Source organism: Ovis canadensis, chromosome 3 (assembly GCF_042477335.2).
Source record: "Ovis canadensis isolate MfBH-ARS-UI-01 breed Bighorn chromosome 3, ARS-UI_OviCan_v2, whole genome shotgun sequence".
Taxonomy (NCBI): domain Eukaryota; kingdom Metazoa; phylum Chordata; class Mammalia; order Artiodactyla; family Bovidae; genus Ovis; species Ovis canadensis.
In genome coordinates this window covers 227,094,448-227,235,329 of record NC_091247.1, presented here as the reverse complement: position 1 = coordinate 227,235,329, position 140,882 = coordinate 227,094,448, and the positions used below count along the sequence as shown (strand labels likewise).

General features: G+C 54.7%; 1 protein-coding gene and 1 pseudogene across 2 annotated transcripts; one reads left to right on the top strand and one right to left on the bottom strand.

The window, feature by feature from the left end:
• Window positions 1-26,864: 26,864 nt before the first annotated feature.
• On the bottom strand, window positions 26,865-26,976 carry LOC138438505 (small nucleolar RNA SNORA11; annotated as a pseudogene).
• A 19,180-nt stretch (window positions 26,977-46,156) lies between these two features.
• On the top strand, window positions 46,157-130,956 carry PHF21B (PHD finger protein 21B). 2 transcript variants are annotated; one of them, XM_069581758.1, is made up of 13 exons: window positions 46,157-46,648; window positions 47,541-47,606; window positions 111,006-111,098; window positions 112,222-112,572; window positions 113,824-113,964; window positions 118,419-118,470; window positions 120,645-120,721; window positions 122,997-123,051; window positions 124,466-124,488; window positions 125,496-125,654; window positions 127,124-127,199; window positions 127,556-127,659; window positions 128,902-130,956. In XM_069581758.1, the coding sequence occupies exons 1-13, from the start codon at window positions 46,595-46,597 to the stop codon at window positions 129,118-129,120; spliced, it is 1,470 nt and encodes a 489-aa protein (XP_069437859.1). In that variant the 5' UTR covers window positions 46,157-46,594; the 3' UTR covers window positions 129,121-130,956. The 2 variants fall into 2 exon arrangements, with proteins under 2 accessions (XP_069437859.1, XP_069437860.1); XM_069581759.1 differs by lacking the exon at window positions 46,157-46,648 and adding an exon at window positions 47,358-47,375.
• Window positions 130,957-140,882: the final 9,926 nt, after the last annotated feature.

Genomic DNA, 140,882 nt, shown 5'->3' with positions numbered 1-140,882 from the left:
AATTAAAAGACGCTTACTCCTTGGAAGAAAAGTTATGACCAACCTAGATAGTATATTCAAAAGCAGAGACATAACTTTGCAGACTAAGGTCCTTCTAGTCAAGGCTATGGTTTTTCCTGTGGTCATGTATGGATGTGAGAGTTGGACTCTGAAGAAGGCTGAGCGCCGAAGAATTGATGCTTTAAACTGTGGTGTTGGAGAAGACTCATGAGAGTCCCTTGGACTGCAAGGAGATCCAACCAGTCCATTCTGAAGGAGATCAACCCTGGGATTTCTTTGGAAGGAATGATGCTGAAGCTGAAGCTTCAGTACTTTGGCCACCTCATGTGAAGAGTTGACTCATTGGAAAAGACTCTGATGCTGGGAGGGATTGTGGGCAGGAGGAGAAGGGGACGACAGAGGATGAGATGGCTGGATGGCATCACGGACTCGACGGATGTGAGTCTGAGTGAACTCTGGGAGATGGTGATGGACAGGGAGGCCTGGGGTGCTGCGATTCATGTGGTCACAAAGAGTCGGACACGACTGAGCGACTGAACTGAACTGAACTATGTGCCAGGCAGGGCTGGGTTTTTTAGAAGCATGACTTTATTTACTTTTACACAGCCTTGTGAGACGGACATGACTAATCACTCTGGTGCTCAGAGAGGTCACGTGATTTGCCTAAAATCACACAGTTAGAATGAGTTAAGCCCAGATGGGAGCTCACGCCCAACTCCAAAGCCAGGTCCTTTGACCTCCATATGATTCCGTAACTGAATGCACTTTGTCTCCCTCCTGGAGCTGGGAAGAATCCGTCTATTTTCTGAGAATAGAGCATGTCAGTGAGTTCGTTCACAGGACTGGGTGCCCGCCATGGGAACTGTCCGGCTTTAGGCACTGGAGAGAAGGCTCTCAGGACAGGCCATGCCCTCCAGAAGCCGATGTTCAGTTCAGTTCAGTTCAGTCGCTCAGTCGTGTCCGACTCTTTGTGATCACATGAATTGCAGCACCCCAGGCCTCCCTGTCCATCACCATCTCCCGGAGTTCACTCAGACTCACATCCATCGAGTCAGTGATGCCATCCAGCCATCTCATCCACTGTCGTCTCCTTCTCCTCCTGCCCGCAATCCTTCCCAGCATCAGAGTCTTTTCCAATGAGTCAACTCTTCACATGAGGTGGCCAAAGTACTGAAGCTTCAGCTTCAGCATCATTCCTTCCAAAGAAATCCCAGGGTTGATCTCCTTCAGAATGGACTGGTTGGATCTCCTTGCAGTCCAAGGGACTCTCATGAGTCTTCTCCAACACCACAGTTTAAAGCATCAATTCTTCGGCGCTCAGCCTTCTTCAGAGTCCAACTCTCACATCCATACATGACCACAGGAAAAACCATAGCCTTGACTAGAAGGACCTTAGTCTGCAAAGTTATGTCTCTGCTTTTGAATATACTATCTAGGTTGGTCATAACTTTTCTTCCAAGGAGTAAGCGTCTTTTAATTTCATGGCTGCAGTCACCATCTGCAGTGATTTTGGAGCCCCCCAAAATAAAGTCTGACACTGTTTCCACTGTTTCCCCATCTATTTCCCATGAAGTGATGGGACCAGATGCCATGATCTTTGTTTTCTGAATGTTGAGCTTTAAGTCAACTCTTTTGCTCTCCTCTTTCACTTTCATCACAAGGCTTTTTAGTTCCTCTTCACTTTCTGCCATAAGGGTGGTGTCATCTGCATATCTGAGGTTATTGATATTTCTCCCGGCAATCTTGATTCCAGCTTGTATTTCTTCCGGTCCAGTGTTTCTCATGATGTACTCTGCATAGAAGTTAAATAAGCAGGGTGACAATATACAGCCTTGACGTATTCCTTTTCCTATTTGGAACCAATCTGTTGTTCCATGTCCAGTTCTAACTGTTGCTTCCTGACCTGCATACAGATTTCTCAAGAGGCAGGTTAGGTGGTCTGGTATTCCCATCTCTTTCAGAATTTTCCACAGTTTATTGTGATCCACACAGTCAAAGGCTTTGGCATAGTCAACAAAGCAGAAATAGATGTTTTTCTGGAACTCTCTTGCTTTTTCCATGACCCAGCAGATGTTGGAAGCCGATGTTAGACTCAGGGAAAGGAGATACATACTTGGACAAAGAAGATACGTGCAGATGCTGCTCTGTGCCTAAAGAAAAATGAAGTGAGTCTTGGCACAGAGCGTTCCTGGGTGGGTCAGCGGCCTGGGGAGGCCTCTGAAGGATGGATGTGTGAGCGGGGGGGTCTGAGTAACGACCTGGAGGCAGCCAGAGGGCAGTGTTGCCCGCAGGAGAAAATGTGCAAAGCAGCCCCTCCCTGTCCCTTCCCCTCCCTGCTGTTCCTCTCCATCCTGTTTGCCCCTTCCTCTGGCCCAGGCCTGCCCTGTCCCTGCGCGTCCCATCATTGCACATACACCATCGCCCATCCTGAAGCCCAAACCAGTGGACCCTCCTGGATTCCTTGCCCCTCATCCCTGGAACAGAATCCACTGTGTCCTGTGGGTTCTGGCTCTGCCTGATTCCTGACTCCCCGCGTCCTTTCCTCCCCATCTCCCTGCCAGTATCTTTGTCCGAACCATCGCCATCTCGTGCCTGGGCCTGCCAGCCTGGGTCCTGGGCTCGGGTTGTGCCCTCCCAAGTTCCTCTTTGAAGTGTAAACGTGGTCCTGTCACCCCTGCTGGACACCCTCCCGTTCTTTCCTCTAACCTAGGAGAAGGTCCGAGTCCTGCCCGTGCCCGCGAAGCCTCACCCCTGCTCCCGGCTGCCTCGGCACACTCACCCCATGCCACCGCTCACCACTGTGCTTTCACGGCTCTACGGTCTGACGGGGCCTCGAACAGGCCCCGCTGCCCCTCCCTCGGGCCCTGGAGCCGGCTGAGCCCCCTCCCCACCCGCGTGCCCTCCCTCCAGGCCTTCCCTCTGGTCCTCAGCTTTTGTCTTGAAAGCTGCTCCCCAGGAGGCTTCCTTGCTCCCAAGCTACTCTCTACCCACAATGCAAGCGCTCTTGCTCTTTCTCTCTCCTGATGTTGGTTGGTTTGTTATCAGGACCACCAGCTCCCCGTTAAACCTTGACTCTTTGTGACCCCTTAACTGGAGCCCGCCAGGTTCCTCTGTCCATGGGATTCTCCAGGCAAAAACGGAAGTGGGTTGCCACTTCCTCCTCCAGGGGATCTTCCTGACCCGGGAATGAACCCATGTCTCTTATCTCTCCTGCACTGGTAGGTGGGTTCTTTACCACTAGCACCACCTGGGAAGCCCTCGTGTATGTATATCACTCAACCACAAAAAAAGGATGAAATCTTGTCATTTGTGACAACATGGGTGGACCCAGAGGCTGTTATGGTAAGTGGAATAAGACAAAGAAAGAGAAGTACTGTATTTTTTCCTTTATATGTGGAATCTAATAACAAAACAAATCAACAAATATTATAAAACAGAAACAGACTCATGGATGGAGAGAAAAAAACAAGTGGTTGCCAGAGGGAAGGACAGAAGAGGGTATGAAAAGTTTGCAGAAAGAGTAACCACGTGAGGTAATGAATGCTAAGCAGCTGATCCCTCTGCTCATGTCGCAATGTCTGTTTATATGAAGCCACCAGGGTATACACCTTAACTATATAAGCTGCTGCTGCTAAGCCGCTTCAGTCATGTCTGACTCTGTGCGACCCCATAGACGGCAGCCCATCAGGCTCCCCCGTCCCTGAGATTCTAGTGTTTGCAATTAAAGCTCAATAAAGCTGAAAAAAGATTCTGAGCCCGCGAGTCACACAGACCTGGCTGACTCTTGGCTTCCGCCCTCACCAGAGGTGTGACCTTGGGCCAGCCACCATCGCAAGACTCAGTTTCCTCGGCTGAAAAGCAGGGACAACAGTCACCACCTTACGGGGTTGTTACAGGGGTTGCACGTGCAACTGTGTGCTTTGCACAGCCCTTAACACACAGTAAGCTCTTCCATAGGATGGCTGATGTCTTTCATTACTCTTTCTACGACGAGGAGGAGGACCATCAGCGTCTGGAAATACTTGGTTCGTATTTGTAATGCCCGCCCACCATGTGTTTCGTATCTCATTCTCTTTCTCACTTTCTCACCTACCCTGATGTTTGTCTCCATCCACCCATGAATACATCTCATCTGGCTTCTTTCCAGATGCCCAGTCATCCCCAGGGTGTGCGTCCGCAGTGCCCTCTCCCAGCCTTGGGTGGCCTTGACCCTGTGAGAATTCCGAAGACACGTGTCCTCTGAGGGGACTTGCTGCATCTCAGGCTAATACTTCTTTAACAGGGACTCGGAGCTGGGAACTTTCCTCGGGGGCGGGCGGTGCAGCCCACCTCCCCCAGCGCCGCATGACACCTTCTGTGCTCATTCCATCCAGCCCATGGCATTTTCCAGTCTCTGCCAGTGTGAAGGTGTGAAGCGAACTACTGTTATTGTAGCCTTTTTGACTCCCACGGCTCTGAGCGTCTTTTCCTCTCCCTGTTGGCGCCTTGGGCTCCTCTTCTGGAAATCCGCGCTGTTTTCTGCAGGCTGCTTGTCTTGCTGAGCTCTACCTCTTTCTCAATGGACTAAATTATTCTTTTGATTTTGTCCTTTTCTTTCTTATGTTTTGGCATCTGGATATTGTCTTCAGTCTCAAAAACATTCTACCGGCCATGAAAGCTCACAGGCCTTTTGGAACAGTGCTGATACCGCAGCTAGGATACACTCAGTAGGCAACATTGACTGAGCACTCACTAGGTGTTCTGCGTGCTTGTATCATTCAGCCCCCAAGGCTCTATGATGAGGTAGGTGCTCTTACTATCACTGCTTACAATTGTTATCACTCCTCCTGCTCCACTTCCCAGATGTGGCACGAGGCACCGAGTGGCCCATTCCTCACCGAGGCCACCACGGTGAGCAGAGCGATGCCCCCGCCCGAGGATGCCCACACCTTAACCCCTAGACTTGTGCATACGCTGCTTTCCATGGCAAAAGGGACTTTGCAGGCGTGATTAAGTTAAGTATCTGGTGATGGAGAGATGATCCTGAATTATCCAGGTGGATCCAGGGGAGGAGGAAAGCAGGAGGGTCAGAGCCAGAGAAGAAGGGGCGCTGAGAGAGAAGAGCCTGTGATTCTGGCTTTAAGAACAGCAAGAGGGGACTTCCCTGGTGGTCCAATTGCTAAGACTCTGTGCTCCCAATTCTGGGGGCCTGGGTTTGATCCCTGGTCAGGGAACTAGATCCCACATGCTGCAACTAAATAGCCTCCATGCTGTAACCAAGACCCAGCACAATCAAATATATAAATAAATACAGACAGAAAAGAATGCCTGCAATGCTGGTGACCCGGGTTCGATCCCTGGGTCAGGAAGATCCTCTGGAGAAGTGAATGGCTACTCACTCCAGTATTCTTGCCTGGAAAATTCCATGGAGAGAGGAACCTGGCAGGCTATAGTACATGGGGTTACAGAGAGTCAGACATCACTAACTAACACTTTCACTTTTTTCATAGTAAAAAGAACAGGAAGGGGCCATAAAGCAAGGAGTGCACATGGCTTCTTCCAGATGCTGGGGGAAGGAAGGGGAAAGATTCTCCTGGAGACCTTCTGAAGGAGTACAGGCCAGCTCACACCTTGGTTTGGGGACTTGCAACCTGGCTGGGCCTGTGACTCTGAGAAGGTGCCTCAGGTGTGACTCAGGGCTCTGGGCAAAGGGCACAGTGGTTGAGAGCCACTCCCTAGGGACATCCCACTGATTCAAGATCTTCAAAAGTTGTTATCATCGAGGCCACAGCCACAACTGGCTCAGTGGAAAAATAGGGTATATTTTTACCAAAAACAGTTTTGAAACAACCCATTATTGAAATGCATCTACAATAAGTCCCCTACTTACAAAAATGTGTTTGTAATCCAAGCCTATGCCCCAACCAGTAACGCTGAAGAAGCTGAATGGTTCTATGAAGACCTACAAGACCTTTTAGAACTAACACCCAAAAAAGATGCCCTTTTCGTTATAGGGGACTGGAATGCAAAAGTAGGAAGTCAAGAAACACCTGGAGTAACAGGCAAATTTGGCCTTTGAGTACGGAATGAAGCAGGGCAAAGGCTAATAGAGTTTTGCCAAGAAAACGCACTGGTCATAGCAAACACCCTCTCCCAACAACACAAGAGAAGACTCTACACATGGACATCACCAGATGATCAACACCGAAATCAGATTGATTATATTCTTTGCAGCCAAAGATAAAGAAGCTCTATACAGTCAGCAAAAACAAGGCCAGGAGCTGACTGTGGCTCAGATCATGAACTCCTTATTGCCAAATTCAGACTTAAAATGAAGAAAGTAGGGAAAACCACTAGACCATTCAGGTACGACCTAAATCAAATCCCTAATGATTATCCAGTGGAAGTGAGCAATAGATTTAAGGGACTAGATCTGAGAGACAGAGTGCCTGATGAACTATGGACGGAGGTTTGTGACACTGTAGAGGAGACAGGGATCAAGACCATCCCCAAGAAAAAAGAAATGCAAAAAGGCAAAATGGCTGTCTGAGGAGGGCTTAGAAATAGCTGTGAAAAGAAGAGAAGTGAAAAGCAAAGGAGAAAAGGAAAGATATAAGCATCTGAATGCCGAGTTTCAAAGAATAGCAAGAAGAGATAAGAAAGCCTTCCTCAGCGATCAGTGCAAAGAAATAGAGGCAAACAACAGAATGGGAAAGACTAGAGATCTCTTCAAGAAAATTAGAAATACCAAGGGAACATTTCATGCAAAGATGGGCTCGACGAAGGACAGAAATGGTATGGACCTAACAGAAGCAGAAGATATTAAGAAGAGGTGGCAAGAATACATGGAAGAACTGTACCAAAAAGAGCTTCGTGACCCAGATAATCACGATGGTGTGATCACTCACCTAGAGCCAGTCGTCCTGGAATGTGAAGTCAAGTGGGCCTTAGGAAGCATCACTACAAACAAAGCTAGTGGAGGTGATGGAATTCCAGTGGAGCTCTTTCAAACCCTGAAAGATGATGCTGTGAAAGTGCTGCACTCAATATGCCAGCAAATTTGGACAACTCAGCAGTGGCCACAGGACTGGAAAAGGTCAGTTTTCATTCCAATCCCAAAGAAAGGCAATGCCAAAGAATGCTCAAACTACCACACAATTACACTCATCTCACACGCTAGTAAAGTAATGCTCAAAATTCTCCAAGCCAGGCTTCAGCAGTATGTGAACCATGAACTTCCTGATATTCAAGCTGGTTTTAGAAAAGGCAGAGGAACCAGAGATCAAATTGCCAACATCCGCTGGATCATTAGAAAAAGCAAGAAAGTTCCAGAAAAACATCGATTTCTGCTTTATTGACTATGCCAAAGCCTTTGACTGTGTGGATCACAAGAAACTGTGGAAAATTCTGAAAGAGATGGGAATACCAGACCACCTGACCTGCCTCTTGAGAAACCTATATGCAGGTCAGGAAGCAACAGTTAGAACTGGACATGGAACAACAGACTGGTTCTAAATAGGAAAAGGAGTACATCAAGGCTGTATATTGTCACCCTGCTTATTTAACTTGTATGCAGAGTACATCATGAGAAACGCTGGGCTGGAGGAAGCACAAGCTGGAATCAAGATTGCCGGGAGAAATATCAATAACCTCAGATATGCAGATGACACCACCCTTATGGCAGAAAGTGAAGAGGAGCTAAAAAGCCTCTTGACGAAAGTGAAAGAGGAGACTGAAAAGTTGGCTTAAAGCTCAACATTCAGAAAACAAAGATCATGGCATCCGGTCCCATCACTTCATGGGAAATAGATGGGGAAACAGTGGAAACAGTGGCAGACTTTATTTTGGGGGTTCCAAAATCACTGCAGATGGTGACTGCAGCCATGATATTAAAAGATGCTTACTCCTTGGAAGGAACGTTATGACCAACCTAGATAGCATATTAAAAAGCAGAGACATTACTTTGCCAACAAAGGTCCATCTAGTCAAGGCTATGGTTTTTCCAGTGGTCATGGATGGATGTGAGAGTTGGACTGTGAAGAAGGCTAAGCACCAAAGAATTGATGCTTTCAAACTGTGGTGTTGGAGAAGCCTCTTGAGAGTCCCTTGGACTACAAGGAGGTCCAACCAGTCCATCCTAAAGGAGATCAGTCCTGGGTGTTCTTTGGAAGGACTGATGCTAAAGCTGAAACTCCAACACTTTGGCCACCTGATGTGAAGAGTTGATTCATTGGAAAAAACCCTGATGCTGGGAGGGATTGGGGGCAGGAGGAGAAGGGGATGACAGAGGATGAGATGGCTGGATGGCATCACTGACTCGATGGACATGAGTTTGAGTACACTCCAGAAGTTGGTGATGGACAGGAAGGCCTGGCGTTCTGCGATTCATGTGGTCGCAAAGAGTTGGACACAACTGAGTGACTGAACTGATCTGAAGTCCAGTTTATTTGTAAGTGAAGCAAAGTTAGGTACGCAACTAATGCAATCAGCTATATAGTACTGTGCTGTAATAGGTTTATAATACTTTTCACACAAATAATAATACCTTAAAAACAAACACAAAAGATAAAGCATTTTGAATCTTATAGTCCAGTATCTTGAAAAGTACAGTAATCCAGTACAACAGCTGGCATACAGGGGCAGGCATCAAGTGAACAGGCAAGGGGAGTTACTGACGGGAGGAGGGAGAAGAGGTGGGAGATGGTGGAGCTGAAGGATTGTCAGCAACAGAGACGGAGGGCAAGCTGCTGTTTCCCTCATGCCTGACCTTGATGCCCAGGTTCTGGTTCCTGGCTGGAACCCAGAAGCATGTTCATCATTCGTATCTTTGAAAATTCACAACTGGAAGGTTTGTATGTAGGGGACTTGCTGTATTTCACACATTGGGGTTTTACACGCACGGGGACATCAAGGGTGTGCTCATTCATTCACTCACTCATTCTGTGCCTACTGTGTATGCGGCATCCGGACATCTGGCCGAGGCTGGCCGGGAAACTCTGCCCTCCCCGAGCATTCAGTCCAGAAAGGAGACAGACAGTCACACACACCAACGCGGATTACAACCTGACAAGCGGGCGGAGAAAGCACCAGAGTTATAGACGAGAGTCTGCCGCTGAGCCTGGATATTCAAGTAGCCCACTGCCCGAGACGGTGCCAGGCACACAGTAGGGCCTCAAGGACCACTTGCAACAAGGCTGGCAGTGGGCTGACAGCAGGGATGAGCCCCATAGGCTAGACCCTGCGGCCCTAAGCTGGGGGGACCGGGGCATCAGTGTTTTGATGCTCATCTCCACCACTCGCCGCCTTGTGTGTCTTTACCTCTCCGCCTCAGTCTCTCCATCCACAAAACGGGGACGATCGCAGAGCCCAGCCCGCCCCTCCTCCGCAGGATTGCTGCAAGGATTCGTTGGGAAAAAACAACTCACCATAGAAAGCCGTGTGCAGCACTTGCAAGCGGAGGGAGAGACGAGGCCTGAGCGAAGCTGGGCAGAAGGCCGGAGGTTTGCAGAGGCCTGAGCTGGGGATGGGGCAGCCTGGGGTGCATGCGGGGCATCCTCGGTGTTCGGGGAAGGTCCTCTGGAGTGTGAAGTCAGCGGCAGCGGCCTCTTCCGAGGCCCTCCTGGGCCTTCAACAAGATCCTCTGGCCGCAGTGGAGGGGACCAGATTGGACAAAGGGAAGGGCAGAAGGGAGGGGGGCGTGTGCTGGGGGAGGGGCAGCCATGGAGGTGGGGAGCAGGCGGATCCCAGGGTCATTTAGGGCCATGCAGCAGACGGGAGGGGGTTCTTCAGGATGACTCTGGCGTGAGTAACCGAGTGGGTGGCACTCCATTTAACCGAGGTGGGAAGAGTAGGGGAGGAGGGAGCAGAAGTGATGGGCGGAAAGCACCGAGCTTGGTTTCGGGCAGTCTTGGAGACAATCCACAAAGACCAGAAAGAAGAGACAGTGGAGGGGAAGCTGTGGAGCTTCCGGGGTTCCTGACTCAGGGGGTGTCTCCTCAACCCCCACAAATGTGAGGGGCAGAGTGGGAAGGGGGAGGGGTCCCAGCCCTTATTCCATAAGGACTGTGATAGCATCAAGGACTAGTGAAGCTGCTCAGTCGTGTCCAACTCTGCAACCCCGTGGACTGTAGCCTACCAGGCTCCTCCATCCACAGAATTTTCCAGGCAAGAGTACTGGAGTGGGTTGCCATCTCCTTCTCCAGGAAGGTCTTTCCGACCGAGGGATCGAACCCAGGTCTCCTGCATTGCAGGCAAACACTTTACCGTCTGAGCCACCTGGGAATCATCAAAGAGAGGAACACCTAATTGAGACTCTGTCCTGAGGCCACTGGAAGAAAGAGCAGGGTTGCTGGTCACAGAGAAGAGCTGGGAGGGAGGCAGGGACAGCTATGTGTTTCGGATGGCCTCGTGCTTTGCTAAGGAACCACCTCAACTCTGCGGAAGGTTCTAGAACTGTCCTGGTTCTAGAAACTGGACCAAACTCCCGCCTAGAGGCTCCCTTCCCCGAGCACTGCAGAGGTCCTCCTGGAAACCTGGGCAGCCCGCATGGCTTCACCCCTCGTCCCCATGGAACCGCATAACTCCTGCCCAGAGCAGATTTCTCCTCTCTGGCTCCCCTTCTGCCACTTCAAGGACACTGGCCAGACATACACCCCCTACGCCCCCTGACACCGGGAGGTGCTGCCAAGAAGAACATTTTACAGCTGCCACTGCCACCTGTCCCTGCAAAACCCGCCAAAGGGCGCCTTCCCCAGGGGGCGGGTGGGAGTGGCCACCATCTCAGAGGCTGGACACTGAGGTCCACCCTGCCCCCACCAGCTGGACGGGGTGGGGCTTCTGGGCCAGTGTCTTCAGGAGGCTGTGTGCTCCTTCCTCTTCCCCTCCTTCCTCCTCCCCTCCCCTCCTCCCCCTTCCTCCAGCTCACTCCTCCTTGCACACCCCACACTCACTTTCACCCTGCTGACCATCTGCCTGGAGGACAGGCCCCCAGCTCTCCTTCTGACCATTGTGACCGCAGCTCAGCCCCGCCTCCCTGACCCTCTCCCTCCCCACCGACCTGCCTTCTTCCCTGAAATCCTGTTGCCCCGCTGCCCCCATGGATGCTGCCCCATGTTCTCCAGGCTATGATCAGGCAGAGACCACACCCTCGGGGACTGGAAGGGCTCCTGGCACAGAGTGCTTGCTCAGTCAGTGCTGGTGGCTGCACGAATCTCTACAAACAGCCGACAAACCTGGAGCGATTAGATGATGAATGCAAAGCCACGTGGTTTATATTAGACGTGGTGGAACAAAACTATCTCTCTAGACAGACAAAAAAAAATTAAGCAGGGAGAGAGAAGACAGGGAGTGTATAAGCCCCTGAAATCAAAGCTGTATTTGTGGAAACATTTGGTTCGCTGGAGGGTGAGAAATGAGTTACAAAACTCTGTGCGTTGTGTCAACCTCTTCCTTTGTGACGTCTGCCGAGGATCCTGGGCACGTGGAGTGAGGAACCCAGGAAGCGCCTACTACAGTCGCTCACTCGGAGATTGCGTCTCTTCCTCAGCGGGCGTGCAGGACCATCGCATTAAGATCTGTTGCCTGGGAAAACTGCTGTCCTCGAAAAGATCGGAGCTGTTAAATTACACCCAAAATAAAAATAAATGCTTAGAGTAGGAGCCAACGGAGGGGGGGAGCCCTCTTGTGAGTTACGTGTGCGAGTCTTGGAGTTTGGGGGTGGGCACCTGTTTGGATGTTTAGGAACCTGTCTTTGCTATTTCTGGTTCTAGAGGATGTTCCAGATAGTGAGGGAGCCCGTGGCGGGTCTCCCGAGGCCAGGGGTCCCTAGGGGTTGGCCTGGCCTTGAGCCTGCGCTGGGGGCCTGGCTCTGGCCCCTGTCCTCACAGGCCCCTAGAGGAGGAACTCGTGCCTGTCTTCAGCTGGCAGTGGCGCCAGCCCCGGGGAGTTGGGAGTAACCAGCCGCAGGCCGTGGGATGGCTTTCTGCTGGCTTCTGAGCTGCCCACAGTGACTAAGAATGACGCTTGAAAATAGCAGCTGAAAATGTCACCACCCACCTCCCAACTTTCCAAGAAAAAAAAAAAAAAAAAGGAATGTTGGCCCGGGAACAGCCGTTTGCGAGCAAAACGGAGAAGCAACAGTTTATTTGTGGTCAGAGAGAAGGCTCTCCTGGAATGAGCAATCTCAGGCCTGTCTTTGCTCATTACCCATAGGCCCTCGGGTCCCGTGATGGGCGTCTGTGGCCGGAGCCCGGTCCATTCCTCGTGGTAAGGCCCGTTCCTCCCACTTGAGGGCGGCGTGAGTTTGTGGTGACGTGGCACGTCGACTGTGCAATGTAGGACATGCCACGTACAGTCCAGCAGCCTCCAGTCTGGCCCCAGGCTGCCTTCCAGGGTGGATGTGTTTTGTGAAGGAGGAATAATGTGCTATCAGCCCTCACCTGTAAACCTCTTTATCACGACTATCCTGTCCTTGACTGTGGACCTATCTGATGGGTGGGAAGTGGGGGCCGCCATGTCACCCAAGAAGTAGTCTTTTGCCCACGTTCCCCACCCCCGCCCCGACGGGAACCTCCTGGTGCTCCCTGACCTGAGGACAGCATCGTGTCCTCTCCTCATGGAGATGGAAAGAGTTCCTGCCAACCTCGGTCCTCCCCATGGGGCAGGACACGTGGGAATACACAGCACCCTGGCCAGCACAGACCTTCCTCATAAAGGGCCGAATAAAGTACTGAACCATGAAGGAAGCTGAGTGCCAAAGAACTGATGCTTTCAAATTGTGGGGCTGGGAGAAGACTCTTGAGAGTCCCTTGGACTGCAAGGAGATCCAACCAGTCCATCCTAAAGGAAATCGGTCCTGAATATTCACTGGAAGGACTGATGCGGAAGCTGAAGCTCCAATACTTTGGCCCCCTGTGAAGAGCTGACTCATTAGAAAAGACCCTGACGCTGGGAAAGATTGAGGGCAGGAGGAGAAGGGGACGACAGAGGATGAGATGTTTGGATGGCATCACCGACTCAATGGACATGAGTTTGGGCAAACTCTAGGAGACAGTGAAGGACAGAGAAGCCTGGTGTGCTGCCGTCCATGGGGTCACAAGGAGTCGGATACGACTTAGAGACTGAACAACGGCCACGGAAGTGCTGAAAAGTGTAACTAAGTGGCTCTGAGGACCCGGTGATCTCAGAGTCTCTGTGGGGCGGGATTATTCATGGATGCAGAGGTGTGGCTCTGAGCCCCGCCAGGTTCCCTGATGCTACGACCCACACCCTGGCCTCCTTCCTGGAGAAAGTCTGGAAGATTCGGGTTGTAAGATCTCCTTTTTCACCTTTAGTAAACACGGCCATTTTAAGGTTTTGATCGTTAGTAACAAAACCAGTCAGACTATTAACTAGAACAAAGCTGCAGGGGGCAGATAGAGCAGCAGGATGGGGAGAAGACTGTGTGAAGCAGAGGGAGCGAAAGGGAGAGGGGGAGCAGGGGAGGTGGCGGAAGCAGACAGGCGCAGAGCTCGGGGAGTAATCGGAACGCTGTCTCCAGGCACCATGGCGACTTTACCACTGGTGGCTGCTAATCTTTATTCAGCTAGTACTGTGTGCCTGGCAGGGTCTAGAGCTTTCCTGGGTTCATAAACTCAATCTGGCTAAAGACCACCCTGTGACCTCCACTACTTAGGCCACCTGATGCGAAGAGCTGACTCATCTGAAAAGACCCTCATGCTGGGAAAGATTGAAGGCGGGAGGAGAAGGGGATGACAGAGGACGAGATGGTTGGATGGCATCACCGACTCGATGGACATGAGTTTGGGCAAGCTCCTGGAGATGGTGACGGACAGAGAAGCCTGGCGTGCTGAAGTCCATGGGGTCGCAAAGAGTTGGACACAACTGAGCGACTGAACTGAACTGACTGTGACCTCCGCATCCACTGTGACCGCCATCAGGCTGATGAGGAAACTGACGCTCAAGAGACATGAAATGAATTGTCCAGCATCATTCTGTTGGTTAGTGGCTGAGTGTTAGATCCTGTGTGTGTGTGTGAGAATGTGCGTGAGACGGAGAAAAGGAGGTAGCCTAAATCATTATTTCTTGGTTTCCAGAAACTTCTCTAAAATTTCAGTCTCCACAATGTAGTTGATAAGATACAACTTTCTTTCTTTTATAAAAAAAAAATATATATTTCTTTATTTGTCTGTGCCTGATCTTCGCTGTGGCACTCGGGATCTTTAGTTGCATGTGGGATCTATCTAGTCCCCGGATCTGGGACAGAGCCTGGGCCCCCTGCTCTGGGAGCGCAGAGACTTGGCCACTGGACTGCCAGGGAAGTCCTGAGTGTCTTTCTTGTGGGTTTATTTATTTGATTAATAATAGACTCAGGATTTTCTTAGTCTGCTTTAACTATTGTATTGAGAGGGTAACAGGCAGGAAGGCCAGGGGTCTCCAAATGGAGGAAATAGGCTGCAAGAGTCAGACATTTTTATCTCTCCCTTAAGCGGCAGGAAAAAAGAAACTACGAGTGTCCGATGTTTTTCCTTCTCCATACAAAATTAAAAGGAGCTTTCTCTGCGGAAATGTTTTTCTTAAGCTATGTTAATGAAACTGTATTTGTTGGCATCTGCCTTTCTTTGAAATGGTTCCACCTAAAGACTAACTTTTTTTCTTTTCTCAAACCTTGGGCTAATAATAGCTCAACAAACCAGTATTCCTATCAATTGCTTTATGGCTGGGGGATGACATACCTCCTGTCATCCTTGTCTTAAAAATGCCTATTGTGGGAGAGGGGCCTGGTGAAACTCCATCAGCCTTGAGGTGTCTCCCTTATCTGATTAACAGCTTTCGGACAGACATAAAGCAGCTTGCTGAAACTAGCAGGGGGGCACTCTCCATCCCCCTTCTGATGTCTATGTCTGAAGCTTTCTGCGTCCTTTGTTAACTTTAATAAAACTCCGTTTTACAAAAGCTCTTGAGTGATCAAGCCTGGTCCCTGGTCCTGAAGTTAAATCTCCTCCTTCCGAGAGCACGAATCCGACACTGTTCGCCATAAGCTATCAATGTTGCTGCACGTTGCTTCAGAGTCATTGTTGTGGTTTAGTTGCTCAGTCGTGTCATGTCTGACCCTTCGTGACCCCATGAACTGCAGCATGCCAGGCTTCCCTGTCTTTTTCTGTCTTCTGGAGTTTCCTCAAACTCATGTCCAGTGAGTCGGTGATGCCATCTAACCATCTCGTCCTCTGTCTTCCCCTTCTTCTCCTGCCTTTAATCTTTCCTAGCATCAGGGTCTTTTCCAGTAAGTCAGCTCTTCACATTAGGTGGCCAGAGTATTGGAGTTTCAGCTTCAGCATCAGTCCTTTCAATGAATATTCAGGTTGATTTCCTTTATGATTGACTGGTCTCATAGTCATTGGATTCGGTTCAAAAACAAAAACACAGCTCTAAAGATTCAGAGGCAGCACACAGAGCAGGGGACCAGGCTCGACAGTGCTTTAGGAGAGCGTCTTGCCTGCGCCCCTGTTATTTGGAAGCTGGGGACACTGGGGAGGCCAGGCAGAAGGATGTGAAGGGACGAGGGCCTGAGGCTGAGCCAGAGTGGATCTGAAGCTGGTCCCTGGCCCCTCCTCTGGCCACGGTAGCCCCTTATTTCTGCCTCTGTCCTGAGTCCCAGCTGGGGTTTGTTTCTTTCTAGGACTGTGCCCGGTACCTGCAAACGCCGAGCAAACTTTTGTTCCTTGAACGGACACGTGGACAAGAAGGGTCTGTGTCTCCTGATGCCGTGTGAAAGCCCTTCCACACCACGTCATCATGTTCTCGGTCGAGGTCATGGGGGAAAACGTGATGTTCCCATTGTACAGGGGCCGGGGTAATTGGGTCCGCCACACCCGGGAGCCACGCGTGTGCCTTTCTGGTCCCTCTCTGGCTGATGGTTGGACTAGAAACACCCCTGCTTGGTCCTTGGTGGGGAGTGGACACCCTGATTCAGAGGCTACTATTGCTCACAGCCACGGAGGAGGCTGGACTCAGGGCGCTGGCCGTGGAGTGGCGTGGGCTTGGATCTGGGCCCTGGTGTGGGCGCTCTTGCGTATGCGGCGCCTCCTGCACGCGTGTCCAGCTAAGAAGACCACGGCTTGGGGGGCAGCACCATTCCTGGACACAGGAAATTTTGGTGAGAGATACGTCCAGTCTGGACACATAGATTTTGAAGGTCTTGTACATACTCGATGGAGGAGGAAATGGCAACCCACCCAGTATCTTTGCCTGGAAAAATCCCATTTCCCTGGTGGGCTACAGTCCATGGGGTCACAAAGAGTTGGACACGACTGAGCGACTGAGCGTGTCACCCTCTGGTGTGAGATTTTCTGTTGACAGTTGGTAGAGCATTAACGTGCTTTCAAATCTTAGAGTCAAAGAAGTCTGTTCACATTAGACTCTGAGAACCATGAGATAACAGAACTTTATGCTCAATAGATCATAACATTGTAACATACTCAAGAAAAGATCTAAATATCTTCATGGATGAGATATTCATGGAGAACATGGATGAATCTCCAAGAAATTATGTCAAATGAAAGAAACGAGACACAGAAGGGTGTGCACTCTTGTATTCATTGATGTGAGTTTCCCAGAACAGGCAAGACTGAACCATGGGCACAGAAATCAGAACAGTGATTGCCCCTTCGGGGGAGGGGGCCGGCATCGAGAAACACAAGGAAACTCTCTGTGATGACAGGAATGTTGCAGGTCGTTACTGAGCTGTGGATTCCATGAGCGTGTTCAGTTCAGTTCAGTCGCTCAGTCGTGTCCGACTCTTTGCGACCCCATGAATCGCAGCATGCCAGGCCTCCCTGTCCATCACCAACTCCCGGAGTTCACTCAGACTCACGTCCATCGAGTCAGTGATGCCATCCAGCCATCTCATCCTCAGTCATCCCCTTCTCCTCCTGCCCCGAGTCCCTCCCAGCATCAGGGTCTTTCCAATGAGTCAACTCTTCTCATGAGGTGGCCCAAGCTCACAGTACCATTCCCTTAAGATCTGTGCGTTTCCCTGTGTGTTGATGCCTGTGCACTGAGTTGTTTCAGTCGTGTCTGACTCTCTGTGACCCTGTGGACTACAGCCCGCCAGGCTCCTCTGTCTGTGGGATTCTCCAGGGAAGGATACTGGAGTGGGCTGCTGTGCCCTCCTCCCGGGGGCCTTCCCGGGAAATTGAGCTCTACATCTTGTTTATCTCCTGCATTGGCAGGTGGGTTCTTTACCACTGGCACCACCTGGGAAGCTCTGTGTGTTGATACTTGTATTTAAAAGATAAAGAAGAAAACCTCTGGGGGTCCCCTCCGCTCTATGTAAATGTGTCCCCTTTGGGGAACCCGGTGCGTGCTTCACCACCTGGTAACAGCAGGGACCCATCTGACATGGCCCCAGGGGTCCTGCCCGGCTCCCCCTTTGCAGCCAGCGCCCATCCGGCTGCCACGCAGGCCCTTCAGGGGCAGGAGAGCCAGGGCCGCCAGGGGCCCGAGGGACCAGCGTTACGGGTTCGGGGTGCAGGGGTGCCGTCCCTGTAGCGCTTCTGCTGTCAGCGCCTCGCACTGTTTATAGGACGCGGTGTCTTCTGTGCCGTGATTCCCCCTTTCTCTGAAGTATACCAGCTCCCTTGGAACACAGCGCATGGCATTAAAATGAGCTCTGCACATGCGAAGGGAAGGTGTTTACACTCCAGACCAGAAGCTGGCAACTCGGAGTCCTGGAATTTCCAAGTTGGAAGTTTGGGGGCCACTGAGATCCATTCCCCCCCCAAACACACACAGCTGCCTGCACACACACCAGCCTCTGCTCCTGCTCAGGGGGCCGTACAGAGCCTGCATCATATTCAGCTGGTCTGCTCACGGTCAGGTCTTCCTTGGCGGGTAGGTGCGACATGGGGGAATAAATAATGTGGATAATGTAATGGGATGATGCAGGTGGGAAAGAAACTCAAGGTGTACAACTCTACACACATGACCGAGGAGGGACCCTCTCTCCCGAGGGGACCCTAGTGGGATCGCCCAGTGGGATCCCCTCTCCTTGGGTGTAGCTGTGCCCTAGGCTTCTCCCCAGAATATGGCAAAGGAGCCCGTGTCCCTGCTGTGTTAAGACAGCCACTTGTCAAGGTGCTGGGATGGCCCTGGGTTGCACCCCCTTGCCTGAGACCCCCTCAGGCAGAGGCAGTGGGAGACCCTCCCACACTGGCCTTGGGGAAATGGGTTGCCGAGCTGAGAGGGTCTTCAGGGGGATGTGTGGTAAGAGGGGCAGGGGCCTCTGGGAGCCGAGAGCAACCCCTGCTGACACCCAACAAGAAGACAGGACTCTAGTCCCACAGCCGCAGAGCCCTGAACGGGCCTGGAGGAGGACCCTGGCCTGATGGGCAGCTGGGTAGCACCGGTGAGACCCAACTACAGCGCCCACACCACCACAGAGCCGGCTTCTCCTGCATAGAAGCTGTGAGATGATCAGCGCAAGCATCTCTGCCAAGTTTGTGGGATTCATCACAGAGGACTAGAAAGCGAAGACCAGCACTTCCTCCACAAGGGGCGTGGGTGTCCGTATTTGCCTCTATATAAATCCTGGGAGGTCAGAGGGGGAGCTGGTTACCAAATGCGTGTGTGGTGGGGAGGCGACGGGGTGGTGGCTGGGAATCTCTGCTCTGCACCTCTGTTTACTTGACTGACTTCGCAAAAACAGTGAGCATCGAAGCCTTCAGGAAGAAAGCGGACACGTTGACACTGACTGTGGCAGCCGAGAGTGAAGGAGGCCCGGTCTGATGCTCCATGTGTGAGATCACTCGCTTAACCTTTCACTCTCCTGTGAGCCTGGAGGCTGCTACCAGCTGCACTGCACAGACGCGGACACTGAGGCCCGAACCTCGGGCTGAGAGAACCCCAGGCTCTCCGGGGCTGGGATCTGGGTCAGCTCGCTGGGCTCCAGGCCTGTGTCCTGCTCTGCTTGGCCCCTGGCTTTTGTCCAGGTCTCCCACACAGGGGAGGTTGGTGGAGGCCCCCTGCTAGGCTTGGGGCCGGGGTGACACTATCAGAGCTTTGTGAACCCCACACGTTATAGCCTGTGGCTAACTTCCAACAATCAGACCGGAAGGACACACCTTTGCGTTCTGGATATTTCCATGCCGTGACCTTGGTAATTCACACTGTCCCCTTCACTTGTTCCTGAGTCTCCTTTGGTAAAAATTCCAGTCAAAAAATTTCCTTTGATTAAAAAAAAAAAAAATTGTTCTTTGAAAGGACTGTATATTTCTAACCTCGTTGTTTTACATGTATGAGTTAGATTTCGTCAGCAGATTCTTGGAGTTTGTGTATTTCACTATACTATTTTTGGAAATCCATATGCAAGCATTGTTTCATAAGTACCATTTCTGATCTCAGTGTGTTTTCCTTTGCTTAATAAAAGCCACAGTTTGTAAATCAGGCATAAAAGATGATAATTCCCTCAGCTCCCAGGATGGTGCCATGGTGAAAATCCTGCAGCTTATGTCTTCCTTGACTTCTTTTCGTTTATTTCTTTGAATTTCCCTCAGGGAAAGCCCTCTAAATAGCTTCTTTAGGCGATAAGGAGGCCTATGTTTCTGGGCTTCCCTGATAGCTCAGCTGGTAAAGAATCTGCCTGCAATGCAGGAGAGCCTGGTTTGATTCCTGGGTTGGGAAGATCCCCTGGAGAAGGGATAGGCTACCCACTCCAGTATTCTTGGGCTTTCCTGGTGGCTCAGTGGGTAAAGAATCTGCCTGCAATGTGGGAAGCCTAGGTTCAATCCCTGGGTTGGGAAGATCCCCTGGAAGATGGCCCCACTCTAGCACCCCTGGCCTCGAGAATCCCATGGACAGAGGAGCCTGGCAGGCTGCAGTCCATGGGGGCACCAAGAGTTGGACACAGCTGAGCAGCTTTTACTTACTGCGAGTTTTATTTTCACGCCCAGAAATTCTTTCACCTGCAGAATCTCTCCACTGGGTCTCCCAGCTGCGAAGCAGCATTCTTACATAGCCACGCCGCCCCCATCCCGAGGGGTTTTCACTGTACTCCTCTTCTCCCTCCCTTCCCCTCCCTCCCAGTGGAGCATCTTGATAGAAAGGGCAGCAGAGCAGAGGGGTGGAGAGGTAAAGACACTGAACTTCCACTCCTGGGCTTGCACTGTCTTCTTCATATTGTGTCCTTGGGTAATCACTAAACCTCTCTGGCCCTTGGGTTCCTACCGTCGGTGGGGTCATCTCTGCATCTGTACAGTGTTGCTGGGACAGAGGACCTCTTTTCATTTCATTTTTGGTTGCGCTGAGTCTTCATTGCTGCGCAAGGGCTTCCTCTGTTTGCAGAGAGCAGGGCTGCTCTTTGTTGGGCACACAGGCTTCTCACTGCGGAGGTTCCTCTCCTGCTGAGCACGGGCTCTAGGGCACACAGGCTCCATATTTGTGACACACGGGCTTAGCTGCCCTTCGGCATATGGGCTCTTCCCAGATTAGGGATCAAACCTCTGTCCCCTACAGTGGTAGGCGGCTTCTCAAACGCTGGACCACCAGGGAAGTCCACAGAGGGCCTCTTTACAAGCGATGGCTGTTGTCAAGATTGTTGTGAATCCTCAATCAGCGCTTGGCGCACAGAGGCCAGCTGTCAGGCAAGCCTCCTGCCGTGGATCAATTGCCAGGGTGCTCAAAGGCTCATCGTGAGACAGTCTACACCACAGTGAACAGGTGGTCACGGCCAGGCCCACACCAGTCCGCTAGGTTGCCTCCTAGTGGACTCGGGCAGCTTGGAGTCCTTCTTTGTTTGATATGATATCTTTGTGCTTCTGCCAATGGCTAGAATCTGCTGCAGAAAAACCCAGGTGTTCAGATTGTTACAAGCTTCAGGAGACTGCCAAGTGTAGGTCCAAGGGGTTGCAAAGAAAACACTGTTGGTCCTTACACGTCTCGGTTATGTATTTACAATGCAGTGGAAATTTCAGGACTAGAGGAAGATACGTTCCCTGTCTGGTGTCCAAGCGCACATGCAATACTGCCACGTGTGTCTTTGTGAAAGTTTCCAGGAGCAGGTCAATCAATGACCGGTCCAGACTCACGGCTAGTGGTGGCTCCGTCCATTGGAACATTAGCAGGTTGAATGGTCCACTGCTTCACTGGGGTTCCCTTCTGGCAATAAGCCTGACACACTAGGCTGTCCCCTGGGCCCTGGGAGTGTGTCCTGTGACCTGCCTGCCTGGGCACCACAGACGGGTCCACGCAGTGACGTTTCACCCCAGTTATCTCCTTTCCCTCTGCGTCTACGAGGATTAGCAGTGTGCAGGGACTGGTCACCCTGGCCCTTTGCTCCGCAGTCCTGCAGGGAGCCTGCAGCCGAGCAAGTGATGTGCGTGCTGGGCCCTAGAGGACAAAAGGAGGCCAAAGGAAGAAAAGTGAACATCCCAGGATGCTGGGGAGGGCGGGGTAGGGGGGTGCATGTGTGCAGAGAGGCAGGGCCCTGCACAGTGGGCTCAGTGCAGGGCAGGGTCTGACCTCCCCACAAGGCTGGCAGCACCCCAGGCAGCGGCAGCCCCAGGCCCTTGGCAGCCTGATCACCTGAGCAGCTCCTGCGGGTCACGTGTGTGCCCAGTTGCTCAGTCTTGTCTGACTCTTTGCCACCCTCTGGACTGTGGGCCTGCCAGGTTCCTGTCTGTGGGATTTTTCAGGCAAGACCCCGTTTCCTCCGCCGGGGATCTTCCTGACCCAGGGATCGAACCAGCGTCTCCAGCATTGGCAGGTGGATTCTTTACCACTGCCAATTACCACTGCACAAAGATATTATGTCATATTATATCACTACCTTTACCGCCACTGAGCCACCTGGGAAGTTCCCCTGTGGGTCACGGGAAGGTGTGAATCCCAGAGCCCCGCACACCCAGCTGCTACTTGCTCAGCGCAGCAGGGCTGGAGTCAGCGTGCTGTCTTGTCGCAACTAACGCTGAGCAAGCATTAGCTCTCCCTTAGCTCCCCCCCAGCCTCCACCCCCACCTTGGGGAGCTGGCGAAGCACAGCCCCCTCGGGTGTTTTTATTCCCCTGGAAGCCAAGAGAACTAATGTGTGCTGTAGTGTGTGATCTTCATAAAACCCCTAACAGTGTTATTTGAAAACCAATTTCATTTCCTTTTAAATATGGCAAAGTCAGTGGTCTTAACTCAAGGACTCCAGCGTCTGAGGTTTGACCTGGCGGGCGAGTCACGGGGAGAGACAGGAGAGATAAAAACTCCATGTGGATGTACTGAGATGCCCCAGGGCACACCAGCGGGGAGAGGCGCTGGGGAATCTGAGGTTTTGTTTCAGGTGAAGGATGTGTTTCTAACGTTACCCTTTGAGCAAAGGCCCTGCTGGACTGGAGCCTCGGATGGTCCTGGTCCACAGACTCCTCTGGGATTTTCTGAAGCCCCCAGCACTCTCAACCCAGTATATCCTCCCAGGGGGGCTCTCCTCATAGACAAGAGGGTCCCCAGGATGGAGTCTGTGTTACAGCTGAGCGTGTAAATGGATCTGAACTTGTCAAATCTTAGACTGAGGAGACAGGGAGGGTCCTGATGGAAAACTGGCCCCACAGCAGGGCCTCTTACACCTGGAGGTCCTGGAGCCACATTCCCCACCACCCCCCGCACCCCCACCCCCCACCCCTGCTGGCCCCTGATCCTCCCAGTGCCCCTCTTTCTGAACAGACCGAGCCTCTGTCCCCTACAGGGTCTGTCCACGGCCTTAGGACGAGGGTCCAGGCTCTCCTTTCTCCCAGCTCCACCCTTACCCTCACCACCCATAGTGTTTTCCCCTGATAAACCCTCATTCTCAATTTCACTTCAGAATTTCATTTTTATGTTCTTTTTTTTTTTTTTAGTTCCCCAACCAGCGATGGCATCCATGCCCCCTGCATTGGGAGCTCAAAGTCTTAACCCCTGGACCCCCAAGGAAGTCCTCCTTTTCTGTTCTTTTGCTCAGAACTTCTCTCCCAGACTTCTCATACTTCAAATCTCAGTTTCCATGCCACTCCCCTGGGAAAACCCTCTCTGACCGTTGGGAACGGTCGAGGCCCTGGACCAGGGGCTGCAGACACAGTGCTCCACGGGTCCACAGCCTGGCGTGGCCGACGGCGCTGCAGTGGGGTAACGACAGGACAGCGGGAGAGAGCCCCCCCACAGGGAGGCACAGCTGAGCCCTGAGAAGGGGCTTGTCCCTTTCCTGGGAGGCCGTGAAGGCGGGTGAAGGTGGATGAGGGAGGTGCTGAGGAATGGCCCTGAAAGCGGAGGAGCCAGATGTCAGGGAAAGAGACAGAGCCTGCCCTATCCACACGCTTCCGCCAGCTCCTGCTCCGAGCTGCCTGACCGCGGGGCCAGCAGCTTACTTTGCAGCCCAGGCTCTGGGTGCCTGTCACCTCGGCGGCCAGTCGGCAGTCAACAAGGGGCTTGCAAACTATGCATGTCACAGAGCCTGGTCCTGAGTCTGAAACGCAGTGATGTCCAAAACAGAGGTGACTCTGACCACAGGTGACTCAGGAAGACGACGCTGGCCTGGCTGGAGCGCCCACCCCTGGAGGAGGTCAGTGTTTCCTCCTGACGCTTCTCCACTGACCGTCTCCCCTTCTCCGTAATCTGCAGAAATCCTCTAAGCTGTCGCCCTCTCAAAATCCATCTCACCCCTGCAAACCCAGGCGTTAGTTCTTTCTAGGTGAACAGAGGAAAATGACACCTAATTAAGAGTAGACGTGCTGATGGGGTTCTTTGAAACTTATTTCCTTCTGCAAGCCAGTAATCTCTATCGATCACCCCTTTCAGGGCAAATAATTCACCCTGGGAGACAGTGGCAGTGTGCATTGTACCTGATTCATCTTAAATGGCTTTGAACTTTTAAAATGTCCCCCTTTCACTGTGGAGTTGAAGTAGCTCAGAATTCTTATAATGATTGTAATTATAGCTGCTGTTTAGTTAGTACCAGTAATATCCTAGACTCTTCACAGCCGTTCTCTCTGCTTCCCAGAACTCCTCTGCCAGCCAGGGATTATTATTCCTGGAGTAGGGGGAGATTGAGAGAGACTGGGGATGGACATCTCAGAGAGGTTAAATAATTTACTTAAGGTCACACAGCTGAATGGATCTGAACTAAACCTGCCAGCCTATACCTCCTCCATGCCCTAGTGAGGCTCTGATTCAAGGATCTCAGAGCTGGGAAGGACCTTAATCACATCCTTGCTTTTTTTTTTTTTTTTAACTTTTAATTTTATATTGGAATATAGGAGGTCGAACCAGTCAATCCTTAAAGAAAATCAATCTTGAATATTCACTGGAAGGACTGATGCCAAAGCTGAAACTCCAGTGCTTTGGCCACCTGATGTGAAGAACTGACTCATTGGAAAAGACCCTGATGCTGGGAAAGATTGAGGGCAGGAGGAGAAGGGGACGACAGAGGATGAGATGGTTGGATGGCATCACCGACTCGATGGACTTGAGTTTGAGCAAATTCCGGGAGTTAGTGATGGACAGGGAGGCCTGGCACGCTGTAGTCTTTTCTGACTCTTTGCGCAACTGAGCAACCGAACTGAACTGAAGAGCCAGTTAACAATCCCGTAGTTTCAGGTGAACAGCGAAGAGACTCAGTCATACATATTCACATATCCGTTCTCCTTCAAACTGCCCTCCCATCCAGGCTGCCACATAACACTGAGCAGAGTTCCTTATGCTTTGCAGTAGGTCCGTGTTGGTGATCCCATTTTAAATATAGCTGTCCCATGCTGTTGGGTTACCCAGACCTCTCTGCTCTGCCACAAAACCACCCCTTTAGCCGGAGATCAAAAAATAGAAGCGGCCAGGCAGGCAGGAGGCGGGGGAGGGAGAGAGGCAGTGCAAAGGCCCGGGGGTGAGCACGGGTGAGCTTGGGGACTGTGAGGGACTGCTGGTGGTCCACGTGGCGGGAGTGACTGGAGGCCGGGAGGGAGGGCACCAGCTCTCAGGAGCTCTCCATCCAGGGGCCGACGACTTTGAGCCGGGAGGGACAAGTGCCTTGTTTGATGAATGAGCTGAAAGGAGGCAGGGCTGGGGCAGCAGGGCCATGGGAGACCTCCAGGGGAGAGAAGTGCCCAGGTAGTGGTGGATGCACAGAGAGCCACCTCGTGGTGGGGCCGGGGGACCGACTGTCTGTGGGGGTGAGCGCAGCATTGGGGGGGCCATTCACCCAGGCCCCCTGACGCAAGGGGAGGAGAGGGCGTGGGGCTGGGGTTCTGTTCTGTTCACTTCTCCTGGTGGACGACCCCGCAGAGTGGTACCTGGACAGTGCGGCTGAGGGAGGCCACCTGAACAGAGAGAGATTTGGCAGCAAACGGTCATTTGGCAAACCTGGGACAGAAGAGTCGCTTCGGCGTCCAAAGGCAGAGACTGGCGATCGAGAAGGGAGAAGCTGCTGAGTGACCCTGAAATCAAGATGGGCCCTCTCAGCCGGCGTCCAGTCCTGGCCCCAGCTCTGTATTCCTCCCCTGCGGCTATTGCACTTTGGCCAGCTGATGTGAAGAGCTGACTGTTTGGAAAAGACTCTGACGCTGGGAAGGATTTCGGGCAGGAGGAGAAGGGGCGACAGAGGATGAGACGGTTGGATGGCATCACCGACTCAATGGATGTGAGTTTGAGCAAGCTCCGGGAGATGGTGAAGGACAGGGAAGCCTGGCGTTCAACGGTCCACGGGGTCGCAGAGAGTCAGACACGACTGAGCGACTGAACAACAACATGGTTGCTGTAAGACATTATCCAAAATAGTGGCTTAAAATAACACGAATATATTCTCTTACAGGTCTGAAGGTCACAAGTCAAGTCAGTTTCACTGGGTAGAGGCAAGGCTTTGGCAAGGCTGTCCGCTCAGACCCCTCTCTCATCTCAAGGCACGTGACATTCACCATCATCACAATCTAGGGTTGAGAGCCTCAGAAGGGTGCCTACAGCAGCTTCCCAGCCATGGCAGGACTCCCCTCTTGGGGCCCTGGAAGAAATCTCTTCCTGGGGCTTTCTAGTGGTCCAGTCTAATGCACAGGGTCAGGTTCAACCCCTGGGTGGGGAGCTGAGATCCTACATACCTTGTGGCCAAAAAATCAAAACATTAAAAAAAAACACACACACAGAAACAATATTTTAACAAATTCAATAAAGACTTAAAAAAAAAATTCTCTTCCTTTCTTGGTCAACGGCCTGCCTCTTGGGTACATGCCCTGGACAGCGGCATGGGCTTTGGTGCTCAGAAGGAGTCCACCCTGGATTGAACTCTCTGCTCTCACTGTCTTGAAATTCTTTATCAGTTTTTTTCATCTTAGGGTTCACTTTAATGAAGATGGTAATGTTGCACATTCTTATCAGTTTGGACAAAAGTATAATGACACATATTTATTATAATGTCATTCGAAGTATTTTCATTGCTCATAAAACCTTCTGTGCTCTGTGTATTATCTCCCTGCAAACTTCTGGCAACCACTGGTCTTTTTATTGCCTCCATAGTCTTGCCTTTTCCAGAATGGAATATAGTCAGAACCTATTTTTTTCTTCTTCTTTGCTAAGTGAAAGTCTCTCAGTCATGTCTGACTCTTTGCGACCCCATGGACTATACAGCCCATGGAATTCTCTAGACTAGAATACTGGAGTGGGTAGCCTTTCCCTTCTCCAGGGGATCTTCCCAACCCAAGGATCGAACCCAGGTCTCCCACATTTCAGGCGGATTCTTACCCAGCTGAGCCACAAGGGAACAAATCCTTTACAAGACCACTCCTGGTCCCCCCATGCCGCCAGACAGGCTCTAAGTGGCAAATCCCCCCCTTAACACTCCCAATACCGAGCCCTGTCCCGCTGGCCCCGCCTAGCAGCCACATGGAGGGGCAGAGGGACACGTGTTGGATATTTGTTCGTAGGAAGCCCACAAATTTTGTGCCCCTTCTTACAATGAACCCAGATTCCTGTTGAGTGTTTTGTAAATCTTTATCATTTTGAAAAGCAGCTTGCATTTTCTTTTTGTCCCAAGCTCTAAATTATGTAGCTGGTTCTGACTCAGCCCTAACCTCTCACCTCCAGCAAAGACACCTAGAAATGGACTTCATAGTTTTTTTGGACACTTGGCATAATTTTAGCTAATATCCCAGTGTATTTTTCTGGCCTAACCATTCATAGGCATTATTACTGCCCTGGGAATAAAGTTTCTGGCAACAAAGAATGTCCTTGTAAGATGTTCTTTTTATTAAAAGAGGCAATATTGTCGATGAAGATTCAAACACAGGCATTGTTTGAATTAGGGAATGATTATTCCCATTAAGAAGAGGTTCTTGTTTTCAGAAGAGCATTCCGTATGGAATTCCTTAAATAGCCAGCTTTCCTAATGCATTTTTAATGTGTTTCAACTTATTAAAAATTACTTACACGCAGGCTTCTCAGGTCTGTGCACGGAACCAGTGCACCCTGAGCCCCTGCTCTGGTCCGGCCCCGCAGGGTTCAGGAGGTTCTGTGGCAGGGTGGGGGAAGGCAGTCCCTCTTGGAGGAGCTCTGCCTGCTGGGGGGTCACCCAAAGCAGTGAAGATGCAGACAGATGAGATTCAGTAGGATGCCCTGGAGCAGCAGCAGGAATGGGAATTCCAGAGACAGGAAGATCCTTGATGGGGCTGATGTTTGCAGGTGGGCAGGTGGGCGGGGACTCTGGGAAGGCCCCGGGCATTGCGTCTGGGGGAGGGTCCCCAGAGGAGAGGACTGGTTGGCAGCACAACAAGGGCCCTCCTGCTGGTCTGAGAAGCCAGGCCTAGGGAAGAGAAGAGAGAGGCGCGCCAGCCCCGGAGCCACGAGGTGGGGAGATCACTGCCCACAGGAAGGCAGGTCAGAGCTCAGGATCCCGGAGCTGCGGGCAGCAGAGTGGCCCTCTAACAGCCGTCAGACAGCAGAGCAGTGGACCTGGGCAGGCAGAGGCCCTGGGAGGGGGCACAGGATCCACAAAGGGCACCAAAGCTGGAACGCGGGGAGGCTCGGGGGCGGGAGGTGCCCTGAGAAAGGTTCCCCGTGTGTAACGTGGCCATGCCCTACTCTTGTGACTCCATGGACTGTAGCCCACCAGGCTCCTCTGTCCACAAGCTTTCCCAGGCAAGGAGACTGGAGTGGATCCTACCATTTCCTACTCCAAATCAAAGCTGGAGGGAAGGTCTGTGGCTGAATGTGCAGGCAAGTCACTTGGACCAGGTGCAGACACAAGGATCCAGGAGAGAGACCCGGCCAGTCCCAGTAGGCTTCTGAGAGCGGATGCTGCTGGAAGCTTCCAGCGTGGGGGCAGGAGACACTACTCGGGAGGAAGGCCAGGAGAGAAAAGTTAAATGTGAAACTGGATGAGCCTGGCGGCAGGAGGGACAGGCTGAGGCAAAGGGCTGGCCGGGGGGATGGACCCTGCAGGCCAGGAGCACAGCCCTGGAGGGAGCGAGGTTTGTGGCTACTGATGCACTGCGGGAAGATGGGAAGTGAGGCTGGGGAGGGACGGAGGTTGGAGCACAGTCCACGGTCAAGGTCAGGAACAAGCCCATGGCGGTGACAGTAAAGAGACCAGCCTGGGTGCTCCCCAGTGGCCAGTGGTTAGGACTCCTCGCTTCCTCCACGGCCTGAGTTCAATCCCTGATTGGGGAACTGAGATTCTGAAAGCCTTGTGATGCGGCCAAAAAAAAAAAAAATTAAAAATAAAAGTTAAAAAAAAGAGGAAGAGACCAGTTTAAAAGCCAAGGCTCTCACGCAGCAGGGCTGCTCCGTGCCCTCTTGGCAGGTGCCCGTTGGGACTGCTGTGTGCAGGCTGCCACCCGTGTCGTCTCTGCATCCAGGCTAGCTCCTGGGGCCATGCCCCCATTGGCCAGGCCAGACCGCTGTTCAGTAGAAGGCCCAGCCGCAGGAACTTCTCTCTGCCCTGCTGACACGCCCCCACTGAGGCCCATCATGCCCTGGGTGAGCTGGCATCAGCATCTTCGGGTAAAGGGCCAGGAGGCTGAGTCACTCGTCTGTAGTCTCGTGGGGTAAGTGGGACTGCGTGCTGAGCCTGTCCAATTCAGGACCAGCCAGGATCCTTTCCAGCACTGGGCACTTCTGCCAGCACCAGTGGACCACTGTCCCCAGGTAACACTGTCACCCACCCCAGTAGATCACTGACACCCACCCATGGACTGGTACCATCCATGGATGAAACATCACTTGCCAATGGAATCCGGGCACAATAGAATAGGCACAAAGGGAAAAGAGGTTCTTTAGGATGGGTTGGCCTTGAAACTCGTGTAGGACATCCAGACAGAGATGGTTAGCAGCAGGCTCTCTGGGGATTGGAGGGATGTTGGCATGTGGCTGACCACTGAAGCCTCGGCTTCACAGAGGATCCCCGGGAAGACTGTATGCGGGGGACCCTCAGACGCCAGGGGACAAGGAGGGCCATCTCTTCACCTGGGTGGGCAGGGCCCCACCTGGCCACAGCCCATCCATCATCAGAGACGCTGGTGGGTAGGAGCAGCGCTGTCCTCCTTGGCCATGGGAGACAGGCTGGTGGGTGGTGTCTCTTCCCTTTCCTTTTTCATTCAAAAGTAGCTGCTAGACTTCCCTGACGGTCCAGCGGTTGAGAGTCCACCTGCCAATGCAGGGGGCACCAGTTCGATCCCTGGCCCAGGAGGACTCCACGTGCCGCAGGGTGGCGAGGCCTGAGGATCACATCGACTGAGACGGCATGCCCTAGAGGCCACGCTCTGCGAGAAGAGCAGCTACTGCTGTGGGAAGTCCCCGCTCGCAACTAGAGGAAGCCCCACGCACCGGCGAAGACCCAGCGCAGCCCCAAATAACTAACTACTTAAAAAAAACTCAGGGCGGCCAGAATTTGATATAAGAAATCAGTGAACAACTATTGCATATTAACGCATATATATGGAATCTAGAAAAATGGTACTGACGAACCTATGTTCAAGGGCAGGAATAGGGATGCAGACGCAGAGAACACACTCGTGGACACGGTGGGGGAAGGAGAGGGTGGGCCGCATAGAGAGAGTGGCATGGGAACGTGCACGTTACCATGTGCAAAACCGAGGCCAGTGGGAGTTTGCTCATTACCATATGCAAAACAGAGGGCCAGTGGGAGTTTGCTCAAACAGGCGCTTTGTGAAAGCCTAGAGGCAGGGGATGGGGTGGGAGGTGGGAAGGAGGTTCAAGAGGGAGGGGACGCATGTTTACCTAGGGTTGGTTCGTGCTGCTGTGTGGCAGAAACCAGCAAAATATTGTAAAGCAATTATCCTCCAATTAAAAATAAGCACATTAAAAAAAAGAAATCAATGATTTCTGTAAAAATGAAATTTAATAATGCATTTTTAGTAAGTAGCTATTGTGGGTCCCACTGGGCCAGCACAGGGTGCCCCTTGGCAGTTCCTGAGCTCAGTTTCCCCGTCGTTAGCCAGGCAGTGAGAGAAATAAAGGGCTGGCCTGCAGGGCTGGGGAGCGGGCAGCCAGTGATTTTCAGAGTGCAGGTGCGTTTGGGGGGCAGGTTGGTCTGGGAAAATAAGGCGGGATGGCTGCAGACAAGGGGAGGCTGGTGGCTGAGATCCCTTCCCCTTCATTTTACAGATGGGAGCCTGGCTTGGGGAGGAGAACAGAGCAAGGAGGGTACAGGGACCCGAGGGGCACTCGAGCCCAGGGTGAGCCCCCTCCGTCCTCAGCCGTGTCCTGCAGTGGGAGGTACGGTGGCCTTGAGCTGGCAAAAGCTGGACATGGCTCCACCCGACACCTCTTATGGGCAGGGACCTTGGCAGACGCTTTCACCTCTTGAACCTCGGTGCTCTCACCTGGGCAGAGAGGCTCAGAGGCCCCTCTGGCTCTGCTGCCCTCACAGGGTCATGCGGGGATCAGACCAGGTGAGGCGCCTCTTCCAGATCAAACCCATCCAGTCCTCCGCTCAGGGGCTGGCTTCCGGCTCACTCAGCTGGGACTAGGGGACTGGCCGTGTCCTCCATTAGAAGCAATCGAACAAGAGAGAATGCAAACATTTGTTCCCGAGGGAGATGGGTGTCCCTGGCAAACCAGAGCATTTTCTTCTTGCAAACCACAGGTCAAGGAGACCCAGGATGAGCCGCCCCGCAAGTTGCAGGCATGACGCGCATTCTGTGGCCGCCAAGGAAAACGGCCTGGACACATGGCCCAGATCAAGGTCATTCTCCAGAGGGCCTGGAACGGGGGTCGGTGTGCATCTGCTGAGGAGTGTTCTTGGCACTGGGACTGGAGACGGACGGGGAGTGGGGCCAGCGATCCGGCTTCCTTGGAGAAAGTTTGCAGAATGTGGACAGAGCTGAATTTCCTTCTGTGTGCTGAGCAGAAAGAGCTCTTGACAAGGAGGCTCCTGGTGAAGAGGCTCCTGTTCCAGTTCCTGCAGCGTCCTGGGCAGCTGGGAGCCCCGGCCCCCAGGTGAGACCCCACCATGGCTGGGTGAGAGAAGTGCCTACAGATGCCATGAGCACGGGTGCCCAAGATGGCCTGGCTCAGCTTCCAGTCCTTCTTCCCCCCCTTACTGGGCATCAGGATGTGAATTCAGCGTCTGCTCCACATCTTTGAGCCCCATGGGGTTCAGCACCCCTCCCTCCCCCAAAGGGAGGTGAAGCTAACATTTTGATGAGACCCTCTTATGCAACAGGCTCCCTGCCCACTGACTTCATTTTGCAGGAGTGGACACTACGGCTGGAAGTTTAGGAAACTCACCCAGGCTCTGGGAAGGCTGATGTTTGTGGGGGGAGTGGTCCAAGGGGAGGACAGGGGTATGGGGTCAGGGGAGGCCAGATCAGGGCCCAACTCCACCATCCACTCACTTAGAGGAGGTGTCAAACTCCCAGGATCTCAGTGCCCTTGGATGAGGGGGGAGGGTAGAAGGAAAGAATTCCTGACGCCTTACCTCACAGAATGTTGAGAGCCTCAAGCTTCCCAGGTGGCTCAGTGGTAAAGAATCCATCTGCCAACTCAGGAGACGCCAGAGATGCAGGTTTGATCTGGATGCAGGTTGGGAAGATCCCCTGGAGTAGGAAATGGCAACCTGCTCCAGTATTCTTTTTTTTTTTTTAATTTGATTAATTAATGTATTTAATTTTTGGCTGTGTTGGGTCTTCATTGCTGCGTGCGCTTTTTCTGTAGTTGCAGAGGGTGGGGGCTGCTCTCTGGCTGCAGTGCGTGGCTGCTCCTCACGCTGACTTCTCTGGTTTTGGAGCATGCACTGTAGGTGCATGGGCTTTGGGAGCTGTGGCTCCCGGGCTCTAGAGCACAGACTCAGTATTGGGGCGCACGGGCTTCGTTGCCTCGTGGTGTGTGGGATCTTCCCGGGCCAGGGCCCGAACCCGTGTCTCCTGGTTGGGCAGCTGGATCCTTCACCACTGAGCCACTAGGGAAGCCCTGTTCTGCGTTTTTAGGAGATGGGATACATCAGCAGCTGTCTAGCCCTGGGTCAACAGCTGTGTTGAAATTCTTCTCTCCGCTATCAGGCAAATCTTCAGAACTTTCAAATTCACATTTTTCTTGCATCCTTACCTTTCTCATTCCTCCCTGATTTACAAACCTTGAACCATCTCCTAATTCCCCAATAAATGAGTCATTATTGCCGTTAACACTGGTTCTTGGCCTCTCTCATTGCAATAGTAATGATCCTCATTTCATCATTGGAAGTGTTATTAATAACGCATAATTCCTTAAGTCCTATGTCGCCAGTGACAGCCACACGACAGCTGAAATATTTTTCACCTGTGTCCTCCGCAAAGGGTGACAAAGCTGGGCCTGGAAGCCTGGACCCCTGCCTCCCAGCCAACAGTTTTCCACTGGCCACAGCGGTCAGCCTCCCGGCCAGTATTTGTCGGGCGTCTTCTATGGGGAAAGCATCTCTTCATTTTTTTATTAATTTTTATTGGAGTCTAGTTGGCTTGCAATGTTGTGTTAGTTTCAGGCGTACAGCAAAGTGTATCAGTTATACGTATACATATATCTGCTCTTTTTTAGATTCTTTTCCCATAGAGGTCATTACTGGGCATCTTTTGTGAGCTCAGCAGAGCTGTGATGTGGGCGGTTGGACACCAAGCTTGGACCTGGTCTAGTTTCGGTTAGAAACCATTACGTGTCAGCTGTACCTCCTTAGCTAAATTGTTAGATGAGTTGGCCTCAGTTTCCTCATCCATATAATGGGGTTGAAGGGTGAAGGATTAAAATGAAACAGCACAGAAAGCCCTTATCTTGATGTCTGCCGTTTAATACGCACTTGCTCAACAAGCCCCTCGTTATTATAACTTGAAATGCCTGTCGGGTACCGGCGTGTGCAGGGGGCTGACAAGGACTCTCTGATTTGGACTCTATAGGTTCAGATAAGATGCGGGGAGGCAGGGTGGGTGCAGGGTAGGAAGCGAGGCACTCTGCTGATGCTCTGGCATTCAGCTAACTGAATGGGTGGAGAATAAAAGAGGTTTGTTTTGCAAGTCCTTGAAAGTTTTCAATGAACTGTGGAAAAAAATCTGTGCTGAACACGCAAATGAATAATTGAGTTCACTTTCTATGCCTGCAGACACCAGCCACTGAAGGCTGAGTAGTTGAATTTGAGGACAATGGAGCACCAAGGTTGAAGAGGTTTTTCCCCCATCACGACCTGAGGCAGAATGTGAAACTCAACTCCCTGGGGAATAAGAGAAGCACCATCTGATAAAGCCAGGCTGCGTGTGTGTCAGTTGCTCAGTCGTGTCCAACTCTTTGCGACCCCATGAACTGCAGCTCGCCAGGCTCCTCTGTCCATGAGATTTTCCAGGCAAGAATACTGGAGTGGGTTGCCACTCCCTTCCCCAGGGCATCTTCCCGACCCAGGGATCAGACCCAGGTCTTTTTCATTACAGGCAGATTCTTTACCATCTGAGCCACCAGGGAAGATGGAGTCAGGCTGGGGTGCTACTAATTAGGAGAGTTAGGTCCAGCTTCAACCCTCCAATTGAGGAGATTTAGGACTTCATTCGGGGTGGTCCCGAGAAAGAGGTGGGATTCACAATAGGATGAGGCCTGACTGAAAAAGGAAAGATGGGGAGCACATTGGTGTCCTGGGGTGGCCGTAACAGAGTCCCAGGTTGGGCAGCTTTAAATAGCAGAAATGTGTCCTCTCAAGGTTCTGGGAGCCAGACATTCAAGATTAAGGCACTGGCAGGGCCGTGCTCCCTCTGAAGGCTCCAGGCAGGAATCTGCCCCACACCTCCCCCTTGGCTTCCGTGTGGCCAGCAGTCCTAGGCTCACGGCCACGTGAGGCTGTCCTGCGCGCCCTCCTCTCTCTCACTCTCTATGTGTGTGTCCGTGTCTCTCCCACTCTCCTTAGGACACCAGTCTCTTTGGACGAAGGGCCCACCCTACCCTGGGATGACATCATCTTGACTCAGTGAGATGGGCAATGACCCTATTTCCAAATAAGGTCACCTTCTGAGGTTCTGGGGAGGTTGTGAATTTTTCGAGGATGTATCCAGCCCCATATAGGAAGGAAAGTGAAGGGAAATAGATTGAGAGGGGCTGACCACAAGCCTCTCTCCCCATGCCTGCCCCTGTACTGGACCTGGCCATTTAGGGTTCACAAAGTGTCCCCAGAAGCTTGGGGGAAGGTGGGGCCTTGACCCCGCCGACCTTGTCATGTCCCCAGCCTCCCCTCTCCGGCTCACCCTACTCGACCCCGGTACCCAGTGCCCCAGGCTGGAAACCCGAGGCTGTCCTGGACGCCCTCCTCTTTCTCACCCGCTCCTTCCCCTGTCCACGTGCATTATGCTCACCTTTCCCACCCTGAAGGCACCACTGCTTGGCTCCACCGAGTCACCATCCTAGCCTCCAGGGTCGGAGGCTGAGACCCCTGTGCCCAGTGGTGGCTGAGTGACCACTGATGACCGGCTGCTCCTCACCCCAAACCTTCAAGGCCCCTCCTCTTGGCGCCTGATGCCAGGACCTCTTCCAGGTGGCTGCTTTGCCATGGTGTCCTGTGGGTGTTGGGGACCCAGCTGAACCCAGCATTGGCAGTTTGAGGGGACCAGGTTCTGTCTTCCCCTATGACACCCTGGGCACTTGTCGGTCCAAGCACCTGCCACATGGCTCACTTGTGTTGCCAATAGGGAGGAAGTTCACTCACTTAATACTTCAGCTGGCATGTAGCACTCTGGAACTGTCTATGGGTGGATGAGCCCCGTTTTATATGGAGGGGGAGACCCAGAGCAACAGCTTGCACTACGCCATGCAGCCAGTGGGTGACAACCAAGCCCCAAACCCCTAACCTCAGGGGACTCCAGTGGTTAAAACTTCGCCTTTCAATGCAGGGGGTGCAGGTTCGATTTCTGGTTGGGGAGTTAAGATCCCACATACTTTGAGGCCATAAGACCAAAATATAAAGCAGAAGCAATATTATCACAAATTCAGTAAAGACTTTAAAAATGGTCCACATCAAAAAAAAATTCTTCTTAAAAAAAAAACATGAAAAAAACAAAAAACCAACCTCAGCCAGCTGCCCTTCCTGCTCAGGAAAGACAGGCAAGGGACCCCAGAGGGTCATCGTGGGGCCCCATCATCAGCCTCCAAGAGCCAGTGTCCAGGCAGACTTGGGGCAGCACTTCAGGGGCCATGGAGATGCATTGAGCTCCTCTCCACGTGTTCAGACCTGCAGCTGCTGCTCCAGGTCCCCCCCGGTTGCCCCCTTGACTGCAGTCCCTCCCAGACCTGCCCCTCGGCCCATCAGCCTGGTTTGTCTCATGGTCGCTGTTCGCCTAGGCTCACAGGCTGGACGCGCAAGAGTCTTGGGGAACCCTTTCTGTCCTAGCAGTCCGGCCTGGTGGCCTCCGCCCTACCCCCCACCCCATCCTCAGCCCACCTGCCGCCCCCCTCGGGCAGGGCCGGGACCGGCCCGTCCTCCTGGGGCAGCATCCTTGCCAGGGGCCCTGGCTCGCCTCTCCCCACATCTGGAGTCTGCAGACACCGACGACGTCACCGCATGCGTGTCCACGGCTCCCCGTCGCTTGCCGGCCGTCCCAGCTGCTTGGGAAGCGCTTGGACTTTGCCTCCGCTCCTTGTGCATCTCTGATCCTCTCTGGATGGAGATGCCGCCCTGCTCTGTCCCTCCAGTGCACCCGGGGCTTCTGTGACTGCCTGGGAGGCCCCTGTCTCTGGACCTGTGGGCTCGCCATGCTCTCTCACCATTGGGAGCCCCGTGGCCCTTCACGGTAACCTGCTCCTTAAGTCACCTTGTTTGAGATTCCTTCTCACGCCCCACAGGCACTTCCGGGGATCATCCCCAGGGGATCACCCCCAAGGGATCACTTCCCGGCTCAACTCCTTCCTGGGAATCCTAGTTCAGGGTCAGCTTCTGGGTCAAACCCAAGCTAAGCTACCGCCTCTCCCCCTGCTGGCGCGCCCGTGTCCACACCTACCTGTGCACTCCTGCCTCCACTCCAGGGCTCACTGGGGACCTTGCCCTGCGAGGCCCTGTCCCCAGAGTTACAACTGGAAAGCAGCAGAGCTCAGACTCAAGGATCTCAATCCTCATTGACATCTACCAACTAGGTGACTTGTAAGTGATCCAGCTGCTTTGAACCTCAGCTTTCCCACCATGTATTCCCCATGCTTTTGAGCTGTGGTGCTGGAGAAGACTCCTGAGAGTCCCTTGGACTGCAAGGAGATCCAACCAGTCCATCCTAAAGGAGATCAGTCCTGAATATTCATTGGAAGGACTGATGCTGCAGCTGGAAACTCCAATACTTTGGCCACCTCAGGCAAAGAACTGACTCATTGGAAAAGACCCTGATGCTAGGAAAGATTGAAGGCGGGAGAAGAAGGGGACGACAGAGGATGAGATGGTTGGATGGCATCATTGACTTGATGCACATGAGTTTGGGTAAACTCCGGGAGTTGGTGATGGACAGGGAGGCCTGGCGTGCTGCAGTCCATGGGGTAGCAAGAGTCAGACACGACTGAGGGACTGAACTGAACTGAACTTCACTGCACTTCCCCATGTATAGTGGAGGTGATAGCAATCTCCCCACCCCCACCCCAGGGTCTTGTGGGGGCCAATGAGATGACAGAGTGTGAAGCCAGCAGTGGGGAGGGGGGCTCCCTCCTCAGCGCTCCCACCCTGCTTATGCCTCTTCCAGCGTCTCTTCCGGAACCTCCTGTGGGGTGGCGGGCTGGCGGTGTCATTCCTCCCGCGCGACCTCCGTCACGTGGAGCAGGGCCCAGCCCTTTCTCACTCTGTTCCCCAGTAATCACCCCTCACTCCCCTGGGTGCACTTCGGCTTGTGCACAGAAAGAGCAACCAGACTCGGGGTCAGACAAGTGAAGAATAACTTCCACTCTTGCTCTGCAGAAAGGTTCCAGGCTCAGAATCACTGGTGGCTTGGAAGTCTGGAAGTAAACCATCACCAGGGACTTCCCCGGTGGTCCAGTGGTTCAGAATCCACCTGCCAGTCAGGGCACATGGGGCAACTAAGCCACAAGTACTGAACCCCCGCTCTAGAGCCTGGGCTCTGCAACAAGAGAAGGTGCTGCGATAGAAACGCTTGCATTGCAGCTAGAGAGTGTGCCCTGCTCTTTGCAACTGGAGAAAGACTGCACGCAACAGTTAACAAATAACTTTCAAAAGCTGTCACCAAATGAGAGAGGAAACCAGAGAACAAATTCCACTCTTGGGTTTGTTGGGTCTCCCGGGTGCAAAGGTGAGAGAGACCAGGGGCTTGCCCCCTTCCTGCCCACCCCCCACACTGTGTGTTCCCTTCCTCCTTATAAACGGCATCCTTCATGCACGAGCAGTCTCCAACAGGAACCACACAGCTAACTTAGAGCCTCTGAAGATGTGGGTGGCAAAGCACTAATTAGGATGGACGCCAATGATAGAGGCTCTGGGACAGAAGCACTCTCAGCTGGGGCTGAGACTCGACTCCCGCTGAGAGTGGAATTTGCCATCGGGGCACCCACAGTGAGGCTTGGGCCATCGGGGACACACCCTGGGGGTGGGGGACTCTGTCCTTCCCCGGCCACTTTCTCATTTGATGCCACCTCAACCATTTTTACCAAGTAAAGTGTGATGTGAAAGTCATTCAGTCGTGTTCGACTTTGCGACCCCATGGACTGTAGCTCACCAGGCTCCTCTGTCCATGGGATTCTCCAGGCAAGAGTACTGGAGTGGGTTGCCACTTCTTCCGCCAGGGGATCTTCCCAACCCAGAGATCAAACTCAGATCTCCTGCATTGCAGGCAGATTCTTTACCATCTGAGCCAACAGAGAAGCCCCCCAAACTCCCAGAGGTGAAACCAGGAGCCTGTGGGCACCTGTCAGGCCTTGAAACTGGTTTCTTAGACGGCCAGTTATCACCTCTCCACTCTATCCTTCCCAGAGAACTTCATGCTGGGAGGTGGTGCAGAGATGCTCCACTGGGGACATGGAGACCAGGGCCACACCTCCCAGACTACCACAGGCTTGCAGGTTCCCACTGCTCAGCGCCCTCTCCTCCCGTTGGGAGTCCTAAAGGTCTTCCTTCAGGGCTTCCTTGTCTTGAATTACTGAGAACTGGCATCTTGGGATCCAGCAGGCCGGATTCAAATACAGGGCTCCCAACACACAAGAGAGGTAACTGGGTGACTTCACATCATTGCACCTCAGTTTTCCCATCTGTAAATGGGGCATCATGTCCCGATTTCCCTGTGAAAAGACAATCAAATAATGCAGCTAACACACCAAGTCAGGGCAGGCACTTGAAAGCCCTCTGCAAGCACTAATTCTAGTCTCCTCTGCCACCCAGCCACCACCTTCCTGGTTCCAATACTCTACCGCAGCCCACTGGACATTCCTTTGAGTGAAACAGAGGTATTCGCTGGGGCTGAGACAGAGGAACCAACGTGAGCTCTGTGGCGGAACCTAGGACCTGTAGTCAGCAATGCTGCTTTGAAAACAAAGTTCTGCCAGCAGGGTAGATCTTGTGTCACGTGTCCTCACCATAAAAGCAAAAAATAAATGAAAATACGCTTTTAATAAGGAGACAGGCGAGGGACTTCCCTGGTGGTCCAGTGGCTAAGACTCCATGCTCCCAGTGTTTGATCCCTGATCAGGGGCTTCCCTTGTGGGGAAGCTCAGCTGGTAAAGAATCTGGCTGCAATGCAGGAGACCTGGTTCGATCCCTGGGTTGGGAAGATCCCCTGGAGAAGGGAAAGGCTACCCACTCCAGTATTCTGGCCTGGAGAATTCCATGGAATGTATAGTCCATGGGGTCACAAAGAGTCAGACACGACTGAGCGACTTTCACTTTTCACTTTCAGGAAACTAGATCCCGCATGCTGGAACCAAGACTCATCGTAGCCAAATAAATGAAAGTGAAAGTAAAATTCAATCAGTCGTGTCTGACTCTTTGCGACCCCATGGGCTGTAGCCCACCAGGCTCCTCTGTCTGTGGGATTTCCCAGGCAAGAGTACTGGAGCGGGTTGCCATTTCCTCCTCCAGGGGATCTTCCCAACACAGGGATGGAACCTGGGTCTCCTGCATTGCGGGTGGATTCTTTACCGTTTGAACCACCAGGGAAGCCCATCCTTCCTCTTCAGCCAACTTATCAATAAGTGTGTAGTTTAGAAATGCGATGTGGGTCAGCAAAAGCTTCTGCAGGCAAAAGCTTTGAGACTTCTTAGAATAACCATATTTGAAACAAAAATGTCAAACTGCAGTCAATCAATGTCTGGCTGATATCTGAGAGGGGAACTCAGGAGGACAGAGCTCTGGGCTAGCTCCCCTGACCTTGAGCGAGGGTTTCCTTTGAGAGCTGGTGCAGGAAGGACCCTTACAGGTCAGAGGATAATCACTCAAGGATCCCTAGAGACTTTGTGCAAGTCAGAGCCTTCAAGGTATCATCCTGGCCTCAGTGCCTAGGGGTCTCTGATGAGTATCTTCAGTCAGTTCAGTTGCTTGGTCGTGTCTGACTTTTTGCAACCCCATGGACTGCAGCACACCAGGCCCCCCGTCCATCATCAACTCCTGGAGCTTGCCAAACTCATGTCCATCGAGTTGGTTATGCCATCCAGCCATCTCATCCTCTGTCGTCCTCTTCTCCTCCTGCCTTCAGTCTTTCCCAGCATCAGAGTCTTTTCCAATGAGTCAGTTGTTTGCATCAGCTGGCCAAAGTATTGGAGCTTCAGTTTCAGCATCAGTCCTTCCAGTGAATATTCAGGACTGATTTCCTTTAGGACTGACTGGTTTGATGTCCTTCCAGTCCAATCTAGATTGTCATTGGATTGATGCCTACCTTCACAAAATCAAAGCAGCACTATGTGGGAAAGTTTGAAACAGGATTTGAGAATAGTATGGGGATTCAAATAGTTCTTCACTTTTTGAAAAATCTGATGCCAAGCAATAAGACTTTTCAAGTCTGAGTTGAAAATTTACAAGTACTGCCTTTCTGAGGTATTGAAAGAGATTAGAGAAAAAGATTTCTCTTTGATATAATTTTTCTCATTTTCACTGTGTGGAAAAAAAAAAGAATGTATTTCCCATAAATAGGAACTCTGCCCAGTGTCTCAAGAAACGTGTATTCCGGTGACAACTGTGAGGCCCTTTTGGAGATAAAGTCTAAAATTTACTCATACTTTTAGATTATACAACAAATAAAAGCTACCTTACTTTAATTACCATTTTCTACACATGATAATATGGACATGTTTAGGAAGCCTTTTTTTAATAAGCCTATGGTGTTGTCTTGATTTCTGCAAAGCGTGATTGCCTTTTCTGTTCTCCTGTGTTCAGTGTATGACTTCTATTTTCCTTACCATGGGTTGCATTTTTCATTTTCCAGATTGGATCTTTTCCCGGAAATGTTTTCATGTTTTAACAAATTGTTTCAAACTGAAAAAAAAAAAAAAAAGCCAGAAGAGGTGGGAGCTGCAGGGTCACCTGGGGTCCCCAGAGTTGGACCACATGGTGATGGAGACACTGCAGCTTGTCCTGTGGTCAGCATGGGATAGAGGAGGCTGTGCTGAAGGCCACCCCTCACTTTATTTTATTTTTTTGTTTTTTTAAAATTTATTTGTTTTAGTTGGAGGCTAATTACTTTACAATATTGTAGCGGTTTTTGCCATATACTGATATGAATCAGCCACGGGTGTACATGTCTCCCCCATACTGGACCCCCCTCCCACCTCCCTCCCATCACATCCCTCTGGGTCATCCCAGTGCACCAGCCCTGAGCACCCTGTCTCATGCATCGAACCTGGACTGGCGATCTGTTTCGTATATGATAATATACATGTTTCGATGCTATTCTCTCAGATCTTCCCACCCTCCCCTTCTCCCACAGAGTCCAAAAGTCTGTTCTATACATCCGTGTCTCTTTTGCTGTCTCACATATAGGGTTATCGTTACCATCTTTCTAAATTCCATATATATGCATTAGTATACTGTATTGGTGTTTTTCTTTCTGGTTTACTTCAGTCTGTATAATCGGCTCCAGTTTCATCCATCTCATCAGAACTGATTCAAATGTATTCTTTTTAATGGCTGAGTAATATTCCATTGTGTATATGTACCACAGCTTTCTTCTCCATTCGTCTGCTGATGGACATCTAAGTTGTTTCCATGTCCTGGCTATTATAAACAGTGCTGCGATGAACATTGGGGTACACGTGTCTCTTTCATTTCTGGTTTCCTAGGTGTATATGCCCAACAGTGGGATTGCTGGGTCATATGGCAGTTCTATTTCCAGTTTTTTAAGGAATCTCAACACTGTTCTTCATAGTGGCTATACTAGTTTGCATTCCCACCAACAGTGTAAGAGGGTTCCCTTTTCTCCACACCCTCTCCAGCATTTATTGTTTGTAGATTTTTGTATAGTAGCCATTCTGACTGGCATGAGATGGTACCTCATTGTGGTTTTGATTTGCATTTCTCTGATAATGAGTGATGTTGAGCATCTTTTCATGTGTTTGTTAGCTATCTGTATGTCTTCTTTGGACAAATGTCTGTTTAGTTCTTTGGCCCATTTTTTGGTTGGGTCATTTATTTTCTGGAATTGAGCTGCAGGAGTTGCTTGTATATTTTTGAGATTAATTATTTGGCAGTTGCCTCATTTGCTATTCTTTTCTCCCATTCTGAAGGCTGTCTTTTCACCTTGCTTATAGTTTCCTTCGTTGCGCAAAAGCTTTTAAGTTTAATTAGGTCCCATTTGTTTATTTTTGCTTTTATTTCCGTTACTCTGGGAGGTGGGTCATAGAGGATCCTGCTGTGATTTATGTCGGAGAGTGTTTTGCCTATGCTTTCGTCTAGGAGTTTTATAGTTTCTGGTCTTACATTTAGACCTTTAATCCATTTTGAGTCTATTTTTGTGTGTGGTGTTAGGAAGTGTTCTAGTTTCATTCTTTTACAAGTAGTTGACCAGTTTTCCCAGCACCATTTGTTAAAGAGATTGTCTTTTCTCCACTGTATATTCTTGCCTTCTTTGTCAAAGAGAAGGTGTCCATAGGTGTGTGGATTTATCTCTGGGCTTTCTATTTTGTTCCATTGATCTATATTTCTGTCTTTGTGCCAGTACCATACTATCTTGATGACTGTAGCTTTGTAGTAGAGCCTGAAGTCAGGCAGGTTGATTCCTTCAGGTCCATTTTTCTTTCTCAAGATTGCTTTGGCTATTCGAGGTTTCTTGTATTTCCATACAAATTGTGAAATTACTTGTTCTAGCTCTGCTTGATAGGGATTGCATTGAGTCTATAGATTGCTTTGGGTAGTATACTCATTTTCTCTATATTGATTCTTCCAGTCCATGAACATGGTATATTTCTCCATCTATTAGTGTCCTCTTTGATTTCTTTCATCAGTGTTTTCTAGTTTTCTATATATAGGTCTTTTTTTTTCTTTCAGTAGATATAGTCCTAAGTATTTTATTCTTTTTGTTGCAATGGTGAATGGAATTGTTGCCTTAATTTCTGTTTTCTCACTTTAAGACCAGTTAAGGGGTGGGGGCTGTGATTGGGGCTCTCCAGTGAGCAAGCAGCCAACATCCAGGGCCAGGAGAAACTGAGTGGGTCTGGGGGTAAGCTGTGGTTACGAAGGCTAGGAGATGTTGAGAAACTTGTGCAAGATTGGAGCCTCTTAAGGAGTAGACCCAAGGCTCAAACCCAGATATCCAAGCTCCTGTTCAGGTGCCCAGTACACTTGACCACAGTGTAAGTGAAGAGACATCTGGATGCCATGTTGAACTGCAAACACTGCTCACATCTTTGGTCATGGTTAATAGCCCACCTTTCCAAAAATGAAATGTATCTCCCTTTTGGAGAGGGAAATGGCAACCCACTCCAGTATTCTTGCCTGGAGAATCCCATGGACAGAGGAGCCTGGAAGGCTATAGTCCATGGGGTTGCAACAGTCAGACATGACTGAGCAACTAAGCACATCTCCCTTTTAGCATTCATTCATTCACTCATCCCCCCCACTCACTTATTCATCAGGGAAGCATCTACTTGGCTCTAGCCCCTACTTTCTGTTCCTCTCTTCAATATCCATATATAGTCAGTCCCTTACACATAAATGAGTTATGTTCCAAGAGCATGTCTGTAAGTTCAATTTGTTAGTAAGTTGAGCAAAGTTAGCCTAGGTACCCAACTAACACAATCGGCTACATAGTACTGTACTGTAATAGGTTGATAATACTTATCAAATAAATAATACATTTAAAAAAAACAGTAAAAATAAAGACAGCATTTTTAATCTTTCAGTACAGTACCTTGAAAAGTACAGTGGTACAGTACAACAGCTGGCACACAGGAGCTGGCATCGAACAGTCAAGAAGAGTAAGATGGTGGAGCTGAACAATTTTCAGTAATAGGAGACAGAGGCTTGTGTGCCTTCTCAGTTGTGTCCAAGTCTTAGAGAGCCCATGGACTGTTGCCCGCCAGGCTCTTCTGTCCATGGGATTTCCCAGGCAAGAACACTGGAATGGGTTGCCATTTCCTCCTCCAGGGAATCTTCCCGACCCAGGGATCGAACCCAAGTCTCTTGTGTCTCACATTAGCAGGTGGATTCTTTACCACTGAGCCACCTGGGAAAGGAGACAGAGGGCAAGCTGCAAATTTGCTCATTCTGATGTTGATGGAACGCATGTTCACCTCTTTGAAAGTTCACACCATGAAGGTTCTTAAGTAGGGGCTTATTGTACTGTGTTCTGCCCACACTCCAGGCTCAGGTTCAGCTCAGGCCACAGGAGGGAAGCCATGACCTCGGTTATGGGGCAGAAGTCCCCCTTGTACATAAGTTCTTCATGGTGAGAGGGAGGAGTAAAGAACTGATGTGTAGAAGTTAGAAGTTCCCAGAAAAGGCAGCATTTGAAGTCGATCTTGGAGAACCAAGAGGACTTTAAAAGGCGGGTTCTGAGAGAAAGGGCATTCTGATGGGGCGTGTAACATGGGCCTAGGGAGGATAGGCTCATGTGCTAGTCACATTCAGGATAAAGTGCGTATGCAGCAGCGGCCAAGGATTCTTGCTAAGTTTTTCTCCCTCCACGTAACCAATTCCCTTTCTCTCAGAGAGCACCCAGCCCCTGGCATTTGTTGCTGGCTCAGGACCTGGGTAACTCTGAAAACAACAGAGGCGCATGTACAGGATCATCACGGCAACTTGGATTAAATAATGTACACTTGTAAACAGGACCAGCATCTCCCAGAGTCTGTGCAGGTTATGGACAACTTGAACGTCCTTTCTGTTGATTCAATTACATACATGCCCAACGAACTTATTATGAAATTTTACTAAAATCCAGTGACATTTACAGATTATAGTAGGAATCCTGTCACTCTGGCTCTTGGAACACAGGTGCCTGGGCAGTCCACTTTACCTGGCTGCCCAGGTAAAGCGCCAGGTAGAGGGGACCCCATCCAAGCTGGGCTGAACCTGGAATGGAAGGAGCCAGAGCCAGCCTTTTTGGATTGCATTTGGTGAGCCCTGCTCGACCAAACCCATGGTCATATGGTACTTAGGCCATAGTTTTGTGAGTCTTCAGCAAAGCTCACAAAGTAATCACAGCGATTCCTCACTTAAGGGCCTCCTAAAGGCTAGTACTGGCTAGTACTGGGGTCGGGGAGAAGAAGCCCCCACACTTTCAAGGCCCAACAAACACAGAAGTCACCGCCAAATGCCCTGAATAGGAGGCCAGAAGGACCTTAGGGTCCTGACTTGAAAAAAAATTCCAACAACTTCTGCTGACAATAGAAGCAAGGGAGCGGCATGTTGACATACACTAAAAGGGCCATTTGTTGCCTGCGTTCGCTGGGGTATTTTGTGTGCTGCAGAGGAATGTGAACCTACAGTAATTTATCAGTGTAAACGTTTAACAGTTTAGTTTGAGTAATATGGTTGCACCATTTCTCCCCAGCTTCTCTCAAACATAGTAGGATGCTACCAACACGGCACAAAGCTTTCCAACGTTAATTGATGAAGATGGTAACTCCACGATGCTATGTCCACTCATAGACGTCAACCTCCTGGCTGCGGGGCTGGGAGTTCTAAAATGGGATCTCCGCAGCTGTGGTTATAATTGTTTCATGTCACATTGACCGGGCACGTCTACGATTTTTAACACCAGTCTTAAAAAATTCCAATGACATCTGTTGAGAGTTTAATTGTGAGTGTAAAAAAAAAAATCATTAAAGGTACAGTCAAGAGATCAATTTTCAGACTGTTTAAACAACACGGTGGCCATCAGGCGGTGGAGGAATCTGGAGACATGACTAAGTTAATCTCCTGAGTGGCCGCGCTTAGTGTACCGGGGGCAGGAGTGGATGGAAGACAACTTAAATGAAGTACGAGAAGACGGGCAAAGAGGGATGAGGCGAGAGCCAGAGGAGACCAGGAATGGGAAAGTGGGCCATCTCCCGTCCCACTGGAAAGTGTCCCTAACCTCGGGCTGGCGTGGTCCCGTTTCCCGCGGGTTTGGCTGGAGGTGGGGGCGGAGAAGAAGAGCGGCCGGGAGCGCCGCCAGGAGCCACTTTTGTTCGGCGATCCCGGCGCCGGGTCGCGGCGGGGCGGCAGTGCGCAAGCGCGGGCGGGGAGGGGTAGGGGCGGCTGGGGGCGGGGCGAGGCCAGGGGGCGGGGCCGAGCAGGGGCGGGCTCGCGGTCGGGCCCCGCCCCCCGCCGCCCCGGCCCGCTGCATCCGGGCACTGCCCGAATTAGCATCGTGCCGAGGCACAACTTTGCCGAGGCCCCAGCGAGATCCAGGCGCGCGCCGGAGGAAATATAGTCCCTGCCGCCCCGCAGCTCGCGCAGGGGCTGCGCGGGGGCTCCCGGCGCCGGGGCCGGGAGTCGGGGGCGCCATGCGCCTGGCCGCGCCCGCAGCCCCGGAACTCGGCGCAACTTGCCGGGCTGCCTAAGGAGTTGAGGGGGCGCGCGGCCGCCTTTCTCTCCCCCCATCCGCTCTCCAGACCCCCCTCCCTCCCTTTTCGGCCCTGGGGGAGGGGGCTCGTGTCCACCCCCCGCCCCCCCCCCCACCATCCAGGGAGACCCGATCTGCCCGCGTCCGTCCCGATCCCCGCGGAGCCACGCAACTCCCCGGGAGCCGGGGCCAAAGTGAGCGCAAAGTGCTGCCCAAGTTGCCGAGATGGAGCTGCAGAGCCGGCCCGAGGCGCTCGCCGTGGAACTCGCGCGCCACCAGGTAGGCGGTCGGGGGCTGCCGGCCTCGGGGGCCGGGGGTCCGGGGTCCGGGGTCCGGAGCCCGGCGTCCTTTTCGTCGCAGGGCGCGCAGAGCTGGAGAAGCCCCCTCCTTTAAGCCTGCTGCTCCAGGGATGGGGGGAGTGTGTACATGAACGGACTCCCTTTTGGGCTTCCTCTCTGCGCCGCCCCCCCTCCGTTTCGTGCAATCCTGCACAGTTTGAGGGATCGGGAGCACGTGGGACCCGAACCCAGTGTCTTCTCTTTCTCGGGCAGGATCTGCAGGACGAGGGTCCCAGGAGAGGGCCCCCTGCGTGCGCTTGCCCGGTATGTGTGTGTGTGAGTGTGAGTGGGTACGCCCACCCCCCCCCGCCCCCACCCCCCCGGTGCAATCCTGCACAGTTTGCAAAAGTAGTTTTGGCGATTGTTGTTTGGGCGAGCAGCGGCTCGGCGGCCGGAGCCCGGGCGGTGTTGCGGCGTGCGCGCGCGCGCGCGTGTGTGTGTATGTGTTGGGGAGATCAGGACGCGACTTGAATATTTATGAGCTTTGCTCGACACGGACTCGCCGTGTTTACTTGGCTCTTTGTTCCTCCCCCCTACCCCCGGCACACACTCACACTCCCTCGCACACGCACCCCGGCCTGCAAACTTGCACGGCTCGGGGCGCGCCGCCGGGTGGCCGCGGCCCCCGCCCCGCCCCGCGAGCTGCCCCGATGAGGCGGCAGCCACAGGTAAGCGGCCCCGCGCGGCACTGCCCGGCCACCTCGCGTGCGGGACGCGGCCGGGAGAACTCGGGCGGGGTGGGGGCGGCGGCCCCGCGGGGCCCCGGGCGCACTGGACCCCCCACCCCCACCCCGGGGCGGCCGGCCTGAGCCCGCGCCTCCGTGTTTCCGCAGAACGGCGACCTCAAGAAACAGCTGCACGAGCGGCAGCCGCGGATCGCCGCGCTCAGCGACAAACAAGTAAGCGAGCCAGAGCCTGTCCCCCGTCCAGGGTGGCGGGGTGGGGGGACTAGGAGGGGGTCACCGGGCACTTGGGTAGCACCCTAAAAAGTGCTGGCCTCGGCGCCGCGCGCTCAGACTCCCAAAGGAGTCTCTGCGGTCTTCAAAGTTACCCGCCCATCCCCTGCTTCTGGGAAGAAGGGGCCAGGGTCTTGGAGGCCGAGGCGAGGGGCAGCGCGGCTCCTGCCGTGGCCGAAGGAGAGAAGCTGCCCTTAAAAGGCGGCGAGCAGCCCGGCGTCCATTTTGAGTTGGTGGACATGTTTTTGGAATGTGGACATTTCTCCCGCTCGGTGCCCCCCGCCCAACCGCCCCCGTCCCCGGCCTCCCCCGGGCGTCAGGGGGCGGAGAGAGGGGGCGGTCATTCGGGCCTGGACACCAAACTCCTTGGAAGTGGATTTGGGGGGGGTGGTTTACGGCGCAAATCTTAAAGAAATCGTTCTTCCTCCGGGCTCCCCCCTCCCCTCCCACTTCTCCGGCATCACTTTTATTCTCGGAACCTGACGCCAGCCAGCTCCCGGGGAACAAAAGAAAGGCGCCCCCGGGACCCCTCGGTTCTGCCCAACTTTGGGTCTTCGGGCATCGGGTGTCCACTGGGGCCCGCGAGGAGCTGCTCGCCGTAGGGGTGGGGGGGCGGGGGGCCCGGCCACTGACCCCTCCCGGCCCCCTCGGTGAGGAAAAGTTGTCCATTGTGACTTAGTTGCGCGGAGCTCAGCGCTAGAGGGGTTTCAGCACCGCGAACAGAGGCCGCCGCCGCCGGAGCGCGGCCAGCCGCGCGCCCCGCCCCCTCTCCCTCCCCGCCCCCGCCCCTCCCCCGCCCCTCCCCCTCGGCGCCCCTCCCCCCACGCCCCCTCCCCACACTGGCACCCCCGCCCCTTTCCCAAGCCGAGAACTTTGAGCGGCGCAGCCAATGGCGCTCTCGGGGCTCCGAGGCTGGCGGGGGCGGGGGCGCCGGCTCCGTCCCCGCGGCCCCCTCCTCCCCTCCCTCCGCCCGCCCCGCCGGCCCGCTCCCCCCGCCCCGCCACGCCTCGCCGAGCCCCCCCTCCTGCCCCCCGGGCCTTCGATCGCGCTTCCTTCGGAATGCCGGTCGCCGGCGTCAGCTTCAAACTTGGACCGCCCCCGCCCCCGCCCCCCGATCTGGTCCCCTTCTCGCTCCCTCAACTCCGGGTCGGGGGCGGGCTAGATCCGAAGTACCCCCGGCTCCCCGGAGGGATGGTCGGTGTAGGGGCGAGACGTGGACGTGGCTGGCGGGGGTTGGCGGCGACCCCGGCGAGGGAGAACTCGGAGGCCGGGTGTGCGTTTCGAATCTTTTTAAAGTTGCAAAGTGGTGGAAGGGGGGCGTGCAGAAGAGGAGGAGGGGGCCGGGGGCTGCGGAAAGAAAGACGGCTGCTGCCGCGGGTCGGCTCCTGGTCGGGGGCGTCGGGCTGGACGCGCCGGTGGGGACGAACGCGTTAACCCCTTTCCCGCGGTGCCGCGGTCCCCCTCCCCGGCCGCGCGCCCCCGCCCGGGAGTGGAAGCTTCCATTCCCGTCGGAGAAGGGGGGGCGCCCGGCGCGCGGCTCCGGCGAAGTCGGGGAGTTCGCGGGGGGGGGGGGCGGGGGAGGGGACCCAGGCCCGGCATTACCATTTTGATTGCTTTGATGCCATTTTTGGAGGGGGAGGGGTTGGGAGACCCTTCTGCGCTTAGCACAAAGATGTTTAATCACTGTGTGAAATCAAATCACATACTTAAAAAATCCATCACCAAATCTGGTAGCTTGTGGTAGATGAGGGTTCCTAAGCTCCTTTTTTTTTTTTTTCGCCCACTGGGTAAAACGGCAAGTTGTTGACTCTTCTGCTCCGAGTAGAAGGTTTAAAAGAGAAAATTCCACTAAGCCGGCAGCTCTCCTCGCAACAATGTCTCTTTATGTGTGCTTCTGCAATACGTGGCAATAGTTTCACTATTTGGAGTGGCTTTTCGGAGCTTAGGTTTGCTCCTTTCTGTATTGTAGCAACTATTTCCAGGCTGTTTAAATTTTTATGATGATAGTAAATGAGTAGCTATTTATTATCTGTCATGCCTGAATTTAGATGAGGCCGGGGAGAGAAACATTTGAAAATCGTGTTTGAAGGTTGCGGGTGCTGCTGGTGGGGGCGGGGGGTGCGGGGAGGAGCCGTCCTACTCCGGTCTGCCTTTGCCTTTAAATCTGAACTCGGAGAAGGATGCTGCTGAACGGAATGTACCTCCATCTTTTTTGTGTGTGTGAGTGTGTGTTTAAAAAAAGGAAGAAAGAGAACAAGGAAAACTTTTGTTCCCTGACCTTTTAAAAATATTTCTGTCTGAGATGACTAAAAATAACGTCTGGGAAGCGGCCAGCGTTTGTCCTGGCCATAGGAACTTGTGTTTGTCACTGTGAGCGGGTTGTTTTTCCTTTTTCCTTTGTGGCATTTTATATAGCAGGGGCTCATAAAAGAGGGAGGGAGGGAGCTGGGGCCGTGGTGTAGCATGCTAATAAAGCTGCCTCGGCTCTCCCGAGCTCCGCGGTGGAATCTTTCAGAGGTCACCTATGAAATGAGTTAGTAGACTTAACATTTACTCACCTCTGTCTCCTTGGGAGAGTTTGGTAGAGGTTGGCAGCTTGGCTGGGGAAAGGGTCGGAGGAATGAGCCCTTGGAGGTGATTAAGTGTTGCACCAGGGGTCTCTCGAAGAGGGGTGATGGGCTCTGCTTGGTTATCCCAGCACCTGCCCAAGGAGCTGGAATGGACGATCAGAGCTGAAAAAGCCAGTAGTGTTTCAGAGTTTGCTTTCAACTCAACAGAAAAGTAAGGGTAGTGTTGCTTGAGAGGTTTGCTTGGGGGAAAAACTCACACCATCTTCCCCTCCGGAGATGTGTTTCTGTCCTGCTGCCGCTTGGACGATGGCATATAAAGGTTAGGTTTCAATTAAAAGTGCACCCGTGAAAGTGATGAACTGGATAGTAAAATGGACGGATGGCCTCATTATCCACATTTGTTAGAAATACAATAGCATCGAGTAATATCTTTTGGTGCCTAGCCATCAATTTCCCATTTGTGCCCTTGGCACTGGAATTTTTTTCAGTTACTTCTGGAAGCACGGCCGAAGGCTTGGAGATGTTTTTCCAGGACTTCCTAGGAGCAGATAGGTTGTTCCTTGGTCAGAAGTAGAGAGATGCAAATTGTGTGTGAGTGTCCGGCGTTTCTTCCACCATTGCTGGACTAGGGGATAAATGGGAAACCAGCATCTGTAGGACCTTGCTGTTTGAAAACAGAGTTCACTTTTTTTTTTTTTTTTAAAAAAGAGGAAGCTGTAGGAGTTGGTCAGTAGCCCTTGGTGGCCAGGCTAATTGAAAACAGAGTTCATGTTTTTTTCTTTTTTTTTAAAAAAAGCGGGAGCTGTGGGTAGTTGGTCAGCAGCCCTCGGTGGCCAGGCTGCGTTCTGGGGGTGGCCCCCGCACCACTGGGCTGTGACCCCCATGGAGGAAGGACCTCTTGTCTTTAACAAGATATGATGTGTGAAGACTCCATTAGTTGCTCCAGTGGTTTTACGCCATGAATTTGCAGCGCATGCAGAGAAGCAGTAACATTTTTATCTAAATTGTCAAGCAACAAGCACTTCCGCGTAAATAACAGGCCCATCATAAATACCGCAGGGTTTTTTTTTTTTTTTCTTCTTTGGAGTTCTCAGCACAACACAAACGCCATGTGAAGCAGGCATCTTCACCCAAGTTCAGCTTCAGCTTGGAGTGAGAGGATCTCGGGTATGAACTGCAGGGCATGCTGGTCAGGCAGAGATCTTACTCCCCCCGCTTCCCCGCCCACCCCCCCCCCACTGCACTGCCCAGTGAACTTGGGGCCTTGCATGCCGCCCGATGCATCGATTTGATGAACTCTGGATTCCGAGGGGCTGTCCTCAAGTGCAGCAATAAAAATATGTCTTCTTGAAAGGTATTATGTATGTGGCATTCGCTCAGGCGCTGAATCACGTCTTCACCGTGATTCACTAGCTCTGGTGGACACCCGAGGGGTCCCACGGTGGAAGCGTTCACCGAACAGAACTGCAGGGTGGGTCTATTCTGAAGGCTTCCCAGTTGCTTTCAACCCTTCCATTAAAGGATGTTCATTCTCCAGGCTCTGACCCCGAGTCTGTGCTAATCTAGGAGGCTAAATGTCAGTCTTCCTCACCTAGAGTTCAAGATGTCATTCTTCAAACAGCACCTTTACATGGGAAGAAGAAAACATCTTCTCTCCATCTTTTACAGTCTGGAAACGAGCACAGGGTTGGGACAGAAGGGGCTCAGTCCTGGCTTTCCCCAAGTGCCCCCTACTTGACCGTGACCCCTTACTCCCCCCCAACCCCTGCCACAGCCAAGGGGACCCACACTTCTCTAGGACCCACACTTTTATCCAAGCCGCGTTTTCCCGGAGTCTCTCTTCCCCTCCATCTGTCCACCCCTCTGGTCCCTCCCCCATTATCTCTTAGCTGGAAGATTGCGGTAGCCTTCTCACTGCAACCACTTAAAAAACATTATTGAAATAGAATTCAGATATTGCGTACTTCACCCATTTAAAGTGTACAGTCAAGTATTTTTTATACCTTCACAGATACTTGCAGCTGATCACCACCATCAGTTTTAGAATATTTTCAGGATATTGTTGTTCAGTCTCTCAGTTATGTTAGATTCTTTTCGACCACATGGACTGCAGCACACCAGGCTCCTCTGTCCTCGACTATCTCCCAGAGTTTGCTCAAATTCATGTCCATTGAGTTGGTGTTGCTATCTAACCATCTCATCCTCTGCCTCCCCCTTCTCCTTTTGCCTTCTGTCTTACCCAGCATCAGGGTCTTTTCCAGTGAGCCAGCTCTTCGTATCAGGTGGCCAGAGTATTACTTCAGAGTATTACCCAGCCGTTGTTGTTCGGTTGCCAAGTCGTGTCTGATTCTCTGCGACCCCACGGACCGCAGCATACCAGGCTCCCCTGTCCATCCCTATCACCTGGAGCTTGCTCAAACTCATGTCCATTGAGTCAGTGGTACCATCCAACCATTTCATCCTCTGTTGCTACTTTCTCCTCCTGCCCTCAGTCTTTCGCAGCATCATGGTCTTTTCCAGTGAATTTGCCCTTTGCATCAGGTGGCCAAAGTATTGGAGCTTTAGCCTCAGCATCAATCCTTCCAGTGAATTTTCAGGGTTGATTTCCTTTAGGTTTGACTGGTTTGATCTCTTTGCTGTCCAAGGGACTCTCACGAGTCTTTTCCAGCACCGCGGTTCAAAAGCAGTGATTGTTTGGCACTCAGCCTTCTTCATAGTCCAACTCTCACATCCATACATGACTAGCTTTGACTAGACGGACCTTTGTTGGTAAAGTGATGTCTCCAAGAGCAAAATAATGCCTCTTGCGGCAACGCAGATGGACCTAGAGATCGTCATAGTGAAAAACCAGTAGAAAGACAAACGTGATATTGCTTATATGTGGAATCTAAAAAAATGATGCAAATGAACTTCTTTACAGAACAGAAATAGAGTCTCAGATGTAGAAAACAAACTTATGGTTACTAGAGAGGGAAGTGTATGTATGAAATGGATAGCTAATCAGGCCTGCTGTATAGCGCAGGGAACGCTGCTCAGTGCTCTGTAGTGACCTGTGTGGGGAAAGAATCTAAAAAAAAGTGGATATATATATATATATATATAAAACTGATTCCCAGGTGGCTCAGTTGGTAAAGAATCTGCCTGCCAGTGCAGGAGATGCGAGCTCCATCCCTGTGTTGGGAAGATCCCCTGGAGAAGGAAATGGCAGCTCACTCCAGTATTCTAGCCTGGGAAATCCCATGGACAGAGGAGCCTGGCGGGCTGCAGTCCACGGGTCACAAGAGCTGGAGATGGCTTAGCGACGGCTAAACCACAAAAGCAGCATAACTGATTCACTTCACTGTACAGCAGAGGCTGGCAGAACATTGTAGATCGACCAACAAAAATCAAGAAAAAACGTTTAGAAGATTTTCATCCTCTCAGTGAGAAAGCCTTCGGGTCTCGCCCCTTGCATCCCTGCGCCAGGCCGCAGGCGTCCACTCGTTCGCTTCCTGTCTGCAGGCCTGCTTTCTGTCGCTGCAGAGTTGCCTGTTCTGCACCCACGCACGAGTGGAGTCATACCGTGTGGTTTTGTCTGCTGGGCTGCTTTCACCGAGCAGAATGTTTCAAGGTCCACCCAAGTTGTAGCATGTCGGACTTGGTTCCTTCTTAAGTCTGAATGACCTTCCATCGTATGGGAGATCTCGTCCTGTGCCCGTTCACCAGCTGATGGGCACTTGGGTGGTTTCCACCCCCAGGCTCTTGGAAACAGTGTACGACGTTTCCTCGTGCCTCCCTGGTTCATCTTCAGTTAGCGTGAGCATCTTGGAACCGGATCGAGATCACAGTGCTCCTTGAGGAACCCCTTCTGGTGGTTTCCCGCTGCTCTGTGGGGGGCTGGCCCTGTGCCCCTGCTCGACCTCTGCACTGGGACCCTCACCTGCCCCTCACCCCCCCACAGTGCTGCTCCTGGGCTGCTCCACAGCAGGGGCCTTGGGTACCATGAGCATCTTCCGCTCTGGAGACCACTGGCCATTACCATCTTCATCTCTTCATGGAAGTCCACTGTCCCTGCTAGACCGGAAGCTCCCTGAGGGGCGGGGGCTGCGCTCTCCACCCTCTTCGCCAGGTTCCAAGAGCAGTGCCTTGGTGCTGGATGTGTGTTGGTGGAACAGGCAGATGACTAAGAAGATGGGTGTGTGGGTTGGCGGGGACCAGCAACCAGCCCCAGAGGAGTCCCAGGAGTTGTCCTCTGTAGGCGTACAGGAAACAGGTTTTTAAAATCCTGCATTTGGAATGAGCAGCATAGAGGTGAGACCAGCAGCTCCTCTGGTCTCGGAAACCTCACAAGAGAGTGAGGTATAGATGACCATGTGTCAAGGGAATTCCAGAAAATCCTGTGAAAACCATGCTGTGCAGGCCCCTGGAGATGAGAGACAGTTTCCTGGGGGAGAAGGAGCTTCCAGAAAGCCTGGGGTCATGTTCGGGAGGAGCTGGTGTCCCAGCTAAGAGCTAATGGCCCAAGGAGACCTGCAGGTGTGGGCGAGTTTCCAGCAGTTGAAGCATGGAAGAGAGAGAGAGACAGGCAGACAGCAGAGAGGGCAAGGCTGGGGCTGGAGCCAGGAAGACGCTGAATGCCGAGCAAAGGGCCTGGGTTGTGTGCCTGGTCTGGGAGACGACCTGGGGCTTTAGGGCAGCTTAAGAGGAGGGGGAGCGAGAAGGTGTTAGTCGCTGGGTTGTGTCTGACTCCTTGCGACCCTATGGACTATAGCCCGCTGGGCTCCTTGGTCCATGGGATTCTTCAGGCAAGAATACTGGAGTGTGTTGCCGATCACTTCTCCAGGGGATCTTCCTGATCGAACACAGATCTCCTGCATTGTGGGCAGATACTTTTAACTTATATGCAGAGTACATCATGAGAAACGCTGGACTGGAAGAAATACAAGCTGGAATCAAGATTGCCGGGAGAAATATCAATAACCTCAGATATGCAGATGACACCACCCTTATGGCAGAAAGTGAAGAGGAACTCAAAAGCCTCTTGATGAAAGAGGAGAGTGAAAAGTTGGCTTAAAGCTCAACATTCAGAAAACGAAGATCGTGGCATCTGGTCCCATCACTTCATGGGAAATAGATGGGGAAACAGTGGAAATAGTGGCAGACTTTATATTTTTGGGCTCCAGAATCACTGCAGATGGTGACTGCAGCCATGAAATTAAAAGACGCTTACTCCTTGGAAGAAAAGTTATGACCAACCTAGATAGCATATTCGAAAGCAGAGACATTACTTTACCGACTAAGGTCCATCTAGTCAAGGCTATGGTTTTTCCAGTGGTCATGTATGGATGTGAGAGTTGGACTGTGAAGAAGGCTGAGCGCTGAAGAATTGATGCTTTTGAACTGTGGTGTTGGAGAAGACTCTTGAGAGTTCCTTGGACTGCAAGGAGATCCAACCAGTCCATTCTGAAGGAGATCAACCCTGGGATTTCTTTGGAAGGAATGATGCTAAAGCTGAAACTCCAGTACTTTGGCCATCTCATGCGAAGAGTTGACTCGTTGGAAAAGACTGATGCTGGGAGGGATTGGGGGCAGGAGGAGAAGGGGACGACAGAGGATGAGATGGCTGGATGGCATCACTGAGTCGATGGACGTGAGTCTGAGTGAACTCTGGGAGTTGGTGATGGACAGGGAGGCCTGGCGTGCTGCGACTCATGGGGGTCGCAAAGAGTCGGACACGACTGAGCGACTGAACTGAACTGAACTTTACCGTCTGGGCCATGAGGGAAGTCGGGAGGAGGGTGAAGGAGGGCTAAGTTCACTCCCTGTGTGGCCCGGCTGGCCGAACGCGCAACCTAGTGTCTGTCACCTGTGTGGGAGGTTCTTGCGGGGACAGTGACACCCATGTGTGATGTGGGGAGGAGGCTGACAGGCTTTGAGGGCAGGGGGCAGTGTGCGGACCCTTCTCCTCCTGCCTTCCATAGAGCTCCTTACAGCTGAGAAATGAGTGGGGGATGTTTCTAGAAGGTGACTTGGGGCAACTCTGCTCAGTTGGTTTAAGGAAGAAAAGTGCCTATGTGTGTACGTAACACATGGTTGCACTTTTATTACTGATCTTATTTAGACTATTTATAAATTGTATAATAAGGAATAGTATAGTTGACCCTTGAACAAGGGGGGTCAGCATATAGTCGTCCTCCATATAAGATAGGGACTCAGTATCCTCGGGTTCAACCAGCCATCCATGTAGGACTGCAGTATTTACTACTGAAAAGGATATGTGTGCAAGTGGACCCAAGCCGTTCAAACCCACATTGTTCAGGGGCCATATTGATCTGCGCCAGTAAATATGCACGCTGTCTATGCAGTCTGTATAAAGTCAGTTGATCATTTGTCCAGGATTATATTACGAACATGAAAGGAGGGATTTGTGAAGAAAAATAATCTACCTTTCTCCCGCTACAGTAGACTCTTACTGAGGAAGGCAGCAGTTAACATCCTTCCTATCATCTCTGTAACATTAGGAGCTCAGGGAGAATTCTGTTTTTCACAGAGTTTTTAGTGTAAAAGCAACACCTGCTTGTTGGGGGGAAACTTCACAGCGCGGGTGTGAGGCTCGTAGACCGTGACCCCTCTTCTGCCCGCTCTGGGTATATGGGCCAGAGCAGCACTGGCTCCGGGGTGTTCGTAGGCTGTGGTCTGTGCACACGCAGCCTTTGTAACACGGAGAAACATGCTTCGTGGGCACGCTCCTGAGCATACTACCACTACGCTTGCTTGTTACCCTTGACATCGTGTGCTGGGCACCTCTTGGAAACAGCTCGGTTTAATTCCACAAGCATTTCACGAGCCCCTGCGTGGTGAGGGTGCGGGGGTGATGTTGTTAGTAACAGCGACATCTCATGGTATGAGGCTTCACCCTTCCAAAGTGGTTTCCCTGGGTCTCTGCTCACACCAAGTCTCACAGGTAGTTGGGAGACAGGTGTAACCCCCCGTGAACTGTCCCGGGAGCTCTCTGCACTGGAGCGGCTTCACAGCAGGCTCAGCCGGTGGCGATGTGCTGTGATGAGGTGCCCAGGGTCGCCCTGAGAAAGTGACATCCGCGTCTGCGAGAAGCAAGAGTCTGATCGCACACCCAGCACCCGGCTGTGTCCAGCACCCGTGTTCTCCAGCGAGCCTTTCCGATACCTCTTTGATACACACGTTGTGATTTGTCGGGGTCATCTCGTGACTTGGCTCAGGCTGGGTGAGTGGGTCTTCCCTGTGGCGCATGTCAGAGAAGGGCAGCTCCCCAGGGTCAGATGGCTCGGGGCCCCGAGAGGGTGCCCTCTGTTTCAGCCCCTGCCCCGCCTCTAGTTGGCCCCCTGCCTCTGGAGTAGAGCATGGCGTGGCCGGGAGAGCAGAGGGCTGGAGGTGACACCAGGGTTCCTCTCCCAGCCCCCTGCCTCTGGTGGAGTAGCTTCCAGCAAGTCCTTGTGTGTCCTCCATAAAGCGGGTGTAGTGGTTAAAACTGCCTCGCCGGGTTGTTGAAATGAATCCGGATCATAGATGAGCAAGTGGATGTAAACGAACAAGCAGAGCGAAGGAGTTGATTGGAAGAAAATTGTGTTGGCTGCGGTGACGCTAGTGGTAAAGAACCCACCTGCTGATGCAGGGAGGCGTGAGAGACGTGGGTGCCATCTCTGGGTCTGGAAGATCCCCTGGAGAAGGAAATGACAACCCGCTCCAATATTCTTGCCAGGAGACCTGGGTTTGATCTCCGGGTCGGGAAGATCCCCTGGAGAAGGGCATGGCAACCCACTCCAGTAGTCTTTCGTGGAGAATCACACGGACAGAGGAGCCTGTGGGGCTACAGTCCAAGGGGTCGCAGAGAGTCGGACACGACTGAAATGACTTAGGATGCGTTGGCGGCCTTGGTGCCCCCAGGACACGCCTGCCACACCCTACCCTGTGTCTGTGGGGCTGGAACCTTCGCTCAGTTGCTGGTCGCCCTTTGGAGCCTTGCTGCTTGTCACTCCTGGTAGAGGTGGACGATGGCGGTGCCATCTCTCCCAGTCCAAGGAGCCGACTTTGTTTCGTGAGCCTCTTAAAACACCTGCTGTCGGAACGGTACCATTGATTTCAATTAACTTGGAATTTTTTTCACTGTGATGACTCTGATAATAACTTTGGTAATCCCACGATGCCTCATTAGAGCTGCTGGCTACGATGAGCAGCTCTGTGGTTTAGCAAGTTTTTTTCTCCAGCGCCTTTGTCTTTCCAGGACCGAATCGCGGGCTCATTGCAGGTTTTCACCCCATTCGTGTGAGTGATACTGAATGTGGCCGCCACCTGGTCTGCCCATTGAAACCCATCACAGGGCCGTGCTCGTGGTGGGGGCCCTTCCGCGGGGGCAGCGTCTCAGGTCACACACGAGGAGTTTGAGGGTTGTGTGTTGACTTGCGCTCTGAGACCCTTGCCCCAGACACAGAAGGACTTTGGGGAAACAGCTTTCTGGGGAGGGGGGGCAGCTACTGTTCACCTCCCCCACCCTGTTTGGAATTTATAGCTTTGAAGGAAATAGGACCCTGGATTTGGTTTTCCTTGCAGTCTCTGAGTTTCTTTAGATCTTAGTTCTCTAACCAGGGATTGAACCTGTGCCCCCTGCAGTGGAAGCGCAGGGTCTTAAGCACTGGACTGCCAGGGAAGTCCTCACAAGGCTTTCAGCTTTTGTCTCCAAGAGGCGTGTAAGAAACAGGTTGAGCGCAGGCTCTACAATGGGGTGGGCTGGAGTTGTAAACCCAACTCCATGCTTCGAGGGCTGTAAAATGAAATAACCAACAGCACAGTGTGGGAGGCAGCCATGTGCTGGTGTGTGGGGAGCGCTCCGGAAACCGGGACGCGGCACCCGCCAGGATTAAATGAGACGAGACGTGAAGCTCTGGCCACGGCGAGTCTTCAACAACTGGGACCTGGGTATCACAGGCCGCAGCTTTCCCATCCAATGCTGACCCTGGGCAGGACCCTGCCCGTGGTCTCCATGGACCAACTGGGTCCCTATTCGCCCCGCCCTTTGGAGGGGGCCTGCCTTTTTGTTTGGGAGCTGGCGGAAGCCCAGAGAGGTTGAGTGGCCTGTCGAGGTCACACAGCTGGCAAGTGGAGGAGCCGCGGGCCAGCTCGGGGTCACTGTGGCCTCTCAGTCTTAGCCCCTATGCTGGACAGCCCTTCTGGCTCTGCATACGAAGAGTTCGAAGTCATGCCATGCCTGGGCGCAGGTCCCGGTAAAAGAAAACGGAGTTAGGACGTCAGAGGGAACCGCCCGCGAGTTCTCAGCCGTTGGTGATGATGAGTGGGAGCTTCACACTGCGGTGGAAAGTCATGGAACATTGGAGGGGCTGGGCATCTGGGTGGGGAGCCTGGGGCAGGCTGGCTGCAGAGAGGGGTCTCCGCAGTGGAGAAGCTGAGTCCACGGTGGGAGGTTTGGACTTGACCCCTAGCGAGTGCACCTGCAGCCTCGCCCTCTTATCCTGCTGTGGCCTGAGCCCCTCCCTGCTTGGCCGCTTCAGTTTTTCTTCTTAATATTATTGCTGTTGTTTTGTAAGGGGGAGGCATCTTCTCGTTTTGAAATGGCCTCTGTTCTCAAAGGGAATGAACATGTTTCCTTGAGTTAGGTTCCCCGGCCCCCTCTGCCCCCGCCTCTTTGGGTTCATTACTTATTGTTTCCCGAGTGTTGCAGTTTCCTGAGTGTGGTGAGAAATTGCTGATACAGCTTCCTTCCCGTGATGACCTCTGAGTGCCACCAGCGGGCGTCCCTGAAGTCTCAGATGGGCTGCGTTTTGCTTTTAGTTTTTTTTTTTGCTTGGCACCTGTGTTGGTCTTGTTAAAGCGCAGCATAAAGAAGTACGTCCATGGGGGATATTTTTCTTTTTTTTGTTCAGGGTTGAGTGGTCGTCAGCCCCCAGTAGCCTAGGAGGAGCCGGTTGTCTGGGTCCTTGGTTTAAAATGGGGGCGATGCTGCTTCCCGGGCAAGGCTGTCCTGAGGGTCTTGAGGGCACGTGTCTTGGGTGCTGGGTGCGATTCCCGCCTTTAGTGGGACAGCTGTTAGAGGGAGATGTTATCAACAGGATATTAACAGTCATATGAGAAGCAGGAATCTGGTGGTGTCCCCGAGACGCTACTGCCTGGGTAAGCAGCCGGGCACCTGTGGCTTTTTGTTGGCACAGAAGCCCTGAGTTGCGCTTTGTCTCCGTGGACAAAGCTGGGATTTGTGTGTGTCCGCAGCTGGGACTGGGACCGAAACTTGAGATTCGGCAGAGACTGAGGGCATAAGTCCCCCAGACGTGGTCTGACGGCATAAAGCGTAGGGTAGGCGAGACCAGGAGGACTTAGCAGAGTGCCTCCCCAAGCCCCCTTCTCCCAGCTGAAACTTTGGCCCCGAGTCAGGGGGGTGATGGCACTCAGGCACCCCCCATCATCCTGACTGCAGCGCAGCCCCATGGGAAGTCCACTGTTTTTGTTTAAGCCTTGAATTCTGTTTGCTGCTGTTTCAGAGGCGGCTTGCCCACACGGGCGGCTGCTGGGTGAGACGTTCTGGGGTCCCACACATGATGTCCTTGTGCCAACAGCTGGGCTGAGGGGAGCTCGACGCAGTGGTTTTCAGGCGGTGGTGTTCAAAAGGTGATCAGACCTCCAGAGCAGTTGCTCCGCAGGACATGGTGCATTCTGGAACTGTTTGTTTTATGGGACGTAGTCTATCAGGTTGACCTTTGATCTGTAGGTGGAGGTAAATTGCAGAAAGGTCCATGCCTGCACATGACTCCGCTCTTGGAAGTAAAGAAGCATTCTCAGACAGGAAAGCGTCTGTCAGGGTTTGCCAAGTCACCCTCCAACATAGAAAAGGCGATAAAAGACAGTAATTCGGAGAGGGGGGACGTGTAGCTCAGTCTTCAGGGGAAATGATGGCTGCCTTTCGAGCTCTTGGGTGGAGGCCTCAGAAAGTTTCTTGAGATGGCAGATGTGGGGTGTCTCTTGGGGCCTCCCTGGGGACTACATACCTGCAGGCTGTCTGTGGGGGATGCCATCATCAACTTTGGAGGAAGCTTTTTGCTCCAGGAAAGAAAACAAGGCGGGGGTTGGGGGGTGGGGGGTCGGGGGGCTGGGGAGAGGAAGGGAGGGCGCTGCATTTCCCTTTGATGTCACTCAGGCGGAAAGCCAATCTGTACATGTAAATGAACTTGAAAATGCAATTAAAAATATATACATATTAGAGACTGTGATCCAGAATTTAATGTGAGATGCAGGTTACCCAGTGACAAGCCGCCTTCCCTGCAATCAGTGGTACCAACTCTCCTCTGTGATGAATGCGTCTCGGAGTGATAAATGCACCCAGATGAACGCAGGATTATTTCTTAAGCTAGTTTGACAGCCCTCACCGAGCCTTATCTGCTTATATCACCCAACCTCCTTCTCCCAGCTGTCGCTGTGAAGGGGACATGGACTCAGGAAGGTCCTTCCCTGGGCTTGTCCTGGATGGACAAGAGATCAGGCAGAACAGTCGCCCATGTTGCTGTGGACAGAGGTCAGGGGGGCCCTGGACATTGTTACAGCCGCAGGTACTGGGCGGTGGACACGTTGCAGGGAGCCTGTGCCTGGGGCTGAGAGTAGGAGCTGGACCTGGGGGTCAGGCAGGTGTGTCGTCTGGGGCTGGAAGGAAACAGGGAGGCAGAGCCCTGTGTCTTGGGCTCTTGGGTGTTTGCTCCCAGGGCGTGCCCACTGGCATGTGCAGAAGAGAACGCTCAGATGGTAAGGGCGGCAGCCTCCACTGAGGGCTGAATGGTGACAGTTTGGCACATGCCACGGGGCACCCACTCAGTGCTGGGCGCTGGGGACACGGCGGTGGAGAGAGGCGTACTCACAGTCCTAGAAGGGAGACAGATAACAGGCAGGAAGCGTCACAGATGAGTCCCAGGGTTGGGGGGGAAGGTGATGGGTGCTCCGGCAGAGGGGGCGGGGGGAGGGAGGGGGGTCGAGAGGGCCCTCAGGCGTGGCTCAAGGCCTACAGAAGAAGCTGGAGGATGGACCCTCATGATTCTCTGCAGGAAGAGTGTCCCGGGCAGAGGGAACAGCCTCTGCAAAGGTCTTGAGACGGGTTGTGCCGGGCGTTTCTAGTCAAGGCCAGTGTGGCCAGGCGAATCAGTGACAGCTAAGCAAGGAGGTCCCAGAGTAGATGGAACAGGGCGGGGACCGACCTCTCCAGACAGCTTGCCCCTGCCTTTAAACCACCAACTGGTTGCCATGAAGAACAAAAAATGGTTCTTTCTTTCTTTTTTAAAATATTTGTTTGTTTGGTTGCCCCAGGTCTTAGTTGCAACCTGTGGAATCTAGTTCCCTGACTAGGAATTGAACCTATGCTCCTTGTACTGGGATCGTGGAGTCTTAGCCACTGGACCACCGTAGAAGTCCCAAAGCTGCCCTTTCAAGGGGCAGAATGTAGAGTAGAACCTGGAAGGTACGTTTAGAAGGCGGATTTCAGCTCCCAGGCTGGAGAATCCTCTTCCTGAGGGCTCTGCCTGGGGATTGTTTGTTCTGAGACCTTCGACCACCCGTCCGGCACCTCACAGTGAAGTGAGGGGCAGGCACCAGCAGCGGCTGGATGGGAGGCCGGGCTGGTGCTGAGGTTCTGTGTTTCAGAGATGCCCAGGCTCATCTGGAGTCTGGTCCTGGCCCAATTACCGCCTGAGATGCCCTGACTCTTGCGGGAGCAAAGACCCTGACCCTGCCAGGCGGGCTGGTGAGCGCCCTGGGCCCAGGGACAGCCAGGCCTGGCAGCACCCGTGTCGTGGGGCATGGGCCCCAGGCAGCCTGCTTTTTAAATCTTTTTTTTTTTTCAAGAGAGGCAGCTGCTGCTGCTAAGTTGCTTCAGTCATGTGCCACTCTGTGCGATCCTATGGACAGCAGCCCCCCAGGCTTCCCTTTCCACGGGATTCTCCAGGCAAGAATACTGAAGTGGGTTGCCATTTCCTTCTCCCCAAGAGAGGCAGAAACCCATGCTAAGAAGAAATCTGCAGTTTGGATGTGGGCGGAACATTCAGGCTTTTTCTAAATGGGCTGGCCCGAAGGACACTCCCACAGGCTGGACCACCTCTTCTGATTGCCCTTCTGCGGCCCCTCCCCAGGCCCTGGACACCTGGCTCCTCCCTCATTGTCCAGGCCCAGCCGAAGCAGGCACTTGTCCTGACCTCCCAACGGGATCTGGTGTCCATCCACCAGCTCCATCAGGCTGGGGCATGACCTAGTCATTTCCTGTGTGATGCTGACGTTCAGCGCTCCAGGGAGAATCGGAGTCCTATGGTGAGTCCTGAGGTCCAGCGAGCCCGCCACCCTGGAGCCCCCCCACCCTGAGCCGCCTGCTCCCCCTGACACCCCCACCATGGAACCCCCAGCGCTGTTAGAACAAAACAGTTGATAGTGGGGCTGGAGGGCCGTTGAGGTTCCTTAAGAGCCTTCATTTCTCATTTAGATAAAAAGGGGCCCTCAGATCTATTTCTGTAAATAAAAACAGTCCCACCCCCCTGCCCCTGCCCCCTCTCCCTGGCTTCCCAAGCCCTGGCCGAAGCCGGTGGCTTGTTGAAGTTAGTTTATTAATGAGTCTGCTGAGTGGGCCTGAATGGAGGCCGCGCTCTCATATTGCGGATCTAATTATAAACACGAGGGACGGTACCAAATAAGCAGCATTTAAAGGGAGAAGAGTCTGGCAGCTCGGTTTAAAGTGTCCTTTAATGAACTTCTTTGGCACTTGTATCTTAGCAACACATTTTATTACATCCTGGTGCAGCTGGACTCGGGCACAGTAATTTATCCACCCCCAGCTCTCCCCCACCCCCCACTCTGACTTTCTTTGGCGACTGGAGGGAGGAATGTGCTGACCCGATTTTCCAAGGCTGTATTCGCATCTCTTCTGCTTTGTTTAGTTGATGGAAAAGGCAAACGGGGTGCCCGGTGCGCACACACGATGCTGGCCGGCAGGAGGGGGACGGTAGCTCCGGCCTGGAAGGTGGGCAGCTGCCCAGCTTGACTGGGTGCTACAGGCTGCCCTGGGGATGGGTTGAAGGTCTCCCTGGTGCTCCCTGGGTTTGGGTATTTTTATCTGGACTTCTTTCCTGTAATGATACTAATTTGGCTACCGCGGAACTGGGGACATTTACAGATCTTTCCTTGTAATCAGCAGGCCTGTGAGTGGAGATGGGAGGTGTTCTAGACGCGTGTGGCAGGGGCCGGCAAGGAGCAGAAGCAGGGCCAGGGTAGGGACCTTCCAGCCTGGCTGCTCCTGAGCCCGGGGACCTTGGCTGGCTACTTCCCTTCTCGAGTCTTAACTCTAGTGTCTGCTGGGTGAGGCTCCTGCAGCTGCTGTAACAGAGCGCCCTATGGCAGGCGGGTCAAATGCACTCCCTCACGATGTGGAGGCCAGAAGTCTGAAATCAAGGCACCAGCACGGCTGTGCTCTCTCCAGAGTCCAGGGGAGGGTCCTTCCTGCCCCTCTTGGCTCCTAGGGGCTCCAGGGGCTCCTGGGCTTGCGACGGCATCCTCTGGTCTCTGCCTCTGTCTCCACATGGCCGAGCTCTCTTTGAGTCTGTGTCCTCCCTTCTTACAAGGGGGCTTCCCTGGTGGCTCAGCTGGTAAAGAATCCGCCTGCAATGTGGGAGACCTGGGTTCGATCCCTGGGTTGAGAAGATCCCCTGGAGAAGGGAAAGGCTACCCACTCTAGTATTCTGGCCCGGAGAATTCCATGGACTGTATAGTCCATGGGGTCTCAAAGAGTCGGACACGACTGAGCGACTCACTTTCTTGCAAGGACCCCACTCATTACATTTTGGGTCCCTCCATCCAGTATGACCTCAACTAATTATATGTGCAAAGACCTGATTCCCAAAGGTCACACTCTGAGGTTCTGGATGGATACTAACCCACTGTGTCTGCCAGTGGGAGCTAGTCACGCCTTCCTCAGATTACGGGCGGGGGTCCCACTGCCCATTTCCCTCCCCTCCCGCTGCCCCCCTCCCACCAGCTCGCAGAGTCTGGTTCAGGCCCTGGCTCGCTAGCATCGCTCTGCACCATCACCACCATCCTCCTGAGCCTCTGCTCTGACTCGGCAGGCAGGGCAGCACTGTCCTGACCTGTCACGCTAGGTGGCTCTGTCCAAACTCTTGCAGAATCCTCCCCTGGAGTGGGTGCTTCCTTCCTAAGACCGCAGAGAGCGTGGGGCTGGAGGGAGTTACATGAAGCTGAATTTTGGCTTAACCTCTAAGTAAAGTCACTCAGTCGTGTCTGACTCTTTGTGACCCCGTGGACTGCAGCCCACCAGGCTCCTCAGTCCATGGGATTCTCCAGGCAAGAATACTGGAGTGGGTTGCCATTTCCTTCTCCAGGGGATCTTCCTGACCCAGGGATCGAACCCGGGTCTCCCGCATTGGAGGCAGACGCTTTAACCTCTGAGCCACCAGGGAAGCGCACTTCCTAAGGATCAGGAGAGAGTGTGTGGAGAGAGCCCACTGCCCCAGGAGGTGACAAGCTCCCGTTGGGAGTGAGGGATGCTGGGGTGTTTGCATGTGGGGGGTTTCACCAGGCCAAGTGAGGTCCCCTCTGCCCAGGAGTCAGCCTCTCTGACTCGGCCCAGCAGTCTGTCCTATGACCCGACCACGGCTCCCTCTTTTAGGTTGCTCACTGACACGTTTATGAAGGGCATTTTGGAAGGCAGGCCCCAAACGAGGTGAAGCTCAGGGTTCTGGCAGCCCCTTCCCACCCACCCCCTGGCCAGCTCAGAAAAACCCGTGGGGCTGCCGTCCCATGTCCCCAGATGAGTCCTCCTGTGGTGGGCAAGCGCAGAGGCCAGCAGAGCCAAGAGGCAGGCTGCAAGTCCTCTTGGAGGCAGGAGGGACCTGCAGCCTGCAGTCCATGGGGCCCAGCTGAGATGGGGGGAGGTGATGGAGGTGGAGGAGGTCAGGGAGGTCGTGGAGGTGGGGGACATGGGGGAGTCGATAGAGGTGATGGAGGTGGGAGAAGTCACGGTGGAGGGGAGGTGGAGAAGGTGATGGAGGTGGAGGAGGTCAGGGAGGCTGTGGAGGTCGTGGAGGTGGGGGAGGTGATGAGCGGCACACGGAGCTGCCAGCCGGAACACGGCCCCTGGATGGCTCTCTCCTTCTCTGGGGAAGTTCATTCATTTTCACTTGACCTCCGCGTTGCACAGAGGGGAAAAGCACCAGCATTCCCGACTGAATCGTGCCCCGGCTGCGGTGAAGCCCGGCTGCCTTGCTCTGGACAGTGGCCGAGGCCCCCTGTGACGGCCTGGCCTGGACGTAGGCGGGGAGCCTCTGTTGGCTTCACCATTGACTGCTGGAGCTTCCATTCGGGGGCACACAGAGCTCATCTTAGATGAACAGTTAGAGGACTTTTGCTTGTTCTGTTCTTAACAGCATAGGTTTGTTAAGCAACACTGAATTTTCTATTGTGGTAAAGTATGTGTTACATAAAATTTACCATCTCAGTCATTTTTAAGTGGGCGAGTCAGTAGTGTTCAGTACGTTCCCCATGCTGTACAGCCATCACCTCTTCTCCTCCAGAACTGAAACTCTGTCCCTACTAAACAGACACTAACTCCTAGTTTCCCTCCCCCAGCCCCTGCCGACCACCACTCTGCTTTCTGTCTCTGAAACTGATGGCCCTCGGCCCCTCATCTGAGTGGGGTCACCCAGTGCTTGTCCTCTTGTACCTGACTCCCCGCACTGAGCAGTGTCCTTGCGGCTCGTCCGTGTGGCAGCCTGTGCTGGGCTCCATTCCTTTCCGTGGCTGAATAACATTCCGACCTGTGAATACGCCGCCTCTTGCTTATCCATTCACCCTCTGATCAGCAGTGCAGTCGTTTCCACTCATATGACTAAAGCTGCTGTGAACGTGGGGTGACAGCTGTCTGTTCGGGTCTTTGTTCTCACTTATTTTGAACACACATCCAGAAGTAGGATTGCTGGGTTGCACGTTTGTTTTACACCCTAGACAGGCCTGTGGCAGAGAGAAGCCTGTGGGGTTTCCCAGGTCGTCCCCGAGTGGAGACAGTCTAGGGTTAGCCCCCTCCATCAGACTGACATCCCGTGACCCTGGGATCCCCAATTTTGACACCATCACCTTCCAGGGAACTTGCGTCCCTGCTGGCTTCCCGGCTCCTGCCGGATCCCTGCCCTGTGGGCGTGGGCGTGAGTGACGTGGGTGTGGGTCACGTACGTGCAGCAGAAGCCGCCACCAAGCCTGTTGCTGCTTCACACACAGCTTGACAAAGGGGCGGGCGCAGCTGCAAGCGCTCCCGTAGAGTTCTGTGTTGACATGAAAAACACGGACACTAGCAGTGTAACCTGCTCGTGGTAGTTTGTCCAGACCTTGTAGTGTCATAGTGTGTGATTTATTTTCCGTTTTGTCTCTTATGGTGGTCAGTCAGTGCAGGTGTGGCACCGATTTCCCGGAGCCCTTTCACTCATTAACAGCTCACGTTACATAGCGGCGTGCTTGCATATCTGGTATTGCCACATACGTGAACCCGCTGGAAGGTCACGTTTCATGGGTGAAAAAGCCGTGTCCATGGGTCTCACGGATGAGAACCCAGAGACAGGAGGTCCTGTGGGCTTGGGAGGCCGCTTCTTGGAGCCACTGTCACCCACCGCCCCCCACCACGTCCGAGTCTTCCTCATCCCCTGACCCGAAGGGTTCAAGGATGTCTGTTGAGAGGCTCCCCCGGTCTGCCGATCGAGCAGCTCTGTGAGTAGCCGCCGTTCTTTGCTGGTCTGGGTTGGCGCTGGGCTGGATCAACCCAGGCTCCTCCCGAGGTGCAAGGAAGAGTAGTGATCCGCGGACTCTTCTCGGCGAGACTTCTTCTTCTGGCATTGGATTAATATTTCTTAAACTTTTGTTGTTTGGGCTCTCACAGAGGACAAAATGACATAAAGAGTAGTGGACAAAAATGTGCAGCTGGCTGTGACTATTTTGAAGATTTCGGAGGACGTCTGCCAGTGTTCCGTTTGTGTGTGTGTGTGTGTGTGTGTGTGTGTGTGTGTGTGTGTGTGTGTGTGTGAAGATGACTGCAGTTCTGTTTTCTACAGTAACTCTGACCCTGAAAATTTCTTTGTGGTTTCAGCTCTCAGATCCCTTCTCTGACTCTTGGTCATCCTATGATCTTGAGCAAGTTACTGACGATCCTTCAGCTTCCTTTTTACTCACCTGAGAAGTGGAGGTGATCCCAACACTTGCTTGTAGAATTTCAAGGATGAGGCAGAGTGAAGGGTGGCAGGTGCTGAGCACAGAGCTTGGTGCATGGTGGGGGCTCCCGAGAGGCGAGTTCTCCCCCTGTGTCTTGAGGCCAGACCATTATCCTCCACTGTGAAGCTTCCAAGACACCCATCTCTGTGGGTGCCCCTGGCCTCAGCTCTCGTCCCCACCCCCAGCTCCCTACCATCATCTCACCCGTTTCACCTACTACATACTGCCCTCACTTTCCTCCACCTCTGCGCCTCTGGTCCACTTGTCAGCAGCCTCCTAACTGCCGCTAGGGTCTGCCTTCCATACTATCACTAAGATTGTCTTTTTAAAGCAGAGCCCTTACATGACGTTTCTGTGCTTAAAAACCATCTCCCGGTCCCCACCGCCCACAGCAAGAGCTTCACGTCTGCCTTAGCCTCTTGCCCCAGTGAGCTGAGTCAGAGGAGCCGCTGTGCAGAAGCTGGGGCCGGGCCTGGAGCCCTACCCTACAGCTGCCCTCTGGCCTCAACTCCAGGACCACTGGCAGGTGGGAGACACCCTGGGCACCAGGGAACACGGTCTGTAAGTCAGTGCCTTAAGGAAGAAGATTCAGAAACTCTTTGTAGTCAGTAGACTGGACCTTTCATGTTCTGGGTTCAGATCGCTTCTTCAGCCTCATCTCGTCACACAAGGCTGTTGACTATTTCCCAGACATACTGAATGCCTGTGCGTCGCTGGTCTTAGCCTAGGGCGTTGCTCCTGCCTGGACTAACCCTTTTCTTTTGAACAAGACACTGCTCATCCCCCAAAGCCCAGGTCAGATCCTTACCCTCTGGAAAGACACCTCTGGCTTCATTTAGGTTGGAGGTAATGATGGTCACAGTGGTGGTGGCGGCGGCGATGATGATGGTGGGGAAAAGGGGTGACAAGTATAGAGATGGTGGCGAGGATGGAGCTGAAGGTGATGGTGGTGAAGGTGATGGTGATGAAGGTGATGGTGATGAAGGAGATGGTGGTGAAGGTGATGGTGATGAGGACGGAGATGAAGGTGATGGTGGCGAGGATGGAGCTGAAGGTGATGGTGATGAAGGAGATGGTGGCGAGGATGGAGCTGAAGGTGATGGTGGCGAGGATGGTGATGAAGGTGATGGTGATGAAGGAGATGGTGATGAGGACGGAGATGAAGGTGATGGTGGTGAAGGAGATGGTGATGAAGGTGATGGTGGCGAGGACAGAGCTGAAGGTAATGGTGATGAGGATGGAGATGAAGGTGATGGTGATGAGGATCGAGATGAAGGTGATGGTGGCGAGGATGGTGATGAAGGTGATGGTGATGAAGGTGATGGTGGTGAAGGAGATGGTGGTGAAGGTGATGGTGGTGAAGGTGATGGTGGCGAGGATGGAGCTGAAGGTGATGGTGATGAAGGTGATGGTGGCGAGGATGGAGCTGAAGGTGATGGTGGTGAAGGTGATGGTGGCGAGGATAGAGCTGAAGGTGATGGTGATGAAGGTGATGGTGGCGAGGACGGTGATGAAGGTGATGGTGGTGAAGGTGATGGTGGCGAGGATGGAGCTGAAGGTGATGGTGGTGAAGGTGATGGTGATGAAGGTGATGGTGATGAAGGAGATGGTGGTGAAGGTGATGGTGATGAGGACGGAGATGAAGGAGATGGTGGCGAGGATGGAGCTGAAGGTGATGGTGATGAAGGTGATGGTGGCGAGGATGGAGCTGAAGGTGATGGTGGTGAAGGTGATGGTGATGAAGGTGATGGTGATGAAGGAGATGGTGGTGAAGGTGATGGTGATGAGGACGGAGATGAAGGAGATGGTGGCGAGGATGGAGCTGAAGGTGATGGTGATGAAGGTGATGGTGGCGAGGATGGAGCTGAAGGTGATGGTGGTGAAGGTGATGGTGGCGAGGATGGAGCTGAAGGTGATGGTGATGAAGGTGATGGTGGCGAGGACGGTGATGAAGGTGATGGTGACGAGGACGGTGATGAAGGTGATGGTGATGAGGACCGAGATGAAGGTGATGGTGATGAGGATGGAGATGAAGGTGAGGATGGTGGTGGAAGTGAGGATCGTGATGAAGGTGATGTCAAGATGGTGATGGTGTGAGGATGGTGATGCTGATGGTGATAAAGTGGTGGTGAGGATGCTGACGTAATGATGCTAGTGATGGTAAAGGTTGTGGTGGTAATAGTGGTTACAATGATGACATCAGTGATGATCATGGTTTTCACCGTCGGCCGCTTCCTGTGGCAGGTCTGATGTTTCTAGTGTCACTTGCCATCACAGCGCGTCTCTGTGAGGACGCGCCATGCCCACTACACCCTGGAGGAGCAGAGACGTGGCCCAGCGGCCGGTGCCGCTCGGTCGAGTCTGTGTCTCCACACAGGCTCATGGCAGTGACGTTCGAATTGCTAGATAGCGGGTGTGCCTTAGAAACTGTGAATGGGATGGACGTGCTCTTGGTGCTATTCCCTGAAGACAAGAAGACGAGATGCTTGTGTAAAGAAGCAAAAAGCTTTCAAAGTCGTGAAGTTCCTGAAGTTGGTACCCAAAGAGCAGAGCGCCTTGTGTCCCAGCTGGGAACCCATCCAGAGTTGATAACAAGATGGCACAAAATGCTGTTGACACTACTTTTAAAAGCTGTGGGGCTTAGACACCACATGTCAGTACAAGTATGTCTTTCCAGGCAGTGATTTTTGTGACATCTGATGTCACTCCGTAGGTCTAAGCATCCTGGGTCAGCTCTTGGAAGCTGTCTGCTCCTCTTACGTTCTGTCGGCCTCCAGCAGGTACCACTGATGTTCGGGAAGGAAATCACAGGTGCCGGAAATGGTACATGATTTTCTTTAAATTTAAAACTTCAAATGAAAAACGACAAGATTAAGTAATCCTGCCACCTTAAAAACGTACGTGATAAACTGGAGTTTTAATACAGATAAGTGTGAAGTGCTCCCACGGGTGTAATGGCCACGTAACATACATTTTTTTTAAACCCTCGGGTGGCCCTTTCCCCTCCACTAGTAATTTCAGACTTTGCGAAGACTCGGGCCCCGCTTCCACCTTCAGTCAGGGTCCTCAGAGGCTGCCCCTTGACCGTCTGTATCTGCATCTCCCAGGAGCTCGTCTGCCAGCAGAAACCTGGCGTCACCCCGACTTGTGGAACCAGGGCCCAGGGCACACTCCCCGCGAGATTCTGGGGCCCCTGGAGTTCGAGGACCAGGGCTCTGGGTGAGGGTCACCCTTTCCCTGGCCACCTGTCCGAGCGGAAAGGTATGGACGGCATGCTTCTTCAGCCTTATTGAGTCTTTTCTTCTTTGTGGTGGTGGTGATGCTGGTGATGATGGTGGTGGTGATGCTGGTGATGATGGTGGTGGAGATGCTGGTGATGATGGTGGTGGAGATGCTGGTGATGATGGTGGTGGAGATGCTGGTGATGATGGTGGTGGAGATGCTGGTGATGATGGTGGTGGAGATGCTGGTGATGATGGTGGTGGAGATGCTGGTGATGATGGTGGTGGAGATGCTGGTGATGATGGTGGTGGAGATGCTGGTGATGATGGTGGTGGAGATGCTGGTGATGATGGTGGTGGAGATGCTGGTGATGATGGTGGTGGAGATGCTGGTGATGATGGTGGTGGAGATGCTGGTGATGATGGTGGTGGAGATGCTGGTGATGATGGTGGTGGAGATGCTGGTGATGATGGTGGTGGAGATGCTGGTGATGATGGTGGTGGTGATGCTGGTGATGATGGTGGTGGAGATGCTGGTGATGATGGTGGTGGAGATGCTGGTGATGGTGGTGGAGATGCTGGTGATGATGGTGGTGGAGATGCTGGTGATGGTGGTGGAGATGCTGGTGATGATGGTGGTGGAGATGCTGGTGATGATGGTGGTGGAGATGCTGGTGATGATGGTGGTGGAGATGCTGGTGATGATGGTGGTGGAGATGCTGGTGATGATGGTGGTGGTGGTGATGGTGACGACTGATTTTGTGATGCTGGAGGTGATGGTTGTCAGCCCTTGCCAACCTCAGGGAAAGATTAAGAATATTGGAGCCTGGAGGGAGAGACCCGGCCCCAATTACTCATCTCACACGCTTGGATAAGACACGGAAACTTCCTGAACCTCATTTTCCTTGCCTGCAAAGTGGAAGCAGCAAACACCTTTACTAGCTGTAAGGCCTCTGCAAATATCAGTGGTTTTATTATTTAAACTCAGAAGACAACACTGGATTCTCGTCTTGTGACTTCTCTATGTCCAGGTGGCAGGAGGGCTAACGGTGAATAGTCTGGTCTCAGGCTGTTTTCACCTATTTTTGATGTAGTTAGACATTTCTGTTCATCTGCATTGATCCTTTCAGGATGAATTTTAACGCATATTTCTTTTAAAACTAAAAAAAACATATATATCCCAGAAAGGGCAGAAGATAATCTCAGAGTCCTCATCACCGGCCCTGTGGCTGGGTCCCTGGTCCCCAGTCCTGGCTCTTCCAGGCTTGCCGCTGGCGTCCAGGGTTGCTGAGCTCCCCGGGCTGAGTGGCCCGGATGGCTGCACCTGCCCGAGAATCACCAGCCGAGGCCACGGAGTAGAAGGAGCCTGGTTCTCTTTTCCCGTTAATGGGTTTCCTCCCACTTGGCCCCATCCGAATCGGGTTCTGTTTTGTCCCCCAGAACCTCATCTCCTGCTTCCCCTGGCTTTGATCTTGTCGTTGCCGTTGTGATGTCTTCCGTTGGCGGCTCCTCCTTCACCCCAGGTGCCTCCCTCCTGCCACAGAGCCTGCTGCTCCTGTAGTACATACTCACCCCTAATGAGCTACTTAAAAAAATCAGCATTGATTTCTAGATAAAAATCACAATTAATTTTAAATGCCCTCTGTAAACCTTGTTACAAATAATTGCCAGAAACACACAAAGTCTGAAATTAATTAAAATCGACAGCCTCATTGGATGCAGGATGTGCTTCTCATGTTTTCAGTTATGTGTCTGAGCCCGTGTGTGGATATTGCTCGGGCCGAAGCTGTGGCTCGGAGATTCCAGGTGGGAAGAGGAAGGGGGTTGCTGGAGGACGCTGTGCAGGAGCGGGGAGAACGTGGGTTGGAGCTGCCCTGACCTGCCTGGCAGCCCTGCCTCTGCTTTCGGTTGTTGGATGACCTTCTGAGCCTTGGGCCCCTCATGTGTGAAATGGGTTTAGTAACAGTGTGCCTCAGTAACCTCAGATATGCAGATGACACCACCCTGATGGCAGAAAGCAAAGAGGAACTAAAGAACCTCTTGATGAAAGCGAAAGAGGAGAGTGAAAAAACTGGCTTAAAACTCAACATTCAGAAAACTGGGATCACGGCATCTAGTCCCGTCACTTCATGGCAAATAGATGGGGAAACAGTGGAAACAGTGACAGACTTTATTTGGGGGGGGCTCTAAAATTACTGTAGATGGTGACTGCAGCCATGAAATTAAAAGACGCTTGCTCTTTGGAAGAAAAGTTATGACCAACCTAGACAGCATATTAAAAAGCAGAGACATTACTTTGCCAACAAAGGTCCATGTAGTCAAGGCTATGGTTTTTCCAGTAGTCATGTATGGATGTGAGAGTTGGACTGTAAAGAAAGCTGAGCACCGAAGAATTGATGCTTTTGAACTGTGGTGCTGGAGAAGACTCTTGAGAGTCCCTTGGACTGCAAGGAGATCCAACCAGTCCATCCTAAAGGAGATCAGTCCTGAATATTCATTGGAAGGACTGATGCTGCAGTTGAAACGCCAATACTTTGGCCACCTGATGTGAAGAGCTGACTCCTTGGAAAAAACCCTGATGCTGGGAAAGATTGAGGGCAGGAGGAGAAGGGGACAACAGAGGATGAGATGGCTGGATGGCATCACCGACTCAATAGACATAAGTTTGAGTAAACTCCGGGAGTTGGTGATGGACAGGGAGGCCTGGCGTGCTGCGGTTCATGGGGTCACAGAGAGTTGAACACGACTGAGCGACTGGACTGAACTGAACTGAACAGTGTGCATCTGTGTGCACTCGGTCAGATCTGACTCTTTGTGACCCTATGGACTGTAGCCCACCAGGCTCCCCTGTCCATGGAGTTTTCCAGGCAAAAATACTGGAGTGGTTGCCCTTTCCTTCTTCAGGGGATCTTCCTGACCCAGGGATCGAACCCACCTCTTTTGTGTCTCCTTCATTAGCAGGTGGGTTCTCTACCGGCAGAGCCACCGGGAAAGCCTTTTGTTAACAACAGCCACCTCCCAGAATCGCTGGTCGTGATGGTGCGGATATGCTGGCTTGGAGTCGGCACTCAGGGTTTGTTACTCCCTCCGTCTTCCCCCTCGCTCTCCCTTCTGCAAACCGACCTTGCCAGAGTTGCTTCATTCATTCCCTGCCTCCCTCGCTGCTGCCACCAGACAAACAGAAGCAGACCGGAAGCAGAGAGGGCAGGGACACCAGGCAGTTGCTGTCATCTGGGCAAAAGCGCTGGCCTGGGGGTGGGGAGGTGTCTTGGTCCAGGCCTGCAGACCTGGATGAGGGTCTCCTCCACCTCCCCGCTCCCCCGCCCCTGTGTGTGAGGCCGGCAGGGCAATCAGGGTCAGTGTTTGCTGAGGTGAAGGGGGCTGGCAGAGCTTGCGATCGCCTGCCCTCCTGGAGCAAGCCCCTCTCTGAGCACTGGGGCAGTGTGAAGGGCGAGGAAATTCTTCTGCACGATTGCTATAGTAACGACGCATTTATAAGTTGCATTCACGGTCAACTTTTTGTCAGTTTCCATTCCAGAATTCTCAGACTGAGTCCGGCGTGGCCTTGAGTGGAGCACTCTGTGGCCTTCACATTTCCTCGTGGCTGCCCGTGTGGCTCTTGTTTAGGCTCCTCCCCGGCCCGCTTGCTGGAGGAGCACAGGCCCAGGACTGACTCTTAGGTCGTGTTTTTCACTGGCCACAGGTGGCTCGGCTGGTGCTTAGCATCTGAGCCTCAGTTGCCTCGAGGAGAGTGGCACCTGTCTCCTCATGAGGCCGTGTGTTGGGTGCTTGGGAGTGTTTCCTGAGATGTGAGACGCTGGGGAAGCATCCCCGCAGCACAGAGCCCCTGCCCCTGACAAACTCGCGGGCGGGCCTGGTGGCAGGTCAGAGCACCCCAACTTGGTGAGTGGAAGTAGGGGGGCTTAGCCATCTGAGGGGGTCTTGCGAAGGGGCCAGCAGTCCAGCCAGGGATGGCAGAAGACTGCACCCCTGCGAGGGAGGAGGTGAATGGGAACAGATCTTGCCGCTCCAGCGTGACAGTTTCTCTCCTCCCCCTCTCCCCGTCTACTTCCCGCTTTCTCTTCCAAGTCCCCAGGCATGCCTTCCCCTGTCTCCCTCTCTCTTTGGAAGCTCTGGACAGTAAAGACTGGCTCCACTTCCGATTCCTTCTGTGCCTTTGGTCCCAGAGATAAATAAATGACCCCCTCCACCCGCCATGTCTCTGCAGAGAGTGGCGACAGAGAGGAGAGAACAAAGCTTGGGAGTTATTTATTTCTTGCTTTGCAGAAATGTTTATTGGCAAGCAGCGCGGCAAGGTGGAATGGTTTGATTTGATTAGCAAGTCTAAATGTATTAGCAGCGAGACAGAAACGATATTACAATTAGTGGTAATTAGCTGTGCTGATGACTCTGGGTGGCAGTGTCGGGTGGCAGATGTTGCTTCCTGGTCCCAGGTTAGACGGAGAGGGCACTTTTACCCTTGTGAAGAGACTCAGCTCCAGGGCGAAGGTGGGGCGGGGGCGAGTGGTGCCTGAGACCTCAGCTCTATTGTCAGCAAGTCTTGAGTAATAGCTGATTAATTGGATCACAGAGATTGTGGGTCCTCCTGGTACTGTGTAAAGTGACTTTGTGATGTTGGGGGACAGTGGGCTTGACTTGCGGGGAGCCCGAGCCCCTCCCAGCCTGCCCTGAGTCGGCACCTGCATCTCTCTACAGGTCCTTGGTTTAGCACAGCCCCTCCCAGTCCTGTTCACTGAGGTTTTCTTGTGGCCTCGCTCCCCACGCCCAGCGCCCAGCCAGGGCTGCAGCAAGGACCCCGGGGGTACTTTGCTAATGAGTGGTGCACGCTGATAGTGCCTTACGGTGTTGGCATAGACTCAGGAGACACTCGGAACTCTGTGACCATGCGTTTGCAAGTTAGTTGACTTGAGCGTATGTTGTCAGTGACTTTGAACAAGGTTGGAGGATGGAATGGAAACGACTGACACTCTCCGTCCTCCAGGAATTTCCAGACTTCAGTGGGGACGCCAGACAAGCATCCATCCTGCAGATGTAGCCGAGGGCGCTGTGGTGAACGATGAGAATGTTTCAGAACTGGAGGGAGGTGGTGGCTGCCCAGCTCTGTGAATGGACTAAATGCCCCTGAACTGTTCACTTTAAAATGGTTATTTTTATGTCCTATCAATTTCACCTCAATTTTTTTAAAAAAAGCGAAGTGCTAAGAAAGAGTTTGGAAACCCAGACACTGTAAACTGGGTACATCTCAGAGAATTCAGTGGAATAAGTTTATCTGTAGTGAGACGAAAGTTTCTGAAAACTCAGAGCTGGTAAATGGAGACGATCCTGGATGCTGAGTCTGCCTCTGAGGCTGGAAAGAGCCAGAAGGGTGAGGAGGGGAGAGGCGTGTCTGTGATGCCTGGGGTGAGGTGAAGACCCAGGCTCGGGTGCAGCCCTTGGGGGACTGTGAAGAGAGGTGAGACCACACTTCCTGTCTGCCTCTGGCTGCTCTCCAGGGACTGCAGGGCAGGGCAGTGTGTGCCATCTGTATGTCCAGGGGAAGGCTGCCCTGATGCCCCCAGGCTACCCAGGCATGATGGAGACCGCGGCAGCCTCTTGAGTGGGGCCCCCTCTCCCTTGCATCACAGGTGGACTTGGCCTCAGCAGCAGCACCCCCCCAGAGAGGCAGCCCCCAGTCCGCAGCTCCTCCCTGTCCCCCGTGGCTCGCAGGCCGTCAGTGATAACAGTGAACTAAGGGATGCGCGTGCTCAGTTGTGTCAGACTCTTTGCAACCCCATGGACTGTAGCGGGCTCCGCCAGGCTCCTGTCCATGGGATTCTCCAGGCAAGAATACATTCGTACTTGAGGTCGCATTTGTACTTGAGTCCAGAAAGGAAGTTGCAGAAAAATGCTTTGGTGTGAGTCCATTTATAGAAAGTTCAAAACGTCCAAAACAATATATGTATGTTTAAATAAATGTATTTGTTCAACTCTAAAGAAAAGTCAGGGAAGGATAAATATGGAAGTTACGCAGATGTGAGAGGAAGTAGGGAAGGCAGGCAGGAGTATTTCAAAACCGGTGTTCCTTTTCTTAAGCTGGGATGTTGTACACAGATGATACTGTTATTCTTTAAATGCCGCACATTTTATTATTTCTAATATCTCTTCAGTGCTTAATAAAAACACACATGTGTTCTAAACGTGTACTGCCGTATGGGGCTTCCTACCTCAAACCCACTGTGAGATTTTGAACTTATGCAAACAGGGGTCAGGGCTGTCCTTGGCCATAAAACCTTGGGGAACAGGGCAGCTCCTGGTTACTAGAGGAAAAACATTGTGTAACTTTGGAGATAAGACAGAATGGTCAAAAGTGTACGAAGTCAGCTGTGGGGCACTTGCCCTGTGGTGGTACATAAGTCATCAATTTGCTTTTTTTCCTAAAGTAGCATGAAGTCCACAATTTAGACGTTTAACCAACAGGAATTCTGGAAATGAAGCAGAACTGATTAGCGCCCCCTCCTGGGCAAGGTGAGAAGGAACCTTTGCAAGCCCGGTAGGAGGGCGGCCGTGACTGCGCTGGTTCAGCACCGCGGACAGCGCTCGCGCAGCCGCTTTGGGTGGGGCCCCTTTGCCGGAGGAGGACGGCTAGAGTCCGGGGTTGGAATCCTGCCTCTTGGAATTCTTAGCTGTGTGGGCTCGGGCATATTCTCAGGGCCCTGGAGCCTCAGTTCCCTCCTGCCTTCCTGGTAGGGGGCTGTGAGCAGGGAGGCTACTGCCGTGGTCCCCAGCATGTGCTCTGGGGGTGGGCAAGGGGGCTGGGGTGGGCAGGTCAGAGTGGGAGAGGCCAGATTCGTCCTGCTTGTGGGTTTCATGTCACATGGGGGAGCGGGTGCCATGAGTGGTGACTGGTGTCGTCAAGCCTGTCACAGACTTCCTAGGTTGCTGGCACAGCGGGCTGGGCAAACAGGAACCCCACTGTGGCCCATCCATCACCTGCACTTCCTGCTCAGGACCAGCTTCAGGGTGGCCAGAGGGGGGCAAAGCCAAGCAGGTGGCAGCATCACCTCAGGTTTGTCCCAGGTGTGGGGTAGGTACGGGGAGCAGAGGTGTCTCCGCCAGGAGCTCAGACCCTTGACCCTCAGACTCTGGAGAGGGTGGCTTGATGCGTGTGACGATGGTGGCAGCGGCTTCTGAAAAGCTCTATTTTTCCTTAGTGACGCGAGGAAGCAAGCTCTCTGTCCCCTGCATGGCTGGGAGGAGGCCTGAGGAAGAGGTGGTGTGGGGAGCCGTCCGTGCAGGAGAGGATTCTCTCCTTTTAAATTCTGGGGCGTTCGGGACTTCCCTGGCAGTCCAGCGGTTAAAACACTGCGGTTCCACTTGCAGGGGGTGCGGGTTCAATCCCTGGTCGGGGGGTCCTGCATGCTGTGTGGTGTGGTCAGAAAGTTAAAATAAATTCTGGGGCACTTGCTTCTCGTCCCAGGCACACCCGTTTGTTGACATGTTTCTTTTCTATTTGTTTAGCGGTTGGGTACTGGGAGTGTTATGTGATCTAAACTCTCGATAACAAGGAGCACATACCATTAATTGAAACAAGATGGGTTGGCAGCTACATCTCCATATCCACCCTGGCCTTATTAAGTCTCAGTCACATTCACACTGGGCAGCTCTGTTTCGCACTGTGAGCCCAGTGTGGGTGGAAGGATTCCCGCTGTTTGAAGAACTAGCTTTCTTTCTCCTTGATTTCTAGCCTGACATAACATACACTGGAGTCAGAGCTGGGGAGGTGGTGACAAGGGCTGGAAGCAACCAGTTCTGGGGTCAGTGCATTTGTTTGGCGACAAAACTCAACCTGAGTCCAGGGCTGTGGGGGCCCGTCCTGCATGGCACCAGCGCATCTGGGTGTGCAGGTTGTGTCTGTGAGAGTGTAAGCGTGGGTCACATCAGGGCCTGTTCATGAGACCCCGTGTCCTTACACACATCCGTGTTTACACCATTATACACCACCACTATGGGGCCAAGGATGGAGCTGATGTTTCATGCCTGTCTGTTCTCACACCTGCTGTGACCCCAGCTTATGGTGCTTCTGGGCAAGAAGGGGTCAACTTAGGCCAGGGCTCCAGGAACGCAACTCTTCCTGCCAAGCCATAGCCTTGGACGGTTCATCAGTATCCAAAACATACGCACCTGGTCTTGTTTCTGCTCATTCTGCCTGTGTGGTCCTTTCCTTTCTCCTCCAACATTCCTGCTAACCCTTTAAAAGCTGGCTTTGGCACCTCCTCCGAGAAGGCTTCCCTGACTTCACCATGCTGGCCTCGGTCTTCCCCAGCTGCTTGCCCGGCTCTGGGAGCAGGGCCACACCCTCCTCCCATGACACTCCGTCCCTCTCAAGATGCCTTGCCAAAGCTGGGAACGCAGTAGGTGCTCTACATATGTCGTGTCTCAGGATAGTTACTTCTTCCCTCCCCTCACCAGGCGTGAGAGGATTTTTCTTCAGGTTTGCTGTGAGAACCTGATGGGATTCCTGGAGGTAGAATCCCCAAATATGGGGCCTCCCTTTTTAGACTGGCCCCTAGGAGTTTTTCACTCTGAAGTTCTTCTCCGCTGAGACTCTAGCAATTTGTTGAAGTTACCATTTGAGCGTTCCTGCCAGTGACCAATTGCCCAGCTTCTGCTCCTGGTAAGCCATGATTCTCTGGAGCTACCTATATGTCTGTCCAGGCAGCCTCCTGCCTCCATCCCTTGCCCCCCATCCTTTGACTTGTCAGGGCCCAGCCTCCCCTGGGGCCCCAGTTGTCTGGCAGCAAAGACATCATCACTGCTGAGTAAGGAGCTTCCTGTCTGTCGGAGCAGACAAACACCCACACAACTCTGCTGTGCACTGATGGAGAGGGAAAGGGCTGGGATCATGTTAGTCCCAGGGGGTCAGCTCCACCAGGGCCAGGCACCAAGGAAGTGCTCCTTCAGTGTTTGTTGAGTGACTGACTGAAGGCTTGCACAGGCCAGCTCCGTACTGACTCGCTTGAGCAGTCCTGAGCTGAGCCATGTGGAGGGCCTTAAACCAGGTGGGCCTAGGAGCCCCCACCCGTTTCCTGCCTCCACTCGGAAAGTCAGCTCAGCCAGGGCTAGGGTCTGGGCTTCTTTGGCTTTTCAAGTTTCCCCCCAGCCCCCTGCCCTTAGCAAAATGATGAAATGCAGAATAGACCAAAATATGCCCGCATCCAGAACTCGTTATACGTTTCCCCAACGTCTAAAAAAAAAAGAGAGGGGAAAAAAAGAGTTCTCCTTAATCACCTTTTCATATTTTCATTAACAGCATCAAAGCGATTAGGTCTGGAAAAAGCAATCTGAATCATAGTCATCTTGGAAGAAGTTGATGAAGAATGCCGAGGCATTTGAATTTCAAAGCCCAGCCTTTCTCTCTCATTAATGTTTTCTGCTCTGAGAGCTCCCCTAAGACCCCACTGCCTGCCCCAGTCCTTCAGGGAGTTGGAGAACGTGAACAACATGGCATCGGGCTCCCAAGCGGTCCCTGCGGGCTCACTGGACCCTCCCCCTCACCCCCCACCCCACCCTCACCTGGCAATGGCTTAGCATCGCAGATTCTGTGTGTCAGCAGCTGTGGGGCACCTGTTCAGGGCCCAGGTGGGGCGCAAGGCATGTAAGATGGAGCACCTGTTAGGGTGCCCTCGGTCCAGCCAGGGAGACAGACCCAGCCCCTGTGTGGCAAGGGTCAGCACAGACACAAGGGACAGTGCCCCAGGGAACAGACTGTCTACTGGGCGTATGGTGGCAGAGGGACGGGTTTCTTGAGACAGAGACCCAGGCGGGCCTGTGTTCTCCAGCAGGGGGGGGGCAGACTCCCCAAAGACACTGAGCATCCTGGAGGTGATCAGGGCTGTATTGGGTGCTAGAGGCCCCCAGGGGTTCCGGGGGGCAGTGGTGGACACACAGTGGACACGCCGCTCAGGGTGGTTCACCCCTTCTTTCCATCCTCCTGACTCCGGAGGGTCTGCCTTGGGCGTAGGGTGCCTCAGGCACACTGCCTCCAGCGCCGCCCCCAGGCTGGCCAGCCCTCACTGGCCCCTGCAAGAGGCTGAAATCCTGAAACCAGCCTCAGTGTGGGGAGGGGGGCCATTTCCCAGGGACTTGAGAGGCACCCACAGTGAATGGGCCTTGGGGCACGGAGTGGGGCTGCTAAATGAGGGAACACAGTGAATGAAGGTCTCCCAGGGTGTGTTAGGAGTCCCTTCCATCCTGACTCGCCCCTGGGGCAAGGCGGGGAACTCTTGAGGCAGAGGCAGAGCGCAGAGGTCGGCGCCGTCCCCAGAGCTGCTCTGAGAGTGGGTGTATCAGAGTGTCCGGAGGAGCCTTGACCACACAGGTACCCAGCCCACTTCTACCTGTTGAGTCCACAGCTGCAGGTCAGGCAGCTGAGTCCGGCGGGGCAATTGCTGCTGTTGAGCGTGGCAGCGGTGCAGAGGTCGCTTGTCTGTGCAGTGAGAGGTGGCCTGCAGGTGCCATGCTGAGTTGACCCGAGGGGCCAGCGTTGGTGGGTCATTGGGTCATTGGTGGTTCTGCCCCAGGCGGCGGGGCGGCGGGTGGGGGGGGGGGGCTTCCCTGCACACCTGGCCCTGCCCAGCCCCACCCTCACCTGTCTCAGATGCTGACTCTGGAGTTGTACCAGCATCTTCCCAGTAGCCTTGCAAAGTGGACTGGGGACTGCTGGAGTCCATTCTGAGAAAACAGAGTGCAGGAAAGGAGTCCGGGGGCTCGAACATGGGGTGGGTCAGGATTTGCCAATCTTTTTGCCATTGAGTGAAGTTGCTCTTTGTGACCCCATGGACTGTGTGCCTACCGGGCTTCTCCGTCCATGGGATTCTTCAGGCAAGAATACTGGAGTGGGTTGCCATTTCCTTCTCCAGGGGATCTTCCCAACCCAGGGATTGAACCCGGCTCTCCCACACTGGAGGCAGACGCTTTAACCTCTGAGCCACCAGGGAAGCCCCTTTTTGCCATTCAGTTCAGTTCAGTTCAGTCGCTCAGTCGTGTCTGACTCTTTGTGACCCCATGAATCACATCACGCCAGGCCTCCCTGTCCATCACCAACTCCCGGAGTTCACTCAGACTCACGTCGAGTCAGTGATGCCATCCAGCCATCTCATCCTCTGTCATCCTCTTCTCCTCCTGCCCCCAATCCCTCCCAGCATCAGAGTCTTTTCCAGTGAGTCATCTCTTCACATGAGGTGGCCAAAGTACTGGAGTTTCAGCTTTAGCATCATTCCTTCCAAAGAACACCCAGGGCTGATCTCTTTAGAATGGACTGGTTGGATCTCCTTGCAGTCCAAAGGGCTCTCAAGAGTCTTCTCCAACACCACAGTTCAAAAGCATCAATTCTTTGGTGCTCAGCTTTCTTCACAGTCCAACTCTCACATCCATACATGACCACAGGAAAAACCATAGCCTTGACTAGATGGACCTTTGTTGGCAAAGTAATGTCTCTGCTTTTGAATATGCTATCTAGGTTGGTCATAACTTTCCTTCCAAGGAGTAAGCGTCTTTTAATTTCATGGCTGCAATCACCATCTGCAGTGATTTTGGAGCCCCCAAAAATAAAGTCTGACACTGTTTCCACTGTTTCCCCATCTATTTCCCATGAAATGATGGTACCAGATTGCCATTAGGACCCTTTTAATCTTCCCTCTTAGAGGTGAGCGTGCTGAGTGGTGAGGCAGGCGTGCCCTCCTAGCTTTCTGCTGTGCTGGCTGGGTGCCCTCAGGCTGGCCGCAGTGTCTCTGGGATCCTGAGTATCAGACAGTGGTCTCTGGGCCTCTGCTCACTTCCTGCGATTCCTTGAGATGCTTGTGCTGCCAGGGTATGTGAGGGCCACAGAGTCGTGACCCCAGTGGTTTCCAGAGCTCACGGAGACACGAGGCAGGGTTCAGGTCTCAGCTCTGCCGCTGAGCAGCGGGATGTCCTTGGGCCAACTGGTCAGCCTCTCTGTGCCCCTCCCTGGTCTGTGACTCGGCCTCTGCAGTGCTGGTCCGCAGCCGTTTTGGCCCCAGGGGCTGGTTTCGTGGAAGACAGTTTTCCCACAGACCGGGTATGGGGGAGCGTTGATGTGGGGGTGATTCAAGTGCATTACACTTATTGTGCACTTTATTTCCATTATTATTATAGCAGCTCTGCCTCAGATCATCAGATATTAGACCCCAGATGTCGGGGACCCCTGCTCTGTGGGACTGTGGCAAGGAACAAAGGAGGCGGTGGAGATTTAGCCCATACAGGTGCACAAGGCAAGCAAACACTAGAGTTGATTATCGTCAAGCTCCTCCTGGCTTCCCGGCCACCACACGCTGACCTCTTGTCAGCCTCAAGCAGCTCCGTTTGCTGGTGGTGAGCAGAGGTCCGGAGGTTGAAGCCTGGACCCTCTGACTCCATGGCTCATGTGCCGTGTCTGGCCTGTGACGGAGCAGGCACTGTGGGCAGTGGGGGATCCGAGGGGGCACGAACCCCTCAGTCGTTAGTTGGTGCCACTGCCTGCAGGGGGTCCTTGGTGCTGGAGACACCCGGTGTCTAGAGGTCTCCTGCTACCTGACGGGAGCCGGGCCAGAGCACACAACCATTGCGTGGAGCCCGTGGAGCTCGGACCCTTGTCCGTCGCCTCCACGAAGCCGGGGGTGACTGGGACCACAGCAAGTTTCCTCGACCTTCAGAACACCCAGCGATGGGTACCTGGCAGCTGAGCATCGTGCAGTCCCAGAAACAGTGTCATGATGGGGGTGTGTCCAGGGGATGCAGGAGCCGGTTCAGAGCATCCCGGGGCTACTGCTGGGGCTGTTTGAGTAACAAAATACAGTTTTGGGATCATAAACCTCAGTGTGAAATAAATGTCAGTCCGTGCTAATGTTAATAAGTGACTAAATAAGGGAATGAAGGAGAGGGGCTTGCCTGGTGCTCCAGTGGTTAAGAATCCCCCTGCCAATGCAGGGGACGCAGGTTTGATCCCCATCTGGGAAGATCCCATGTGGCGTGGGGCAACTAAGCCCGTGAGCCACAGCTTCTGGGCCCATTCTCTAGAGCCTGTGCCCACCCCGAAGACCCAATGCAGCCAAATAAAGAAAGATCAAAACAGTGAGCGAGAAAAGACAACTCTGCCCCAGGCAGAGGAACGCCAAGTAAATTACATCAATACTCTGCCCTGGAGGAGGTGGGCCCCCCCACCCCTTAACAGTGCGAGCTCTGGGTGTCGTGACCCTTCCTGATTCTGCGGCGCCGGACGCCAGACAGTCACGCCTCAGCCAGGTAGGTGAGTGAGGCCAGCATCACAGAGCTGGGTCAGGTTGACGGCACGTGCCTGATGGGAGGGGATGCGAAGGGCACCTCATCTCTGTTCATCCCCCAAATACGTGGGACCCCAATCTAAAGAGGTGAGAGAGAGCAGACAAACCCCAAACAAAGAGCCTCCTACGAAACACCTGCCCGGTTGTCCTCAAAGGCCGTGTGAAGTTATTTCTGGAATCGCCCAGCCCGGCCCCGTGCGGCTTGGCTCCATTGAAGACGGCGCTGCCTTCCTGATGGACAGGTGAACGGGCCTGTTTAAGCGAGGCCCTTGGAAATTAGATTTCCAGCTGGGGCTCCCGCTCCTGTGGGAGGAAGTGGTGTGTGCGGGGTGGGGGGCAGTTGGGGGTGGGGTGGGGGTGCATCCTTTCCCAGTCACTTTATCTCCAGCACACGGATAGGAAACAGATCAGAGAGCTGAAGGCGCTTGTCCAGGCTCACACAGCAGAAGGCAGTGAGTGCAGATGACAAGCTGTGCTGTGAGAACCATCCAGAGAGGCGGCTGCAAGCTCAGCGATCAGTGCGGGTCCAAAAGGCCCAGCAGGGGGTCTCTCCCTGGGGGCCGCAGGTAACTCAGGCCCAAACCCGGAGATGCTGGCGGCTTTTATCCCCCCTTACTACTGCTAAGTCGCTTCTGTCCTGTCCGACCCTGTGCACCCCCATAGACGGCAGCCGACCAGGCTCCCCCGTCCCTGGGATTCTCTAGGCAAGAACGCTGGAGTGGGTTGCCATTTCCTTCTCCAGTGCATGAAAGTGAAAAGTCAAAGTGAAGTACCTCAGTCGTATCTGACTCTCAGCGACCCCATGGACTGCAGCCCACCCCCTCCGTCCATGGGATTTTCCAGGCAAGAGTACTGGAGTGGGGCGCCTTTGCCTTCTCCGTTATCCCCCCCCCCAACTCCCACACAAATGAATAAATCAAGAAGACACATTTCTTATCTAAAGCCACATTAGAACTTTGCCTGCAGGCAAGAATTGTCCCCCAAAGATCTCACCCTGGGAGGTATCTCCCTTTAAAATGTAGTTATTAATCATCAAGGCTGACATTAGCATAAAGGGTTCATTTAAATGTGGGCACAGGGAACGGGGCTCTTCTGTGGAGTGGGGCAGGGGTCGTTGTCTTCTTGCTGGAGAAGCGAGTATGGGAGGGACGCCCAGGGGTCAGGCCTGAGCCCCGGTGAGAAGGGCCAGGGTAGTGGGGAGGGTGGGCAGTTCATGGGGCCTGCAGGCGGGCCACACAGGGTCCTCGCCTTCTCTCGGGGAGGGAGCATTCTGTTAGAAGCGGGGCTTGACTGTGGAGCGTGTCTCAGGGGGCGGGTGGGGGAGTGGTCTATGTTTTAAGGAAAATAACGGTAAACACCATGTAGGGAGGACAAGGGGCCGGGACCTCCGTCAGGAATCATAGAATACGGCCGCAGTCTGGCCAGATGTCTCCTCATTGACTTCCTGGTGCTGAGGAGAAGCCGGGGCCTCCGGGTTCTGACACACAGCTGGACACGGCGGGGCTCGAGGAGCCAGTGCCCTTTCAGGGAAGAACTGTGGTGCCCTCAGTCTGCCAGGCCTTTCTCCATCACCAGGGATCCAGAGAGTTGAGGTGAGGGCAGGTCACCCTTACGATCACAGAGTTAATCTCTAAAAATGCCTTGTGGGGCTGGTCCTCTGTCTCCTACTCCACGTGGAGAGAGAAGCCCCGAGCGGAGGGCTTGGGGGGCCCTCTTTGACCTTTGGGGGTGTTTACCCCGTACATGTTTCTGGGGCCTGGGCCTGGAGGGACATCAGTCAGAAACCCCCCTCTGTGCCTGCCCCCCACCCTGCCCCCTGTGATGGTCCTGATGTCAGGGAAAGGCCTTGGGCACTGAAATTAAAGTGAAGTCTGTGCTTCACGAGCAGGTGGCGACTGAACTCTGCCTGGCTGCTTAGGAAGCACCTTGGTGTCACTCTTTCCTTGAGCTGCCCTTTTGACCTGGGAGGACGGCGGCCGTGGTGGTGATGACTATGATTGCCGGGAAAGGCTTAGAGAAACCCCCATCAAGCCACCTCAGGGCCACCAGACCAGCTCTCTGCAGGCACTTTCGTACCAGTTACTTTCCTGCTGGATGCAGACAAATCCGTCGGTGCTGGAACAGCGAGTTGCTGTATCCAGAGCGCCGTGTGTGGCCGTGTTCCCTTGTGACCTCCACCGTCTGCTCATCAGCAGCTGCCTCACTCCGTGGGCCACGTCCCGGCTGACATGACCCTTCCCTTCTCATCCTCAGATGAAGCAGGGGCTGGCAGAGGGTCCCCGAGGAGGGGGCGCTTGGCTTCGAGCAAAACCTCGATTCTGTGATGAGGTGAGGCCTGGAGTGAGCAACTTGCAACTAGAGAACTCAGTTTCCTCATCTTCAGGACATCTAAGTGCAGGAGAGGGGGGCCTCGTAACCTTGGGAGAAAGAAGCCCATTTTGGTTGGAGCAGGAGATGGAAGCTTCCAGAAGGAAAAACAAAAGGAACTGGCACCTGGTTGTACAGAGAAGGGTTTTCGAATTCGGTCAGGGAATTTAGGAAAAGGTAGCAAGAGGATCATAGAAAACCAAGGCAGTGAAAACGCAAGGCAGGAAAAAAGCAGTTGTGAGAGGGAGCGTTGACTTGATCATCAGTTCAGTTCAGTTCAGTCGCTCAGTCGTGTCCGACTCTTTGCGACCCCATGAATCGCAGCACGCCAGGCCTCCCTGTCCATCACCAACTCCCGGAGTTCACTCAGACTCACGTCCATCGATGCCATCCAGCCATCTCATCCTCTGTCGTCCCCTTCTCCTTCTGCCCCTAATCCCTCCCAGCATCAGAGTCTTTTCCAGTGAGTCAGCTCTTCGCATGAGGTGGCCAAAGTACTGGAGTTGCAGCTTCAGCTTTAGCATCATTTCCTCCAAAGAAATCCCAGGGCTGATCTCCTTCAGATGGACTGGTTGGATCTCCTTGCAGTCCAAGGGACTCTCAGGGGACACGCGCTATTTAAATGCAAATACAGCCTTATTTGGGGGACTTCCCAGGCGGCTCAGTGATAGAGAATCCTCTTGCCAACGCAGGAGATGAGAAGGAAAAATGGCAACCCACTCCAGTACTCTTGTCTGGAAAATCCCATGGACAGAGGAGCTTGACAGGCCACAGCCGATGGGGTGGCAAAGAGTCGGACATCACTTAGTGACCAGACCACAACAGAAGTTTATTTAGACACCCCTGGAAGCGGCGTGGAGGGGCAGGAGCAAAGCGCCTGGGGCCTTGCACACCAGCCCGTCCCCAGACTCCCACCACTCCCTGCGTGAACCTGCTTTTGGTTCATAAGGTTTTTTTGTGCAAGTAATCAAGGGAAAGGCTTCCCAGGTGGCTCAGTGGTAAAGAATCCACCTGCCCGTGCAGAAGCCACAGGGGACTCGGGTTTGATCGCTGGGTCGGGAAGATCCTCTGGGGGAGGAAATGACAACCCACTCCAGTACTCTTGGCAGGATAATCCCATGGACAGAAGAGCCTGGTGGGCTACAGTCCGTGGGGTCACACGAGAGGTCAGACACGACTGAAGCGACTGAGCATGCACGCGCACAATCAGGGGGAGAACCTTTTTAAAGAGAGTTACTTCCCTGGTGGCTCAGACAGTAAAGTGCCTGCTGCAATGTGGGAGACCCGGGTTCGATCGCTCAGTCAGGAAGATCTCCTGGAGAAGACAATGGCAACCCACTCCAGTACTCTTGCCTGGAAAATCCCATGGATGGAGGAGCCTGGTAGGCCACAGTCCATGGGGTCACACAGAGTCGGACATGACTGAGCGACTTCCCTTTCACTTTAACCCTTGTAAAGAACTCAGTCCTGTGCTTGACCCACGAAAGCGCTGATGGGGACTTGGTTGTGCTCGCAGCCCGGGGACCTGGGGTGTGATCCCTCTGCGGAATGGCAGAGGTGGGCCTGGAGGTGACTGTAGGTCCAGGGAAGCGGCCTGGGTGGTGGGCAGGGCGGGAGGAAGCCCAGGGAGGCAGGGGGCAGGAAGGATGTAGGGAGGGTGCCGGGCGGGGGGGCAGCACCTCCAGGCACGGCTCCCACCTGGGGAAGCAGAGTGTGGGGTGATGAAGCGACGCTCCAAGCACCTGGGGTGCTGCCCTCAGGAGAGCACTTCCTGCCGTGCTCCCTGCTCAGGGGAGACCAGGCCAGGGGATGGGGGCGGGGCTGAGATGATCAGGAGGGACCACCCACCCCTTAATTCTTGCCAAAAAAAGGGCCCAGTGGATTCGGAAATGGGAAGCCCTGCCCTGGGAGGGTCCAGCAGTGGTCCTGCCTGGAGGGTCCTCCGGGGCTCCACACCCTGGGCGGCAGCCTCACTGAGAGAGCCTGGCAATTCCGAGTCCCGTAATGCGTGATAAATCCCAATATTTCTGCCATTAAACAACAGCGTTGCGAGGGCTGAATTGCCACCTGCAATGAGTAAATTAAATATTGACGATTTCATTGACTGTTAGATTTAATTTGGAGCCATCTTGCTGGGGCCGTAATGGGGCTGGAGATGACTTTGTATTGAATCCCAGCTGTCATCCCGTTAGGAGTTGAGTGATGAGGAAAAGATGCCCTCGCGATGCTGACACGTCCCGACTCTGGCCGGGTCAGGCCTCCGCCCCATCAATCTGGTGCCCAGGCTGGTTGGGGCAGCTCTTTGTCTTTCCTGCTCGGCTCCTCTCCAGGCTGGTTGGCGAAGCCTGGTCCTCCTCCTCCCAGGAGACCGCACCTCAGTGTTCCCCCGAGAAGAGCCTGGATCTTCTGCCCTCGGGGCCAGCCTGTTGGGACGTTGCTTCGGAACATACACGGAGCCTGTGCCCCTGTTTCCCATATTGCACTTTGTGGTCACAACTGCCCGGTGGTCACAGGTCGTGATTACCCGGATCTGAAGCTGGCTGTGCCCCGGCTCCCGCCCTCCCAGGGGTTCGGCCTGAGCCGAGGTGAAGGAGCCTTGAGTACAGCAAAGATCGGGGGCCTGGGTCACGGGCAGGGGACAAACCCAAGCTGCCGGCCGCTGTCCTGGGACCCAGCCCATGTTCACTCACGGAGCAGGGGTTCGTGGAAAGCAGAAGCTTTGTGAGCTCTGCTTTCCCTCTCGGGAGTGGAAAGGGTGCAGGTTTAGGCGTGTGTCTGCGTGATTTAGGTGAGTGTCTGTGTGATTTAGGCATGTGTCAGCATGGGACGCGCCAGATACGTTGTCTGGCTGGAATGAAGTCGCCCTGTTTCACGAGGTGGTGGGGTAAGAAGCCAGGTCAGACCCCTGTCTCTCTCTCATCCTCTGGCTCCTGCAAAAACCAGGTTGCCCGTTCTTCTCGGGGAAGCATGGAGCCCACGGGCCTCCTAAGATGCAGGAAAAATATGAAAGAATTTGCTTGTGAACTAGAGCTTGATAAAAGCCCTCCTCCCAGCTCCCTTTCCACGCACGGAGGGCGTGTGCACTTACGTCTATTCACGTGTTGTCACCGGGAATTTACAGGAATTAAGGCAGGAGGAGGGAGCAGGCCAGTAGTAAGCAGCTTCTGGACACACAGACAGCCCTTGATACAGAAATCTGTCATCCCATGAGGTGAGCGTCTTGCTTCAGCTTACGGCAGAGGAAAACTGAGGCTCAGGGAGGTGGAAAGGGAGTGAGCAAGGGTCCTGCTCTGCCTGCCCCCGAGCCTGACGCACTCTTCCCCACACGCTTCTTTTCGGATCCACGGCCTTATTTCTGGCTTCAGAAGGCGTCATCCCCGAGTCCCTGCTCTCAGGAGCCCTGCCCCGAGGACGCTCTCCCGACGTGGACATCCCCTGGCAGGCCGTGTCCCCACGCCCACGTCCCCGATGGGGAGCCAGGTGTACCAGCCGAACCTGGTGCCGGGTCGGCTTTCTGGGTAGCAGGCTGGATGTGGAGCGGGCAGGGGCTGGGGTTGGCTGGGCCTCCTGGGCGGCGGTCAGTACGTCTTCCAGCTCTGGTGGTGCCTGTTGCGGGTCCCCAGGTCGTCCCCGAGCTGAGGCAAGAACACAAACATTACTGATGGCCAGGCACATGTCAAGGCCTCCTGGTGGCTGTCACTAAGCCACGGCCACTCCCAGAATCCAAAGAGCCTTTTAAGTGACTGGGGAGGAGGAGGAACAGCTTCAAGTGGATTTCAGAGGCAAACACACGGGCTGGAGTCACAGCCCTCTCCCCGCCCCCCACCACAGTATGGGTGCCCCTGACGCCACCAAGGTCTGGAAGTGAGATGCACGTGGAAATGAAGCCCATCTCTTCCCTGAACTTCCCTTGCAGAGATGTGGTTTCTGAGCACATTCGCTGGGCTTTTGCAGTCCAGTGATGCAAGTGGTAGGTGGAAGCTTCCTGGGTACACAGCCCTTCACAGGCCGCAGAACATCCTCACCAACCCCATCTCCATGTGGTTCCTGCCAGTGGGTGGTGGTGTCGCTCATTCACAGATGGGGAAACTGGGGCTCGAAGGGTCTCAGCCTGTTACCTACCGAAGGTGAAATACTGGGGTTCAGAGGGTGGACGGGGAGCCTGGCACACCCCTCCTCCTGTAGTGAGCCTTCAAGTTGGACCTCAGGCATTGGCCCACGGAGACGTGAGCTATGTGTTCTCTGGGCCCCACGCTCCTCACAGGAGTCGGAGCTCAGGCCCTGTGGCCAGGCACTGGCTCGGCCCCCGCCGCCTTCCCCTCCCAGCCTGAACAAGTGCCCCAGCCCAGTTTCCTGTGTGGTGCGTGTGGAGGAGTCTGTGAGACGGGGCTGTCGGCGTGAGACCAGCCGTGCCCGTCGTGGGCCCGAGTGTCCCTGTGGACGCTGTTGGGCCCGCTGTCCCTGTGGCTGTTCTGTGGTGCTGGGCCGAGGGCACCTGTGGGGGCGGCCCGCTGCCCCTCCTGGCTGGTGCTGGCTCTGTGCGATCAGGTCCCGTGGCCAGGTTTCAGGTGAGTGTCAGCCTCTTTCTGGAGTCCAGCTGGGAAAGGGGCGTGAACCCTCAGGCGGTGCCCGGGCACATGTGGCCCTTCTGTCTCCGTCAGGCCCCGTCTCCAAAGCCCCTCCTCCCGGCCAAGCCTTTGCTCACCTGTGCTCTCTTCTTCAGGCTCAGGGGCACCTCCTCCAGAAGGTGACCTGCCCCCTCTGCATCACCGCCCCTCCACGAACGGGGCCGACGGTCTGTCCCCACTGAACTGTGAGCTCCCCAAGACAGGCCTCACAGATTCATGCCTGGAACAAAATGCTGAGTGGCGGGAGGTAGGAATGGATACAGCAGTGAGTGCAGCTCCAAAGGCTGGGTGGGCCTCCTCCCCGCCCCTGATACGGCCCCCAGCACCCTGAACTTGGCCTATCACCACCGAATGGACCAAAGACCCGCCTTCAGCCCCCGGGTCTGACACGTTAGGTGGGCAGTGCAGGTCTTTGATTGGGAGAAGGGTCCTGAGAGTCCAGGTTAGAAGGCACACTCCCACCCAACCGTTAGCCTGGATGGTGGACTTGGCTGCGTGTCACCATTTACACTCTCACCTACCACAAGGTCAAAAAAACCAGGCCGTTCTCCGCTTCCGTGGGATCTGTAATTCTCAGGACCTTCTAGCCCCACTGCCTGGGTCTGCCGTTGTTCTGAGCAGTTATGAAAAGTAGGGCTGCAGGAGAGGGTGAGCCCGCAGGAGCAGGGCCTGAGTCACAAGGGGGCAGGCTGGCCTGGCCCACATGGGCAGACGGCCCCTGCCAGCCGAGGTCATTGCCCCTCCCCGCCCTTACTCACTGTGAGCCCAGCGCTGTGCAGCTTGTGGGAAGGCCTGGGGCTGGGCACACGGGGAGGCAACCCCGCAGCCAGGACCTGGTGATCCACACGCTCCCCTGCTCCCCACCAAGGTCTCAGGGATTTCCCTCGCGTGGGTCACAGGCTCAAGGCTCACTGACCTTGGGCAGGTCACTCAGCCCTTCAGTCCTCCTGCCTGAAAGGGAATAGCAGCTGTGAGCTCTGTCCAGGGTGCTGAAGGAGTCAATTAAAGTCAGGCCCGTGTGGCACACAGCAGGGGCTCGATAACGCTGGAGTCATCATTCTCTAATCCCTCTGCTCATCCAACACGTATTTGCTGAGCTTTTAAAACCTGGAGTGAGCTGGAACGTTTAGAAGTTGACATGTGAAAGTGAAAAGTGTTAACAGCTCGGTCGTGTCCAACTCTTTGCGACCCCAGGGACTAGCCTGCCAGGCTCCTCTGTCCATGGGATTTCCCAGGCAAGAATACTGGAGTGGGTTGCTATTCCCTTCTCCAGGGAGGTCTTCCTGGTCCAAGGATTGAACCTGCTTCTCCTGCAGTGCAGACAGGTTCTTTACCCTCTGAGCCACCGGGGAAGGCATCTAATGCTGGAAATTAAATTCCATGAATGGCAGTAAGCCGGCCAGCCCCCACTTCATAGCTCAGGTGGACACCTTCCACCCTCCCTCACCCCGCCACCCCTCTGTGCCTGTGGCCCTCGGGTGACCCACGAGTCATCCTCCCTGGAGGATGCGGCCCCTGGTTTGCCCCACCCCACCCTCGGCCTGGCTGATGTGAGTGGGGGGAGGCCCATGACCCCTGAGGGCAGGGAGCCCCATGTGTCTGCGGCTGCCCCTGCCCAGCCAAGGCCTCCTCAGAAGGTGTCCAGGTGCTCGGAGACCTCACATGGGGGTCTGTCTGTACCACCCTGGTCTCCCTTCCGATGTTTTCCTTCCTCAAGTGCGGCTTGTTGCTTGTTTTTATTCTCAGCACTCCAGGGCGCCCGCCATCTGCACTGGGGACAGGTGTGGCCGCACTCAGAGGGGCTTCTGGCCGAAGGTGGGGGCTCACAGCTGAAATCTACCCTCCTTCTCCCTGCCACGTGAGGGCCAATGAGATGGGCTCCCTGTGAGCCGTGCCTCTCTGGCAAACCTGGGGCAGGAGTGGAGTGAGAGGCCCGCATGCCTGTGCAGCTTGAACAGAAATGCCCCCCTACCCTGAGGGCCCTGCCCACATCCCAGCCTGGTCTGCGCCATCCTCAGCAGCCTGACTGACCCAGACAGCGTCTCAGCCTCCTGCTCCAGCCCCCAGGGGTTGTCCTGCTCCTCCTCTGGTCGTCCCTCATAACTTGAGACCCCAAATCTGAAATTAAAATATCTCTCTATCCTGTGGACCCTGCTGCTCAGCGAGGCCTCATTGTCGTGGCTCACTAACCCAGGGATGCGGTCTGGACCACGTGGCCTGGGAAGTCACTCGCAGCAGGCAGGTATCAGCAGTGGTAATGCTGGTAATTAGAACTGCGCTGGGGACTCGGGCATCCCTGGTGGCTCAGATGGTAAAGAATCAAGAGTCTGCCTGCAATGAGGGAGACCTGGGTTCAATCCCTGGGTTGAGAAGATCCCCTGGAGGAGGGCATGGCAACCCACTCCGGTATTCTTGCCTAGAGAATCCCCAGGGACAGAGGGGCCTGGTGGGCTGCAGTCCATGGGCTCACAAAGAGTCGGCGGTGACTGGGGGCTTCTCTCAGCTGTAGTGCACCGGCCTCTCACTGCAGCGGCTTCTCTTGTTGCGGAGCAGAGGCTCTAGGCACGTGGACTCGGTAGTTTTTGCACGGGCTTGGTTGCTCTGCGGCATGTGAGACCTTCCCGGGCCAGGGATCGAACACGTGTACCTTGCACTGGCAGGCGTGCTCTTCACCGCCGGGTCACCGGGGAAGCCCACTTTTAAGGTAGCTTTCCCCACCAGTGACCTCTGGGCTTTTCACGACTCGTGTCACGCCCTGATTAAACCACCGCCCCCCTCGTCCCGGTCTTCGTGCCTTGTCACTCATATCCAGGGCCTCCCTGGAGCCCCCTGCACTTCCTGCCTGGCCTCCCTGCCTCCACTAGTGCAGCTTCCAGGCCCTCTCGAATCTCCAGGCTGTCCGCCCGTCGCTTACCACCGTTGACAGGTGCAGCTCTGTGCGTTTGCTGTGGGCACTGTGGCGCCAGGTCCAGGAGCCTGACTGAGGTTAGCAAATGTCCTCTGTCCCTCGTAGCCCTCAGCAGGCCACCCCTTCCCTGAAGTTCCAGGTGCTTTTCAGAGATGTGAGGACAGAAGTCTGTAACAGGACAGCAACAAACCCTGTCCAGGTGGTAAAGCCTGTGTGCGCTTTATTTCCATAGATGACCCTGTCCAGTCCGGACTTTGCTCAGCGCTACCCAGAGAGCGTACCAATTTCTCTCCCTATCCCAGTCCTTCCCCCCAACCCCCAGCCCCCTGAAGCTGGGACACGCTCTTCAGGCCTTAACTGACCTAGATAGGACTGCAAATTCCTGTCCCAAAGCAGAGCGCTGACTGTGAAGCGGCCGAAAGGTGGCAGGGGGATGGGTGTGGACCTAGGTTCCCCCCTCTGGGGGGTGGGTCTGGGCTCCTGCAGGTGCCTTTCCAGAGGCGCCCCTTTCCCTTCCTTCCCATAAGGGCTGGCGCTGCAGCTCTTGCCATTTTTTTAATATATAATTTTTTGCTTTGAGATATAATTTACATGCATTGACATTCACTGGTCTTCATTGTACTGTTTGATGAGTTTTGACAGTTTATACATGCAGGTAACTAACTTACACTGGGATGGAGCAGACCACTGCCCCTGGGGGCATTGTGGAGCCTGGCCATGGTGAATCAGGGTGTGCACGACACAGGGAAGGTCCTGAAACGTCTGCTCAGCCGTCCCCAAGGCGGTGGGGGAAGGAGCCATTCAGGAAAGCGCGTTGTGTCTGGGCACGTGTCTGTCTGCGCAGAGGTGGCCCTGGCCCCTTGTGCTGCCTGCTGGGCTGCAGGGTCGTTAGCACTCCCGGGATGCCCTCTGGGCTGGGCTCTGTTAGGCAGCACCTCGAGGGAACTTGGCAACAGGGCCTCTCGCCCCGGTGAAGCTCCCTGAGAGGCGTCTTCTCCCACCCTGTGCCTGTGGCCACAGGACAAACCTGCCCTGGGCAGAGGGTCATCCTGAGGACACGGAGGCTGGTTCTGCTGAGAGCCAGCCAGCGTCCATTTGCGTGTCTCCACCATGGCTGGCCTCGCCCGCGTCCTCTCATCTGTGCTCTGCGCGAATCGCAGCCAGGCCAGGATGCTTCCCAGAGGCGAGCTCTCAGACCACCCCGCCCCACAGCATAAGATGGGTCTGGCACCCAGCAACCTCATGGGGAAGACTGAGCATCACTGGGTTTCTCTCCTGTGGAATGAGCGGGTCTGCAAAGCACCTGCCACACAGGGCGCCCTGCGGCCAAGCCTCCCATGGCCTCCTCCACGCTCCCTGCCCTGGGCCTGGGTCATCTCAGCGTCAAGTTCAGAAGATACCTTCTAGGGACCTGCCTGACCATCTCCCCCCACCCCAGGTGCTAGTGGCCCTGTCCTAGAAGTGGGGAAACTGAGTCCGGAGATGAAGGCTCTGGTCTAGAGTCTGGGTTGTTTCTCTGGCACGTGGGCAGGAGGGGGGCCGCCTGGTGCTGGGCTCCTCTCTTCTGGAGCTGAGTGTGGTTCCCCCGCACAGGACCACGTGCAGAAGATGGATCCCCGGGACTCACCACGGCCACTGGCTCCCAGGTCCCAAGGCACTGCCAGGTGTTGCAGTCCCCTCTGCCCTGCTCCGGATGGGTTCTAAGCGCCTCCTGTGCCCCAGGGACGTGGGCCCCCCACTCACCGCGCCGAGCCCCGGGGACCCGGTGCGCCTCTCTGTGTCCTTCCCCTTCCTGTGGCCGCGTCTCATCCTGCGGGACAGGGCCGCCCTGGGGTCCCCTCCTGCTGGCGCCTCCCCAGCTGCTCCCCTGGGGCAGGCCACTTTGCTTCCTGCCACTTTCCTTGTCCACACTGGGGTCCTGAGCTCAGCTCCCAGAAGCATGGAAGCCGCCTAGACACAATGGCACTTTGTCAGTGACGGTAAGCACTCCACCCCCGGCCCTTCTGTGCTGGCGGGACCTGCGTCTCCACTGTCTGAGCAGCCTCAGATCCCAACTCACATCCTCACATCCTGGCCTGGCACTTGCTCGAAGCCTGACTCCAAAGATGGGGACAGCCACCTTGCCTGCTCGCTTCTGTCCACACAGGGCCTGGCACAGAGCGGCTCTTCGCTTCTGTCCACACAGGGCCTGGCACAGAGCGGCTCTCGATAGATGGTGCTGAGCCCAGTTACTGCCCACGGGTCAGAAAGGAGGATGCCTGCCAAGTTGCTTCAGTCGTGTCTGACTCTTGGCGACCCCATGGACTGTAGCCCGCCAAGCTCCTCTGTCCATGGTATTCTCCAAGCAAGACTACTGCAGTGGGCTGCCATTTCCTTCTCCAGGGAGTCTTCACCACCCGGGGATCGAACCCTGGCCTCTTAATGTCTCCTGCATTGGCAGGTGGGCTCTTTACCACTAGGACTACCTGGTCAGAACAGTTCAGTCCAGTTCAGTTCAGTTCAGTCCAGTTCAGTTCAGTCCAGTTCAGTTCAGTCCAGTCGCTCAGTCGTGTCCGACTCTTTGCAATGCCATGAATCACAGCACACCAGGCCTCCCTGTCCATCACCAACTCCTGGAGTTCACTCAAACTAATGTCCATCGAGTCCGTGATGCCATCCAGCCATCTCATCCTCTGTCGTCCCTTTCTCCTCCTGCCCCTGATCCCTCCCAGCATCAGGGTCTTTTCCAATGAGTCAGCTTCGCATGAGGTGGCCAAAATATTGGAGTTTCAGCTTCAGCATCAGTCCTTCCAATGAACACCCAGAACTGATCTCCTTTAGGATGGACTGGTCGGATCTCCTTGCAGTCCAAGGGACTCTCAAGAGTCTTCTCTAACACCGCAGTTCAAAAGCATCAATTCTTTGGCACTCAGCTTTCTTCACAGTCCAACTCTCACATCCATACATGACCATAGGAAAACCATAACCTTGACTAGACGGACCTTTGCTGGCAAAGTAATGTCTCTGCTTTTGAATATGCTATCTAGGTTGAGCATAACTTTTCTTCCAAGGAGTAAGCGTCTTTTAATTTCATGGCTGCAGTCACCATCTGCAGTGATTTTGGAGCCCCCCAAAATAAAGTCTGCCACTGTTTCCACTATTTCCCCATCTGTTTCCCATGAAGTGATGAGACCAGATGCCATGATCTTCGTTTTCTGAATGTTGAGCTTTAAGCCAACTTTTTCATTCTCCTCTTCCACTTTCATCAAGAGGCTCTTTAGTTCTTCACTTTCTGCCATAAGGGTGGTGTCATCTGCATATCTGAGGTTATTGATATTTCTCCCGGCAATCTTGATTCCAGCTTGTGCTTCACCCAGCCCAGCGTTTCTCATGATGTACTCTGCATAGAAGTTAAATAAGCAGGGTGACAATATACAGCCTTGACGAGAAAGGTAGTGGGGGGTTAATCCTGTTTTCCTATTGGCTGCAAGGTCGGGAAATCAAGCTGGGAGCCCATTGCCAAGAGCAGGACCCTGTTCCCCCAGGCAGACTGTCTTTGCGGCGCTCTTGGGAGCCTCTAGGGTCGCTTTCTGTGTCTCCGCCTGGGTGTTGGTGACTTGAGTGTGGACACCTGTTGAAATCGTCAAGCCACACACTCAGGCCTCGTGCTCACTATCAGTCGACCGTTTCTCTGTCTTACTGGGGTGGGGGCCTCTTTGGAGCGCCAGGCGCCTCTGGGGGCCCGGGGCCCGGCCCGCCCCACCACCGCCCATGAGAGGCTCACCACAGGGGACCTCTCTCCCCATAGGGAGCGTGTCCTGGCTGCCAGCGGGCTCCCTGGGGTGCCGTGCAGACACGCTCCCCTTAAATTAGATTGCAGGGCGTCGGAGGTGGCAGGCTAATGAGGCCAGGGCCAGTGGGCGCGGGCGCCCGCCAATCACATGTGGAAATTAGATTTCCTAAATGACCGTTTATTTTCCGAGGCCTGGGGTCTGTGGCGGGCGGCAGTTAGGACACGCCTGTGGATGGCGTCTTCCCGTCACTGAGGTCGGTGTTGAAGGTGCACGGAGGTTGGGGGCGGCCTCTGGACCTGGCGGCTGGGGAGCAGCTCTGGGGCCTCCTGTTAGGGGGACAGACACTACTGCGCCCCAAGTCCGCGGGTAGCCAGGGAGCGTGCGGCGAGGGGGCCGGGTGGTCCTTGGGGGCCAGGGGTCGGGGAAGGCAGGAGCCCAGCACGCTGCCCACTTCTCACCCAGGCCCCGGAGGCGGCCCCTTTGCGCTGGGAGGGAAGTGACCCCTGTGCCTGCCTCCTGCAGCGCTGGACACGGGCCCACGTCCTTCCCTACAGGATTTGCTCCATCATTCCAGGGGATGGTCAGGGGAAGGAGAGCTGGTGCAGGGTCTTCCCAGGGTGCCCGCGAGGCCGCAGCCAGAGCCCCTGGGTCCTCTGCACTGACACCACCTCACCCATCCGTTCTCAGGGCCGAGGGGCTGGCCTCCTCCCTAAGGCGCCTCATTAGAAGAGGCAGCCCCTTCACTGGGGATGGTGGTGGTGGGGGGGAGCTTCCAGTCAGGAGGCGGCCATCCAGGACCGCCTCCTCCCCGTGACTCTGGACGTGTCCACAGGCAGAGCTGGGCAGCATGGGGGTGCCTCCTTCTCAGGGTGCGGGTACCCAGAGCGCCTGAGTAGGGGAACAGGGGCCCTGACTGGCTCCAGCCTCCCCCACGTTTGGTTCTCAGACACAGCACTGGTTTCCCAGTTGAGATGATGGGAGGTGGCCATTCTCACTGGCCTTGTGGACACCCCCCAACCCCGGATCCCGTGTGGCTTCAGATGCTGCCGTCTGCGGGGACACGGCCGGCGTACCCCCGCCCCCGCACGCCCACCGCACACCCGCGGTGGCCAGGGACTCGGGGCTGTTTTTTCCTGCACTCTGAAGATCGCAGCCCCCGATACTTAGTCCACAATGCCATTTAGTGTGTGTATTTCCTACTAAACAGCATAAAATTACACCCTTTCAAGTCAATTAAACCACTTTGCCACGCTGGGGGCTGCTGAAAGGATGTTTTAAATGTCAGCGCGGAGTAGCCGCGTGTGTTTTCCGGGGCTCTCTGGTTAAGGATGGCCTCGCCTGTGAAGACCTCTGTGTTGGTTAAGTGGCCCTGGGCAGCCCGCCTCGGCCAGCCCTGTGCGGTCGGGGTCACCGGGACCGAGCCTGGCCAGAGCATCTGGGCCAGCAGCTGATCTCCCCGGAAGCACGCAGTCAACAGCTCTGCCTCGAGTTGGGCGTTTGCAGAGCCTCCTAACAGGGCTTTATAAAATGACTCCCCTCGTGGGGCGTGAGGATGCAGGTTTTAGAAGAGGTTTCTTGTTTTAAAGAACCAGTGTTCCGGTCTCCTGAGAGACCCTGGGGTGTAGCCTCCTCTCCCCCAGGAGCTGCAGTGCCCTGGGGACCAGCCCTTGAAGCCCAGGAAGGAGCAGGGTGCTCAGGGCAGGGGGGCCAGTGGGTACCTGTGGGCAACAGCCTTGCAACCTTGGCCAGCCCCAGGAGGGGAGATCACCCCGGCCTCTGTGGCACACGGGCCGCTTGGACACCCTGCCCCTCCAGAGGGCAGCTGGCGTGTCTCAAGAGGCGAAAAGCCACCCCCAGAGGGCTCCCCACCTGACCCACAGTGGGCACCTCAGGTCCTGCCTGCACACAGCGGCTCTGCTTGGCCGGCTACACCAGCCAAGAGCCCTCCCAGGCTCCCGGTCGGTCTCGGGGAACAGCCAAGGGAACAGCTCTGGGTGGGGATCCAAGGCCCTGTTTGCTCATGGACACGTATGCGGTGGTTCACGCATTCGGGCGGCCGGGAGGTTTCCCGTCTTCTGAACATTCCCATCCATCCGTCCCCTGCAGACCAACTGTTGGCTCTTCCTAGTCTTGCCCATTGAAGGCGCTGAATGGTGCCCATGCATGTGAGCCCAGTGGCCCCAGGCACGCCCAGACGGGGACGTGCTGATCCTCACTCCATCAGGAGCCCCCGCGGCCCTCCCACGAGCCTTGTCCCCCTGCAATCCTTCCCTCCTCCTCCCTGTCACCACGCCTGGTCCCTGATGTGTGTGAGTGAGCTGGAGGACCCACAGCGTGAGTCACACTGGCGGCTCAGGACCAGATGCCTCCCAGTGTCTGACCCTCTGGTCCTGGGAACAGGGGAGGCGGTTCTCGATGCCCCAGCTTCTGGGGTGAGGATGGGTGCTTGACATGACCTAGGCCAGCAGGGGAGTGGAATTCGAGTGCAGGTTGGCTGCCTACCCCCACCCCACCCCCAGTAACTGGGGCTCCGGGTATGCATTGGGTCCCAGCTGTAGACACGGGACATAGGCTGGGAGGAGACCACAGAGGCAGGGGTGCCTTTCCCTGGGTTTTCACAGGCACCCCCAAAGGCCCCTCATCCTGTGAGGGTGAGCTCGGGGTTAGGGGAGCTGGGCCACGGGCTTGGGGGGCCGATTGGGGCTGGCAGAGTTCGCCTCAGCACAGGGAAGGACGTCTCCGGCATTCCTGAGCGTGATGGAGGCGGCAGTCAGATTTCATCTGCGAATAACAAGCGGGTTTTGCACGACCGTAAAAGTGGTGCTTAGGTTGCGTTAATGTTTATTGGCACTTACGGATGTTGGAGCTCCGTTGTTATGGAACTGTCACAGTGGTTCCATAAAGATGTGAGGAAAATTGCAAGTTGGGAAGCCGCTTGGCCGCCGCAGAGCAGGCAGTTGGCCACCTTCTCTGGGGAGCCCATCATGCTTCTCGGGGGCCTGGGGCTGCTGCACCCCTTTCAGACGGGAGCTTCACGGGGTGCAGAAAGCAGGGGCCCCCACTCTGGTCAGCTCAGCACACACCTTCCCGGCCGGGAAGAGGGGCTGGGGAAGCGGATTCTCCCTTCCACGCAGTTCTCGAAGCCGCCGCAGAGCCGATGGTGAGCGTCCGGGGAGCGTCTGGGGCCACAGCTGCCCTGCCCCGACCCAGGGACCCCATGAGCCTCCCAGACGGCTCGTCGAGGTCACAGGGACTGTGCCCGGACACAGGGGGCTTCCTCCTCCTGCCGGGAGCCCGGCTGTCAGGTGGCTCCTGCTCTGTGTCCACGGCGCTGGCTGGAGCCCAGCCACCTGGGTCAGATGGAGGGGACGGACGGACGGTCGGATGGGTGCTATAAACAGCGTAGCCTCCTTCCTCAGGGACCACCACTGCAGTGCTGGGGTCTGAGCTCTGTAAGGTTGGGCCCTCCCCGCCCAGCCCGGAGACGCTCCAGCGCCTGCCAGTCAGGCCATGGGCATCTGGCTCCCAGGCCATGCTCCCTGGCCCCTCCTACGTTCTGAACTCTGAGTCCCAAACCCTCCCCTCTGGCTGAGAGTCTCAGCTCAGGACTCAGCTCGCATCACAAGGGTGTGAGTGGGCATCTGAGCAGGGTGATGCGAGGGAGGGGCGGCAGCCCCCAGGATGAAGCCAGCAGACGGGTCTATGGGGACGTTTAGGGGCTCAGGACATGGTGGCCCCAGAAACCACCCCCCCACCCCCGGCCAGATGTCTGGCTTCGCACGTGGCAGCCAAGGGCTCAGGCCGTGGCGAGAGCCGGGTCCCGCCGTAGGCTGGCCGTGTAACACCAGCCCCCATCTCATGCCTCGGTGTGGGGGTGGGGGAGGCCTGGCGGAATGTTCTGGCAACTCGGAGGGGAACTGGCAACACCTGCACGGCTCCCTATAGCCAAAGTGAGCTTCTGCTTCTCTTTCCTGGTGAGTGACGAGGAGACAGAAGCCCCGGCCCAGCGACTGCCCGAGTCAAGCTTGGACAAAAATGCTGCTGCTTGAACCCAGCGACAAGCCGCTCCCAGGCACAAGACCGTATCCCCAGCCGCTCAGCATGCAGACCTCTCACGGGCGCCGATTTGGGGCTGAGCTTCTGGAAGTTTAGGTGGGGGGTGACTGAAGGTGGCCAGCCCGGCAGCTGCTTTCCTTTGCCTGGAGTGCGGGCTTTCCCAGAGGAACCGGGAGCCGCATCCTGGGGTGATCCTGGGGACACAGAGGACCTCCCCTTAACTCCTCAGCGAAGGGCAAATGCTCTGGGTCAGCAGTGGGGCCACGGCGCCCTGTCCAGTCCTGGGGCCTCGGTGGATAGAGATGCGCTGTGGGCTGCCCCGGCGTGGCAGCGGGTGAGCCGCCTAAGGAGCCGCGTCCACCTTGTTCTTAACAAGAAACGTGCCGTGTGGGTGTCATGTCGTTAGGAGGGCTCCCTGTCAGTGTTTCTAGAGTTCCATCCATGTATCTGTGTGGATGTCAACATGGTCTTCATACAGACCCAGAGAAACCCAGCTCTCCTGAGTGTCCCAGGCGGCGGCCCAGGGTGGGGCGCTCTGGAGACCAGGGGCGCTGAGCTGTGGTCGCCTGACCAGTCCGTTCCCTCCCCAGGACCTGGGGGCCAGTTTCTGTGGCTTCATCACCACGCCCGTGCTGGTACTGCCCCTGCACGGAGGGGCCCTGGGACCCACGTGTGTGTTAGTCGCTCAGTCGTGTCCGACTCTTTGCAGTCCTGTGAGCTGCCGCCCTCCAGGCTCCTCCGTCCATGGGATTCTCCGGGCAAGGATACACTGGAGTGGGTGGCCATTCCTTCTCTAGGGGATCTTCCTGACCCTGTGATCGAACCCGGGTCTCCCGCATTCCAGGCAGGTTCTTTACTGCCTGAGCCACCGCGGAAGCCTGGGACCCACTCTGAACACCGACGGCTATCATTCCCAAGTCCTCAGAAGCCTGATGAGAGGGAAGGCCATGCTCCCATTTCTGTGATGGGGAAACTGAGTCCCAGGTCACCAGAGCAGCCCTTGCGGGTGGGGGACTGGAGTGCAGGCTGCACCCTCTCCACAGGAGTCCTTTAGGAGGGACCTGGCCTAGCTGGACACTTGTGTCCAGGATCTGGGAGCGTCCTGTGGGAGTGGGCCTTTTTCAGCCTTCCTTGGCTCCTCCCATCCCCACCTGAGCATCTCCTTGGCTGGGTGATCGCTTGAGGCCTGAGTCATCCACTGCTTCCAATCATCGTAGCCTCCTGATGGCCTTGCTTCCCGGGTCTGCAGGCACTCGGGTCTGAGTGGGGTCAGAGGGCAAGGAGCCGGCGTGGCTTCCTGTGTGTCCTGCACCCTGGCGTGGCCCGTTCGGGGCAGAGCAGGGCCCGGCCTTGCTGCAGAGGCACAATCCTCTCCTTGTGGGCACCACCTGCTCCGGGCCAGCAAAACCCAGAAGAGACGTGAGCTTTCAGCTGAGAGTCACGTGGCCTTGGGGGAGAACGCCTTCAGCTTCTGGGCCCGCGTGGCTCCGTCGGGAAACCGAGGGGACGCTGCATGGTGCCCAGGTTCAGACACGTGCTTCACATCATCTGGTTCTCTCGGGGGAGAGCGGAGCTCCCTTTGCAAGCCCCCTGAGCACCGACTTGGAAAGGGTCTCTCCTCTGGGTTCAGACTTTTTAAGATAGAAAAGCTCCCTGGACCCTGATCCCGCAGCCTCTGAGTGGCGGCCTGTGGTCCTTTGTGCCCAGGGGCTGGGTCCTGACAGGCAGGTGGGGGGTCAGAGGGCAGGAGTGTCTCTCTGGTGACCACGGGGAAGGCCGGTCACTTCCTTCACAAGGTTGGAGCTTGTGGGGTCGCTGAGCCCCGCCCCCTCCAGGTGTGGACAGGACCCCAGGGCCCCCCAGGAAGCAGGAGGGTCGAGTGTCTGGCAGAAGGCAGTGCAAGACCACACGTGTACTCACACAGCCATCTGCCCCACATGGCACCCCCAGGAGCCGTTGCCACGGCAACCCCTCTCTGGTGCTGTCACCTGAGAAGGCCCCTCTGTGAGGCCGGCCCTGCCGGTCCTGAGTGGGAACAGAGGAGTTTTGAAAAATAGCTTCTGATGTCCCGAGTGCCACCTGAGGCAAGGTTGGGTCACCTCTGGGGCGCCTGTCTGAGGGTTGGTGGTTTGGGTTTGGGGCTCAGGCTGGGGAAAAGCGTGTGGAAGCCCTGGAGGCTGTAGGAACCTCCCACACACCCACCCACCATCCTCTGGCCTCCCAAACTCACACTCCAGGGAAGCCCTCTGTGCGGCCGGCATTGAATTGGAAACCTGTGAACGTTTCCAGTTCTGGGGTGGACGCTCACTGCAGGCCTCGGGAGAGGCCATGTGTGGCGTGCTCGACCCAGGGCTAAGCTGGATCTACCCGGTGCCTTCCCACTCGCTGTGACATGCCGACAGCTGTCCTGGGAGAGGGTGTGTGGGGTTGTCTTTGGTTGGCAGTTGTGGAAACTGAGGCACAGAGGGGCTTAGGAGCCTTCCACAGTGCTCAGGGTTGGAGGTTGAGTTCAGGGGCAATGTCAGCCCTGAGTTGAGTCCTGTGAGTGGAGAAAGTTCTGGAAAAGGGCGTCTGGGTGGGGTCTTAGAGGGTGCACGCTCCTCTCTGCCTCAGCTCCACCCCGTGCACTCTGTCCCCCCACGCGGCTTGCGATGACCCTTACCCTGCTCCTGCCCTCCTGCCGCCAGGAAAGAGGACTGAGTGCCCCGACCCGCTGCGCATGCCCTCCGGTCCTGCTGCTTCCTGTCCCGCTGGCTGGGACTGCCAGTCTCCTGATCCATCCGATCAGAGTCTGGGTGAGATCTTCCCACCCTGCCCAGCACCCCAGTTCCCAGGCCGTGCAGGGTGCTGGGGCTTCAGTGTGAGCCCTGGATGCAGACTGTCCCCAGACACTCCGGGGTCTGTCCCCTGACGTGGAGGAAGAGCTGTTGAAACGAACACAGCGGGAGGCGCGGGACACCAGGCTCTGGTCTCCTTTTCTGCATCCTCACACTTCTTCACGTTCCTGTACTTCCCTCTCGTCATTGCGGGGAGATGAACACGTGTGCCCCACGTGCAAGATGGAGAGACCGATGCTGGAGAGCAGAGCGGACTTCCGCAGGTCGGCCCAACCAGAGGGGCCTCTGCAGGACTGGCTGCTGGACAGGCTGACCCCAAGGCCGTCCCTGCTGGAGTGCCAGGCTGCACCTCCCTCCCACGCTCGGTGTCCCGCTTCCAGGCGCCAGCCCGGCCAGGTGTGACCCACTCCCTCTATGTGGCGCTCGCAGAGCCAACGTGCACCAGGCTCTGTACGGATCCTGGGTGCCCACTCCCGTTAGTCCGCTGCCACAGAGATGCTCCCCGTCGTGGACAAGAAGACGGCGCAGAGAGCTGGGGGCCACACGCACCTGGTGCCAGAACCCGAGCCCAGCCCGTCCGTGCCCGGGCACCGTCAGACACACCTGTCTGCTGGGCGCCTCCCACCCGCCTCGGCCGGGACTGAGCCTGTCCGAGGTTTCCCAGGCTGCCCCGGGGATGCCACCGATGCAGGAAAACACAGGAAGTTATCTTTGACTTTTATGGCCCCTTTTTCCCTATTAAAATGCTTAAAGCTGTAACTGTCATCATAAGGAGCTCATTTATCTTGAACAGAGTGTGGCCATAAACTATCCGGGGCTGGTGGAATAGCCCCTGAGATGATTGTTTCTGCTGCTATCGATAAATTCCGACACGGAGCAGAAAGGTCAGCCCCTGCCAGATAAACTGTCTCTTCAGCCTGTTAATTAAAGGTTTATAAGGACGTGGAAGAACGTGCTCTGGGCTAAGCCTTGGAGCGAATGGGGAACAGATACCTGGCGATGGGGGGATGGACAGGGGAGGAAGGGGGCTCTGGTGTTCCTGGAGGAAACCCGCAATTCCCGGAAACCTGCTCAGCAGCCTGTTTGATAAACTCCTTCCCAAAGGCTAGGACTTCAGGCTTTGGCTTAGGGAGTCAAAGCCTCCCTCCCTACCTCTCCTGCTCCCCTGGCACCCAGGACACCCTGCAGAGTGCTCCCTGAAGAGTCAGCGGGCACCCTGAGTCCCAGGCAGTGGCGTAAACGTGGAGTCAGCGAGTGGATGACCTTTATTCTGTGATCGTCCCACAGGTGTTCACTGTTTCCCCCGTGGCAGCTCAGGTTTCTTTCTTGCTCACCGAGTATTTGAGAGTGAGGTCAAAGTAAAGTTCCCCGTCTCCTTCATCCTCTGACTCACCCCAGCCTCGGGGGCTCTGCCCCTCCGGCCGCCTCTGCCCATGCCTCCCGATCGTGGTCCCCTCCCCCAAGTCCCCTCCCTGGTTGTGAATTTCTCAGTGCGTGGACAGAAGTCACCAGTGTGTCTCAGGTCAGGAGAGAGGGCTGAGCATCGACCTGCAATGAAGGCGTAGATGGACGGTGGCGTGTGTGAGACACACGGACACAGAGCGAAAGAGGAACCCAGAGAGGAATTAATATAGAAACACAGGACGCATGTGCCCAAGTGGACGCCAAATAATCAAATAGCTGGTGCAGTAACACTCAGAATCGGATGCACGGCAGCCCTCACGCCTTTACGTGCAGATATGCATGGACTGGAAAAACACACAGGTGGCGTGCAGCGCTCGCCTGGATAGCCTCTTCGGGGATCTTAGCCAGAAGGGAGTCCCCAGGGAAGGCAGCTTTGTGTCTGTTCTCTGGCTTCTGTGGGCGTTGGGCGTGGATTTGCCTTTGTGGTCCCGAGGCCCTGGGGTCTTCGAGCAGGAACCCCTGCTTCCAGGGGGCAGCACGGCCCCACCCGCGGATGGAGCCGAGTGCCCATGTGGGCCTTTTACGGCAGAACCTGCTGGAGGGACAGGCTGGTTTCTTCTCAGCCCACAGTCCCCAGGTTGGCAGAATCACCTGGGAGTTTATTTAATCAAATGGTGCTCCCTTTGTGCCTGCCGCTCACCTGTGCAGCTCTGGGCTGGGGCCCAGGGGTTGACAGCAGACAGACTCCACAGGTGATGCTGGATGCAATGGCGGGTCCAGGGGCAGCTGAGGGCACTGCCTTCTATGTGCATCCCTCTGCGAGAGGCGGGCAGAATCTTTAAGACACGGGCATTGGACAGGTCTTGCTACACCGTGCTGGAGAGGGAAAAACAGCACGGTGGATTGAGACGCTCCCTCATAGAGTGACCGTGTTTGCTTGGATGCTCTCTGCATTGCGTATAAAGCTCTATTCCAGCAAATGTCCACGGTGAATTTCCAGTTAAATGTGGATAATTTGGCTCCATGCAGAGAGGCAGGCAGCTGGCTGGAAGGACATGAACCTCAGAGCTTGTCCACTTGGGGCAGGTGGGAAATTCCAGAGGAGGGAGGGGACCACCCCATCATGACCAGGAGAAGCAGCTCTGTTGGTTGTGGAGCCTCTGTCATCTCTGGGGAAGGATGATACTCCTTCCAGGACAGAGAGCTTTAAGGGGGGAAATAGGGAGGGATTTTATTTTTAGCAGCTATATTGTATATATTAGAATAATATATATATTAGAATAATATATATATTAGAATATATATATTAGAATAATATATATATTAGAATATATATATTAGAATATATATATTAGAATAATACATACACTCAAGTGTTATATTTAAAAAGTGCAAGGTGTTTGGCATAGGCATCCGTCTGTGAGACCATCACTAGAATCAAGATAGAAAACACACCCTTGACCCTCAAAAGTTTCCCTAGGCCTGTGTAGTCCCTTCCTTTCATCCCCTATCTTGATACAGTCTCTAATCCCTTTAGATGAGTTTGCATTTCCTGGAATCTCATGTAAATGACATCATACAATAATATGTGCTCCCTTTTTTGACTGGCTCCTTCCGTTCAGCAAAACCACTTTGAGATGCATCCATGCTGTGCATATCAGTTGCTCAGTCCTCATTCCTTTTTCATTGCTGAGTAATATTCCTTTGGGTGGATATGCCACAGTTTGCTCATCTGTGGACCTGTTGTGGACCCGTTGATGAACATCTGGGCTGTTTCCAGTAGAGCTGCTGGGAATGTTCCTGAACAAGCCTCTGTATGGACATGTGCTTTCATTTTCCTTGAGTAATGTCTAGAGGCAGCATGTTTTAGTTGGGACTGCTGCAACAAAAACACCATCAACCTGGGGGCTTAAACAACAGACACGTATTTCTCAGAGTTCTGGAGGCTGCGAAGTCCAAGATCAAGGTGCTGGTTGATCTGGTTCGAGGTGCAGACCCTCTTCCTGATTTGCAGATGGATGTTACCTTTGTCCATTTCAGCTGCGAGAACAAAATGCCACAGACTGGGTGGTTATTGTACATAGAAACTTACTGGGACTTCCTTGGCAGTCCGGTGGTTAAGACTCTGCCCTTCCAGTGTGGGAGGCTTGTGTTCCATCCCTGGTCAGGGAAATAAGATCCCACATGCTACACAGTGCAGCCAAAACTGAAAAAAAAAAAAAAAGTGTTTCTTTGAATGAGTATTAAACTTCACCAAGTGTCTTTGAGACATCCAGTGGAGATGATATTAAAAAAAAAAAAAAAGAAGAAAACGCTTACTGCTCACAGTTCCAGAGGTTGGTAGCTGGAGAGCAGAGTGCCAACTTGGCCAGGTGAGGGCTTTTTCCGGCTGCAGACTTCTTGCCTGGAGGAAGGGGCTAGAGTTGCTGCAGCCTCTTTTATAGGCAGGAATCTCATTCATTTCATCAGGATTCCACCCTCCTGGCTGAAGCACCTCCCAAAGGCCTTGCCTTCTAACACCATCACTTCAAGCATTAGAATTCGAACAAATGAATTTTAAGGGGACCCTAATATTCAAAAGTCTTCCCTGGTGTCTCAGACGGTAAAGAATCCACCTGCAATTCAGGAGACAAAGATTCGATCCCTGGGTTGAGAGGATCCCTGGAGAAGGGAATGGCTACCCACTCCCATATTCTTGCCTGGAGAATCCCATGAACAGAGGAGCCTGCCAGGCTTCAGTCCATGGGGTCACAAATAGTCAGATACGACTGAGTGACTAACACTTTCACTTTCAACATTCAAACCACGGCAGACTCCTTGCTGTGTCCTCAGTTGGCAGAGACGGGAAGGAAACCCTCTCAAATCTGTCCTTATGAGGGCACTAATTCTGGAGTGCTTATCTAGACCATCTCTAATTCCTGATACTGAGGGGAGGGAAAGGGAAGGAAGCCTTTTAAAATGTTCTTATTTCAATTGTTATTTGCAGTTAGTTTTATGTTGTGACATCTGATTCAAGACTAGGTTTAGAAAAGAAGCTAGACCTCTTGCTGTGTCTGTCTGAGGGGCTTCCCAGTCGCTCAGAGGTAAAGAATCCGCCTGCCAATGCAGGAGATGCAGGGGGTGTGGGTTTGATCCCCGAGCTGGAAAGATCCCCTGGAGGAGGTGATCACGACCCTCTCCAGCATTTTTGCCTGGAGAATCCCATGGACAGAGGAGCCTGGAGGGCTGCAGTCTACGAGGTCTCATGACTCAGACATGACTAAGTGAGCATGCACAATCCCATCAAGAGGCCTCCACCTTCATGACCTGGTCACTCTCAAAGGCTGCATCTGTGAAAGCATCACACTGAGGATTAGTGTTTCGACACGCACGTTCCGGAGGACACCGACATTCAGTCCATAGCAATACACATATATTTAACTTTTTACAAAACTGTCAAACTGTTCCTTATACCAGTTTATGCTCCCAAGAGTGGCGGTCGGACTGCGTCCCGTCCTCACCAGCCCTGGGCTCGGCCAGCTCTTCTTATCGTCACCCTCTGAATGGGTGTGTAGTGGTATCTTACTATCGTTTAATTTGCATTTCTCTAATAACTCATGATATTTAGTATCTTTTCAGTAACTTATTTGCCATCAGCGTATCTTCTTTAGTGAACTGTTCTGTTCGAATCAGTTTTTAATTGGGTTGTTTTCTGATTAGTGCGTTTTGGCAGTTCTTTTATATATTCTGGGTACAAGTCTTTTTATCAGATAGGTGATTGGCAAAGTGTTATTTTTCCCTTTGGCCGTGACTCATTTTTCATTCTCTTAAAAACTGTCTTTCCAACTTCAGTTGTTTCTGAAGTTCAGTTGATTAATTTCTTCTTATGTGGCGTGTATCTTTGGTGTTGTATCCAAGACTCTGTGCCTGAACCACAGCCCCCAGATTTCCTCCCGTGTCTCGTCCCCACGCCCCGTCCCATCTGAGTGCTGCCCTCCGTTGTCTTCCAGGCTTTGGGAACCATCACTGCAGTGCCTGTCACTGGTCCTCAGGTCAGCTCCTTGCAGAGGTTGGCCGGGCAAGGAGCAGCAGTGCTACCTCAGGTAAGCAGCCTGCGGTGGGCCCTGGGGTGTCTGTCTGTCCACAGCCCCTCAGCACTGAGGTTTTAGGTGCAACCACAAGGGAGTCCCTTTCCTCTCTTGCCTCCTCTGCCCACCTTCCAGAGGAGATGTTTGGACTAGACCCCATTTTTTACACACTGAAGAACTGAGAAATCAGTTCAGTGGGTCATGACCAGGATTTTTTTTTTTAATGGAATAAACTGTGCTTGAGTAGAATAGAGCAGATGCATCGGAAACACTGTTTTGTGGGCAGAGTTTGTTTCCGGACTGGATCACGATGTAATGAAGACTTTCGAGTATGGGCCACGGTTAAGAAAGCGTGAGAAACTCTGGACGAGCAGGTGCCCTTGGGAGACGCTGGGCCAGGTGCCCCCGGCTCAGTCTGGGGCCCCCGAGACTGGGCTCAGCACTCTGGACCAGTCAACTGACCTCTAACCTTCCTGGGCGGAGTCTCCTCTTCTGCAGAGGGGGTGTTGCCAGTGCCTCCCTGGCCTTGAGGGCTGAATCGGGACACAAGAGCCTTTGTAGCTGGGCCAGGTCTGGAGCAGAAGCCTGCCGGTGGGGACTCAGCTTAGTGGGGCACCTGCTGCTGAGCTGCCAGCTGCCCAGGTGATGCCGGCTCCTGCCTGTCCTGGGGCTGCAGGCTGCACAGACGCCCTCAGCCGGAACCCAGTGAGGGGCAGGGGCCCAGGGCCCTCTTGTCCTCGTGGCAGCCCCTCTGAATGCCCATCTGTGCTGAATTCACCAGGATCCTGTCCCCAGCAGGCTCAGATTCCAGGAGGGGGAAGATGAGGAGTCAAGACGCTGTGAACCCAGAGTGACTGGCCTGAGTTAGAAGGCTTCCCGGGGTGCTGTGGGAATAGCACCTCATAGCCTGCCTGAGGGTCAGGGAGGGCTTCCTGGAGGAGGTGGTACCGGAAGCAGGTCCCCAGTCTCTACACCGCCGTCCCCTCTCCTCTAACACGGGGGTCTCTGAGCCAGGTCACGTCCCTGCCCTGCTCTGGAGTCTTCCCCAAGTCCTGGCTCTGCTCAGGACTGCTCTTCGGCCGGGCCTGTCAGCAACCCCCTGTGTGTCTGATCGTGTCCCCGACCCTCCCTTCCCCAGGTTAGGCCAAAGACTCTGATCCCAGACAGCCTCCCCGTCACCCCGGGCCGGGACCGGCCACCCAAGCAGCCCCCAACATTCCAGAAGGCCACCGTGGTCAGTATCAAGAACCCCAGCCCCGCGCTCCCCACCGCCAACAACACCGTGAGCCATGTGCCAGCGCCCGGCAGCCAGCCGCGGGCCCTGCCTGAGCCCGCCGCCGTCAGCTCTCCTCTGAGCGGCGCCGGGGTGGCCTACGCCATCATCTCCACCGCCCCCAGCAATGCCGCCGCCCTGGCCCCCAGCACCGCCGTGTCCGTGGTCAGCGACAGCGTCAAAGTCCAGCCCCTCCTCATCAGCGCCGACAACAAGGTGAGGGAGGGCAGGCTCCCCGCGGGCCAGGTGGAGCGGGGCTGGGCAGCGTGAGCGACCGGCTGGTGGAACGATCGAGTGGCCGAGTGAATGGATGGAGTGAGAGCAGAGGAGTGAATGGACAGTGAGACTGGACAAGTCGGTGAGGGAACGGATGGGGTGGGGCTATAAGTGAGTGGGTGAGCTGGTGGGAGGATAAATGGTGTACGAAAGAGGAATCAAGAGAATGAACCGGTGTGGGAAGAGTGGGGTGCAAAGGGAGTGAGTACGTGAGTGGAAGACTATGTGGCCAGGGACTTGCCAGGTGGTCAGGGGTTGAGACTCCTTGACTCTACCGCAGGGGACACAGGTTCGATCCCTGGTCAGAATCTAAGATCCTGTATGCCTTGCGGTGTGCACCCCCTCCCCCCAAAAAGGAAAAAAAAGACCGTGTGGCTGAATGAATCAGTACCCGTGGGAAAAGAACAATGCCTCGACGGATGAAGTATTTCATTCGTTGGAATAATTAACTAGCTAATAAATTGTGTGGCCGAGTGGGTGGCTGGAAGAGTCCCTGCTGATGGAGGGAGGGAGTCGAGGACTTTATAGGCCCCGGTTGCCCCCTCTGTGATGCCCCCCTCCTCATTCCTCTATGATCCTGCAATTCCAGGCCCCGTGCCTGAAGGGGGTGGACACATCTGACCCCCAGTTCTGCAGCCCTGCCCGTGGGGGCCCCTCCACCTCCCCCTCACCCCTCCACCCCATAGTCGCTGCCCGTGGGGCCCCTCCAGCCCCCCTCACCCCTCCACCCTGTAGTCCCTGCCCGCAGGGCCCCTCCAGCCTCCCACTCACCCCTCCATCCCGTAGTCCCTGCCCGCGGGGCCCCTCCAGCCTCCCCCTCACTCTCCACCCTGTAGTCCCTGCCCGAGGGGCCCCTCCAGCCTCCACCTCCCCCTCCACCCTGTAGTCCCTGCCCGCAGGGCCCCTCCAGCCTCCCACTCACCCCTCCATCCCGTAGTCCCTGCCCGCGGGGCCCCTCCAGCCCCCCTCACCCCTCCACCCTGTAGTCCCTGCCCGAGGGGCCCCTCCAGCCCCCCTCACCTGTCCACCCTGTAGTCCCTGCCTGCGGGGCCCCTCCAGCCTCCCCCTCACCCCTCCACCCTGTAGTCCCTGCCCGCGGAGCCCCTCCAGTCTCCACCTCACCCCTCCACCCCGTAGTCCCTGCCCGCGGGGCCCCTCCAGCGGCCCCTCACCCTCCACCCCATCTTCTAGGTCATCATCATTCAGTCTCAAGTGCAGCCGCAGCCCGAGAACACCGCAGAGTCGCAGGCGCCCACAGAGGAGCCGTCTCGGGGGGCTCAGGCCAGCAGCAAGAGGAAGGAAGAGCGGCCCTCGAGCCAGGAGAACCCCGAGGTGGGTGGCGGTGGTGTACGCGCCGCTGTAGGACGTGCCCCGAAGGGGCTGGGGCGGAGACTGGCCCCGGGAGCCGAGGTCCCGCTGTTGGCGTGCCCCAGACTTGCTGGCTGAGGGGCCGTGTGGGGCAGTGCTAAGCTCTGACCCTGGACCAGTCTGCCTGGCTTGGCCTCCCAGTCCGGGTGGGGCCCCACAGGCCTCCCAGTCCTGATGCTGGGTGAGGGGAGGGCATCACGTCCGTTTCCTCGTCTGTGAGATGGGAGGGGTGAGTCTGCCTTCCTGGCAGCGTTGTTGGGAGGATCTCACGGTCTGTGTCCACTGGGGTCCCGGAAGTGAGCCTGGGCGCTGCTGGCTGTTGCCTCGCACTCCCGAGCCCGGCTGTCCCCCCATCCCGTCCCCCTGTCCTCAGAACCCCCTGTCCAGGGCACAGTCCTCCTCTTGGCAGCACGTGACCCTGAGGCCGTCCTGCTCCTCCCTCCACCCCACTGTTCACTGAACGACTGAAGGCAGCCCAGGATGACCCTGCAGGCCCTAAAAGTCAGCTGTTTATTGAACTTTTAGTCACAGTAGGTGGTGTCCTTGTGTTCCTGCTGGCATCCTCAGCTGTCCTGGGCCAAAATCACCCCCTCTGGGCCTTTTTCCCTGTGACTGCCCCTACCTGGCCCCTGTTCCTCTCCCTACTGACTGTTTTGTCTTACAAGATCACCTTCAGAAACCATCTCCTCCAGGCAGCCTTCCCTGACCACCTACCACCAGCAGACCGCACCCCCCGCCCCGGGCTCCTCCAGCTCCCGTTGGTTCTGTTTATCAGAGCGCGGTCATCTGAAGAAGTCATTCAGCCATTCGTCCAGTCGCTTATTTGTCAATCACAGCTCAGCCTTTGCTGCAGGCCAGGCTCTGAGCTGAGGATGGGGACAGTGAGACGGCAGACGTAGCTAGTCCGAGCACGAGGACGCTCACTCCTACCGCCAGACACAGGCACGGCCATTCGGACTTGAATCTGGGTTAGAATAAATGGCAGGTGTCGTCAGAGAATTACAAATTCTGAGCTGTGGGAGATCCAGGAAGGAGAGCTTCCCGTGGTGCTGGTGGTAAACAACCCGCTTGCCAGTGCAGGAGAAATCAAGAACGGAGGGTGTGATCCCTGGGTCAGGAAGATCTCCTGGAGGAGGGCACGGCAACCCACTCCAGTATTCTTGCGTGGAGAATCCCGTGGACAGAGGAGCCTTTGCGGGCTACAGTCTGTGGGATCGCAAAGAGTCAGACACGACCGAAGCGACTTAACACACAGGGAGAGGGAGGAGGCCTTGGAGGGGAGGGGTGTGATCACGGGGATGGGAACGGAGAGGGTTTCAGGAGAAGGACGAGTGGCATGTCAGCTGGAGGACACTGCCCAGGCAGTCACGCGGACATGGGGAGAGGACTCGGCACGCCCGGAAGATTGGCCGGTCTCTGGACCCCGGGTAGCACGTGTGGGTGGAATTTCTAGGTGTTGTTCGTCAGTCACTCAGTCGTGTCCGACTCTTTGCGACCCCGTGGGCTGCAGCACGCCAGGCTTCCCTGTCCTTCACCATCTCCCGGAGTTTGCTCAAACTCGTCCAGGGTCAGTGATGCTACAGAGAACTTCTCAACATGGGGTTAAAGATAGACAGCGGAGGCTGGTTCTGGAAGACCCGGATGCAGGTGGCTAAGGGGGAGCTTCATTCCTTGGGTAGTAGGGAGCCATGGAATGTCTTTGAGCAGGAGAGTGACTTGGCTATTGTCCGCAGACACATCCAGAAAGCCTGTTGGCAGTTGGTAGAGTGGACTACTCACCAAGGTTGAGATGCGGCCAGTCTTCTCTCTGGCTTCAGGCCCAGTCTTGTCCCAAGAGAGACAGCCCATTCTATTTGGTGGTAATGAATGAGCACCCACGGTGTGCGAGGTGGGGCTGAGGGGCCAGCTCACAGGTCAAGCTCCCATGAGCACCCTTCTGTCCTCCGATGGGGTTCTCTGCACCCTTAATATTCAGGAAGGATTTCTGGGTGGCTTCTCTTTGTTCTTTCAAAGTATATCTTAGTCAATTATTGTGCGTTTATACAATTAGTATAATCACATCTAACTACATAATTAGCGTAAATACATGTAATGACTTAAATAGAACGTGCAGTCACAACACGCCCTGGTGTAAAAATCCTTATTGAAGTTGCTTTTAGAAGAAGGCTGGGAGCTGGTGTGTTGCATAGACGCAGGCTTCCCAGTGGCCTTTGAACCTGTTTGTGAAGAACCTAAGTCAAGAGCGCTTTAAGCCAGGGCAGCAGCTGCCCCAGAAATGTCCTTAGATGCACCAGTCGCGGACTCGGGGGGCCAGGGGTGGGCGTGGATTGGGGCTAAAGAGACGCTGACTGGGGCTGGTAAGGCTCAGGTGTGTGGTGGCTTCCGGTGGCTGTTGAGGTACCAGTGTCTGTACATCCACATACACACTTTCTTTGGAGCCCACGGCCAGGGAAACGAATAGCACAGAAAAGGCCAGGCTCTGACTGAAGAAGCCAGGGACTCTGGGACAGGATGGAATCCGCCGAGCCTGGGGCAGGAGCCAGGCTGCCTGTGAGATGAGCTGGGCTCGGGCACATGATGGGACAGCACCCACACAAGGCATCGAAGGGACCTGGGGCAGTAACACCCCGCTTCCCTGCCGAGCGACCCTCCATCACTAACTACACTTCCTCCCCTTCCTCTGCAAAGCGGATGGGGCAGAAATGACAGCATTCACTATACAGACGAGAAGATGGGCTCAGAGAGGTCGGTGTGTCTGCGGTCACCAGGCTGTGCGCTCAGCCGGGACAGACCCTGGTCGCCTGGCTCCTGCCCCAGGCTCGGCAGATTCCATCCTGTCCCAGAGTCCCTGCCTTCTTCAGGACAGAGCCTGGCCTTTTCTGTGCTATTCGTTTCCCTGGCCTCGGGCAGCATCTGACCAAGCTGGTCACTCTCAGATTAGTCTGTGCCCCATGGAACGGCAGCTAGAGTAGGAGTCCTGGCCCCATTCCAGCCTGGCCCCAGCCCCAGCCCCAGCCCTAGACATAGCCCCAGCCCTGGCCGCAACTCAGCCCCGGCCCTGGCCAAACCCCAGTCACAGCCACAGTCCCGGCCCTAGACACAGTCCCAGCCGGACCACCGTCCCGGCCACACCCCCAGCCCCAGCCCAGGCCACACCCCCGCTCACACCCCCAGCCTAGGCGACACCCACAGCCCCAGCCCAGGCCACACACACCCCCAGCCCTAGCCCAGGCCACACCCCCAGCCTAGGCCACACCCCCAGCCTCAGCCCAGGCCATACCCCAGCTCACACCCCCAGCCCTAGCCCAGGCCACACCCCCAGGTCACACCCCCAGCCTAGGCCACACCCCCAACCACAGCCCAGGCTACACCCCAACCACACCCCCAGCCTAGGCCACACCCCCAACCACACCCCCAGCCTAGGCCACACCCACATCCCGAGCCTAGGCCACACCCCCAACCACAGCCTAGGCCACACCCCCAGCCCCAGCCCAGGCCATGCCCCAGCCGAGGCCATACCCCAGCTCACAGCCCCAGCCTAGGCCACACCCCCAGCCCTAGCCCAGGCCACATCCCTAGCTCACACCCGCAACCACAGCCTAGGCCACACCCCCAGCCCCAGCCCAGGCCATGCCCCAGCCCAGGCCATACCCCAGCTCACAGCCCCAGCCTAGGCCACACCCCCAGCCCTAGCCCAGGCCACATCCCTAGCTCACACCCCCAACCACAGCCTAGGCCACGCCCCCAGCTCTAGCCCAGGCCACACCCCCAGCCACAGCTGGGCCACCTGTCTCGCAAGACCCATGCACACAGATGCTCCTTCCCTCTCTGCAGCCCTGCTGCCACAGCCCTTGTCCCTGCCTCCCCTCTGCCCAGGCTCCCAGCGCCTAGATGTTTCCCCTCTGCAGCTAGAAGGGTCTTCCTACAATTCACCAGAAATAACCAAGTCACCACCCTTTGTTTTTAAAAATGTTTTCCAGCTTTATCGAGATGTAGTTGGCATATAACCTTGCGTAAGTTTAAGGTTCACAATATAATGATTTGAGATATGTATATACTGCAACAGCAGCACCACAGGAATTGCAGTTAGCATATCCATGGTTATCCATTTTTGTATTATCCATTGTCACCTCCATGGTTGTTTATTTTTGTGTGATGAACACCTGCTTTTCAAATCTACTCTCAGCAGCCTTCACATTTACAGTATGGTACCACTGGCTGTAGCCACATGCTATACGTTATTTATCGCACAACTGGAAATTTGTAGTTTGTCATTACTGTCACAGCCCAGAGCAGCTAAGGAGACAGGATGACTCATGTCCTGTGGGATCCTGGAACAGCGAAAGAGCATTAGATAAAAACTAAGGAAACCCCAAATAGAAAAGCTGGGTTAATCCTTCTCTGTTGCCTTCCCTCAGAAAATCGCCTTCATGGTGGCGCTGGGCCTGGTGACGACAGAGCACTTGGAAGGTGAGGACCCCCGCAGTGGGGCTGGGCCTGGCTGCCGGGTGGGTGGGTCAGGTGGCTGACTGGGCATCAGACAGAAGCAGTGGGTCTCAGATTCCCGGTCAGATGTGACCCACCTTCCGCGAGGTCGGTGCTGAGTGCCTGGTTGTCATCACTGAGACCAAGGAGCCCACCCGCTCTCCCGGCTTGACTCTGCACAGAAACCTCTGTGTGTCAATGGATGGACTTTGTGGGTTCTCTGCCCCTCAGTTGGAGGCAGCACCGTGAAGTGATAAGATCGGGGTGCCCAGCTCTGTCATGACTGACGGCTCAAGCTTGGGCAAGTCACCCAGCTCCTCTGGGCCTTAGTTTCTCCATCTGTAAAATGGGATAATAGCCAACTCTTCCTCCTGGGGTTGTTGGCTAGAACCAAGAGGAGCAGCAGCCACCTCCCCTTCTGTCAAGTTGGCCTGTGGACTCATGTCCATCCCAGACCGGTCGGTGGAAATCAGCACATTGAACAGACACATCATCATGGCACTATAGGTGCCGTTAGACTTCACCGATGAGAGCAATTGCAGATGAGCTCTGTGCATCGTCACAGAATCTCAGGGCCTAGAAAGCATAGAACCAACCGTCTCGTGGCACGTGTGGGGAAGCAGAGGCCAGAGACGTTGATTCACTTGCTCAAGGTCACGCAACTAGCCACTATCAGGCCCAGGATGGCATCCATGTCTCCTGACTCATGACCCAGAGTGTTTTTCCACAATTCCAACCTCACTGCTAAAGACATTTTATAAAGTGAGAATACCCCTGCACCTCAGAGAGACCTGGATTCAGGAAGGAATTGAATACCCCGGCGCCCGAGGCTCGGACCAGCTCTCACCTCAGGTGAAGGTTGTCTCCAGGACAGCACGTGAAGCCGGGGGCGGGAAGGGCCTTGGCCAGACCACCCCATGCACGGCCGAGTCAAGCGTGCCCTGGAGGTGGGGCCAGGCCTTTCCACGTCCACCTCCCCTTGCGTTCCCTGGGTCTGATGCTCTCTGGAAGCAGCTGGGGTGTAGGTGGTGGGAAGGGACGGGGCCGGCCACTCAGATGCCCTGCTACATGGCCCTGGCCCTGGTGGGGGTGTCCCATGCAAGGACCCCTCCTCTCATGGCCCCCCTGCCTTCTTGGAAGCAGTTCTGTTCATGTCTGAATCCTCCTGCTTGAACCTGAGTGTAGGGAATCTGGCTGTGCATGGCGGCCTTTGAGAGCCATTTCTGCTCTGTCTTTGGAGCCGTGGAGGCAGCCTGGGGTGGTGGAACTGGCCCGAACAGTCGTGTCAGAAGTCCCGTGTTCAAGTCCTGGCCGTGCTGCTTAGAGCTGGGCGACCTTGGGCCAACTCCTTCCCCACTCGGAACCTCACTCTCTTCATCTACGACTTGAGGAAAGCCACTTCCTCGGACTTTGTAGGGTTGTCATGGCAACTGAGCTAAAAGCACTCTGCAAATCCACTTGTGATTGTTATAATTTGTGTGAACAGTCCTCATTTTACAAACTCTGCTCCCTCCTGCCCATGATACCCCAAATATTTTTTTTATTTGTGTTTATCTGCATCCTAACTTCTTCTGCAGAGGGTCTGAGGGGCCTTATGGGAAACACACAAATAATATTGGGACAGTATCAAAGGAGAAGTCAGATCCGAGAAACGAGGCTAGGATATAATGTCAAAACAGCTACAGAGAGAGAGGCAGGGCCCACCTGGCAGTCAAAGCAAAAGGGGGAAAAAATGGGAGGGAAAACCCAGATCTCGAACTGCAGGAGGCTCGCCACGCCAGGCCCCGTAGGGAGGACGGTGTTTGTTGTCGTGAGGGCAGGCTGGCTGAGCAGAGCAGGCACCTGCCTTCCCAGGAGCCCTCAGCCTCACTCTGAAGCTCAGTCTGGCCTCAGTCTGACCATCAGGCACCAGCTGTCCTAAGGTCCCAAGAGAGGCGTCCCCAGGCTGGAGGACGGCACGTGGGGCCGTGCCGAGAGTGGGTGCCTGGACTCTGGGTATCCCCCACCCTCCGCTCAGTCAGTGCTTCACCATGAGGCCAGCCCAGATGCTGGGCAGAGGGGCTGCAGGGCAGGAGGCAGTGCCCAGGGTTGGTAGAGGAAGCATCCAGGGTTCCCAGGGCAGGAAGACTCCCGTAACCACTGCATCTGGGCCTTTCCAGAGATCCAGAGCAAACGCCAGGAGCGAAAGCGGAGAAGCACAGCCAACCCCGCCTACAGCGGCCTCCTGGAGACAGAGGTGAGGGGCCCGCCAGCTGCACACGGGGCGAGGGGTGGGGGAGGCTCCGCGGGGCTAGCCTCCTCACCTGCCCCTCCTGATTAGAGCTCAGGGCATGGCAGTGAACAGCCCTGACCTCCTGGGTTCAGAATCTGGTGAGAGACAGAGGCAGAGGACCACCATGTCAGTGGGTTCTCAGGCGGGCTGCCCTGGGGCTGGGGCTGGAGGCAGGTCGCAGCCAGCTGCCTGATTCTTCGTCCCGCTGATCCGGCATGAGGTCTGGTCGCAGGCAGTGCTGGGCTCTGGTCCTCCTGGACCCCTTGGGCCCAACTGGAGCCCGGTGGGCTCAGCCCTAGCTCCTGACTCAAGAGAGGCCACAGAGAGGAGAGCCTGGGAGGGGCTGGGCCAAGCGAGGCTTGGGAGAGGGTTGGCTGGAGGACAAGAGGGAGAGACCGTGACTTCACTGAGTTCCCTCTGGGTGGAGACATGAGGCCAACAAGGAGAGACCCCGCCTGGGATGCCCACCTTCCCCTCCACCTAACCCCCTGAGCCCCAGTTCCGTCACATAGTGGCACCCCAGCTCTAAGACTGCTTCTTATGATGGGCAGCGTGCACTCCCCTCGGATAGCCGAAACTGGTCAAATAGGATGTGACAGTTAACTCCAAAGGAGGGAATGCCCCCTTCATCCAAATCCCATGCAACACACACACACCATCCCCCCACCCCCCGCCCCGAGGTTGGCTGCAGCCCCCTAGGAGGTGATGAGAGTCACCAAACGCCAGTCAGTGATGCCCTTTAAGGATGCAGCTCAGGGAGCACCCAGCCCCTCTCAGCTTCACATTCCCAGGGAGGAACTGAATCCAGAATAGGATCGCCTTGCCCGTGCACATCAGAGTCCAGAATTCTCGGCTAGAACCCAGATGTCATCTCCCAGAAGCCAGGTCTGCCAGGGCTGCAGATGCTCTGGGCTTTCCTGTGAAAAACGCCCTGGAATCTTGCCCTGAAAGGGAAGCCGTTTCATGAGGGCTCTGGAGTCGGGTGGCCCTCCTGAAGTGGAGCCAAGTCTGCAGAGCCCCAGGCCCTGGCACGTCGCGGAGGCCAGCGAGGCCCTGAGGGGCCCAGAGGAGGACAGGAAGATGCTGCGCTTGCTTTCCCCCAGGGAATTCTTGAGTCGGGGCCAGTTGTACCACATCTGCGGCTCACCAGCTGGACCTCACCGGGAGGGGACGCCCGTGGGTGCCCTGTGGGGAGAGCGCCCTGTGTCCCTGTCGCATGCTCCCAGCCCACCTGCCTGCCCTCACTGGTACCCTCCCGACTCCTGCTCAGAGCACACGCATGTTCACACGCGCTCACTTCCTCCCTGACTTTCTGAGCACTGGGCCCCGTTTGTGAGAGGGGCTGAGCTGTTCCTCCAGCTCCAGCCACAGAAACAACACGTCCTCTGTACAGGATGGGCACTGTTCTGTTGGTTGCGCTCGCGATGGATGTGCCCCCTGCTCTGGGGGCCAGGCCATACCCTCGTCTCCGATGTCTGTGGCCTTGACCAGAAATGACCTGATTAGCGAATCAGGAGCTGATGCAAAGCCCTGTGACCTTGAGCCCTGACAACATGTAGTTCGTGGGTCTCTCTCGACCCTGAACATGGCCCAAACACGTTGAGGGAGACGGGTTTACAACCCGTCATTCAAGTCTATAGCCGTTGTCTTGCCACAGCCAAAGCCACCTTGAACCACCAGGGTCTGAACCCATGTGGCCTGTAGTTGCTAAAGCCCAGGACTAAAGTCACCTTCTGGAATGTACTGGAAACTTCTTCATTTACACGTGATGAGCCAAGGGTCACTGTTGGTTGTTAGGTTCCTGAACCTCATGCTAAGAAGTGGGGTTTGGGGAGTCAGTCCCTAATATGCCTCGTTTCCCACCTGAGCCCAGAAGCTGCTGAGAAAGAAGACTTAGGAGGCAGACAGATGGACAGCCAGATGCCTGCTTTGTTACTGATTTGCCCCACCTGGACACCTCTAGCCATCCTTCCTGAAAGAAGCAGGCGTGCCCACAGGAGCCACAATGGGGCTGAGCCATTGCGGCTGTCGGGCAGAGCCTTTGCTGGCTTTTGCTCTGGCTGACCTGCCTCTCCCCTCCCCCATGCCCACATCTGTCCCCATTTCTGCCCCTGGTCTTGGGTGTCCAGCTGGAGTCCAGAGCCCAAGGTGGGGACCCCGTCCCGGGTGAGTCCTGGGCTGGGTCTGGGTCAACCTAGGAGGGCCCCCTGTGATTCGGTTTGATTTTCTGTCTCTGCAGAGGAAGCGACTGGCATCCAACTATCTCAACACACCCCTGTTCCTCACAGCAAGAGGTAAGCGCTTCTCCTGCAGGGCTGCTGTGGGGCTGGGCTAGGCCATACCTTGCTGCCCTGGCTGCCGCCCGGCTACCCAGCCTGCCCCGTCTGCAGCCGCAGCCGGACAGCTGCTCTCGTGGGCAGCGCGTCACGGCTCCCTGGGCCCTCTGTGCCCCGCTGCCCTCACCCTCACCTGTCACGTGACCTCCCTGAGCCTCGGGTTGCTGGTCTGTATAAAACCGGCCCGTGACAGTGCCGGCCTCTCCGAGCTGGGCCAGGGACAACAGGGTGAACGTGCCAGCTCTGTGTAACTGTTGAGTGCAGTGCACACACAGGAGCTGTTCTTCCCACTAGACTATATAATTTCCAGAAATTAGAAGGAAAACTATTTTTGTGATCATTAAATTATGTGGTTTGGCCATCCCTCGCTGGAATGGAAGTGGGTTATGGTTGAAAATGAGTTGACAGTGAGCCACTTTGAGGGATCCCTGGAACAATGTTTTCTCCACTGGACAGCTCGCTGCTGCCATGTTCCTCAGGGAGCTTAGGGGCCATGATGAACCTCTTTTTTGATGGGTTCTGGCCATGACCAGGGCAGAGATGTTTACTTCTATGATACCCTGGGTGAAGACCCAGGAGTTGGTGGGGCCTGAGATACTACCAGCATGCCCCTGGTGAGGATCCAGGAGTCACTAGGGCCTGAGATACTCCCAGAATGCCCTGAGGACCCAGGAGTCACTAGGGCCTGAGATACTCCCAGCATGCCCCTGGTGAGGACCCAGGAGTCACTGGGGCCTGAGATACTCCCAGCATGCCCCTGGTGAGGATCCAGGAGTCACTAGGGCCTGAGATACTCCCAGAATGCCCTGAGGACCCAGGAGTCACTAGGGCCTGAGATACTCCCAGCATGCCCCTGGTGAGGACCCAGGAGTCACTGGGGCCTGAGATACTCCCAGCATGCCCCTGGTGAAGACCCAGGAGTCACTAGGGCCTGTGATACTCCCAGCATGCCCTGAGGACCCAGGAGTCACTGGAGCCTGAGATACTCCCAGCATGACCCAGGTGAGGACCCAGGAGTCACTGGGGCCTGAGATACTCCCAGTATTCCCCTGGTGAGGATTCAGGAGTCACTAGGGCCTGTGATACTCCCAGAATGCCCTGAGGACCCAGAAGTCACTGGAGCCTGAGATACTCCCACCATGACCCGGGTGAGGACCCAGGAGTCACTGGGGCTTGAGATACTCCCAGCATACCCCTGGTGAGGACCCAAGAGTCATTGGGACCTGAGATACTCCCAGCATGCCCCGGGTGAGGACCCAGGAGTCACTGGGACCTGAGACACTCCCTTCCACCCTGGGCCTTGTGGACTCTAGTCCTGATCAGTGCTCCCCTTGGCCACTAACTTGTTCTCCGCCCTTCTTCCCTGTGCTAGCCAATGAGGACCCCTGCTGGAAGGTATGTGTCCCTTGGTCTTCACACCTGGGTGGGTGGGACATGCTTTGCACAGAGTCCAGGTAGGGTCACTCCTGGCAAGGGGCTGGGGCCCCTTGGCCTGCTGCTGTGAGATGGAGCAGAGGGCCTTGGGCTCCACGCTCGGTGCTGAGGGCTTTGTACAGCACCAGTCCACTTTCCAGCCTGTCCCACAGAGTTGGGCAAAACCACAGGGCTCAGCCCACAGTTCAAGCAGGAGCCCTCCAGACACAGGGACCCCTGGAGCCGTGACAGCCTGTGTAGAAGCAGCTGATGCTGAGTGCCAGGGCGTTGTCTGGCCTCACAGTGTGACCTTGGGCAGAGTTGGCCCTCTCTGGGTCTCATTCCCCACCTCATTAGGGACTGGACTCGGGTCTCAGGGTCCCACCCCACACACCTACATTTCCATGACCTTGTGAAACCCCACCCAGCATGCAAACACTACGTCCCTGCTTCCCAGGATGCTTGTTGGTCACAGCCTTACTTGTGGGCATGTCTTCAGGGTTTATTCAGTGTTTTTCTTTACTCAGTTTCAGACCTAATTCTAAGTTTCCAGTCCCTTCATGCCACAGTCAAGCCACTAAAAAGCAACGTGTGATGATATTTCCATTAGACCGTGTTCTTTGCAGCCCTAACCGTGTGGTGTCGCAAGTCTGTGCCAGCAGGGGTAGCGTTTGTCCACAGCCACCCTGTGCCTGGCCAGCTGGGGCATGGGGACAGGAGGTGCCTTGAGCCTGAGTCCTGCTGCGTGGAGCCCACAGGCCTTGGGGGGCCTTGGCTTTGAGGCAGGAGACCGGGAGGCTCCTCTTCCTGGTTTGCAGGCCCGCGCTCACTTCATTATCCCCCGTCCTCGGGGCTTAGTCCTGTCTCCCAGAGCTGCTGAAAACCTTGGCGGAAGAGCTGGGTCCCAGGCAGGTTGAGGTGGCAGCTGCCTGCCCCCCGCCCCTGCTCCCAGCCGCCTGACCTGCCTCCCACTGTCCTGTCTCTTCCAGAATGAGATCACCCACGATGAGCTCTGTGCTGCCTGCAAGCGAGGGGCCAACCTGCAGCCGTGCGGCACGTGCCCAGGGGCCTACCACCTCAGCTGCCTGGACCCGCCCCTCAAAACAGCACCCAAGGGCATGTGGGTGTGCCCCAAATGCCAGCAGAAGGTATGGGAGGCTGTGTCTGTGTGTGGGTGACCCAACCCTCACCTTCACCATCTCCCTGAACTGCAGGGCCCTCACTCACTGGGCACAACATCTGAGGCTTCTCAAACCGTCCCTGCTTCCTGGGTCATCCCCACCGTGAGCAGAGATGGGGAGCGCCAGGCTGGGGCGGGGTGAGAGGCAGAGGGGCTGGGTGGAGAACTAGGCTTTGCAACCTCAGCACAACTGACCTTTGGAACAGGATAATCTGTTGGGGGGTGCTGTCCTGTGCCCTGTAGGGTGTTCAGTGGTGTCCCTGGCCTCCACCCAGTAGATGCCAATCACAGCCCCCATCGTGGCCATGTCAGACACCGCCAGTTGAGGACCATGGGTGTGGAGCAGAGGTGTCCCTCTGCAGCTGATTTAGCGATTCCAGCTTAGTGTAGTAATAACACAAACCACATAAAATAGCACCAGTTAACACGTTAGAAAGTCGCTCATTCGTGTCCGACTCTTTGCGACCCCATGGACTATACAGCCTGTGGAATTCTCCAAGTCAGGATACTGGAGTGGGTAGCTTTTCCCTTTTCCAGGGAATCTTCCCAACCCAGGGATCAAACGCAGGTCTCCCACATCGCAGGCGGATTCTTCACCAGCTGAGCCACAAGGGAAACCCAGTTCTCACTGATAGCAACATGCAGATGAAAAACCATCAAATTAGCAAAAATGATAACATTCCCTTCTGGCAATGATGTGGTGAAATGAGCACTCTTAGACGTTACCTTGAAACTGTGTACACCTTTTAAACCCGGTGTCTTGCTTTGAGTAGTAGAACCTACAGAATAGTTCAATACAGGTAAAGTTCTGTGCAGAAGGAAGTCCCTCAGCTTTTCTTTATAAAAGGGAAGAAAATAGGAACACCTGGCTTCCCCATAAAGAGTTGGTGAAATAGATTCCGGCACTTTACTCAGTGAGAGATTATGGGGTCACTGAAAATGATTTTTTTTAAAGGAATTTGGAATTCTTTGGGACTTGTTCACTATGTGGGATTACGTTTTTAAAAACTAAAAATTAAAAAAAGAAAACAGGTTTTGTAGCTGCTGTTTAGTTTGACCATCAGCCATCTGACTGAGAAAAGCAGGGTGCAGAACAGAAAACCTGGGTGAAAATACTTGCAAGTGTTAATATCGTGTGTGGCTGGGTGGTGGGACGTTTCAGTGCTATTCTATAGAATGTGTTACTTGTAAAATCATTGGGGAATCCTCTTCATTTCAGTGAGGAAGACCTTTACTGCCGTGGGGAGTCCTCTTTATTTTAGGAAACACTGAGTTCCCATCGTACCGGGTTTTGTGGGGACCTGAGGGGAGGGGCGTGCCCGCCCAGAGAACCCGTGCCCGTGCCCCTGTCTCCCTGTCCTCCCACCCCGGGTTCCTCAGCCGGAGCATGGCAGGCCCTGGGCTGCCCGCTGGCTCAGTCCCCCATCTTCCCTCCAGGCCTTAAAGAAAGACGGAGGTGTGCCCTGGACCGGGATGCTGGCCATCGTGCATTCCTACGTCACCCACAAGACAGGTGAGACATCGGGGCAACTGGGAAGAGGCAGCGACACCCTTCTGTTCAACCCCGCCCTCGGACTGCTGGACTCACTTTGGGCCCAGCAGAGGCTGTTCTGATCCAAAGCTCTGAAAAGAGGGAGCCTGGGACTAATCCTGAGTGCAGGGCAGTTACTGCGGAGGTGGAATTTCAGCCCCTGAGCATCTGGCAAGAGCCTCTGGCTCCTGCAGGAGAATGTGGCCAGAGTGACCCCTAGGGATGGACCTAGGATCCTTCTTGCCCCTCCTGCTCAGCCGCGGCCCAGCTCCGGCTTACCTGCCATTCCCGGTGGGGCCTGGGGCCCAGGCCCTCTCCTAGTCCTTCCTCTCTCCTAGTCAAAGAAGAGGAGAAGCAGAAGCTGCTGCAGCGGGGCAGTGAGCTGCAGAGCGAGCACCAGCAACTGCAGGAGCGAGACCGGCGCCTGGCCTCGGCGGTGCAGGTGTGCGGGGCGGGCGGGGCCTGCCGGGGGCCATGGGGTGTCGCAGATCAAAGTGTTACTGTCTGGTCACTGACGCCCCAGAAGGGGGCGGACTCGGCAGGTGGAGAGGGCAGCTCTGTGGCTAAGTAGCACATAGTTACCAAGCCGTCGGACATCTGGCTCTGCCCCTTCTCAGCTCTGTGACCTCAGCAAGGCCCTATCTCTGAACCTCAGTTTCTTCTTGTATAAAGGGAACATGATGGTTTCTTCTCTGTAGAATGGTGGTAAATGGTGGTGGTGATGGTGGTGGTGATGGTGATAATGGTGATGGTGGTGGTGGTGATGGTGGTGATGCTGGTGGTGATGGTGGTGGTGATGGTGGTGGTGATGGTGGTGGTGGTGATGGTGGTGGTGATGGTGGTGATGGTGGTGATGATGGTGGTGATGGTGGTGGTGATGGTGGTGGTGATGCTGGTGGTGATGGTGGTGGTGGTGATGGTGGTGATGCTGGTGGTGGTGATGCTGGTGATGATGGTGATGATGGTGGTGATGGTGGTGGTGATGGTGGTGGTGATGGTGGTGGTGATGGCGGTGGTGGTGTTGATGGTGGTGATGGTGATGAATTTGGTGGTGATGATGGTGACAGCAGTGTCAGGACCTGGTAAAAACTTCTTAAATGTCGTATTTCATTTAATCCTCTCAATAACTCTATGAAGAGGCCCTGTGATTATTCCTATCTTGGAGTTTTGGACATAGTCTCAGGAAGTTGAAGTTATTTGCCCAAGCAGCAAATGATTCAAATTCTAACTTGAGGCGTCAGTCCCTAACCACTTTACTGTGATGCCATGAAACCTAAAAGGCTAGAAAAAGCCATGAACACAGCAGGCAAGAGAAAGAGCAGAGAACCGGCCAGCAAGCTCAAGGTCTTTCCGAGGGGCTGCAGTTGAGCCAGAGCAGACTCCGAGCTTCCTCCAGCAGGAGGAGGGAACGGTGTGGTCAGCTGGGAGCCCCCAACCACAAGGGAGCACACTCCCACATCACTGCACACATAGCAGTTCCAGCCCTGAATCTTAAACCAACTTCTCCTGTGGATCTGACTGCCATTGTATTCCGTTTTTTGCTTCTGGCTGGTGTGTGATGCCCTCTTCCTGGTTTCTTTCAGCCTCTGCGAGGGAAGGGAGGGACTTTAGGAGAAGGGGCTTCCCTGGGTGGCATGCATTGCTAAATGCTGAGACCTTTCTCTCTGACACCTTCCCCGAACAGAAATGCCTGGAGCTCAAGACGAGCCTGCTAGCCCGGCAGAGGGGCACCCAGTCGTCCTTGGACCGCCTGCGGGCTCTCCTTAGACTGATTCAGGGTGATCAGAGGCTCCAGGTCACCATGACGACCACCAGCCCCGCCCCACTGCTGGCAGGGCCCTGGACCAAGCCCTCAGCAGCAGCCATGCACTCTGCCCTCCAGCACCCCCAGGGGCACAACTGACCCCTGAGGGACCGGTCTTCACAGCCGTGGAAAGTCACTGGGACCCTGCTCGCGAGACCTGCGGGTTCTGTCAGCCTTAATTCATACACACTATGAATTTCAGACAAACCAGAGACAGGAAAGAAGGGAGGAGGAGCTGAATGAGACTCCTGGAGCCAGGACTCTGGGGATGGAGTCCTGCCCGCTTCCGGTCAGACAGGACGCCCAGAATCCAGCTGGGGGCGCACAGTCAGCTCCCCGCTGCTGGGGGCTTGTCCAGGCCTCGGGTTTCTGGGCACAGCTGTCTCCTCGGCCTCGAGTCAGCCCCGCTCCCGACAGAAGGGCCGAGGCGCCCCCACGTGCTTGCAGGAGGGGCGCCGGGGACACGACGTAGCTGAGTAGTAGAGCTAGTTGGAGCGAGAGGTGGTAGACTCTAGGTAGACTCCGCCGCCCGTCTGCCCTCACGGGCCGCCCGGCGCGCGCCAGGCCTTCCAGACGCCCCCACATCAGTGTTACTAGCGTTCAGAGTTGCAGCTGTTTAACTTGAAGGACGCCCCGAGGGGTCAGACGCTGCTGCCGGCGGGCCTCTGCCTGGCCCCTGATCTCGGGGGGCGCCCTCACCACGCGCCTCCTCCCCGCCTCTGCTGACGTTTTGGATTCCTCTTGCCCTCGGTGTCTTTTTCTCACGGAGTTTCTGGGCGAGGTGGAGCTGCAGCCATGCTGGGGAGGCGTTTGGCAGGTTTTCCATCTGGGGTTGAATCGTTCAACCCAACGACCGAAGCCTTTTCTTTTCTCCTTTCGAAGAGCCGATAAAGTATTCCATTCCTCTTTTCTTGCCAGTACAGACACTATGCCAAAAAATAACTTTACATTTTTGTATGGCGTTTTTATTGTGAGATGATTTAATGTGAAGGGGACTTGGTGACTTTGCTTCCCGCTCACCGGAGTCTCCGCTGCCAGGGATGAACAGGAGCCCCCTCAGGCGGAGGGGGAGGCTGCCAAACTGGAGGGACCCAGAGCGGCTTTTAAGAAGTGGGGGGAGGGGGGAGGGAGAGACCAGTGGCCTCGGGAGACTGGAGGGTCCCTCTTCTTGCAGTCTCCCCAAAAGTGGAGGAAGGGCGCCCGCCATCGTCAAAGGGCTCCTGCGTCTGGGGTGGGCTGTGCAGGCTTGTCAAGCCTTGCGGCTTCTCCAGGCCCCGAGGGACTTAGAACTTAGCACAATAGGATGAGCATCTGGGAGCCACGGGGCTCCCACCCCCAGCATATCACATGGTGCCGATCGCAGTGCACACGTGTGCGTGCACACACGTGGCCCCAGACACGCGCACACGCACGCAGGATGCCAGCTGCACAGCCAGGGGGCTGGCCGGTGCCCCACACGGTCCGCTCACGGCCCCTCCTACCATTCCCATGATTCCGGGAAAACTGTGCTGTACGATACAGATCTATTTTAATACACTTAACACTGGGTTGAACAAGATTTTTATATTCTTTTATTGATGAACAAAGTGAACTGTGAGACACACGTCTTATATATTGGTTACTCTAGATGCCAATTATACATTACCACGTGGCTTGAGATGTAAATGTCTTCAGGTTCCTTTTTTTTTTTTTTTCCAGTTGGTTGGTTTTTCTTCTCGGATGGATTGAATTATGTTTTTGAAAAAATTGTTAATGGGAGGATGTGAAAGGTTGGACCCGGGAGGGGTAGCTGCTGGTGTGTCTTGAGACTTAGTTTTCTTTGGACCAGGGAGGACCGTCCGATGGCTAGTGAGGATAGAGAAACCGTGTTTGTCTTGAATATCCCGATGTAGTTTCCTTCTGTACGATGCATTAAACTCGATGGATGGTTTCAGAGCCCTGTGGTTTGTTTCCTTGCCTTCAACAGAGAGGCCTCGGGGAGCACGGGGTTGGGGGGCAGGGAGGTGGGGATTGGAGGGGGTAAAGGTCAGGGTCCTGCCCTCAGCCCACCTCATGGGAAGGAGGGAAGAGAGAACCCTGGGCAGGGCTACCACACACAGATCCCCCAACCCCAGGGGGTGCAGGCACCCCTTTTAGGGCCAGGATTGACAATCGAAAGTAACAGAAGCCCAGAGCAGGCTCTGTGTGGAGCCAGGGGCCACGTGCACACTGTTCCCCCCCCCCCCCACTCCCCTCCTCCTCTCAGGATCCACAGGACTGCTGTCTCTGCCTCCTGGGCAGCATGGCCCCAGGGTCCCACAACTGCCCTGGGTCTTAGTCACACTGGGAAGCCAGACCGCCTGCATCCTTGCTCCAGATGTGATGTAGAGGCCTCTGGTTGGTCCAGCTGGGTAAGGAGCCCATCAACGGACAGTCAGCTGTGGCCAGAGAATGGAGTCCCCAGCGGGGTCTGCTGCAGCCAGAGGCTTCTGCTCCCCGCCCCCACCCGCTCCCCTGCCCGGGCCCAGACCGGTCAGATGACTTTGGCTCTGCTTTGGGGCAATCTCTGAACACTGCGCGTGGGTCCGTGTTGCGGCCCCCACTCCTCCTGTGTTCTCACGGGCCTCGCCTCACCTCCTGGCTTTCCGTGTATCTGTGCTGGTATCTCCCCAGCCTTCGTCTCCAGCCCAGACCTCTGCCGTGGACTCCCGCTGCCCACGGCCAGCCCCAGCGGGCATCTCGGACGGCCTGGTCTCCGCTGTCCAGGTCGTCTGCCAGGACAGCTGACGTCTCAGAGGCCAGCCCCTCCGTCCCGGGGAGCTCAGCCTCCTAGTGACGGGGGCTGGCCCTCCACTGCGGTCAGTGGCCACCTGTCAGGTGCGCTTCCCAAATTGCAGCAGAATGTGCTGATTAACACTTTGCCCCCCACGCCGCCGCCTCGGTCTCACCGTCCGCAGCCTGGACCACCGCCAGCACCGCCTCTGCACAGTCACCTCCTCCATCCCGCGTGGCTGGCGCGACAGCACCTCCGTTAGACCCCGGCTTTCCCTCCTCGCTCAGCAAAAGCTCAAGTCCTCAAGGCTGCAGGTCCCGCCTCCTCCAGCCCCTTCGGTGTCCCCTCCCACTCCCCTCCACTTCCACGGCTCTGTTCTGGCCACGTGGCCTCTGTTCACCGCCTGGAACCCACGGGGCCTGCTCCTGCCTCAGGGCCTTTGCACATGCGGTGTGCTCACCTGTGTGCCCCTTCCCCCCGCCGTCTCCCTGAGTAGCTCCCCCACTTGGGGACTTGACCACAGTCCCCTCTCAGGACAGCCATCCCCAGGTTCCCTGACCAAGACCCAGCATTTCCTCCCCTTCCTGGGTCTGACTCGGGACGTTCCTGACCTGCCGTGAGTCACCTTCCTGTGGTTTTGTCCGCTTCTCGGAGGCAGGGAGCTCGGAGGCTGGATGTCCAAGATGAAGGGCTGGTTCCTCCTGAGGCTGCGGGACAGACTGCTTCCGGCCGCCGTAGACGCATCACCCGTCCCCTGCTCCGCCTGACACTTCTCCTTGTGGGTGTCTGTCCACATCATCCTTTTTCATCAGGACAAGTTGTACAGGATGAGGCTCCACCCCAGTGGTCACACATAAACTGTGTCATCCTACTTCTGAATCAGGTCACATTCACAGATACTGGAGGGCTAGGGACTTCAGCGTCTTTTGTGGGGGACACAACCCATAACAGACACCTTCCACGGGTCCTCTGAGATCTGCTTCTCAGAGGTTTCTCCCCGCAGGACCAGCCAGGGCTGCCCCCCTGGCCTCATCTACCCCCTCACAGCCCACGTAGTGGCGTCCTGCCCAAGACCCCGTTCTCCGATGCCCAACTGTGTGCCTGCCCCACCTGGCTCCTTCCTGGGACCTGCTCTGACACGTCAGCCCCTCCCAGGGGACTTGAAGTGCCAGGACCTAAAGGGGGACACACCCAGGTCTCACAGCCAGCAGGTGGCTTTATTCCAGTCCGTGGTTCCCGGACACTCTGCCTCTCTGGACGCTGGACACTGGTCACGTGGGGCCCGAGTGGATGGCTGGAAGCTGCCCCAACCTAATTGCAGGCACCTGCACTCCGGACCTGGCTAGCTGGCCAGTCGGGGGCTGCAGATGGCGACCTGGCCCCCGGGTGACTTCACCGAGCATGAGGGGACAGATGAAGGGGCACAGGCTGGCCAAGTGCTTCTGACCACACACTGCCCCTCCCCGCACTTTCAGCCCAGACTGCAGGTCCCATGGTGGTGGGCAGCGCTCCTTAAACTAGACTCTGCTGTGCCCCCACCCATCTCCCAGACGCCCGGGGCTCCCCGAGAACAGCGCCTGAAGGGTCTGGTGATGCTGCTCGGGAGTTCTTGGTCCCCACCTCGATGTCCTGCCCTCCCCTGTGCAGCAGCTCAGGGTGTGGCTGGGGGGCTCCCCAGGTACACCCCAGGGAGAAGTCTGAGCAGGAGGTGGCTGCAATCTAAGACTGTGAGACCACCCTGCCGGGCCACCCCAGCCTCAGCCTGTCCTGCTTCGGGCGGCTGCTGCTCACCCTGCCCTCACCCCCTGCCTCTGGTCCCCCCGGGAGGACCCCACACCAGGCCACAGAGAGAGCTAGGTGCTGGCCATGGCTTCTGCTACCCTCACTGGCTACCTCTTGCTTGGCGAGGCCCCAGCACCCACTCCAAGAATCCCTGGTTTCCAGACAGAACGGAAGGACTCCCACCTACCCGCAGGCAGCTCTGATCGGGTCCCTGTTGTCGTCGGTGGCAGAGACCCACTGGTTCCAGTAGCATCAGGCAGGTCCCTGCGGGATTGGGCAGCCTGGCGGGGGAAGGCTGGCCCCAGGAGGGTGTGTGTAAAGGTGCTTCCACCCCCAGCTTCCCCCACAACACGGGGTTAAGTCAGAAGGAGGAGGGGTCCCCGCCACCTCCACTGCGGGGGCTCGAGGTGGAGGCATTGCCCAGAAAGCGGGGGGCAGGGGCAGCCTGGGGTGGGCCACCTCTGGAAGCATGGCACTGGTGTCAGAGCAGGCTCGCATCAGCCCCAGAGAATCACTGTGTGCATCACTTCCAAATCCACGGTCACTGACTTCACGTTTATTTCTTGACCTCGCTATGTGGCACGCGGGATCCTGGTTCCCCAACCAGGATTAGAATTTGCACCTTCTGCAGAGGAAGCGCAGAGTTCTAAACACTGGACGGCCAGGGAAGTTCCTCAAATAAAAAAATAATGAAAGTTCCTGTATCATCACCTCCATTCTCCTCTTAAACATCACCAATGGGCTTCTTTTTCTTTTCTGTTTGTAAAAAATAGTTTTAAATACTGTATTTCACTCTTACGGAATTTCCCTGTTTTTAAAGATTTTTATTTTTGTTTTTCAGTGTGATTTCCTCTCTTTTCATTTACTTTAAGCATTTTTTCCTTTATGAACTTGAAGGTGTGTATAATAGCTGCTTTAACATCCTTGACTGCTATTTCAACACCTGCATTATTTTAAGGTTGGTCTCCATTGATTGTTTTTTGAGGTGGCGCTAGTGGTAAAGAACCCTCCTGCCAATGCAGGAGACATAAGATACGTGGGTTCGATCCCTGGGTCAGGAAGATCCCCTGGAAGAGGGCATGGCAACCCACTCAGGTATTCTTGCCTGGAGAATCCCATGGACAGAGGAGACTGGCGGGCTACAGTCCATGGGGGTCACAAAGAGTCAGACACGACTGAAGTGACTTACCGTGCACACATCATTGTTTAATTTAGACTAGACTGCATTTTCTGTTTCATTGTATGATGAATAATTTTTAATTACATCTTGGATGTTGTGGATATTATGTTGTAGAGACTCTGGGTTCTGTTATAGTCCTTTGAAGAGTGCTGGTTTTTGCTTGCTTTAGCAGGCATTGAACTGGGCCCTAACTGCAAACTCAGTTGGTGGCTCAAACCCCAGTTCAGTTCTTTTATCATTAGCTGGTGTCTATCCTACATTTGTGACTCAGCGATCAGGTAGAACTTTAAACAGGGTTTAAATGGTCAAAATACAGACTCTCCCTGTCTGGCTCTCTCCTGTCCAGAATTCCCTACCCACCTTCTAGTGACTGTCCCAAATGCTAACCTCTGCTCTTTGAGCCAAACAGACCGCTGTTTCCTATCGTCAATGTAGCCATTCTAACGGAATTGCCGACTTTGGCCCAGATCAGATTAAACGCCACGTAAAGGACCCTCGTCTCGGGCCATCCCTTTCCAAGTGTGTCCCTCCCTCCAGCCCATCCTCACTCGTTCCCCAGGGCCTGTACATTGTCGATCTTCTCTCTGCTTACCCATGTCCTTTTGTATTTTGTCTAGAGTTTACAGACGTTGTTGTGGAAAAGTCAAGTCCCAAGAGAGTTATTCAGCCATACTGGAAGCAGAGCACTTATTTATACTGAGTCCTTAGAAAAGCTTGTATGTATGTGTGTGCCCAGTGGCTCGGTCGTGTCTAGCCCTCTGTGGCTCCATGGACCACCGGGTTCAGCCCACCAGGTTCCTCTGTCCATGGAGATTTTCCAGGCAAGGATGCTGGAGTGGGTCCCCATGTCGTCTTCCTGGGGATCTGCCCGACCCAAGGATCGAACCCTCGTCTCTTGTATCTCCTGCTTCGGCAGGTGGATTCTTTACCGCTGAGCCACCTGGGAAGCCCCTTAGAAAAACTTAGACTGAAGTAAAAGTTAAAGACCACCTTCCTACTCAGTGTTTTAAAAACTCCTTTGGGACTTGTCTGGTGGTCTGGTGGTTAAGAATCTGCCTGCCAACGCAGGGCACACCGGTTCGATCCCTGCTCTGGGAAGATCCCACATGCGCTGCAGCTGTAGAAGCCCACACGCATTAAAGCCTGCGCTCGAAAACAAGAGAAGCCGCTGCAGTGAGACGCCTGTGCCCCTCAACCAGAGGCTAGCAGCCCCCACTCGCCGCGGCTAGAGAGAGCCTGAGCCCAGCAACGGAGACCCAGTGAGGTCAGAAATTAAATGAAATTTGAAAACGCCTTCTGTATATTGTTCAGACGTGTAGTAGCTTCAGTTCACAAACTATATACGACTGGGGCGTTTTAAAGCTTTACACAAGCGATAGCACCCTGTATTTATCATCCTGCGACTTCTCCTCTCCGCATAACACTCAGAGATTCAGTCACGTGGAAACGTGCAGATCCAACTTACTCTTTACCTGCAGGACACTGTTCATTCTCATGGAAGTAACTTCCCTTCATCTGCCTTTTCTTCTACTGATGGACCCACTCAGGTCGCCTCTGATTGTCTGCTCTGGCGATAACCCTGCAGTAATGCTCCGTACCTCCCTGTCTGGTTTATTTCTCTCGACTCACAGTTGCTGGATCAGCTTTAACTTCACCAGCTTGCTAAATTGTGATTGTACCAATTTACATCTCTACCAGCAGCGTAGGAAAGTGCCAGTTCCTCAAAATATTAACAATGCTTCTCCCCGGGTGGTAAAGTTTTAAATGATGCTCACTGCCTTTGTTTGCACTTTCTGTCAGTGAATTTTTTTCCCCCTGAGCAATTATTTTTCTGATAACAAAACAGGAAAGCTTTTTGTTATCAAACCAACAGCAGGGCTTGCCCTGCCTCTTCCACCCCGTCTATATCTGGGGAGGACCCCACTTCGGGGCCCAAATCACTCAAGCCTGGGAGCTGCCAGGACCGTCCCCTGTCTCCCACCTCTCTCCTGCACCTGCCTGAGTCCTGTTCATACTGCGATAGCTCTAAAAAGACATATCTGGGAACTTCCCTGGCGGTCCAGTGGCTAATACCTTGAGCTCCCAACCCCAGGGGTCCCAGTTCAATCCCTGGTCAGGGACTTAGATCCCACAAGCCATAACTACAAGTTCCCATGCTACAACTAAAGCTCCCACTTGCTACAACTAAGACCCAGCACAGCCAAATAAACAAAAATGGAAAAATAAAAATAAGTAAATAAATGTTTTAAGGTATTGGAAGAAAAAATATAAATGAAAAATAATTTTAAAGAAAAAAAGCATATTTTGTGTTTTTATTTGCTTTTCTCCCCAGCTCTTCTACAAGCCCTATGAAGGCAAGAAGTGTACCACCACCGCCCTACCACCCAACCTCTATAATTGTGAGACTGTTACTCCTGGCACAAAACAGATGCTGCAAAGCACACAGAGACCCACAGAGTGGAGACTGTTCTTCCCATTATGCAACCGAGAAACAGCTCCAAGAACTTACCCCAGCCACACTCCTACATGGAGGACAGAAACCCAAGTCGAGCCTCCTCACTTTGGACTCCCCTTGCTGGGCAACATGACTCACCTAGGGTCACAGGTCTGTGAGTCTGAGATGTACCAGAATCGGGGAACCCAGTGCCTGCTCCCCCTGTGACGGCAGTCTGGGCTGATGGCAGCCCCCCATTGCTGGGCTCTTTGGAATGGACCAGCCACTTGCTCTGCCTACAGATGCTTCTACTCTGGGCAGGATTCATTAATTCCTGGTAGATGTCAGCTACAAGTCCTGGGCAGCCTGCCTAATCTCTGGAGTTACTTAAAATCTCTGTCATTTTTGCAAAAGTGAATGTTCGGGCAATTTATTTCACACGTCCTTGTCAATAGAGACACTCTGGGGCCCTCGTTCCGGGATCACGTCTCATTGTTTCAGGCTGATACGTGCCGCATGGGTCTCCAACACATTATCACCATAATTGTTTTCTCTTGCCGTGAAAATGGTGCTTTGATACAAGGGAAGGGTGACAGGACCACGCGGTGCTGGCGCTGGGATTCCGCAATTATCGCTTGTGAAAGGGAGGCTGCTATCAAAGCAGCCACAGGAGAGCGTCTCGGGGCCACCTCTCGGAGTCAGAAAATTTGAAACATATATTTCACAAATGCGCTCTGCACTGTAAACCTTTCTGCATAATGCATGAGATTTGATTTAATGTCGTTGTTAATTCTGGTGTTCACAGTGGTGTGCTCTTAAGGGAGCCATCATTTTTTTTATTTCAGATTTTTTTTCTTTTCCTGGCAGCACAACTCTGAGGCTGTTTTCATGTTGTTCTGAAGTGTTTGAGAACAAGACGCCTTCTTGGGGGCGAGAGGTGCAGATGCCAGCTGTGCTTCCAGAGGCCGGGGGGCCGGCGATGGGTTTGCCTTGGGCTCCGAACTGAACCCTTCGGGATCCGGGGAGCCCACTCAGGCTGGTCCGAGCCCCACCCCCCACCCCCTCGTGCCTGACTGTGGTTGGCTGGATCTGGAAGGTTGTGTTTTTAAAAAAAGAAAAAAGGATATACGAGAAAAGAAACAGAGCTTTGTAGGGTACTAGAAAAGAAACAATAATACTTTTCAAGTTGTCTAAGAGCACCGTTCTGGCTGTGTTTGGCTGTGAGAGGGAAATCTGGAAGGAACAGCAAAGATGGGTAAAGAAGGATGGAGGGAAAGAAAAAAAAGAAGGTGAAAGTTGCTCAGTCATGTCCGACTCTTTGCGACCCCATGGACTGTATGTAGCCCACCAGGCTCCTCTGTCCATGGGACTCTCCAGGGAAGAGTACTGGAGTGGGTTGCCATTTCCTGCTCCAGGGGATCTGCCCAACCCAGGGATCGAACTCGAGTCTCCCGCATTGCAGGCGGACGCTTTTCTGTCTGAGCCATGAGGGAGTGGGGGGCCAGACCAGAACCAGGAGTGGGGATGTGGAGAGACGGGTGAGAAACAGGGGCTAGGAAGAGACGGGCTATGCTGCTCAGATCAGCGGGCCCTGGGGTGCTCCTGGAGCCCAGGACATGGGGCCGGAACCTGGGGCCATGAGGGCACAGGCTGCGGCCGCCCGGCTCGGGGAGGCTGGCATGGAGCGAGCACGGGCTGCAGCCTCTGGAGTCCACCCCGAGCGGAAGGCCGCCAGGCTCGGAAGGCCTGAACTTCCGCTGCTTTTGTGAACATTCGCCATCTACTTAGGGTGACTGCAGCTGCTGGAGAGGTGTGCCCAGGGCTGGGTGTGGGCTGGGGAGGTCACCTGGGTGACCAAGACCTGTTTTAAGACCAAAGATGTAGATGATTCTGTCCGGCCAGGAAGTGTCCAAAATACAGTTTGGCAGCAGACAAACCTTTTTTTCCTCCAGTTTTATTAAGAACTAACTGATATACATCATGAAGCTTTTTCCTTTCTTTTTTAAATTTCATTTTTAATTAGAGGATAATTGTGTGTGTAAATGTCACTTAGTCGTGTCTGACCCTTTGCAACCCCAAGGACTGTATGGTCCACGGAATTCTCCAGGCCAGAATACTGGAGTGGGTAGCCTCTCCCTTCCTCAGGGGAACTTCCCAGCCCAGGGATCAAACCCAGGTCTCCTGCATTGCGGGTGGATTCTTTTACCAACTGAGTCACAAGGGAAGCCTTTGAGGATAATTACTTCACAATATTGTGATGATTTCCGCCATACATCAGCAGGAATCGGCCACAGGTATACATATGTCCCCTCCCTCTTGAACCCTCCTCCCACCCACTGGGTAAGTTTAAGGCATGTAGCCTGTGGGTCTGATGTACATGTATCGTGAAATGACTATTATAATAGGTTCAGTTGACATTCATCATCTCATATAGACACAATAAAAAGAAAACAATTTCTCCGTGTAATGAGAACGCTTAGTATCTAGTCATCAAATTGTTAGTTATATTCCTAGCATTATTTATCTTACGGCTGAGGTTTGTAACTTTTGATCACTGTCTTCCGATTCCTCCTTCCCCACCTCCTGCCTCTGGTAACCACAAATCTGATCTCTTTTTCTATGACACTGGTGGTTTTTGTTTGGTTTTTGTTCTACATGTTAAATGGGATCATAGGACTTTTTCCTTCCTCTGCCTGACTTACTTCACTTAGCACAGCATCCTCAGCGTCCATCCACGTCGTCAAAAGTGGTAGGCTTTCCTAGTTTCTACAGCTAAATAATCCTCCACTGTGCACATGGTCACAGCTTCCGGGTCCTTTCATCCACCAAGGAGCACACAGGTGGTTTCCAAGCCTTGGCTGTTGCCAGCACTGGGCAGACAAACCCTGATGTCCACATGGGATCGTTCAAATGTGTTCAGACAGGAAGCCGGGCCAGGAGGTTGGATCTGGTCAGACCTGCGGTGGAGCTGATTCAGTCTCAGGTCTCGTGGTTTCTGAGCCGGTGTCCTGGCAGCTGGAGGGGAGTGTGGAGTGTGAACTCTCCCCTCCACTGTAAGGTGGGGAGACTGAGGCCCGGACCCCTCTCTTTGGCCCCCTCAGCACAGGGCTGCACAGATCCGAATCCCTGCTCTGCCACGTGCAAGCTGTGTGACTTAGAGTAAGTTCCTTTACCTCTCTGGTCCTCCAGGGCCTCGTCTGTAGATGAGAAATGAGATGATCGGAGCAGCCCCACCTGCCCCAGGTTGGGGAGGGACTTCACCAGGGAGGACTAATCCCCCCGGCCTCTCTCCCCGCCCCCTCGCCCCTCCCGGGGGAAGAGGAGGGAACATTATGACCGTGGAAATCAGAGGCCTGGAGCCAACTGCCTGCAGAACACATGGCCTCTGGCCCGTGTCCTTCCCAGGCTCAGCGATCTGGCGGTGTTTGTCGAAATCAGGGTGACTAGTTAGCGAGCGCCCTTGGCCACAGACAGAGCACAGGCAGGCAGGGCCCTGGCCAGCTCAAAGCAGACACTTTGACCCCCAAAGCGGCTCCTGAGTCTGCCTTTTCCTCAATGTTTTCAGTCTGAGTAGGGAGAGGGCTGTTACTTAAAGCCGCTCAAGCCCCAACCATGAATACCCACCTGGCTGGGCTCCACCAGGAGGCAGAGGCAGGTGGGAGGTGTTTCTGCAGCAGCCCCCACACCGCAGGGACCAGTGAGGACGGCAAAGT

Coding starts and splice junctions, on each gene's coding strand:
- PHF21B (XM_069581758.1), top strand. CDS start 46,595: ATGGAGCTGCAGAGCCGGCCCGAGGCGCTCGCCGTGGAACTCGCGCGC. Junction 112,573..113,823: donor TCATCAGCGCCGACAACAAG/GTGAGGGAGGGC, acceptor CCCATCTTCTAG/GTCATCATCATTCAGTCTCA. Junction 127,200..127,555: donor CTACGTCACCCACAAGACAG/GTGAGACATCGG, acceptor CCTCTCTCCTAG/TCAAAGAAGAGGAGAAGCAG.